Source organism: Esox lucius, chromosome 3, assembly GCF_011004845.1.
Source record: "Esox lucius isolate fEsoLuc1 chromosome 3, fEsoLuc1.pri, whole genome shotgun sequence".
Taxonomy (NCBI): domain Eukaryota; kingdom Metazoa; phylum Chordata; class Actinopteri; order Esociformes; family Esocidae; genus Esox; species Esox lucius.
The window spans coordinates 20,636,695-20,778,044 of record NC_047571.1 but is presented as its reverse complement, the minus strand read 5'-3'; the positions used below and the strand labels follow the sequence as shown (position 1 = coordinate 20,778,044).

Below are 141,350 nucleotides of genomic sequence, written 5' to 3'. Positions count from 1 at the left end.
TATTGCCACTGCACTCCTTCTTCCTCCCTTCTTTCTCCCTCCATTTCTTCTCTCTGTCGTTCTCTTCCGGTTTGTGTTGCAGGAGGAGGTCAAGGGGAAATGATTTGTTATTTTCCAGTAATGTGAGCAATGAGTCGTGCTTGACCAATGTACAGCAACTGAACATAATGACACAGACAGACACATATAGATACTGGCTATGATGCAACCACTTCATGAAGCAAAGCATTAGAACAATTATCATTGGTCCCGTCCATTTTTAGGCCATTGTGTGTGTGTGTGTGTGTGTGGGTGTGTGTGTGTGGGTTTGCGCATCTGTTTGTGTGTGTGTGTGTGTGTGTGTGTTTTTGCATATCTATCTTCTGTAAGCTGTCATGTCCCTTTGGCTGTGATACTGCAGCAAGTTTAGGTTGACATTGCACACACACACACACACACACACACACACACACACACACTATAAATAGAACAGTTATACTATGTGAGGAAGAGAAGAAATGAGAAATAAGTAGTGACAATGTATTTTGTCCTTGCTTTTTCCCTATCACTGTCACCTATCACCTCTGCGTCCTCTGCTTCAACCATCTCTCTCTCCTCAGGCTGACATTGCATATTGAAGTATTTTTCATTTCTCGCTCCAAACTCTGAACTATACGGTTCTGACATGTTTTGCATTGAAACTAGAGGGAGACCAAACCTCAGGCATCAGCTGGACCCTTAGAGACAGGGAGGGAGAGAAACGCTATGTCTGCGTAATATCAATCTCTGACGGAGACTGTGTGGGAGGAGATAAGACGGGCACGACTCTCCATTCTTCCTCTGACGGAGTGATGTATGCCCTCCTTTCTCCCTCATGTGAAATATTAGAGGAAGCTTGTGTGTGTGATCCGAACACACGTTCAGTAATGTCCCCGCTCTTATCGCCACTCACACGGGTTATTGTGGGAGAAGACCGATGGCCGCGGAACATACACACACAGCTACACACACACACACACAGTTACACACACACACAGTTACACCCACACACACATACACACAGCTACACACACACACACACGCACAGTTACACCAACACACACACACGCACAGTTACACACACACACACACACACTCAAATCTACACACAGAGATGGTAGACACAGGTTATTTTGGTAGAAGATGTATGGTGTCTTTGTGGCAATTATTGGAGGTTGGGGGAGCCAAGAGAGATCACCAGATGGAAGAGAGAAAGAGAGAGAGAGCTTAAAAGTTAGAGGAGAGGGATACCAAGGATGAAAAGAGAAGTGAGAGATTACAGAAGGGAATCTGACAGAGATAAAAACCCTGAGAAAATAGAGAGTAGACAGTTTCATTCAGAGATTCCAGACGGTTTTGATTTATGGCTCAAGTCTTCCATATTTTAAAGCGCCATATGAAGTTGTCATTTAGGTGGAACAGTATTTGCTTTACGACAGCCTGGGTTCTACCTTATTAATCACATCTCCAGCTGTAGTTCTGGGGTCACAACGTCTTCCAGTAACACCCATGAGGCCTTATTGCTATTATAAATTGGTAACCAACTCAATTATAGCAGTAAAAAACGAATGTGATGTCATTTTTTAGCCAATCCGGATTCAGGATTTGAACCACCTGTCTTATGTCAACTGTCCAAGTTAATTACTTCTTAGTCACTTCTTTTAACCTAGAGCATGTGAAAATCTGATTAAATATAGCACAGTTGATGTCCCTGAAGCAATTTGAAATTGCCAATCCACCTGTCAATCAAAATGCCTCATCATTCACACCTGTCCTCTAAAACCACCCATCACACAGCCCTCTTCACCTACACATGTGCACAAACTCTCCCCCCTTTCCCACAAGGTAGCTAAATCCAGTTTAACAACTGCCACTGGCACTAAAGCAATGGGACATCAGAGCAGTGGGACAGCTCCTCATCAGAATTGCTCCAGTTCAGTCTGCTGATACGCAGGAGCAGCTGGTGTTGTCCAGCTCCTATCCAGCTCTGAGACATTCCACCATCTGCACTCTCTCACTGGGAATGTGGAGCATTTCATTTAGGGAACACCGGCGGAGGAAAAGAACGGAACGGGCCATCCATCTAAGTGAGGAGAGGGGAATGAGGATAGGATGTTTCTGTGTCAACGGGCGCCTTCTCCCTCTTCCCAGCAGTGACTGGGGAATGACTGACGGAGTGAGTGAGAGAGGAATGGATGCATGAGTGTTCATTCTCTGGAGCCCTGAAGGTATCTCAGGGAGAGAATGTATTCACACCGACACACAAACACAGGCCGGCTCTGGCCCCGTCTAACCAATGACTTTGTTATGATTTAAATTCAAAGGTCACAGGTGTACAATATAAACAGATTCGGACTGAATCGTCTGGTTTTATGAGGAGCAATAGAGTTACAGTTAGGTTGTGGCGATTGGAAGTCTGTGTGTGTGTGTGTGCGTGTGTGTGTGTTTGTGTTTATCGGTAGAGCAAGAGTGAACCGAGAGGTGAAGAGAAACCGATGTATGAAAAATAGATAAAAACATGGACTGACGGAAAGGCAATGGAAAGAGTGATTTGAGGTTGAGACAGAGATGGAGTGAGAGAGAAAATTAAGAGATAAAAAAAGGATTCCAGAAGCAATGTGGAGATAGATGGAAAGGCATCGGAGAAGATAGAGGGAGAAAAGGGAGAGAAAGATGGGTGAATCCATGCATGATAGACAGAAGTCTGGCAGAGGGTTGTTTGGGAGGTCTTATAGAATCACTAATGAAGCGAGGACACACATTTACTATCTGACAGGAATGGATAGAGTCATTTTACACATCGTTGTGACAACCAGTCTGAAACCCCTATGAAAACGATATCAATTCTGTGAATCCACACACGTGTGGTATAATACGCCCCAAGGCATTAGTCACTTGCTGTAAAAAAAAAAATGTATATACAAGGGATCCGTAATGTAATTCAGATTAACAATAACAGCCCCTGGCTCATGTTACAAGGACAGAAACAGGACTGCTCATTTAATAGACCAACCAGGCCCCTAACTGATACCCCAATTTCAGTCTGCTGCCCGTCCAACACATACACACACACAGTTTCTGTTTGTGGTGTTGGTCTCAGACAGGGCCTGTGGCTAGCTCCTCTCAGGGCTCACAACCATTATCACACACACACGCACACAAACACATGATGATAAATATTACTGTTTAACATATCACACCAAGGTTCCACTAAGGTGAATTGCTCAGCATATGTCCTCCATCCAACACACACACACACACACACACACACAAAACAATGTCTATAAAACCACACTGTTAGTTTCCCAACCTGTTTGGTAGAAATGTTCCAATAAGGCGGCTAGCCTGGCCAATGTAAGGCCATTAGGACTTCTTCACATGTGATTGCTTTAGACTGTTGACTGTATGGGCCTGCTTGTGTGGGTGATTGCTATCATCCAATGGACAAAGAGAGAGAGAGAGAGAGAGAGCGAGAGAGATAGCGTGTGTAAGTGGGAGGGGGAAGGAGCGAGAGATCATCAGCAGTCTATAAATATGATAACTGGAGAGGCAATTACATTGGAGAGGACCTGGTAGTTTCCTGTTCCTTTTATGGCAAAATAAATGTGAATCTCACATTTAAATGAATGTACATAATAATAAATAAGGGAAATGGATTTCAGTTCAGGATATCAAAATCCATTGTCTAATGGACGTTTCACTAACACAGATTTTTGTTTGCCAAACTGATGCTGTCCACTTTCCTTTGATGCATGATGTCCTAATTCTGAATGCAGCTGTATGTATTATCCTCGATGGGCTGTTGATGTCAGCAACACACACACAGATACACTTTAGTAACAGCCATAGTGGAGTAATTATCCTTTCTCTAAAATCAGCTCCTCTGATTGCAATTTGCATAATTAGCTGCTGCTTTCCTGATGCAGTGAAGCATGAGGCTAGCCATACACCAGATACATAATCAAATGCATGCTTGGTGAGTGTATGGAACAAAGATTATGCACAGTGATTTTTCAACTCCATTGTTGTTGCATGCATTGTGACATCAGCAGTGAAACCTTTGCAAAAACTATCTGTGAGTTTGTGAAAATGTCCTATATTATCTATGCTCTATTGTATCTATACTTTCACTAGCCAGCACCCACAATGATATGAATGTCCCAATTGTCATATATTTCAGTATTCACCTCAATGTTAAAACAGTGACATCACTATTGAGCATTGCAATGTCACAATAACAGCTTTGACAGTAGGTGATGGAGATTATATACCTGTTCAGTTTGTGGTGCATCTGCCCTGTATATCAAAATGTATTCTGAGCCCTAGCATATACATCTTATGGCACACACACACACACACACACACACACACACACACCCCGAGAGTAGGCTCCAAGGGAAACCACTGAAGTATGAAATTATTCTGTTATCATGTCATCTGTCTAAAATATATTTTCCCATTAGCTTGCATCAACTTGTGACAGGTGGGTGGGTGTGTGTGTGCCTTTTGTTTGTTGATTCAAGCATTCAGTCTGTCCATCTGTCTCTCACACTTGCCTGCTAGACATTGTCATAGTTGGGGGGCAGCTGGGATGATGATATGTTACAACACCTATTAGACTCCAGTATTATACACAAAATGTATCCCATTAGGCTGGCCGCTCACACAGTGCATACCGTTGATGCAACTTTGGTTTCTCTCTAAACTACTGTTCCTTTCCTGTCATTTCCACACACAAAGACACAGAACAAACCAACACACACGGTTCCAGAACATAGCAGTGGGTGGTAGGATACCCAAGGGAGCATTTAGTATCAGCTGCCTCATTAAGGACCAAAGCATTGGGTAATTACCCAGAGTGTTTGAGCATGTGTCTGAATATGCGTGTGCGTGCGTGTGTGTGTGTGTCTCAGCTGATCTCTGAAAGGCAGTGGACACATATAAATCATCAAATGGGCCTCTGACTGGCTCCACTAGCCTGTCTTGAGTTGAACCTACTGTAGACTGACAGCGCTACACATGAGGGAAGACTTCTCGCTCAAATGAGTTTCTACATCTCAGTCAGAAATAAGGGTGAAGTGGACACCCGATTTCATCATGTGATTTGAATTGTCTGAGGCTGGTAAATTAACTGACCTGTCACTCAAATGCGTTTACCTTTTCCAATCTGAAAGTAGAATTTATCAGTGGGAGACTGCAATACAAAGACATTGCGAATAGGAAGAAAGACAAAATTATATAAAATTCTGCCTATGCACAAGAGGTTGCCAGCATTAATATTGTTTCATCTTTCTGTTGTCTGCCCTTTGATTCTACAGCTTGTTTGATTCAGATATATGGTTTATTTGGTAGCATGTGCTTTATTTTTTCTCAAAGGGTCAACCTGGTCGGTCGCTAGGATGACAGTGACTGACTTACAATAATTAAGTCAATTACAACTTCATTTTCACCACCTGCTGAGTACCTCATAGGTTTATTTCAATGCCACAAAGACATTGTGCTGTAAAAGTAAGGAGATGAAATTGCTTTGATTTTATTGGTGGCTCTATCCATCCCACAGCAATACATTGCTATGCAATCTAAACACTGGGTGTCAAGTAACACACTGCTGCAAGCAGAGAATTAACTGAACAGCTCATTTATTGTTTATGCTTTAGTAAAATGTACACAATCTACCACATTTTTATGACAGATTTTAATGTAAACCATAAATTAAATGACATATTTCTCAACCACTTACAGTGGGGAGAACAAGTATTTGATACACAGCTGATTTTGCAGGTTTTCCTACTTACAAAGCATGTAGAGGTCTGTAATTTTTATCATAGGTACACTTCAACTGTGAGAGACGGAATCTAAAACAGAAATCCAGAAAATCACATTGTATGATTTTTAAATAATTAACTTGCATTTTATTGCATGACATGAGTATTTCATCACCTACCAAGCAGTAAGAATTCCTGCTCTCACAGACCTGTTCGTTTTTCCTTAAGAAGCCCTCCTGTTCTCCACTCATTACCTGTATTAACTGCACCTGTTTGAACTCGTTACCTGTATAAAAGACACCTGTCCACACACTCAAACCTCTCCACAATGGCCAAGACCAGAGAGCTGTGTAAGGACAAATAAAAGTGTAGACCTGCACAAGGATGGGATGGGATGGGATGGGATGGGATGGGCTACAGGACAATAGGCAAGCAGCTTGGTGAGAAGGCAACAACTGTTGGAGCAATTATTAGAAAATGGAAGAAGTTCAAGATGACGGTCAATCTCCCTCGGCCTGGGGCTCCATTCAAGATCTCACCTCGTGGGGCATCAATGATCATGAGGAAGGTGAGGGATCAGCCCAGAACTACATGGCAGGACCTGGTCAATGACCTGAAGAGAGTTGGGACCACAGTCTCAAAGAAAACCATTAGTAACACAATACGCTGTCATGGATTAAAACCTGAAGGATCTGGAGCAGGTCTGTATGGAGGAGTGGGCCAAAATCCCTGCTGCAGTGTGTTCAAACCTGGTCAAGAATTACAGAAAACATATGATCTCTGTAATTGCAAACAAAGGTTTCTGTACCAAATAATAAGTTCTGCTTTTCTGATGTATCAAATACTTATGTCATGCAATAAAATGCAAATTAATTACTTAATCATACAATGTGATTTTCTGGATTATTATTTTAGATAGGTACTCAACTGTGAGTGACAATAATAAAAATTACAGACTTCTACAAGCTTTGTAAGTTGGAAAACCTGCAAAATCGGCAGTGTATCAAATACTTGTTCTCCCCACTGTATATATTTTTACCCATTGAAAACATATAGGCTTAATGGTTGTACTACTGTGCTCTATTGTATTGTGCTTACTGTCCATGCTTAAGAAATCTGCCAAAAGAAGTCTATTGGTCTAAACTTGGCCAAAGAATGGGCCAGTCAGGTCAGATGTCTGTGAATGTTGAAAGCAGGGCTTGTAGCCAACGGATCCCATGGCTTGACAGGGCCCGCTGATCGTAATAAGGTCAATGTTGTCTATTGAGGGGCCCAGGCATATATCTTTTCAGGGGGCCCAGGATTTCTGGCGACAGCCCTGGCTGAAAGCGCCTAAAAAGTATTCAATGACCTTGGACTCGGACAGCAGCCTACTCAATGGATAGACAATAGACCTACTGCTCTATTTCAGATTTTAATCTCAGTATATATGCACACTCTGTCATACAGACACACATGCTAGACTGATTCAAATCTAGTTTTGGCAGGTAATGAATTCAAGCTAGCTAGCAGTTAAAATTTCATGTCGAAGTATGTCCTCCAGAGACCGAACTGAGTTATGGCTTTGTGAGGTGGACGCGGTCCTGTACTTTGTTTTCGGTTTGTTTTGGTTAAGATACCATCAACAATAGCGGACACGAAACACAATGGAATAACATGACAGTAATACATTCAAGGGAGTTGACCCGTTGTCATGGTAATGCGACTTTGTTTGCGCTTTTCTCATGTTCATGCGTCCCTTACTAGACTAGAGAGTCTTACCTGCACGTAAGACATCCAGCTTGGTAAGGACACCTTCCTAAAAAGTAATCGACGATAATAAAGATTAAACGAAACGTTCTGAAACAAGTTGTTCGGATCGAGTGGGCTAGATGAGCGGGTGAGTGAGCATGCTATTTCAACAGTAACGTGACTACTGTACTGTAGCTACACTACTAGCTAGTTAGGCAGCTAGCTAGCTCTTTTGGTTACAATGATTAAGTGTTTTAAAAATTGTGCTTGAAAACAATGAAACACGTTACCTAAGTATCGATATAATTATGTAAAGCATTTGTTCAACTATGTCATTAGAAAGCTATATGTTGTTGAGATTTCCGGCGTGTCGCTATGTGTTGCTCTCGGTCTTAATACTCAAGTCGTCTACATGTTGTTTCCAGGCTAGAATGTTACGGAAAGTCCTCCAAGGTGCCACAGAAAAGGGTAAATGAATAAAACACGCTTTATATCTGACTTATTGGACACATTATTTAATTTCAGAAAACATATTTATTTGGTCCATGAATACATCAATGAAATTAATCTAAAACGCAATATTAATCTATTTGGAAATGTTTATCTTTTTATGTTGCCTATTATAATATTGCCACATAATATTGTCCCTGTCGTCTTTTGGTATAGGTCGTCCCTAAACTTTTTGAGACAAGCACTCATAATGGTAATAAATTAATGTACACCATGAATAAAGATTTGGTATATCCAGGATGAAACAAACAACTGCTGCCTTGATTTCCATTCTGACTTGTATTCTTACTGACATCCTGACATAATTGACATGATGATGGGATTGTGCATTTTTATTCTAGAAGCAGTGGTGTCAAATCCTACTACTGCTACACCTCGGTAAGGATTCACATCAAGAAAGGTTCTGAGTTCAGTATGAAAACAAACATTGTATAACATACAATCAAACTGAAACTGAGCTTGAGTGAACGACCAATTGGTTTGCATGTTCAAAATGCATTGCTGCCCTTTAAATACATCACTGATTGGGTAAGTTCATTTTCCATGGTCTGGTGCCCCAACAAAGGGCAGAGCCAATTGCTTGAAGCCACACCTCCAGTACACCTACCAAACAAAACTTAAACTTGTCTCTGTTCAATAACATTTTGGGCAAACATTATTCAATAATAAAACCAAGATTCAGGCTCATTGGTCTAAATACCAAGCATCACATCTGGAGGAAACCAGGCACTGCTCATCACCTATCCAGTACCATCTTTACAGTGAAGCATGGTGGTGGCAGCATAATGCTGTGACAAGGACTAGGAGACTGGTCAGGGTCAAGGGAAAGATGAACGGGGCCAAGTACAGACAGGCCCTAGATGAAAACCTACTCCAGAGCGTTCAGGACCTCAGACTGGGGTGAAGGTTCACATTCTAACAGGACAATGACCCTAAGAACACAGCCAAGACAAAACAGAAGTAGCTTTGGGACAAGTCTGTGAATGTCTTGAAGTGGCCCAGCAAGCACCTGAACAAGAACCTAATCAAATGTATCTGGAGAGACCTGAAAATGACTCTGTAGAGACATTCCCCAACCAACATTATCCTCTTGATCCTCCAAAATATGAGTACAAATATAACCTTTCATTTAAGTAAAACAATTGCTTGAAGAAAAAATGTATTATTATCATAAAACAAATATTTTCTCAAATGCATGTGTGCATTTCATCCATTGGCACCCCTTTATTTAATATTTGTGCCATCTCACTTTGTTAAGATAACAGCTGTGTTCTTAGGGTCATTTAACATCTCCTATAGCTAACATCTCATTTAACATCTCCAAGCTTGTGGACTCTCCTCTTCAGTTCATCCCTCAGGTATTCTTTGGGGTTTTGTTCATGGGACTGGGATGGCCATGGCAAAACCTTGATTTGGTGGTTAGTTAACCATTTTTGTGTTGATTTTTGTGGAATATTTTTCCTTCTGGAAGATCCAACCATGGCCCGATTTAAGCTTCCTGGCACAGGTAGTCAGGTTTTGAATTAATATCTGCCGGTAATTGATACCATGTATCAAAACATGGATAACAGCAGCAGCCCGACAACATCAAAGATCCACTAACATACTTCAGAGTGGGGATGAGGTACTTTTCTGCATGGCTATCTTTCTGTCTACTCCAAACCTTCCTCTGGTGTTTGTTTCCAATAGGCTCTATTCTGGTCTCATCTCACCATAGACCTCATCCCATTGAAAGTTTCAGTAATGTTTGGCTAACTGTAGGCACTTGAGTTTGTTGTTTGATGACACCAGATGCTTTATGTCAACCTTCCCAAACAACAAGCGGTTATGTTGGTGTCTTATCATAGTTTTGGAAAATGTCTGACCCCAAAGACCCAACTAGCATCTGCAGTTCTCCAGCAGTGATCCTGGGAGATTCTTTGGCTACTCAAACCATCCTCCTCACTGTCCATGGTGTCAATTAAGACACACACGCTCTTCCAGGCCAATGTTTAGCATCTCCAGTTGTTTTAAACTGCTTTATTATTGCCCTGATAGTAGAAATTGGCATTTTCAACCGTTGAGCTATTTTCTTAAAGCAATTTCATGATTTGTGCTGCTCAACAACCTTTTGTCGCACATCATTACTGTATTCTCGGGTCTTTCCCCTAGTGATGGATGACTATGGGAATTTGGCCTGTATGTCACCTCACCATTTAAGTGTTCCTAATCACTCTGTTGAACTTAGATACGTAAAATATAAATGGGAATATATTTCAGTTAGATTTTCCTTTTCATTTATTTCACATAATCAGTTTACCTCAAATAAAGATTTGATTTTTGTGATTATTTTGAATGAAAGAAGATGAACAAGAGGATGAACAGCAAAGAACAAATTCACAATCCGCTATGTTCATATTTACCAATATCAATATGTTGCCAATATCAGTGGAGAGGACTGTATAAGTAATTGATTACTAGTGGTTCATATTGGCTCAGTATTTTGTATGCACTGTTATTGCACTTTTTTGAGCAATGTAATAAAATAATTTGTTTGTTTTTAATGGAACTTACAAATGATTAAATAATCCATAAGTATAACCGTTTTATAAACCCTTTACACATTTTAAATTATATTAAAAGTCATTGATATTGTTTGATGTTTTTGGTTTTTAGAAGGAGCCTTCCCACACAAGCAGTAAAACATCCTGTGAAGGTGAGTGATCAGAAAGAAACCCTCAGAAAATCCCAAGCTATTGCATTTTTTGTAGACTGCATATCACAAATGTGTTATTTCTCACTTAGGACTCTCCAACTGTGAGATTGGAAGTGTTTTCTGCGGTAGGTGAGAAAAACATTAGTGTTGGGTTAGCAGGGTCGCCTGTGATCCTCAGTCATGACCGAAAGATGAAGTACACTAGGAAACCACAGCAGTCTGCTTCAGGCGGAACAGGTGGGTAGGTGATGGCAGGTGTAGAAGAGGTTTGCCTTGGCTATAGATAGATTAGTTGGAAGAGCTGAACAATTTTCGTTTTGCGTAACTGCTGAAAAAAGATAATAATCATGTTTTGTGATGCAGAAGGAAGAGTGGATGTGCACCCCCTGGACCGAACCCCCCTCGACACTACGTGTGACCCCCCTCTAGCAGAACCCCTCCTACCACGAGAGGCAGAACGGGAAGAAGAGCTCACTAAGAACAATGGGGATGATGCTCATGATGATGAGGGACAATGCAGGGCTCCACTGGAGCTGATGGCTGAGGTAAATTCATTCTGCAGTTCAGATTAGGTCCTATGTTACCCTGATTAATATGAAATGCTTATTTTAGCTTCATATGTCACTTTTCCTGATTACAGATTTCAGATTTCTTTTTAAAAATTCAAGTTTGGGTCTGCCTGGCTGAGTTATGACTTAAATCTGTGTTGTGACAGTTTCTAAAGTCTGTGATGGAGAAAGACTTTGTGTTGGCAAAGAAACTGTGTCAGATGAGTATGCCTTTTAATCAGATTCTCTCATACAATGTCTTCTTATACAGTATGACTTTTATTCACATCTCTAACATTGTATCAATCAACCAATCAGTTAATCAGTTGCATGTGCACCATCCTAATACATAATTTATTGAATAAAACACATTTCTATTATCCATTAACTGCTTTTACAATTTTCTTTCAAATTGCGTTTAACTGTTTTTCATGCCACAAGTTGCACCTTAATTAGTCAAGTTGGGGATGAATAATGTATATATGCTCTGTTCTTCTAGTTCTGATCTATGAACCAGAAAATCCAGAGGCCAGGCAGTTCATTGTTCTCATCCAGGAGAAGCTGCAGAGGGGTAAGTTGCTCAGTGAAAGACATAGACACAAAAAAGGTTATCAGTGTAGAAGAGTTATACACACTGTGGCTATGTGACATTAGTTGGGAGAATGGATTTAAGGGCACACACCAACTCTGATTCAGAAGAGAAACAATGTGTGCAGGCTTTTGTTCCTGCCTAGCACTGACACTTGATATGTCCAGTTCCCAAGATGAATCACTCTGCTATTTTCAATTATTACCATCCCTGTCCTTACACTTTTGTTCTCTCCCACATTCATTACAATCTACAAGACATAGTAGACCCTCTTTTTTTAGTCTATACAGAAAAATGTAAGAGGCCCTGCCCTGAGATAACCTACATAAAATACTCAGATTACTCAGATATTCTTGACATATCTAATTCTGAAAATCTGATACACTACAAGAATAAAACGTATTGGATCTGAATGCCACTAAGACCAAAGACATAATCATAGACTTAAGAAAGCAAGCATCAGCTCCAAAGGCCATCAACATAAGTGACGAGAGTATAGAATAAGTGGGAAAGTACCAGTCTCTCAGATTTTGCATATACGGTCAAAGCTGATAAACAAAATTTTTCTGTCCCCTCAAAATAACACATTTCTTCAGTGTTGTCACATGAAAAGATATACTCAAATATTTACAAATATGTGAGGGGCATCCTCACTTTTGTGAGATACTGTGTTTATATACACTCACCTAAGGAACACCATACTAATACTGTGTTTGACCCCCTTTTGCCTTCAGAACTGCCTTAATTCTATGTGGCATTGATTCAACAAGGTGCTGAAAGCATTCTTTAGAAATGTTGGCCCATATTGATAGGATAGCATCTTGCAGTTGATGGAGATTTGTGGGATGCACATCCAGGCCACGAAGCTCCTGTTCCACCACATCCCAAAGATGCTCTATTGGGTTGAGATCTGGTGACTGTGGGGGCCAAGAAAACATCCCCCACACCATTACACCACCACCACCAGCCTGCACAGTGGTAACAAGGCATGATGGATCCATGTTCTCATTCTGTTTACGTCAAATTCTGACTCTACAGAAATCGAGACTCATCAGACCAGGCAACATTCTTCCAGTCTTCAACTGTCCAATTTTGGTGTGCTCATGCAAATTGTAGCCTCTTTTTCCTATTTGTAGTGGAGATAAGTGGTACCCGGTGGGGTCTTCTGCTGTTGTAGCCCATCCGCCTCAAGGTTGTGCGTGTTGTGGCTTCACAAATGCTTTGCTGCATACCTCGGTTGTAACAAGTGGTTATTTCAGTCAAAGTTGGTCTTCTATCAGCTTGAATCAGTCGGCCCATTCTCCTCTGACCTCTAGCATCAACAAGGCATTTTCGCCCACAGGACTGCCGCATACTGGATGTTTTTCCATTTTCACACCATTCTTTGTAAACCCTAGAAATGGTTGTCTGTGAAAATCCCAGTAACTGAGCAGATTGTGAAATACTCAGACAGGCCCGTCTGGCACCAACAACCATGCCATGCAAAAAAATGCTTAAATCACCTTTCTTTCCCATTCTGACTTTCAGTTTGAAGTTCAGGAGATTGTCTTGACCAGGACCACACCCCTAAATGCATTGAAGCAACTGCCATGTGATTGGTTGATTAGATAATTGCATTAATGAGAAATTGAACAGGTGTTCCTAATAATCCTTTAGGTGAGTGTATATATATGTAAGGCCATTTCAAAATATAGTACACATACCAGTAAAGCTACAAAACTACTGATGTGTTTATTTAACACATCCACAAACAGCGTGGCTCCACAAAAAACTTTAACGACAGAGTGGCTTGCTTCTACCTGGTGTTGTAGTACACATGCTGGAGAGAGAGAGAGAGAGACCTTCTTGTGTAATTGCTCTCCTTCTCTCTCACACAAATGTAAAATTACCACTGTCACATTTACAAACCTAAATTAAGAATGCAACCAAGCTCAGAACCTATGTGCCTACAGGGCCATACGTGAACAGCAATGAGCTCAACACCACTGAAGGCCACAACGAAGCTGAAAGACAACTTTTCTGGGATACAGATCCATTCTATGACAACAACCTTAATAGATAAACATGGACACACTGCCACTTGTCACCATCTATATCAATTGATCCAGCACAGAAATATGACCAATGCCCAGAGCAGGACCACAAAGGCAGGATGATAAAATATGCTTTCACTCACCAAGGCTGAGGGCTCACTTGAAGAGAAAGGTGGCACGGCGGTTCTTCCTCTGGGCAAACTTTGGGAATGAAGTCATGTAGCTGCTGAATCAGCTGGCTTTCTATGGACAATATGGCCAATGCATTGAGTCGCGGCTGTCCCATGGTATTGCGAGTGAAGGTTTTGGCCCTCTTCAAGCTGGAAGAGTTTCTCTCTGACTCGGATGTCGTCATAGGTGTTGTTATGAGCATTTTCAGCACAGTGACGGTCTCAGCAAAAGCCTCCTCTAGGTTGTTCTCATGGATGGACAGAGACATGGCCGTCTTACCAGTGTGAAGATCAGTGTGGCGGTGCAGAGTGGTCAGCTCAGACTTCAACTTTTCCTCGTTTCCTAGAGGCCATAGTTTTACCACACAGTCAAGCTCAGATGTAGGGAATGAAAGGACAAATTGTGGGAAGAGCGAGCTGTCAACCGGCTTGGCAGCGATCAGGTGGTCACTTTGTGAAAACCTCTGCTCCACCTGGGAGATGACTGTGTCGCATGCCTCCATCACCGACGGTGTGTTGGTTACTTGTCGGCCTGGCTCGTCTGTTCCATCGTGAACGGTGGCAGCCCATTCATCAGTTTGCTTCAGAATATTCTGGACATTTTCCCTGAAACGGGTGAGCGCGCTGCTAATCCCAGTTGCACCGATGCTCCGTATTTGTCGTGTTGTATGAAACATCAACTTCTGGCATAAGGAAGAAAAAAAATCCAGCAGCTGCAGAAAGGCTCGGTCCCGGAGTTCTTTTGACAGGCCGTATGCCTCACTTATGGTGGCCTCATCCCATCCTGGTTGTGTGCGTATGTCCTCCATACACAGGAGCAGCGCAGCGCCGTTTTCCCAAAGTGCATTGACAGTTCTCTTTTTAAGTTCCATTGTACAGCAGGTGGCCTTGGAATGCATCTCTGTTTTGCCTCAGCAAGTGCTGCAACCCGTTTTGGAGCAACAGAGAAAAATGTGGCAAAATCTGTTAAATCTGCAAAAAAACACCTTCAGGATGCTCATCCTTGCTGAACAAAGTTGCTGCAAGGTCAGGTTCAGCTGGTGAGCATAGCAGTGAACAAACTGGGCATGTGGGTATGTTTCTCTCATTAGTGTCTGTACCCCTCTGACGTTTCCACTCATTACAGCCGCACCAACATAAGTCTGGGCGATCAGCTTTTCTCCCAGCTTCAGTGGTTCCAGCACACCTTTGATGCTAGTAGAGAGGCAGAGTCCAGTTTTATCTTTGACTTCCACAAACTCCAAAAATCTCTCTGTCACTGTACTGTCAGGCAACATGTATCGCAACACAACCACCATTTGTGATTTACAGGAGACATCAGTTGTCTCATCTGCCTGTATGGCAACAAATGATGTCTCGTCCACTTGCTTGGCTATCTCCTCCCTGTACACTTCATACATACAGTTCATACTAACAGTTTGTTTTGTACAGTGCTAGATGTCCCTTTGAAGATGGGCTGAGCGTCATAGTGCCTCTGAAGTCTCGAATCGCCCTCACACATAGTCTCAAAAATGCATCTGAATATTCCAGGATTCAGGGAGTCCACCGACTCGTCGTGCCCCCAGTGCGGTTTCACATTTTCCACCCAGTTTAATACATGTTATGATCCGACTGAGAACATACCTGTTTTCCTCCACCTGTTTGTTATGCTGCTCAATGGAGCGCCTGTATGCACTGTCAACTTGGGCTGTGACATTTACCCTTCCAAGTAAGCCCAATTTCACAGCATTGTCTAGATGACTCCTGCTGCTTTCATGTTTTGCAATCTTCTCAGAAAGATGTTTCACATCTTTGTAACCCGTCCTCGACCAAGTACCATCTCCACCAAATAGCGGACATGGAAAACAGAGGAGTGCCTTCTTTTGTATGCTAACCGTTAGCCACTTTTTCTTCAAAAACCACTCCACATTAAACCCGCGGTTACTTTTACCAGCAGTTTCAGTTATGACAATATCCCATGGCTGATGGGCACCAAGTCGCTTCACTTCAAGTTTCTCCGACATATTAAGGGTTTCAAATCAGGGCTCGATTATTCATTTTCTCAAGTTATCTGGTGTTTGTGAAGCTAACAAGCTAGCTAAGACAATCTACCCTCCTCGCTCTTCTTGCTGACTAATGTTAGCGCCAGACAGACAGACAGACAATCAGGTCTGAAATACGAAGTGATGCTGTAGTGGGGCTACCGGCTGTCAGCCCCACTTGGCATCAAATTAGTGTGATCTACATTGATCACACTAACATTCTGAGCATGCATATTAATATTTTCACACGTACAATGTACATTGCATTGTGAGAGAGGGGCTAGCCCCACATTCACGCTTAGCCTATGGCCTACTACTGTGAACTCGAATCGGCGGAACACAGTCTGAAACAGCAAGGCAGGGACCAATGAGTATGAAATAAAATCCTAATAAAAATGATATGCAATTTAGGAAGATGCTATATCCATAGATAATAAATTATAGGAAGTAATCTTCGAGAAATAAAAATAACATAATTTTGTTGCCGTTCTTTCTGTTTACAACTGGTGTGGTGTGCCCCACCTGCCCCTAATGACCAGTCGCCCCTGTATATTCTTGTATTTCATTCTGGACAAAAAAAGTAATTCAATAGCTAATCAAAATCATTTTAAGTAACTGATTAGTATCTTTAGGTTTGTACAGGAAGATATCTGACATAAACTTGACTACTTAATTCTTATATTATGTTTCATCAGAGCAAGACAAAAAAAGCAGCAAACATGAAGATGAGGATTCTGGTGACAGTGATGACAATGGTTCAAACTCCAGTGATGAAGATGGTTTGGAGGACTCAGGGAGTGATGAAGACTCTGCTCAGAGCTCAGAAAGCACTTCTTCCACCTCCTCAACATCCTCAAATGAAGAAGAGGAAAATAAGCTTACTCCATAGGATGCTGTCCAGTCTAGCCATCAAATCACCAAATTATAAATGTAGTTAGTCACATTATTTTATTGCATTAGTGAGGCAGTCACAGCATGCACATACAATGTACTACTACGTGTCTGTTCTTCATGTAAATATCACAATGAAGTTTAATATTCAGATATGTGAGGCATTCCTGTTTCTTCAACAAAAATAATTACTTTCCCATGACTTATACTACTGGTATGAACGCATTTTCAAAACAGAATTAAACAGGGAGGGACTTAACATTATTTTTCCAATATAAAATCTGTATAAGTTGCAAAGCGTTGGACTAAGGGTTACTTGCTCTTGATTTCTTTCGAGTAGGATCATTAAAACATGGAAGCTGCAGTTCTGGATTTTCAGGATCCCAAGGAAGGCAATTGCACAAACGGCAGATACCAACTGTCCTCAAGCAGCATGCAAAGACATCAAAATAGTATCCACAAATTAATCTGACTGTGGAAGTAGCGAAAGGGCCTCATTAACCAAAATCCTGAACACTTCCTGAAATGTATAAATTAAAAGGGCACCATTCATCACAAAAATCTACCACTCTAACGGGTAGCCAAACTACTAGATATGGCATAAGTTGAAAATCCTGCTCATGTACTAAAGTCTTTGTGTCTATACCAGACAAACATGTTTGTCCAGAAAATCAGGAACCCCCGAACACAATCCCATACATCTGTATTTACCCACATGCCAAGATCCTCTACAAAACTCCTCATTTTCTCAGAAGGTTCTACAAGGTTGAGCCAACACACTTAATAACCTACATCAAGATATATCCTGAGAGGGGAAACAAGTAGAAATGGGCTGGAATGAGAAGATCAGAAAATAACAGGAAACTGAAAAAACACATAGAGTGAAAGCAGAGTGGACTGGAGAAGATACTTCCAATTGGAGACCTGCAGCTTTGGACATTGATCTTTAAAGGTGAATTATCTGAACGTATTTCCCTCATGAAAAAGTACAACAGATTTTTTTTATAAATCACTGTTGGCATTATATTTCACTACTCTGCCACTACTAGACAATTGCATGTTTGATTTTGTTATGTTTTTAACTACAATATCATCAAACATTAAATAATAACTTCATACAAATTTCATTGCATTTCATGTTTTTAATTAATTACATGTTATATGTTAACTGCTAACCGCTCACAATAAGACATTACAGAAAATGTTGATAAACTGTTGTAATCATACCAACAATGGTTTCCAGTCTTGTGTCAAGGGCTTCTTTCGCAGTAGGTCAACATTAAAGTAGAATGGCTTTTTACTTAACAGACAGACAATTAGCATACAAGCACACATAACAATTATCTAGCAAAACAGGCTATATTTCAATGTACACAATACATCTCTAAAAGGTCATTTCAATGGCTAAACAACAACATGAACATGTTCATAAAACATAAACCGGGGATATATAGGTTTTTCCCACATGAACAAACATCTGAAACAGCCCTTGGTCTAGAGTGTATTTTGATGAGATGTATTAGCACAGTCAACACCGCCATCTGGTGGTACTGAGTCAACATATCCCTTCTAGAGTCGCAATCCAACAGAAGATCTCACGCAATGTAGCGCTCGTGTCAAACGTGTCGGCGGGTTTTCGCCCTCTAGCTTGCACCGAATAGTTAGCTACTCTCCTTACCTTGAACTGCATTTAGTTTCTGGAACGTTCAGAAATAAATACTGTATGTTAGTCACGTTTGCTCTATTCTATCTGCAACGTTGGTCAATGTTTTGTATCTGAATGTGGCCCTTCTTGTCCCTGTTTAGATCAACATTGAACACAAATGTAATAGAATTATTAAACCAAAAATATGGAACATTGATTATATGAGCTTGATACTAAAATGGAATATAACTAGCCTACCCCGAAACATTTATAAAATAACCCTTGTCCGTTTTTCTATAATAACGTTCAGTAATAGGCTAAGTCTCACAAAAATCTATCTGAGCATAAATGAATCTATCGCAAGTTCAAAGACGTAACCTGTTGTCCGTCTTATTTTGTCACATTTCTCAAGTCTTGTTGCCTAATATCAGCAGTCGTATAGGGTGACACTTCAAACTAAATCACTTAGTGATGGACGATCTTAATTGAGATATGTAGTGTTCATGACAATCACATCTGCTGAACAAAAGTCCGCTGTCAACGAAAAGGGGCCACGTCAGTTGTCGTGAAATAGGGCGTTTTTCCATATTTTTTTCTGTCACGAACAGGAGAAGCTTAATTTCGCGCCAGAGGGAGGTAATGCTATGACTCACGCATGTGTGCGAATGGGATAAATAGGCGATTCGCGCGCTCAGAAATAAATAATAAAATAGATAGAAACATTATTGAGTGGAAAACAAGATTACTCCCACAGTCCTGTATGGAATTTCCCCCCCTCTGTTCCCATTCCGCGGTGGTTGGACTTGGACTGTCTTGCGACTCAGAGCGTCGTGTGGATCGAGACCTGTAATTCGTTTGTTTGGTGATAGTTACCTGACCCGACAACCTGTGCACACGCAGACGGTAAGGAAAGTCTCCTAGCGCAGGCGTTCTCGCGTTTCCTATCGGCCTATTTTGTGACAATATGATATTGTTTTATTTTTCCATAACATAACAAAGAGTTAGTAACATTATGATTATGATTTTATTTATATGTGCATACAGTCCCCAACATCTGCTAAATTATTGCAGTGCTCATTGTTGGGGTTAAAAATATGGGGATTACAGAATTGTTTTGATTATCAAGTTTTGCAAACATTGCCTGTTATTAGCAATGTTAGGTTATTGGTTTTTTTAAGCATATGAGTGGCAAAATTACATAATTTCTTAACAACAATGACATTTGACTGATGCTGGATTAGTGGTGGTTAATAGCAAAGGCTATTCTAAGATTATTCTAATTTAAAATTCGATATGCTATAATACCAATCAATTATTTAATTTTCTCAAGAAACCAAGAACAGCTGACAAAATGAATGAAATATTTCCATTACAGATCATTTTGTCAGGCTATTTCGTTAAATAGGTCAGATGGTGATGATTTTGGGGGGAATATGTATATTCTTTCATATTGAAGAAACAAATGCCTTCTGCTTTTGTGCTCTTTGATCTTATTAAGTACAATAAACGGTCTGGTGCACTTAGTTCCAGCGACCAAGGATGATGGCTCAGAGGTGTGATTTTCCTCGAACTACCCTTAAAAAATTGTTAGAACTGTTAGTTTTTTCGTGCGTTTATTTAAGACAAGCGTGTAGTTGCTATACATTTCTGTCTGATTTGCTTTCATTATTTTGGTCCATAAATTCCTATGAACGCACGTACGCATTTCTGCATTTGAAATGGGGACCAGCGCGCGGGGGTAGGTCTGTCTGGTGTTTGTGTGTGTTTGTGTGGGGGTACGTGTGTGTGTGTGTGTGTGTGTGTGTGTGTGTGTGTGTGTGTGTGTGTGTGTGTGTGTGTGTGTGTGTGTGTGTGTGTGTGTGTGTGTGTGTGTGTGCTTGTGTGTGTGCAAGACATCTCAAACTGGTCACCCGTGATTTATCTCCCCTTCGCACATGCATGCAGCTCGCGAGCCGATTGACGTTCAAGAGTAAATGATTCCGATTGCAGAAGCAGATATTAACAGCAAATGATGCATCACCCTTTTCCTTTATGATCATTGCACGGCTACGAAAAGCTATATTCCAATAATTAGTTTCACCCAATATTACCTGTTTTATTCTGTAGCTGAGTCTCAATAAATAGAGTGGCGTTGAGACATTATTGCGGTATTCATTTGTTTATTATTGAGAGTCATCAATCTTAACCCTAGGCCTTTTGTTTTCAGCAACCGGTTGGTTATTTCCGTTGAGAATCTGATAAGAGTCCCTAAGCGCACGGGAATAACCGAGGACTGATGGCCACGTCTGAACCGACAGCCGCCGGCGGCGACCAGGACCCGAACTCCGCCAATTTACGACCTTCGTCCACAAGTAGGTCTCTTTCCCTTACTTCTTTCTCTCTCCCCTTTCTCTCTCTCACACTCTGTCTGATAAAAACGAGTCTCACCCGGACTATTTACCGTGTGGGCGCCGTCGTTAATCATTCCGGTTAAAAACAGAGCTATCACAGCTGCCAGCTGCTGTCTAACGGATCAGCGGCGCGCATTGAGAAACGGACCTCCTGCAATCGTCCCAGAGCGTCTTCGGAGCGTGGGGATCTGGAATTATTTGGTTTTGTAATAGAATATACAGCCACAACTATTTGATATAAGATAATAACATTTCCTGTTTTTATTAGTCCTGGTAATATCAAATAATGTTTTAAATATTCTCGATATGGAAATAACTAACAATGTGTGCTGGTTGGCTAATATTTGCATATACAGGCTATATTCAGAATATTTGCAATTTAGCAATTTTATTATTTTGTATTTTACAATATCCCTTCAAAATGCTTCAAATATCTAATTATGCATTACTACATGAGCTGCCTACAAACGCAATATCCCTGGAAAAATTATTTTGCAGGTAATTGCATGCCCTGGGTTCCTGGATATGATGGCTTGCATTTGTCTTGTATGACATTCATGTTGGGATGCGATGTCAATGTGTTAGGACCCGCTTGGATAATTTTGCGAAGATTGAAAAATGGCTGGTATTTTGAAATATAATAGCTTAATAGGTGTTTTCCTTTCCACTGAAAGTTAAATTTTCGCAAATTAAATAATTTCTATAGGAAGTCACATTTTCTAAAGGGAGAAGCCAATGTATAGGTCATCGTATTTTAATTAGCTTAAAATGTATTCACAATGTGGAAAATGCTCCATGCATACGCCAGAAATAAATGTTTTGGGGAATAATTGTAGAAGAGTAACATTTTCAGATTTCATTAAATGCATAATGGTTCGAAAACCTGTGGTGTTTGTTTGTGCTCTCTGCCTGTTTTCTGCTGTGGCTGGATGTTACCATTATCTCGCTGCCACGCTCTGTCTCACTTGCACTGACCTCAGGCGGCTCGTGGTGTATGTGTGCTAGTGTTTCTCCCGCAGCGCTTGCCAGGCGCTCTGACTCCTGAAGCCGTTTTATCTGGGTCTTGAATTCCAGACAGATAACAAAACAACGATGTCATATGCATATAAATGTGTTTTTTCCGTTTCATCGTTTGGTTCTGTGACATGCATTATTATTTTTGGCAATGATGGCATTCTCCATTAGTATGTTCATGCAATAGCAATGTAGCCTAGGCCTAGAGCGTGTGTGCGTGTGTGTGTGGATGTACATGCGTGTGCGTGTCTGTGTGCGTGTGCGTGTGCGTGTGTGTGTACAAAACCTGCGCATGCTGTCCAGCCAGACGTCGCCAGCTCGCACTAGTCAAATACTGTGTTTCACCCAATTAATTTCTGCTCCGCTTCACGAGCTCATTTCACGGGTGTTTATTTCAAACCGCCCCTTCGCCGGGTTCGTGCCAGTGTTTATTAACCGAGCCGGACTCTGATGGCCCATAGTCATTGAACAGTGTGGATTCGGAACCATTCCAACGTTCAGGAATAATAACCCAAGCAAGGGTTAAGTTGCCCCAGACGGTCTAAGGTGATGCGGTTTTGCTTTGTTTCCTGACAATGGGGTTTGGGAACGGGTGTGTTTAGCTGGTTTTACTCACTTACACACCCGACACATATCTAGGCCTATAGGTTGCTGCCACTTTTGTATGTGCGTCTGCTTCATGCTTCTTCACCCGCTTGTGCCATGCACCGTCACCATGCTGCGTCACCATACGCTTTATAAGAGCTCATCCGCTGTCACCCAAATCACACTATCTTATATTTTCAAACGTTGTCCTTAAACATTCTGTTTTAGACTATGACGCGTGGATGCAAGGATGTACGCGGAAACTGGGGATGAAGATTTGTGGTAAGTTTTAGATCCATTAAGCACCAACCAAAATGTATTCAGGTGGATACAATTCACTGCAATAGCATAAGGGAAACGTTATGATAACTGTTTGACGCCCTATGAGCTAAATAAAAAATCTGAAGCCCAAGTATAGCCTAATGGGTGCTATGTTATATGTTGGTGTTAGTGCGGCATTCGTCCCCGACTGTCACTCCACATTCTCATCTCCTAAAGGTCACTTGGCGATTAGCTTTAGGCCAGTGCGACACGCAGGGGTTCCCGCCCCGACCCAAAAAAGCACCCGATGTCCCTTCTTATCCAGTTCTCTGTAGTTGGCAAATAATATGACATATAGTCTGGTCTACACTTTACAATCCTCTGTAGACATTTAAAAAAATATTAAACATCGAATATTTGTCATGATAGTGCCCTATGTGCCTAGTATTTTTTTAGGCTGAATTAGATGTGTTAATGTGGTTTGTGCATAGCCTAAATGTTGCAGTTTGCATTTTACATTTTAGTCCTCTAGGATATGCTCCTATCCAGGGTGACAATTAATGTATTCATTTTGTCAATAGCTAATGCACTGGTAATGCATTAGAGAGGGTTCAGGGAGATGGGAGAAGCAGCAAGAAGGTGGAGTCAGAGATTTAACTACATGGTAAACCTCAGTAGCTACATGGTAAACCTGTTTTAGATTTCCTTTTTTAACCTCTCTTTTCCTGTTGGAGGTGGTTGGGTTTTGAGTCTCTTAACAGCGCGATGACGTTGGAGTGCGTGGGTTTGATGTAAATCTGGGAGGTTCCATGACGGCTCTGTTATCCAATGTGAAATGGTTGAATCCAGTATTTTTCCTGTAGACCTTTTTTTTCTGGGCCCTTGGATACATTTGATCGTTTTTTGATGACGTCTATGACTTATTTGACGTCATTACGTTACGGAAAGTTTCCTTTCTTTAAAAAGTCATTCCTACCTTCACTAGTCAAGTCAACATATTTTGGTGTCACATTTTTAATAATGTTAATCTCCAGTCTCCGATTCAAATTGGCACGAGCTTTAAAATATAAGCCCATAACACGCACCAAGGGCCTAACTGCCCGGTAAGGATGCAGCCTGATGGATACTTTTAATACAATTTAACCTTCCTCATGACTCAGCCAATGAACATAACAATGAAATAAATAACCCAATTGCCCGATCATTCCGATAAATTAATCGTGTAGTTTAATAGAGATGATTAAACAGGACCTTCGTGTAATTTTAATATGTCGGTGCGTTATGTACCAGGCCCAATGATTTCCATCTAAGCCTGTGTAGCATTATTCACTAGTGGTTATAGGGTAATGATATGCATAATGAATACATACGTTAATTTCGTTTCTATACATTTTTGACTTCTAATTAATCTTTTTTGTGCACGGCGAGGAAATATTTTTGTGAGGAGGAAAAAACTGAATGATGTGGCAACGGCCATTATAAAATGGTGTCGAGTAGACTTATTAGATGTTGGCCTAACCTATGTCAGCGTGGATTTACAGGTCATAATATTCGTCAGCTCTTATCGGTAGAGACGCCTCTTCCGGATGAAGCGGTAAGATTAACGACAACGAAGCCGCAGTTTGCTGTGGCTCTCTTGAGATAATCAGTGCCTAATGTGCCAACCAAGATTAGCTGAATTAATTTAAATGAAAGGATGTCTTTAGACTCAAAAGAGCCAGGATTTGAGAGTCAGTTCTCAGTTTTTTTATATTGCTTTTTTTTAATCTTACATTTTGATATAATTTTTGTGAAAATACATTTTAAATTCCACTATTATTATTATTATTTTAAATCAATGGGTTATTAATAGACACCGACTATAATAAAAAATTGACTAGCCTATACAGAGCCCGTAAATATTTCGCATCCATCATTAACCCTACTCCCATAATGCCACCCCTCCTTCACCACCACTCAAGCATGAGCAGTCCGGGCGATAGGGGGGCATTTTTCTCCCTGTCGCATTATGGGTTGATGTTACTGCAGGGTAGGGCAATGCACGCACGCAAGCTCACACAAACACACATACGCGCACATGTGCACACACAAACCAAAACGCACACAGGCTACCCTCGTCTATAAATTGATCCCTATCCCTCACACTGTATGAACATCACCACCCGGGTTTATAAGAGCTGTCTGGGAAAGGACACTACAAAGACGCGTATTGCGTATAGCACAAGTAGGGGATAACTGGTCTCGATTGAACTCTGGTCTAAATAAAAGTTATTACCACGTCATTATCTTGCGATGTTGGGTAGTGGTAACCGAGTGTGTTCCACATCTTGTTCCTCCCCGTGTTACACCCTAGGTTTCCTGCAGAAGAACAACAGTCTTGGGGAGGAAGGCCGACTTTCTGGTGCACTTTCAGAACGCCAGAAGAACCTTTTCACCTGTGAAAACAGTGACCGGGATGTGCGCTTTCGCCGCACAGAAACGGATTTCTCCAACATGTTCGCGAGAGGTGAAATAACGATTTTTTTATTCACCAGACGATCCCCAGATGTTTTAATTATTTTAATCGCTACATTTTCTAGTGATTTAACCCAGTGAACAGTAGACGGCTTATAATGTACGGTATGTCCTAGTTTGCTTAATAACGACTTCTGTAAAAGAGCGTCTAGGCCTACATTCGATTTGGGTTTGGTGTTAAAGCGTTTTTGTCATTATTCTAGACTTACTTCCGGCCAAAAATGGAGAGGAAGCTACTATTCAGTTCTTGTTGGAACTTGTGGACATCCTTACCAACTATATCAGGAAGACGTTTGACCGTTCCACCAAGGTCCTTGACTTCCACCATCCGCACCAGCTACTGGAGGGCATGGAGGGCTTCAACCTCGAGCTATCTGACCAGCCTGAGTCCCTTGAACAAATCCTCGTGGACTGCAGGGACACGCTCAAGTACGGCGTTCGGACAGGTAGGCCTACATAGACCCTGAAACTGTTTGGGTGTGCATTACTTCTTTATTCTTTGTATTTATTGTAAAAGCATCTGTCCTCAAGCCAGGCGCACTAACGGTGTATTGAAAAAAAAATTGTCCTTCGTAAATTGTCTTCTAATACAAAATAACTTGAATTGCTCTAGGCTGAAACGGTTTGGTTATTTGAATCTCGAGCAGTATATTTAATTAATATAGACAAATATTCATATATTGTAAAGTGTTTAATTAACCGTTCTGTTTTATTACATATTACTATTTGAGCCGGTATTCACAGACGTTTTCAGAGCTTATACAGGACTAATACAACCGTTATCGTAGTCAGTCATCTGCTCATGTTCACTACATACAAGCAAAATAGAAAACTACACAAAACCATTTAAGGTCTGCCCTCGATAGTTTACAACCAATCATAATGAAGGGTTACTGTATCCCTGGTGATTCTGTTGACAACCTCATCTTACAAAACTAATACTGCCGGCGGGGATAATGTAATCCTGGGTGTGTTTTACTAGCCGTTAGAGACCACAACTGTTAAACTGTCCCATGGGATTAGTTCCTAACGACCTTTATTCGTTGATCATTTACACACATGAAGTTAACATAAAAAAGAAAAGAATCGAGCATAATGTAGACCAGAGGCGTCGTTAGGATCACAATACATTCGGGGGTTAGCCCACCCACCCGCCCGCCCCACCCGGGACAGAAAGTACAGAGTTTTGAATGTACATGCGGACATTTTCGATGTACACGCTAGTGGCCTACACGTCTACATTGTCATAATGCGTGATCGGAATTATAGGTGAATAGATCAAGGGCATTTTGATTTTGGTCAATTTGAGATCCGGAGCTATTCATAAAAGATCTGGTGCTATTCATAAAAGAACCGGAGCTATAGCCCCGGGCGCCCAGGACTAGCAACGCAACTGATGTAGACTATGAGTTTTCATCAATGAACATTCTGCAATTCATTTTCATGTTTCCACTGACGCAAGACACGCGCTGTCATAATACTGAAGGGAATTGTTTTAGTTTTAGTTTTTCCGGGTTTCAGTGAATATGATACTAACTTAGTCAATCAATTGTCTATGGCAGTGGTTCCAACGCCTCTCTTTCAGGACACGCCGTTAATTTTCTGTCCAGAACATTTTAAAGTCCTGAACTAGGTTTTAAAAGGTTAACTCCACCCAATTTCAGCCATTGCCCCTCCCTTTATATTAGGAAAAGCTTTGAGGCATTAATTGTTTTTAGTGCTCCAGCTTTACACCCAAATTCTGTGGCTGAAATCTCAGTGAAAAAAACTGTTTAAAAGAATCAGTAAATGCCCCATGCATAGGCTAATTCAGTGTTGCGAAGTGACTTATTCACTAGATTTGGCAATTTTCCAGAGATTTGTATAGTTATTATTGAGCTATTTTTTTTAAAGTTTTAACATGCTTGCTTGCAACTATAGGTCTCTAACTCCCCCGGCCAAATATGGGTGCTGCATATAATAACCTTATAATAAACCTTAAGGCAGTATCACCCAGCACATTCAGAAGGGATTGAAAACTCGGATCTTGATTAGAATGGAGCACCATTGTAGGACGCCTCTATGTCACCGTGGCCAAGCTGAACATTATGGGCCAAAGAACACAGCTGAGAGATACAAAAACCTCACTGTAAAAATGAAGACGAGAACTTATGTTACAATACAAACAAGCCTGAAACATCAGGTTTCCCCTCAAAGGCAGATTTCTATGGAGAGTTCCCCCTGAGCACAATCATTTGAAAGACGTCTTCTCGACATCTATTCCACGTCTTTTCAGACAGGAAGATTGTCTTTTTAATAATCTTTCGCTCAGTGGGTTACAATTTAGAGTTAATAAAATAATACATGAACACATATTAATATATTCCGGTTTGGATTATATAACTTTATAAAACAATGCTTTCTCTATCATGTGGCTGAAACAGCATGTCTTCTTTCCTGTTATGAAAACAAACCACTTAGTGTTTTTTAAACCCCAACATTTACAATTTTTTGCATTCCTACTGGGATCCAAGCTGTACAAATGTAGAGAGATGGATGTTAGGGACACAGGACTTACCCATTGAAAAAGATTTCAGCCATTTAGATTATGACCTAGTCTTACTTCCTCTAGCCTTCATTCTCTAAGATCTTGACTTTTATTTTTGAAATAAATTCACCAACAACAATAATGAACACCAAGCCACTCAATGTAATGTAGCCTGCTAAAAAAGTGGTTCTCAAACCTCTCCTCAGGAACCCCAGCTGTTTCATGCATTTGATTTATTAATCAAGGAAGTCGCAATGAGATAGCTTCTCTTATCGTGATCTCTGTGTCCAAGGTCATCCACGCTTCTTCAACCAGCTATCTACTGGCCTGGACATCATTGGACTGGCTGGGGAATGGCTCACCTCAACAGCTAACACTAACATGTGAGTCGTGCTGTGTGTGTTTGTGTGTGTGTGTGTGTGTGTGTGTGGCTGGCTAATGTTTAGGATGGTTGTATGTAACTGAGAAAAATTATCAACATTTGGCCGGTAAACCCCAGTGGGTTGTTATTGACAGTATTTCCGTTTGTAGCAAAGAATTAAATGAAATAATTGCTTTTCATGGAGCGTGTCTCCCCTCAGCCCTAACAATACTAAAGGGGTTAAATTATGACTAATATATTTATATGATGTTATATAATGTTTTCTTTTGACCTGGCTGAGGTGAACAGTGTTCCAAACTTATTGAACACCAGGCCTAAGTACTGTATCTCCAATAGCACACTCAAACACACCCTATGGGCTGGTTAGATTGCGTATTGATCAAAGCTTGGTGTTACATGGTGGCCATCTGACAGAGGGCATGAAGTCCTGCCGAGCTAAACAGCACAGGATACGGGTCACAGGACGGGATTATGAGAATACTAGACACGGACTACAAGACAGGAACTACAAAACACAGAATAAAAGACAAGGACTACAAAACAGGCTCTATAAAACTAGAACTACAAGCCACAGACTACAGGACTGGGACTAAGAGGCACAGACACAAACTACAAGACAGGGACTATGAGACACAGACTACAAGACAGGGACTATGAGACAGACACAGATTACAAGACAGGGACTATGAGACAGACACAGATTACAAGACAGGGACTATGAGACAGACACAGATTACAAGACAGGGACTATGAGACAGACACAGACTACAAGACAGGGACTATGAGACAGACACAGACTACAAGACAGGGACTATGAGACAGACTACAAGACAGGGACTATAAAACAAAGACACAGACTACAAGATGTGGACTACAAGACACAGAAACAGAATACAAGACGGACTATGAGACAGACTACAAGACAGGGACTATAAAACAAAGACACAGACTACAAGATGTGGACTACAAGACACAGAAACAGAATACAAGACGGACTATGAGACAGACAAAGACTACAAGAAAGGGACTATAAAACAAAGACACAGATTACCAGACATGGAATATGAGACACCAACACAGACTGGAAGACAGGGACTATGAGACAGAAACTGACTACAAGACAGAGACTATAATACAAAGACAAAGACTACAAGACATGGACTACGAGACACAGACTACAAGACAGGGCCTATGAGACACAGAGACAGACTACAAGACAGGGCCTATGAGACACAGAGACAGACTACAAGACAGGGACTACAAGACAGGGACCACAAGACAGGGCCTATGAGACACAGACTACAAGACAGGGCCTATGAGACAGACACATATGAAGACCAGAACAAGATTAAACAGGAGCTATGCTTGATGTCTTTCTTAAACATTAGCTTAGGCAGTAACTCTGCTAAGAAAACTCCATCTCGCTGGTGAAGCCTTGGAACCTTGCCCTGAGAGTGAGAGAGACAGAGGGACACTAAAGTATGAAGAACAACTTGCACACACACAGTCACATACATACACACTACACAGGCACACCAGTTCAGCCTGCCCCAGATTCAGCAGATAGTGTTAACGCCCCATTGACTGCAGGCTCATTGTGAGCTGGTCTCAGCAGATAGCCCAGCTGGGCCCCACACCGACACACAATGGCCGCCCGGCGGCACTGAAAACCCTGTCACACTCAGTGACTGACTGCCCTGGCTCCCTGTGGAGGACTCATTCCGGCTTTATTGTCCCTGTGGATACAGACTGATTCTCTCTCGCACGCGCACACAAACCCACACACACACACACACACACACATACATGCACATAGCTGACACAATGCTGCTCATAGTCACTTAGGGGGTCTCGGTTGGAGAGAGTGCCCTTGATGATTATAATTAGGGCATTTAGGGACTGCCCCATGGGACCAGCAGGCAGGTGACTGAAGGGCAATTTTCACCCTGAAAAGACCAATGATTGGCTATGATTGCGATAATGATCGCCATTATAGCCATTATTCTCCAAGACAAGGAGAAAGGAGAATCATTTGGAAAAAAATATTTTCCTTTGTTCTCTGCCAAATTCAGTAGTTCTGCCAAATTCAGTAGTTCAGTAAAAAGATGCTGTTTTCCTTATATAAGCCTTCTTGTAGTGACAATACAAGAATATATATATATATAGTGTTATAATATATAATATAATATATAGTGTTTAAACAGTCACATTTTGTGGTATGGTTACAAAATAGAGTTTGTTTTTCTTGTCATTAAGCCCTAGTATGTAATAGCTACTGTAAAATAACTAAATATATTCTTCTAAATCAGTCTCACTCTTTCTATGTGTGTGTGGTGTAATTAGGCCCCATCAGTCACAATCTGAGCTGGCGTGTTGACTGGCACCTAATGCTCTAATCAAACTCTCCCCAGGGTGACTGCTTCAGCCAGAATAACTGCACATGAAGGATAGTATTGCTACCGAGAGTTACCTCTCATTTTTCCCTATAATATTTCTCCTTCTTTCCTTCCTTCCTTCCTTCCTTCCTTCTGTCTCTTTTCCCCTATTTTGCTCTTTGCCTCAACTCCTAATTTGTTTCTCATTTCTGTTCTTGTCTCGTCCTCCCTATCCCTGTGTGTATGTCTTTATCTATCAATGCTTCTTTCCCTGTTAGCAGATGAGAGGAGCTGGAGAGCTTTGAAGTATAGAAGGGGGGCTGTGTGTGTGTGTGTGTGTTTTGTAACTGGCCTTGTTAGACATTAGCAGGAAGGGGAGTGGTGAGAGAAGCGGGGAGGGAGATGAGGGATGTGTGGAGGTCAAGCATCAGAGGGACATAGCCTTAGGGTAAAAAAAAACCCCACACAAATACACAACCCAACCCAGAGTTGTTTCCAAACGCCACAGATTATTTCAGTCATCCAGAGATTTTTCCCTCTCTTTTTGAAATAAGGAAATCCCAAAATCTAATCATCCAATAGAGATGTAAACAAAAGCCTGTCCATCTCCTCTCTCTTACTTTGGCTTCATCTTTGTGTTGTCTTTCCTCCATTGCACGGGTTCCACATGTGCTCCCTCTCTCCTCGATCCTCTCTCATTCATTCTCTTCTCTCTCATTCTCTCTCTTCACTCTCTGAAGCAGGAAATAGATTTGGGTCTGAAGCCTTCTTATCTCTCACCAACACAAGTCCCCCCCTTCAGCCAGTCAAATCAAAAGGCTCTGTTCAGATGGACAGAATTGACAGATTGCTATCAGAGTTTTGTGTGCTTTAATTAAACACTGACGGATACTTTAAAGGGATTTGAATATGAATGTCTGCTCTCTATCTCATACCAGACAGATTTTAATTAGTTCAAGTCTCAGTCAGCAGAATTGTGTGTGCATGTATGCGTGTGTGTTAGGCTAATTTAATGGAACGTTGAGTCCATAGGGTTCCCAATCTAGAGTCCTTAGCCCAGCTTAGCCATGCAAAAAAATCATTGAATATATTAACATTTTGTTCTTGTGCAAAGGAGTCAAAGGTGTTTGTGACCTAAATATTTTTTTGAGCAAAATGTTGGAAATATCTAATAAATGTGTGTTGTTTGGAGTTAATCGGCAGAATTCATTGGCTAGGAGGTATCTATACACGCTGACCTTTGTAAAATATCAAATGTAACTGAATCGGTTTTCTTCCGTTGTTACATTTTCAAAGTCAACGAACAAATTAATAAAAAAGATCTGTATCCCTAAAGTGGTGCAGCGTCCTCAGGCTCTTGGAGCACCAAGCCGTCCATGATAGTTTTGGTTCAGATTTGACTATATCTTGGTACCCCCATGGATGATAGAAATGGGCCAGAGTTGTTCTGGGAGGGGGAGGCACTGTTGGCAGATATTTCCTGTTGTCAATTTGTCCAAGAATTTCTTCAGGAAGCTTGTGGGCCTGAGTAAGTAAAAAGTGTTAATATTACACATCTTGACTGAAATTAATTCATGGTGGAATGATTTGTGTGGAAAAAAGCACAATGGAGTAGCGCAGTTGACCAGGAGAGAGGCTTGTCACAATCCTCAACTCTCCTGTTTTGAGTTGCTGCAATTACTCAGGCCCCTACAATTAGACATGATACAATTTGAGAAAGGAAAGGGTGTAAAAAGGGGAATGAAAATGAAAATGATAGTGAAGATTGAATATTTTCATAACCAGAGTTAATGCTTAATAGAAGCACATTTTGCAGACACTGCAACTGTGAATCTACCTTTTAGGGAATCATACAGAGTTTAGTGAACTAGGTTATTAATCATTCATAGACATCAACTGAGACTAGGCCACTATGAAACATTCAACACTTTTTGGAAAGGCATTTCTGGATGTCGGCATTACATTTTGTTATTGTTTTGCTAAATAAACTAACTTTATCCCAGTATTACGTTTTTAGGGTTAGTGAGGCTGGTTTTGCTCTTTAAAATATTTTACCTCAACTTGGCTAACTTTCGTCAGTCCCTTCCAATGCCAAGCATATCTGTAAGTTGATGTTGCCGCAAGTACATTTATTTTGCCATGCTGTATTTCTTAGCAGCCTTGTTGAAAACACATGCTTTTTTCTTTGAAGTGTTTCCAGTAGTTTGGAGTAAATGCAGTGTTGTTGAAGCTTTTGCGTTTTACAGGATAGTGGTGGCAGCGTTATTTTACGGGTATGCTTGTCATCAGAACTGGAGAGGTTGCTAGGATTCAGATAAGTATGAAATGAGGAAGGAGTATAGTGGATTCACCCCTGCTGTTTAATCCATTTCAACTTCAACTACAAATCCAATATTGACATGTGCTTAAACACAGCTTTTTACTACGGTTCTTACTTTAGTGCAACTATAGCCTAGTAACCCACTGTAACTGTTCATTCCACATTCACTGAGACACATTGACTGTGAAAACCTTAAATACCCTTACTACCACTATCATTGCTAATGGCATCTCTACTACCACTTTTACGACAATAAATACTTGCAGACAAGCAAGTACACCACATTTTCTTAAGCAAATGTCCTTTTGTATTATTGGAAAATGTTCACTTTAAGTGTGGAGTATGTGGAGTATGTTGAAATTAGTAGAAAAAAAAGTAACACCAATACCTTTTAAGGCCGCAGTGCATTCTTTTGTGTGGTCATATATATGGTTTCCCCAGGGGCCCAGGGTCAATGCCTGTATCAGCCCTTCAGTTCCGTGTCTCCAGGTCGACTGTCTTCCTCTGATTCCCACAGTCAATTAAAGCCTTCCAAAAAAACAATGAAATTAAGTAGGGAGAGTGATGTCTAAAAACATGTTTGTAGACTTTCACTAGTGACTAAATATTGCATTTATGTATGTATGGATTAATTGATTAATTGACATATTTACTGGCAGGTTCACCTATGAGATCGCTCCAGTGTTTGTCCTGATGGAGCAACTGACCCTAAAAAAGATGAGAGAGATGATTGGCTGGCCCTCAGGAGAGGGCGATGGTATATTTTCACCAGGTATGTAAAAGACAGTGTGTTTATATTGTTTTTTTTAGTCGCGGTTCAACACAGATTATTGTTTTTCCTGTTGTATGTATGTAAGGAGCCGTTTGTCTACTGAGAAAAGAAGAATACAACAGGAGAATACCGCTATCGCTTGGATTTGGTTTTGGTTTCCCGTTTGCCTAATTTCTACACACACATTGCACTCGCACCGTCACAGCCTACTGGGGATCGTTGCCTGGTTGTCTGGATGGTGATTGTTGCCTGGTTGTCTGGATGGTGGAGGTCTGGCTGTCAATCTAGGCCGGAAAGAGCCAGTGACTGACTAAAAGGATCAAGTCAAGTAATGGGCACAACCAACCACAGATCATTTCATATCAGTCATGTCATGCTTTGACATGAATGTGTGTAGGTGTGTTACAGTATTCCCACGCGGTTTGATATCATGGCAGTGTACAATTGATGAGACGGGATCGTTTTTATTGTTCTCTCAGTGTGATAATGTATTATTGTAAAGTGCAAATAAGAGGTGGTTCTGTCTCTGTGTGGAAGTACGTGCTGTCCAGGGTCCTGTTCTCACATTCTCTGTCTGTCCAAAGGGGGAGCCATCTCAAACATGTACAGTGTGATGATCGCTCGCTACAAGTACTTCCCTGACGTCAAGACCAAGGGCATGTCTGCTGCTCCTCGCTTGGTGCTCTTCACATCCGAACACGTAGGTCACTCAAAACAATGCTGAATCATGTTGGTACTGTATATGTTGTTTTTGAACATGTTGTTTTCCTGTACACCTTCAGAGCCACTACTCAATCAAGAAGGCCGGGGCAGCTCTGGGCTTTGGTTCAGAGAATGTGGTCTTGCTGAGCACAGATGAAAGGTACACTAAAGCTTCACACAGGTCAAATTTCGAATTTCAGCCAAGCAATACATTTCAGATTAAGGTAGGGGAATTCTGGGTCTTTATTTTACAATATTAATTTACAATATCCATCACAATCTGTAATTCTAAAAAATAAAGCATACCTGTGAGGGTTTTTGCCTTTATCCTGGCTGATACCTGACTCAAAGTCCTTCTGATTCAAGAGTCTGGAAAGATTGTTTTGATGTTGTTGGCAAAACGCATTATAATGAAGGGGATGCGCATCGCTGGTTGGGTATCCCCGTTTCAAATTGAACAAATTAAATATCTATGTTTTGCTAACACACTGAACCACGAAACCAAACACATTTTTACTTCCAAAACCTTTAGTGGTTTGATGAGGAAGCTTGCGAGTACTCTGCATGAGAAATAGCTCGTAATTGAGACCCTATTAAAACGCTCACAAATTTTCTGAGCAAATATTGCTGTTACAACAGGCTCCTGTCCAGTTCAGTGAGTCTCTGCTTTCCCTGCGCTGTGAGGAACGTATGTTGTGTCAGCCAGGATAGTTTACCCTCAGAGTAGATGTTGGTTTTCACACAGTACCCAGACCAGTCAGTTAATTTGACCATAGAAAAATAAACCACTGCAATATACTGTATTCAAGCTGATCTTTCGTTCCTGCCCTTTCAGAGGGAGAGTTATTCCTTCTGATCTAGAAGCTAAGATCCTTGATGTCAAGCAGAAGGTGAGTCTCTCTCTCTGTCTGTTCCTAAGTTTCTTAACATAAAGATTTATGTCACTTTGTGACTCCCATGATACTGTGTTTTTCAGGGTTATCATCCACTGTTTGTCAACGCTACAGCTGGTTCCACAGTCTATGGAGCATTTGACCCCATCAATGAGATTGCTGATATCTGCGAGAAATACAACATGTGGCTGCACGTAGATGTGAGTGCAATGTGCCCGTGTGTGTGTATGTGTGTGTGTGTGGACAACACTGTTGAGTCCCATATGTTGAAAATGTTTGTGCATTCTTTATTTGTCTAGGGTGCCTGGGGAGGTGGTCTCCTGATGTCCAGGAAGCATCGCCATAAGTTCAGCGGTGTTGAAAGGTACTGACACACACACACATGCACTCACACGCACCGTTATTCACACAAGCGCACACTTACGGCTGTTATGCCCTCTCTCAGGGCCAACTCAGTTACCTGGAACCCTCACAAGATGATGGGAGTGCCTCTGCAGTGTTCTGCCATCCTGGTCAGGGAGAAGGTAAGGACATCCGGCCGTGTCACGGTCTCTTCCTAACTGTACTCCGTGGATGACCTTGACCTGGTTGTCTTCCTCCGCAGGGTATCCTGTCTGGCTGTAACTCAATGTGTGCCGGGTACCTGTTCCAGCCTGATAAACAGTATGATGTCAGCTTTGACACCGGAGACAAAGCCATCCAGTGTGGGCGTCATGTGGACATCTTTAAGTTCTGGCTCATGTGGAAGGCTAAGGTGAGCTGACGTTACTTAAGGCTAGTCGCCTGCCTCCCCAAGTCAGCACCTGTGTGTTTACAGCCCTAAAAACGTGCTTGTAATTTTGTCTGTCCTCCACAGGGCACCATAGGGTTTGAGCAGCACATTGACCGGTGTCTGGATCTGTCTCAGTACCTTTACGAGAAGATCAGAAACAGAGAGGGATATGAGATGGTGTTCCAGGGAGTGGTGAGCTTCTCCTTTTTCCTCCTAGTCAACACCAATGCCTTCCCTCTTTATTAGTGGGTTTTCTGTCTGTAGCCCCAACACACCAACGTGTTTCTCAGTGTGTTTTCTGTCTGTAGCCCCAACACACCAACGTGTTTCTCAGTGTGTTTTCTGTCTGTAGCCCCAACACACCAACGTGTTTCTCAGTGTGTTTTCTGTCTGTAGCCCCAACACACCAACGTGTTTCTCAGTGTGTTTTCTGTCTGTAGTCCCAACACACCAACATGTGTTTTTCAATGTGTTTTCTGTCTGTAGCCCCAACACACCAATGTGTGCTTCTGGTACATCCCGCCCAGCTTGAGAGGCATGGATCCCAACAGTCAGGAGTACCGAGAGAAACTTCACAAGGTAAGTGTTGTACAATCTGTAACTTTCCAAATGTTCAGAAAATGTTAGTCCAGCCTTCTAAACATCTTCTACTCCCCTCTCATTCTCCAGGTGGCTCCCAAGATCAAGGCCTTAATGATGGAGTCTGGTACGACCATGGTGGGCTACCAGCCTCAGGGTCAGAAGGTCAACTTCTTCCGCATGGTTATCTCCAATCCAGCGGCCCTCCAGTCTGACATCGACTTCCTCATCGATGAGATTGAAAGGTTGGGTCATGGCCTGTAGACAACGTCGCCACGCTGGCCAAATCTTCAGTGCTTAATCTGTGACCAAGTGAGCACACTATTATCAGCTCTGACATCATTATGGAGCTGTACAAGATTTATCCTAAGCAATTCTATCTGTAGGTAAGATGTGCACATCACAGCCTTCATGGTGTGATGGATACACAATCCAATATATTTTAAAACCTATTGAAAGTCTGTGTGTTTGGAGTAGAGCTGTGTTGTGTGTGTGTGTTCGTTTAGCAGTCATTTGTCTATCAGTGTTGTACAGTACAGAGTCAAAACTGGAACCATGGTAGGGTAACACTGGGAAAGCCTCTACATCAGGGTGTTTTTGTGCATGGGAGTGAGTGTGTGTGAGTGCGTGTGTGAACACAAAGACATGCTTGAGAGCACAAATAGTAAACAGTGTTGTGTATTATGCTGATTCATATTATGATAAACGTAATGCAATGCATCTCTTGTGCTCAGTGTATTTATAAGAGCCAGATGCGCCAACCCTTTTTCTCCTAGTGTTAAACCTAGAGCTCCAGAGTGTTTCTGGAGGTGTGTGTGTGTGTAACACAGTGTGTGTACTACGTGTTGTAACCTAACGCTGTATTGACCTTTGATCTAGTGTTGGCTGTTGGGATGAAATTGCCCCTAGATACTGATCCAGAGTCAGTATTATGTTTTTGTCCTTGACGGATGACATGATTAATTGTTTGCTTTTAGAGAAGCTGATCCTAGATCTGTCACTAAGGCGACTTCTACTAACAGAGTGTAAAATCCTGGCTCCTTGTCTGTGTGGAACAAAAATATGTTTAAGTACAAATATGATAATGATATATAGATGAATATATAAAGAAAAATATAATTTATTTATGGCATTACCAGTGTTTTTAAAAGTCTGGTATTTTCTTCCATTTGTAATTGTTTATTTGTATACTATAGCATCTATGTAATCTGTATGTTTTATGAATAATGTTTATTAATCAATAATATGAGTACATTATAGTGAATTTGTGAGCCAAAGAAAGCAAATCTGGAACAGACAACAATGTCGAGATTGCGCCAACTCACCTAATCTCATCTGTAAAATATTCTTAAGATGTAACTCTGTTATCCTCAGTGCAATCTTTATGGTGTGTATCTGTGTATGTGTGTCTCTCTGACTGAATGTTTTGCAGGGATCAGATGGACTCTGTGATAATAGGTACACAACAAGAATGAGATTATAAATCTAGACATAATATACTGCACATGCCCAGAGCCATAGTGATCATTCTATGATTCGGGCAACAATTTTCTCTATGAATCTCTGGTGTCTACCTGCCAGTCCATCCTTTAGCAAGAAGCACAAGGCTAAAGAGAGGAGAATGTAACCTTGGGAAGAGAGAGGACTGTTCTTTTCTGACAGAAGTAACTTTAAGGTATTGTAACACATTTAGATGTATTATGTAATATATTTCCTGTACCTTCAATGTTTTTGGAACTAATAGGAAGATCAAAAAGTGTCTTTGCACAGAAATGTCCTCCATTATTTCTTCCATTTTAAATGGACGTGTGTTGCAGTAATTTAAGAATTGTCATTATAAAATATATATATATATATATATATATATATGGTATGTAGGGACCAGCTATGTAAACTGCACAATCATCTAAACCATGTGACCTAACTTGATTTGTATGATGCCGTACAGGGAGAATTGTCCATAGGAAGGTACATTAGGCACTTTAACTCACAATCATGCAATGTGCAGCTCCAATAAAGTATGTTATTAAAGAAACAGGACAGGTGTCTCAGTTTATTCTATTGTTTTTATAGATTAGATTAGATTCAACTTTATTGTCATTGAACAAGAACAGGTGCAGTACAATGAAATGCAGTTATCATCTAACCAGAAATGCAAATAGAAGAGGGCAGAAATATACAAGTATTAAGTACAATGAATGTCACAGATATGCAAGTGCAAATAGAAGGGGGCAGAAACGTTTTACAAGTATTAAGTACAGTTAGGTCTGGAAATAATTGGACACTGATACAAGTTTTGTTATTTTGGCTGTTTCCCAAAATATATTCAAGTTACAGTTAAATAATGAATATGTGTTTAGAGTGCAGTCTCTCAACTTTTATCTGAGGAAGGTTATAGGAATTATAGCTCTTTAATATGTAGCCCCCTCTTTTTCAAGGGACCAAAAGTAATTGGACAATTGACTCAAAAGCTGTTTCATGGACGGCTGTGGGCTATTCCTTCGTTATTTCTTCATCAATTAAGCAGGGTAAAGGTCTGGAGTTGATTCCAGGTGTGGCATTCACATTTGGAAACTGTTGCTGTGAACCCAAAACATGCGGTCAAAGGAGCGCTCAATGCTAGGGAAACAGGTAAAAGCAAATACATAGGGTTCACCACAAAGTGCAAAACATTCATAAGCCTCAAAAATAGAAGGGCCAGCCCAGTTCTGGAACAGCATTCTTTGGACAGATGAAACTGAGATAAACCTGTACCAGAATGATGGGAAGAACAAAGTATGGAGAAGGCTTGGAATGGCTCATGATCTGAAGCATACCACATCACCTGTAAAACACAGTGAAGGCAGTGTGATGACATGGGCATGCATGGCTTCCAATGGCACTGGGTCACTAGTGTTTATTGATGATGTGACAGTAGGCAGAAGCAGCCGGATGAATTCTGAAGTGTATAAGGATATATTCTCTGCTCAGATTCAGACAAATTCAGTGAAGTTGATTGGACAGCGCTTCACTTTACAGATGGATGATGACCCAAAACATACTGCAAAAGCAACTCAGAAGTTTTTGAAGGCAAAGAAGTGGAATATTCTGCAATGGCCGAGTCAATCACCTGATCTCAACCCGATCGAGCATGCATTTCACTTGCTGAAGACAAAGTTTAAGGCAGAAAGACCCATGAACAAACAACAACAACTGAAGACAGCTTCAGTAAAGGCCTGAAAAAGCATCACAAAGGAAGAAACCCAGCGTTTGATGATGTCCATGCATTTCAGACTTCAAGCAGTCAAGCAAAGGATTCTAGACAAAGTATTAAAAATGAACATTTTATTTATGATTGTGTTAATTTGTCCAATTACATTTGAGCCCCTGAAATAAGGGGACTGTGTATGAAAATGGTTGCAATTCCTAAATGTTTCATACAATATTTTTGTTCAACCCCTTGAATTTAAGCTGAAAGTCTGCACTTAAATTACATCTCGGTTGTTTCATTTCACATCCACTGTGGTGGTGTACAGAGCCAAAATTATGAAAATTGTGTCATTGTCCAAATATTTACGGAACTAACTGAACATGTATATAACAAGTGGAATGTACAGATGTACAGTGAAGGCAAATAATATACAAATAGGACAACCCTTTGAGCACAAGCAGTTAAAAAGACAATGGAAATATTTCTTTATGATTGAAAATGTGATGAAAACACAACAATTGTAGACACTCTTGGTACACGGTAATACATAAAGACAAACTTAACATGGACCCACACATGACAACCTATCCAAGGAGATAAATGGCAGTACTTAGCAAAATTAACCTAATGTTGAAGAGATGGGACAATTATGTTATCCTCCATTAGTGTCAAAAACCTCTATGTTTTTCTCTCTCCTGATCACTGAAGAAAATAATTTCATTGGTCCCCAGGTCTATCCCAGCCTATTGAGCTGTAGACAGCTCCAGTGCTCCTCTCCAGCCCCTCACATACCTTCCCCTCCTCTCCTCAACCCACTTCCCATCATTCCTCATCTCTTTTCCCTACGTCACCCTTCTGACTTTAAGCCACCCATCTCAGTGGAGTGGGATGTCTTACTCCCCCTGGTGGTGATTCATGACAATGCTCCAATCAGAGGTAAGGAAACATGACCATGGCAATTTCATGATATAGGTTTCTCGTGAATTCAGACAAAAAAAACTAAAATGTTACTGTGAATGACATCCAGGATTGGGAACCTGTTAAATTACAGGTTCTATCATGTGTTTTGTATAAAAGTGATCAACCAATGCAGTTACTTTTACTTACTAAAATGAAATCTCAATCATTTTGGTATCAGAAATTACCTCTATTTTGAATTCGGACGTTTTCATGTAACTATGACACCACAATAATGTGACAGAAATGTTGCTTTTCTACAGGCTAATTAATCCTTTAGATCCCATAGCAGCTGTTGATTAAGCTGAATCCCAAATATCTTCTCTGCCTTTGTTGATCCACAGGACCGTGCAGGATGGGTAAATCAAATCTATTATAAGATTTTTTTTTATTGTAACAATTATCAAATACAGATGTAAAAACAAACTAAACACAAACAGTCGCCAGGGGTACACAGATAGAGCAAACACAGAGACAAAATAATAAAGTAAATAATTGGCTTGACAATACAAAGTTGACTATAAGGTGTAAAAAGCACTTAAACAAACACATCAAAAGTGGTATAAATCCTAACTGTTTTTACAGCTTTCTGGTTCTTAGATTCCGAGATTGTTTTCAGATATAACTCAATTTCTTTTTGTAAGACTACAAATTGCGGTTTGGGCGTTGAGAACTTAATCTTGTGAATATGGAATTTAGAAAATAATATAATCAGATTAATAGTAAAGTATTTTTCTTTCAAATCCTCATATTTTGTAAAGCCAAATAATATGTTTTCAATCAAATGTTCAAATCCAGCATGAACATTGTCCGATATAAAATGATAAACATCCTGACACATTTTATGAGTAAATTCACAATGCCAGAACAAATGGAGGATCGTCTCTGGATATATTTCACAAAATGTACAAATTACCTCAATATCATTTAAAAATCCTGGATAGAGTTTGAGGAAATACACCCTGAAATAGCATTCCCACCCCAGAGGAGATAGCATTAAAAACAAGTGCTACTGTCTTGGTGTTACTGGTACACTGTAATGTTGAAGAAATCCTTCATAGCTGAACAGCCTTCCGTCATCATTGAAGAGCCAACTTTGCCGATGTAGTTCCTAAACCAATCTTCAAAAAACAACGACATGTTCTTATAGTATGTCTTTGTTGTACCAAATGAAGTACCTGTGCGGTGAAAAGTTGTGTTTGTATATCAGACACAGGGATAGAAGCGCTTGTTTGTGGAATTTCGAAAGAGAGGCAGGGAGTCTAAAAAGCTCTGTTCAGTGATTAAATCAGAATAATCTAGAATATCAAGAACAAAGTGTATATTGTTCAATATATATAGGTACCTGTTTTCCATAAAGCCAGATTGTGAATAATAATATTTTTTAAACGCATAGCGATACAGTTGCCAAAACCTCATAGTCAGTATTTAATAGAGATTGGACGCTAGTTATCAATAAGCAGCAAGTGTTTGTTTTTTTGGTTTAGGGATGAGAGTGATTACGTTTTTGCGTTAAAGTAGGAGAGAGACACTCATTATCTAAACTCTCTGGAAAAAACGTTAATAGAAAAGGGGCTATTTGTTCTGCAAATTATTTATAGAATTCTGAAGTGAATCTATCAACCCCAGGGGATTTGTTATCTTTAAGGACGTTGATCGAGCCCAACATTTTCTTTATGATTATGAGGTCATCACAGAACTCTATCTCTGCTCTAATAAAATTGAGATACTCAATAGAGTCTAAAAAAGACATGGCACTATCATCACAATTCTTAGAGCTCTAGAGTTTTATAAAGGTTACCACAGAAAGAGGCAATTCGGCTGTGATCAAAACGTTACGTAGCTCAACAGCTACGGTTAGGCTGGATTCGCTTTCTTGTTCATTGATTTAAACATGGCATGTACAGTTAAGTATGTTATCATATATTTATACACAACACTCACCTAAAGGATTATTAGGAACACCTGTTCAATTTCTCATTAATGCAATTATCTAATCAACCAATCACATGGCAGTTGCTTATATGCATTTAGGGGTGTGGTCCTGGTCAAGACAATCTCCTGAACTCCAAACTGAATGTCAGAATGGGAAAGAAAGGTGATTTAAGCAATTTTGAGCGTGGCATGGTTGTTGGTGCCAGATGGGCCGGTCTGAGTATTTCACAATCTGCTCAGTTACTGGGATTTTCACGCACAACCATTTCTAGGGTTTACAAAGAATGGTGTGAAAAGGGAAAAACATCCAGTATGCGGCAGTCCTGTGGGCGAAAATGCCTTGTTGATGCTAGAGGTCAGAGGAGAATGGGCCGACTGATTCAAGCTGATAGAAGAGCAACTTTGACTGAAATAACCACTCGTTACAACCGAGGTATGCAGCAAAGCATTTGTGAAGCCACAACACGCACAACCTTTAGGCGGATGGGCTACAACAGCAGAAGACCCCACCGGGTACCACTCATCTCCACTACAAATAGGAAAAAGAGGCTACAATTTGCACAAGCTCACCAAAATTGGACAGTTGAAGACTGGAAGAATGTTGCCTGGTCTGATAAGTCTCGATTTCTGTTGAGACATTCAGATGGTAGAGTCAGAATTTGGCATATACAGAATGAGAACATGGATCCATCATGCCTTGTTATCACTGTGCAGGCTGGTGGTGGTGGTGTAATGGTGTGGGGGATGTTTTCTTGGCACAATTCAGGCCCCTTAGTGCCAATTGGGCATCGTTTAAATGCCATGGCCTACCTGAGCATTGTTTCTGACCATGTCCATCCCTTTATGACCACCATGTACCCATCCTCTGATGGCTACTTCCAGCAGGATAATGCACCATGTCACAAAGCTCGAATCATTTCAAATTGGTTTCTTGAACATGACAATGAGTTCACTGTACTGAAATGGCCCCCACAGTCACCAGATCTCAACCCAATAGAGCATCTTTGGGATGTGGTGGAACGGGAGCTTCGTGCCCTGGATGTGCATCCCACAAATCTCCATCAACTGCAAGATGCTATCTTATCAATATGGGCCAACATTTCTAAAGAATGCTTTCAGCACCTTGTTGAATCAATGCCACGTAGAATTAAGGCAGTTCTGAAGGCGAAAGGGGTTCAAACACATTATTAGTATGGTGTTCCTAATAATCCTTTAGGTGAGTGTATTGCTGATGCGTGAACAATGTTTTCCTGCTCTACAAGCGAACAAAACCAACATTTTGCGCGACAGCGCCGTGTAGTGCATAGAAATGTAATGGCTATCTACACAACAAGGCCGGACAGCTATAAATGCTGAGCACGTCTCCGTACATCTGCACATGACATTAACAACGCAGACCCGCAGAATTATAAACCATCATATCTCAAATGTTCCTCTATTTGAGCCATGCCTCCAGGCTCCATTGTTGCTTCTTCTTGGTTGATACAGGGAAATCAAATGTTGCCGGAATTCCCTACTCTGTGTATGAAAATAATAATAATCCGCCATCCAACCAATCATCATTTGTGTGGCTCTACGATTGACATACGCGGACCCTACGCAGACGTGTTTGCGAACTCAGGTAACTGCTCTCAAAACAGTTAACACAGCAAACTAAACACACTCTTATGTTGGTGAAACAGTAAAGTATTCCCTGCACAATGAAACACAGCACTTTATTCTAGTAATGCATTTATTAAAATTCAAAATTAACATCAAAACTAAAAGTGTGTTCTCTGTTGATTTGATAACAAATTCAGCTGAAGATACAGAAATAAATAAATGAAAATACATGTTTTTCATTAAGTTCTTTAATGAGGAGTTCAGGTGTATAACAATGAGTTGTCACCCCACAAAAAAAATATTATGCAAACAAGTTCATAGGTATACTGCATTCATTGAATCAATTAATTTATTGATCATGCCTCTCAATTACATCTGGCCAGAAAATTTCATCAACATCACAGCAAATATTTTCATGAGTCATGCATCGTGGGAAAAAATGCATTGAATATCCATCCTTGACATTCTTGTGACCCAGTATCTCCACAGGCCTCTTCCATCGCTTGAAGAAGACTTACTTGGTTGTCATGGTTGCAATCATATACTTTCCATCTCCAAGAGAAGACTCCCTCAATTGGATTCAGGAAAGGAGAATATGGTGGAAGGAACACCATCCTGAAATGTGGGTGATTCTCAAACCACTCTCGCACTAGTGCTGAATGGTGGAATTGGACATTGTCCCAAACAACGACAGAATTCCGCACCATTTGCTCTTGATCGCCCTGTGGAAAGAGGATTTCATTCATCCATCTCTTCTCCCTCTACTCCTCTATATTCTCCTCTTCCTACATCCTCAGCTCTTCTTTCTCCTTCTCCTACATCCTCAGCTCTTCTTTCTCCTTCTCCTACATCCTCAGCTCTTCTTTCTCCTTCTCCTACATCCTCAGCTCTTCTTTCTCCTTCTCCTACATCCTCAGCTCTTCTTTCTCCTTCTCCTACATCCTCAGCTCTTCTTTCTCCTTCTCCTACATCTTCAGTTCTTCTTTCTCTTTCTCCCTCTACCCCTCCTCATTCGTCTTCTTTGTTGTTTTTCTCTTCCCCTTTTGTAGTTGTTGTAATCAAGACAGCTGTGTGAACAATTAAGAAATTGGCTTTTTCTGTGATGAGTGGATTACTGACTCATCAGATATCAATTTGGGGTTAATTGAGGACATAAGGTGTGCAACTGACTATTTTACAATTCACAGAGGTTTTTTTGTTGTGTTTTGAAAATGGTACAAAAATGCTTGTGATCTTTGTGAAGAACAATGAAAAAGCTGCAAATGTTTTTCCTGATATATTAAAGATTTGGTTGGCTGTATTAACTGCTGTGATAACATTAGGGAATTTTGTGCATTGTTTTGAGTAAATTATGCTTTTGATTTGTAATTTGGATGAAATGAAGGAGAATTTACTATCTGTTTAGGACAATAACAAAGTGTACAGATCACTGTGTTAAATGTTTTGAGAGCAGTAACCTGAGTTTGGACAAATGTTCCAAATGGATTGAGAAAAACTGTACCTCTGAAGTCGGAACTGGGAATGACGTCACACCCGAGTTAACCCAAGTTGATCGCATTCCAGTCGGAATACACGATCGACACCCCAAGGAAAGCCTTTGTTGCGCTTTCCCTTTCTTTTGATAAAAACACATTTAAGTGGTATTTCACGCATATAACACAGTAGCAACATGTCCACAGACAGCAGTTGGACAGTACTAAAATTGTACAACAATGAGAAACAAATAAACAGAATTGCTCAAATAAACAGTAAAACTACTGCTGATACAACTGTTGATACAAGGTGCTGCCATCATGGATTACAAACTCTGGGCTAGTGAGGTTGCTCCGACTTTACGAGTTGGAACTCCGACTTGAGGGGGTGTTCCAGTTGAAACTTCCGACTTGGAACTAAGAAATTCCGACCTCCGAGTACAAATGGAACACGCTGTGCACTCATACAACGAACATAGGCGTTGCTCACACAGTGCGCCGCGCACCCTGACTACTGGCGCCGACCGCAAATCTGAGATACAGGCCTACTGTGACGACTGCACCCTCTGCTGCCTCTCCTCCCCCTGCAGCAGACAGGCTCCAGCGTTCGACGTCACCGGCCTTCTGACACCACCGCCCATCTCATTCATGCATTTCACCTGTGTCTTGTTTAGCGCACCTGGTTCTCATCCTCATCATTCCCCCCAGTATATATGTTCCCTCTGCTTTCCCTGTCGTTGTGTGTTATTGTCTCTCTTAGTAAAGAGTATTGTTATGCTTCACCGCTGTCTCTTAAAATAAAGAACACAGCAAATACGTATCCCTTCGTTCTCCTGCTCCTCCTTCACTCCAAGCCTGACAGAATAACACACCTCATCTAAAATGGAGCAATAAGGAGCCGTAGGTGAGGCCGGTGTGGCGGAACTAGTGAAGGAACATTCGACCATGCTGGCCAGCAGAGCCCCGCAACACCGGCCATGTTACCGCCTCCCCAGGTTGTGTCGCCCGGCGTGGGGGCGATGCACATCCCACTTCCCCGGGACTACGACGGGACGGCGGACCGCTGCCAGGGTTTCCTACTACAAGTCGACATCTCAATCCAGGCGATCCATCCTGCGCCGACAGACGCCCAGAAGATCTCTTCGCTCGTATTGAACACCGAGGGACCCACCCAGGGCAGCTACGCCGATTTCATCCGCCGATTTCATCCGCCTCTTCCGAGCCGTGTTCGACCATCCGCACGAAGGGAGAGAGGCGGGTGAACGGCTGTTCCATCTACGGCAGGGGACGAGATCGGCGCAGGACTTCGCACTGGAGTTCTGGACCCTGGCATCTGGGTGGAACGAGCGGGCTCTAATCGACCACTACCGGTGCAGCCTTCGCGAGGACATCCAGAGGGAGTTAGCATGTCGGGACGTGACCCTCTACTTTGACCAGCTGGTAGACCTATCCATCTGTCTCGACAACCTGTTGGCTGCCCGAGGACGTCCCGGAAGAGGCCGGCCCGTTCCGCCCTACCAACCAGACACCGCCGTCCCCATGGACCTGGGGGCAGCTGCGCTCCCAAGCAGAGGTCGGGGAGGACAGGTGTGGAGTGCCTCCAAAAGGAGATGAGGCCGTTCCACCGTACCACACCACACCTCCTTCCCCGAGTCGAGGGGGCGACAGGCATGGCACTTCCGCATCACCCCAGGTAGCACATGCCCATTCACCACTTGCCTCTCCTCTCTCTCTGTGCACTGTCCTAGCTGAATTCCTCGGTTTTCCGTTGATTTTCCAGTGTAAGGTGATGGTAGATTCAGGCGCAGCTGGGAATTTCATAGATAAGTCCTTCACTCTGCACTCGCACATTCCATGGCCTCTTCTCCATGGCCTCTTCTCCATGGCCTCTTCTCCATGGCCTCTTCTCCATGGCCTCACCGAACTCCTCCCAGGCCCGACTTTTTGCTACCTGTGACTAGCACAGAAGTCCAATAACTGAACACCGCTCGGGTTCAGATCAGGGGGGCCGTTCCTCCCAATCACGCCCCTCCAGGTGTCACTGTCGTTGCCCACGTGGGCGTTGAAGTCCCCCAGTAGAATGATAGAGTCCCCAGTCGGAGCACTTTCCAGCAACCCTCCCAGAGACCCCAAGAAGGTTGGGTACTCTGCACTGCCGTTCGGCCCGTAGGCACAAACAACAGTGAGAGAGCTAGTTTCCGTCTTCAGGGATCGGGTTGTCTAGGCCCCCGCCTTCAACTGCCGCCCGATCCTCTCCGCACCGGCCCCTTATGGTCCCTCCTGTGGGTGGTGAGCCCACGGGAAGGCGGCCCCATGTCGCTCCTTCGGGCTGAGCCCGGCCAGGCCCCATGGGGAAAGGCCCGGCCACCAGGCGCTCGCGTACGAGCACCAACCCCGGGCCTGGCTCCAGGGTGGGGCCCCGCCTGCACCTTACAGGGCGACGTCATGGAACTCATGATTTTTTTTCATCATTAAGGGGGTTTTGAACCACTCTTAGTCTGACCCGTCGCCTAGGACCTGTTTGCCTTGGGAGACCCTACCAGGGGCATATAGCCCCAGACAACATAGCTCCTTGGGTCACTCGGGTACTCAAACCCCTCCACCACGTTAAGGTGGCAGTTCATGGAGGGGTGAAATTAAACACACAAAATCATTTATTCAATTCAAAGGGCTTTAATGGCATGAAAGTTTCAAGAATAATGTTTTCAAAAGGATCAAATTATGATTTGTCAATATAAACACAATATACAGTAATATGAACATTAACAAAACACTAGTACAACTGGGTGAGGAACAGCCAAACTTGGCTAACAACATTGGATAAGACCATTAACTGTCAAAAGTTATACTGAGCACTACAAAAAAGGCAGACAGCCGTTTTCAGATGTGCTGTCCAAGATCTTTTAAAGAAGCACAAATAAACTGACAATGTTGAGGACCATAGTGATCATCCAAAGAAAAACTTGCTGCAGCAGATGAAAGACACATTATGCCACAAACAGCATCATCCCTTGTTTTCGGAAGATGTTTAGCAGTGCCATCAGGTCAGAGCTGCAGAAAATAGTTGAACCCTGGTACACCCATCTATTGTCTGGAGAAGTCTGGTCAGAAGTGGCTGTCATTGAAGATTTGGGGCAAAAAGATGTACCTCCGACATAGAAAATAGGCCAAGAGACCTGGATATGCAGGAAAATGACAGCTGGTGCTCTGGACTTTATGTATGTAAATGTATGTGTGTGTATATATATACATACATATATATATACAATTTATATATTATGGGTTAGGATTAGTTGTGTACATATTTATACTTACGAGTAGGCCTATACTAGTCTGTACAATGTGTACATCATATCATATGGATGTATTATTCATTTTATTTTTGTGTGTTTTCTGATACATGGTTTAGTCTATTATTAAGGAAGGATGAATAAGTACATTGGCCATACTGAAATCAATCCCATTAACAGTTATGGGTCGTATTTAGGAACATAGTTAATTCACTCAGTAATTATATCTCCGGTTTCATTTCATGAAGTTAATATTTACCGAACATTGCTGCAGATATAGTCGTTGCTGTAAATGTATTCTACGTTATGGGAGTCAATTTCCCCCCAAAATTAAACACAAAAACGTATTAATGCTGTTTCCGTCACTCTCCCCCCCAAAAAAGTATATTGTATGCATATAATGTTAGCGTAAACATAATAATCAATGTACATTATGCGTCAATATTTACCTATAATTGCTGCAAATATAGCTGCTGCTGTCTGTCCCGCTTAAACTCATTCAAACTGGTTGACAGCGCAGCTCTGTTTGGAACTATTGAGAGCTACATAAACCACGTGACTGCGTGGCGGCGAGATCATATTGTATCGCAACTCTCTTTTTCAGCGGCTCTGACCAAGGCGTGATCAAGGCGTTAAAAATCAGTCAACCGCAGAGCCGTACAAACGGTGATTGGTTGGTTGGCGGAGGGAGGGGTTTACACAGTGTATGGATTTCCGGCAAAACATTTTACTTCCTGTATCAACAAAGAAAAGGCAACAATGGAGTCTGGAGTCATGGGTGAAATCGAGGAACTTTTGTCCGAACAAGTTCGCCGTTACCAACATTTGTACGACCCTTCATCGAAGCTGTATAAGAACAGTGGGGTTACAAACAATTCCTGGAAAGAGATAGGAGAAATTCTGGGCGAAGAGCCAACAACTTGCCAGAAGAGGTGGAAGCTGATGAGGGACAAATATGTGAGAATAAAGAAGAAATTGAGTAGTAGAAGTGGCGATTCAGGAGGGAATAAAGTACCTCCATATTACAGAAAGCTTTCTTGGCTGTCCGGGTACATAAAACACCGTGAAACCGACTCCAACTTTGTCGAGGACACAAATGGGGTAAGTTCTGTTTGTAAAAATTGCCAAATTCTGTGTTGATTACTTCTACAACGTTGGTTTACTATCCAGTAGTTCAAGTTCAAACGTATATTTATTAAATGCACCGAATAACACAGCGTCGTCCTGCACAATGAAATTATTGTTACATGGCACACGACAACTTACTTTTATACAATGACACAGTGATATTGTGGCATAAGTTTAAGATGACATTAATACAGGCATATGCCTGTTTGTTTTCAGTAGTCATGTACTGCAGGCCTATGTTATGCCTTTCACGGCTGGTTTACTCGTTCGATGGTATTTTGGAGGGACACTGGGGTGCCGGACACAAGGAAAGAGATTCCAATTTCCACGCATCCATTGTACTAATGGATGTGTAGCCTAGTAACACGTGATTAGGCAGATTTCATAAACTAGTGCCAAGTAAAGACTGTTCACAACTTGATTGCCTACTATCCATTTATATATTGAAATAAATACATGTGAAGGGCCCCGGATAAGTGAACTGCCAACAAAGTTACCGTAAACTGTAACGGTGCATGTCCACTGTTCTGGCGCGTCCGCTGCCTCGGACAGATTCAATGCAATTTCTATAAACAGCGTCAATGCGTTGTTGACGGTTGCGCAAAGCATCTGAGGAAGGCAGCGCGGCCGTAGGAACTGTTCCGCGCGTCAAGTTGGGCCACGGTCAATATTATGCGAATTAATCCGACTAACGCGAGTCGTTTATCCAATGGAAGTAGAGTATTTCATAAACAAGAGATGGTCTTCCTTGTTGGTCCATCTTTATTTGTACTGCAACTGCACATGTGAAATACTTTTATTCTATGTGAAATGTTCTGCTACCAATTGGAGAAAAATCTAATTAAAGCAGGGGACGAGAACAATAATGCTTGGAGGATGGTGGAGATTGTTGGTGACTCGGATCAGTTTTATAATAAGCTCTGTGTTGCTAAATGTGCTGTGTTTATTAAGCATTGAGTTGTTTGTTTTATATGGTAGTGCCACAGAAATAGGTTGCCTGCTAGCATAGTGCTCATTACAACATGTGTTTTTATTTTGCCCATGAGTGAGAAATAGTTTTGGTTGGTTTCTAGTTAAATTAAAAAAAGTTCACGAAAGGGATGTCAATATAGCCCTCCTCCGCCGTGCAGAAAAACAAACACCCATAGCAGTTACGCCCATAGGCAGCCGTCTGGGTCAAGGCAGCACATTTGCAGGTGAATTTGTGCCCGAACAGTGGATGTGCACTTGAGGCTCAACAATGAAAAAGGTGTTGACAATGACAAAACAAATGTATGGCAATTAATCGCACATGTTAACTTTGACAGCCCTAGTAGCCTACATATATAGGCTAACATTATTAGGATGCAGCATGCACTCGGATGAAGGTCTAAGCATGAACTAGCTTTAAGTGCAGAGAGAAATTTCCAAACAATTTTATTTCCAATTCAAAAATGGTAACACTACAGTGATTTAATCCCTGACCACATCAAAAAGGAGCAGCTAGGCAAAAACAATAATCAATTTGATGGCCATGCACAAGTCGGCCAAGTGTTTGTTACGTTTGCTGCATTGAAAGTAATATTCAGTATTTGCTGAAAATGTAACATTCTTAATTTGTTGAGAAAAGAAGAAAAAAACATTCCCACCACGCCAGAAATACCCAGGAAAGCTAACTCTCACTCGAGCGTTCCGCATAGAGAAGAACACTAATTTCGAGCATCAGTTGGCAGAGGAGGTGAAGTACCTGAACCTCTATGATTATAAACATGATTTGTACAGAAACAGACATGTGACAGCCAATTCATGGAGGGAGATTGCTGAGATGTTGGGTACCAACCTAATGACTTGTAAAGAAATGTGGACGGTCCTTGTGACAAATATGTTAAGGCCAAAAAGAGAATAAAAGGCCATAGTAGGGATGCTGCTGGCCAGTCCATTCCAATGATTTTGATACAGCTTCCCTGGCTTGATCGCTACATGAAGAAAGGAAGCAGGAAAACCAACAGCAGGGTTCAACATTAACAATGGTCCACTGGCCTGGGGCCAGCAGACAAAGACAGTCACTGGTCTGTATGGGCCAGTGCTCAATTTCCCCGTTTAAATTCATAGTATCTTATTTAAATTTGTGCTTGTCATCATTGTCACCCTTCCCTCTTAAATTTTCTCTTGTTCTCGTATTAAAATGCGTGTGTGGTGCTTCTTCTCCCCCCTCTGTCTGGTACAGCACTCACCTCTCTGTCTGGTACAAAATTTGACTTCCCCTATCAACAAAGACGAGGCAACAATGGAGTCTGGAGGCATGGCTCAAATCGAGGAACTTTTGACCAAACAAGTTCGCCGTTACCGGCATTTGTACGACCCATCGTCGAAGTTGTATAAGAACAGTGAGGTTACAAACAATTCCTGGAAAGAGATAGGTGAAATTCTGGGCGAAGAGCCAACAACTTGCCAGAAGAGGTGGAAGCTGATGAGGGACAAATATGTGAGAATAAAGAAGAAATTGAACAGTAGAAGTGGCGATTCAGGAGGGAATAAAGTACCTCCATATTATAGAAAGCTTTCTTGGCTGTCCGGATACATAAAACACCGTGAAACTGACTCCAATTTTGTTGAGGACACAAATGAGGTAAGTTCAGTTTTTCAAATTGCCAAATTCAGTGTTGATTAATTCTACTGCAATGTTGGTTTACTGTCCAGTAGTTCAAGTTAAAATGTGTATTTATCAAATGCACCGAATAACACAGCATTGTCCTGCACAATGCCTGAACTAGTTTTAAGTACAGATCCTCCAATTAACAAATGGTAACACTACTGTGATTTCATCCCTGACTGCATCAAAAGGGAGCAGCTTGGCAAAAAGAATCATCAGTTTGATGGCCATGCACAACTCAGCCAAGTGTTTGTTACCTTTGCTGCATTGAAAGTAACATTCAGTATTGGCTGAAAATTTAACATTCTGAATTTGTTGAAAAAAGTAACATTTCGTATTCATTGAAAAAAGAACAAAAAACCTACCCACCACACCAGAAATACCCAGGAAAGCAAACCTTAACTCAAGCGTTCAACAGGGAGAAGAACACCAGGGTTTTTCCTGGCTGAAAATGTGTCAAAGGTGGTACCCTAACCCTTGCTGCCCTGTGCTCAACCGGACGTCCCACTGTGATATATGTAATATCATATCTGGCCACTGGGGAGGGAAAAACTATAATAGTATTAAATCTGACCTTTGGTCCATGTCCACTTGAGCAACTATGCACACTACAATGTTGTCCCTAATACAATAGCAAGAAATAAATCTTATTTACATATGTTACATATGTGATTAAAAAATTATATACATATGTAGGATTTTACCCTCATGTATATTTTTTTTGTTGTTCTCCTCTGCCTCTCCAGGACATAGACATTTTATTGGATTATTATAAGTGCACCCAGCCAATAGTTTCTGCGTTGCTAATTTCCTAAGCCCCTAAACACATTGGCTCCACAATACTTCTAGCATACTGAGCATATCGAGCATATCATTCCCTCTTCATTATGTCTGAGCCACTCAAAAACATTTTGCCATTTAGCATCAAAACTGTGAATTAGAAGATCAGAATCACATTAAACATGAAATCCTGCATCAACCTTTATTATTAATCACAGTCAATATTGTTTTCTATTTTTGTTGTTATACTATGTTCTTGTTAATTTCACTTTCATTGAAAACGTATCAGAGCTGTAGGCCTATTTATTACAGCCTTGTTTCATTGTTTTTTCCTCCATCCTTGTCTTGACGTCACATCATTTATCCCCCCCCCTTCGACTTACTTCAGCTGTAAGCTACTTGGCTGTGCTGCTTGTGCTCATCCAGCGTCTTCAAGTACATATATTGTTAGTGACTTAAATATGGTAATTGTATATTTTTTACAGTGTATATTGCATCTAAAATGTTGTTGGGGACAGTAGCCTACATACCCTAATCTAATCATAATTTCACCGGTCATCTTTGTCTGCCTTGCAAACTCTATTGAACAAAATCAGTGATTCTACAATATGTCATCTGAAACGTTAACAAATGTTATGCGGATTGGATGTAGTTTAGGTGTTAAGTTTTATTTAAATATTTTCACATGCTTGGGTGTGAAAGAACTAGGTTCCACTTGTTTTCCCGACTTACTCACCTCTGCCACGTCAGTACAGATCATTGACAGTAAACCGTAAGATCTGAGCAAAAACTATATCTATACAACCCCATCTGTATATCGACCTGCCCAAGCGCATTCAAAATAGCCCAATTTTTGGGGGAACCCTACCCATCTGGCAACTCTGCCATATGAAAAAAAGTTCCTCCTACCTTCACATTCGCTGCAGTATATCTCTGGTGTGCTATTTAGCATACAAGTGCAAAATTATGTTTTACCATGCCAACACAGAGGAGGTGTGAGATTTTGAGATGGCGGCCCGCCTTTGAGTATTGTTTGCAGGAAAATCCCTGATCACTAATTTCGAGCTTCAGTTGGCCAAGGGGGTGAAGTGCCTGAACCTCTACGATTATAGACGGGATTTGTATAGAGACAGGCATGTGACGGCCAATTCATGGAGGGAGATTGCGAAAACGTTGGGTACCAACCTAATGACTTGTAAAGAAATGTGGACGGCTCTTGTGACAAATATGTTAAGGCCAAAATTTGAATAAAAGGTCATAGTTAGGATACTGCTGGCCAGTCCATTCCAATGATTTTGATACAGCTTCACTGGCTTGATCGCTACATGAAGAAAGGAAGCAGGGAAAACCAACAGCAGGGTTCAACATTAACAATGGTCCACTGGCCTGGGGCCAGTAAGACCTAACGTTGGGCCAGTAGACTAAAGACAGTCACTGGTCCGCATGGGCCAGTGCTCAATTTCCCCATTTAAATTCATAGTATCGTATCAAAATGTTTGCTTATCAGCTTTGTCACTCTTCCCGCTTGAATTTTTGCTTGTTATCATATAAAAAAAAAAAAATTCTCTCCCCTCTGTCCGATACAGCACTCCCCACCCTGTCTGGAAGCAAATTTGACTTCCTCAATCAACAAAGACGAGGCTACAATTGAGTCTGGAGGCATGGCTCAAATCGAGGAACTTTTGTCCAAACAAGTTCGCCGTTACCGGCATTTGTACGACCCTTCGTCGGATTTGTATAAGAACAGTGTGGTTACTCACGTTTCCTGGAAAGAGATAGGAGAAATTCTGGGCGAAGAGCCAGCAACTTGCCAGAAGAGGTGGAAGCTGATGAGGGACAAATATGTGAGAATAAAGAAGAAATTGAGCAGTAGACGCGCCGATTCAGGAGGGAATAAAGTACCTCCGTATTATAGAAAGCTTTCTTGGCTGTCCGGATACATAAAACACCGTGAAACCGACTCCAATTTGGACACAAATGAGGTAAGTTCAGTTTTTCAAATTGCCAAATTCAGTGTTGATTACTTCTACTGCAACGTTGGTTTACTGTCCAGTAGTTCAAGTTCAAAAGTGTATACCGAATAACATAGCGTCGTCCTGCACAATGAAATTCTTGTGACATGGCACACGAAAAAGATTACATTTATACAAGGACACAGTGCCCAGTGCTCCATTTCCCCATTTAAATCCGTATTAAAATGTTTGCTTATCATCTTTGTCACTCCTCCCGCTTACATTTTCGCTTGTTCTCAAATTAAAATGTCTGTGGCGCGTCTTTTCTCCCCTCTACCTGGTACAGTACTCCCCCCTCTGTCTGGTACAGTTATGATATTTAATGGCTCGTCTGCGTAGTGCATCATAGAGCAGGACCCAAACATGGCATCCTACGAAGCAAACTGAATGCCATAATTTCTTTCTTTGAAAGAACAGTTTCCGTGGGTCGAAAACCATAATGGCAAGGGACAATCACTGCCATACATGTCGTGTGTTCCCGACGAAAGCCGATACGGCTTCTAAGTCAATGCAGCATGACCTATGTATAGCGGCCAAACTGGCTGCTGACAACCCTTCGGCTGCAACAATGAACATCTGCCTGCTCCAAATGAATGAGTTGGCGCGTAGGCAAATTGAAAAACTAATTACGACCGCCTACGATGTTGTGAAGAGGGAGAAACCATTCACGGGCTACATCCGTAACATAGTCCGTGAAAACGGATAGACAAACCATACAGACAAGACTTGTCTTGCCTAAGCGCTTGCTTGCAGTGACACAAGAAGCCCCATATTTATGTAACAAATTATATTAACTACATTATTTTATAATCAAGCTTTTATGTCACGTCAAATAAGCAAGTATATTCATCGTAATATTTTGATAACCTCATGTCTCACATCACATGCGAAACTTCAATATACTGATTATTTGTAATCAATATTCAATATAAAAATGAATATTCTGATTATTTGATATTTACATACAATATGTCTGTACAATACAACTGTATTTTTTATTTTATAATTCAGTTCAGGCCAGTAAAATTACAGTATGGGCCAGTAGATTTCAGATCATCAGTGAGAATAAAAGTTAGCTTTGGATCCTGGTTGGGGTTTATTTGTCAAATGCACCGAACAACACAGCATCATCCTGCACCATGAAATTCTTGGCCCCCGACAACTACGTAGTGAGAGTTAAGAATATATAAGCGAAAATATAGCCAGACAGATGATAAAATAAAGCAACAATATACATAACACTGTACACTAGCAGCAGGTTAAGAAAAGAGTACTGTAAACTAGCAGCAATCTGGGTAGTATCATTGAACATTTAGATATGGCAAGTATGGCAGTAATCTACATAGCAGTGTAAACTAGCAGCAATTGGTAGAATTATTGAATATTATAAAAACATAAGTTTAATAAACTTATGAATGATAGCATAGTACATTACAACTACATACTGAGAATTTAAGAAGAATGTATACACAGCAAAAATATAGCAAGAAGTGAAAGCAATAATATTACACTGTACATAGCAGCCGTTTAAAAGGAGTACATTAAACTATCAGGAATATTGGTGTAGTTTTGAATATTCTAGATATGGTAAGTATGGTGGTAATACTCAAATGTAAGCTAGCATAATCATTATTTTAAAAGTAGGATGGGGAGTATGCACAGTATGGTAGATGTATTGAATATTATAGATACATACAGTGGGGAGAACAAGTATTTGATACACTGCCGATTTTGCAGGTTTTCCTACAAAGCATGTAGAGGTCTGTAATTCTTATCATAGGTACACTTCAACTGTGAGAGACGGAATCTAAAACAAAAATCCAGAAAATCACATTGTATGATTTTTAAATAATTAATTTGCGTTTTATTGCATGACATAAGTATTGTCATGCTGGAAGACCCAGCCTCATACTGTATGGGCGACAGTGCAGCATGAACAAAACTAAAAACGATGTAGTAAATGCGGAGCCATTGTCAGTGCAACCTTTCGCTGTGATGCACCGGACGTACTACAGAGGGGGTTGGCGGGGAGATGATCAGTGTGCAGCATTTCCATTGGACAACAGACATTTGTTGACATTGACATTTGTCATTATAGGATGTGCTTCTGTATACACCTAAAAAACTTGTTGTTAACCACTATAATTTCCACTGTTACTTCAGATCTATGGACTATTTTAATACTATTGTAATATTTCCAGATGTAGAAATGCAGACATTCTTCATATTGCCCCTATAATGATGTTCCATGTTGTTCAATTCAAGTTTTCAATAGGTTGTGTTTTCATTTTGTTTTAAGGCACAAACATTGGTCAATGAGGACAGCACCAAGGACTTTTGCAGACAAAAGATGGATGATATTGGTTCAGGCAGGCAGAAAATTCACCTGGAAGAATTGCAACCACCGCAAATTCTTCTTGATTTACCTCAAACTTTGTATGGATTCAACATGGCAAAGAACAAACAAAGTTTGGTATATCACTTGATAGAGGAGGTACAGAAACACCCGAACCTCTACGATTCAAGACATGGATTGTATAAAAGCCAGCCTGTGATGGACAATACATGGAGGGAGATTGCGGAGAAGCTGGAGACAGACCCGGCAACTTGTAAAAAAACATGGAGGACTCTTCGTGACAACTATGTAAAGTCCAAGAAAATAATGAAAGGCTGTAGCAGAGATCCTGGTGACAAACACACTCCAGTCATTTTGAAATTGCTTTCCTGGCTTGATCAGCATGTGAAGCATAGAAGCAAAGAAATCTTGGTATCTGCAGAGAATGAGGTAGGTTCTTGTATATTGATTGAAGTTGACAAAGAGTGGGTATGTAGTTCAAAAACATACTTGTTGGGCAGATGTAGAGATGCTAGTGGCCGGTCTATTCCAAAAGGATTGAAGCAGATTCCTTGGCTCTGTCGGCACATAAAGCATGGAAGCATTGAAATCAACCTGTAGTCTACATCAGAGGATGAGATTGGTTGTATTTTATTTTGTTGCTATGAAAAGAGTATGCATGTTTGCTTAGAAAAGCAACATTGTTGTGGAGCTAAAGTAAGATAAACTAAAAATGGATGCAGGTTTTGGGGGACTGGCTACAAGCTCAGAACTGATGATGTGAAAAGGGCATTTTTCATACTATAGACACCTTATATTTGAAGAATAGTTGCTTGTCTGATGCTTTAAAAGTGCACCGAGTGATAAAATCACATGGCACAAGCCTTAGCATTATTAGTAGTAAGAGAGAAAATCAAGATAACACCTTAGAGATTCTGCCTCTACACTCGAAGTTTCCATACGCTGTGGGACACAATCAAAGAAAATATGATCATGTAAAAATGGGTGAACCTCCCCTCTAACCGTTTGTTAATGAACTTAGCTGCTAGCTAGCTATTGTTAACATGCAGGGCCAATCCACTCTGTCCACAATTTTAACATTTGAAAATGTTCCTGTTCAAGGTGGAAACTTCAGTCAATGAGAAAAGCAACAAGGCATTTTACCACCAAAAGATGGATGAGACATGCCGCCAGAAGATGCACCTGAAAGAGTCCCAACAGCAACAACAACAACAACAACAGCAGCTGCTAAGAACACAACCAACTTCCAGTCTCACAGAGGTTTCAATGAAAGACGGAGATAAAACTGAGGGAGTGGGCAGTAATGAAGTGTTGATCAAAGGATCTTGTAGTGCAGATGTGTCTGGTCTCTTGGTTTCCCCATCTGTACCGCAAACCTCTCAGGAGACCGTAGAACACACACATACACCATGTTATGGTCTCCCTACCAGTGCCACAGTCCAATATAGAGAGAGGGTAAGCTGCAAAACAGCCTTAGTGCAGCCAGTAGAAGGCTTTCATAAGCCATGTTACAGTGACAATGGTTTAGGTAAGAGTCCTATTGCATCTTCTTATCCAGAGAAAGCAGGTCCACGTCTGCCATTGTCCTCTCTCCACCTTCTAGTTCCACCGCTTCGCCTGATGTCTGCCTTTGTGTGGCATGTGGCTCAGCAATGTGATGTAATGCATTATGGGAAGCTGGAAGAGTTTGTCAACACAGTGTCAGAGATGGTTCCAGGACTGCTAACTTCCAGGCAGAGGTCTCAACTTATTCTGGGACTGAGGGCCAGAGTGGTTTTAGAGATGTTTCGCTGTGAAAACCCACCAGACCCTCAGACCATCCAGAATCACCTGGATGGAATAAGAATGTATAAAGAAATGGTGCACTCCAGGTCCAATAGTCAACAATGTGGGAATGAGTTGGAGACTGCAGAGTCTTACTTTGTGGAACTGGTTCAAACACTTCTGGAAAACGCTTCTGAGAGGGAACACTTCTTCAAAGTAAGTAACAGTCTGTAAACACCTTTTTAACACACAGGTTTAATCTGGCATAACCATTGCATCCATACCAAGTGCTGTATTCATGTATGCATTTATACATTTTAGATGTACTACTGTAGGATTTTGTATACTACCCCATAGCTCTACAAAAAGCCATGACTAGGTTTATGTTTTTTCATAATATAATGTGTATACACATATGCCGTGTGTGTAATCATTTGCACCTGTTTTAGGGCACCTGATTCTAAAGAAAATAAAAGTGATATCTAAGTTGATGTTAGGCTGTTTTACACTGGAGATGGAAAAAAGAAAAGTTCTAAATGCAATACACTAGGGTTGGGATTAGTACTTGAGAATTATGGTTAGAACAACTACAGTCTTTTTTTACTTTATTTGTGGTATGTATGATATACTTATTCTGTGCTAAATTGTGTCCTCAGGAGGTGTACCCAGTCCACTACGGCACTCAGTATGACACAGCACTGCAGACACTGATGTGGACATTTCTCTCTAGACTGGAGGAGACGCTCCCTGTACCAAATTTCCATCAGGCAGCCTCCTATCTCCACAGTGCCCCTTCCGATCGGGATGACTTCTGGATGTCCCATCCTGACGCTGAGCAGCTGAAAACCCTGCTACAGCTTCAAACACAACTGGGGCGTTTAAGCAAAGATACAGTGGTTGTCTCCAACAACTGCTTAGAAGACATTATCTTTTCCACATTGTCATTACCTCAAACCCACCTTCTGAAGTCCAGTCAAGATGAATGTGGAGAACTGGAAGTGAGCCCAGAGGGGAGTACAGGCAGTGGTGTTAAGGAGAACCATGAGCAGGTGCTGTTGAGTAGTGAGGTGGAAAACCAAGACAAAAGTGGCAGGGATGATTGTGTAAATAACTTGGAAGATGACCCAGACAGCAGTGGAGGAGTTGAGACAGGAGGATGTCTCTCACCTCAACACGTGAGGAAAAAGACTCATATATGTCAACAGTGTGGCAAAATTTACTGTAATTCACAAGTCTTAAAAATTCACCTCAGAGTCCACAGTGGGGAGAGACCTTACAGCTGCTCGGTCTGTGAGAAGACGTTTGCTCAGAAAAGTATTTTGGCTCGCCACCTTAAGATGCACAAAGGGGATAAGTCTTACCTGTGTAGTGTATGTGGGAAGGCTTTCCTAATATCCGGGGAACTGCAAATGCACATGCTTTATCACACGGGGCGAAGACCACACATATGTATATACTGTGGAAAGACATTTAGAACGTCGGGGTCGGTCAAGTCCCATGAACGGTGGCACACAGGTGAGCGCCCGTATGCCTGCTCTCTGTGCCCAATGCGGTTCACTTCCGGAACTGGCCTTCAAAGACACAAATTTGTTCATAACGAAAAGAAACCGTTCAGTTGTTTCAGATGCGGTAAGGGGTTTACTCAAAAGTCAAATATGAGGACGCATTTGAAAACTCATCAGAAATAATCCATTTAATTGACCTAGAATAATCTTCCATACATTGCTTCCATAAATGTTTTGGCTGACTAAAGTGTGTGCGCGTGCGTGCGTTTCTTATAAAGATTAAATGAATGCATAATTCATAGTACTCTCCAAATATCAAGCTATATGTTCTGTTATTTTTGCACAATCTTCTGATCAACACTGGTTCTGTTATGTTTTTGCTGATGAGACTTTGTAGGTAAAATGTATGAAACATGCATGCTTATTATATGCCCAAAGACTTTAGCAATGCATGACCCATAGTTTACACATCAAATCCTGTACACCTTCACTGAGGTTGTTGTTACAAAAGTAGCCACATTTTCCTAACTTCTTTTGACCTGTCACATCTAATTTTTCCCAGATCACATTGCTTAAAAACACAAGAGAATAAACACAGTATGAACCTTTGAATTATTTTGTATTTATAATTCAAATGTATACGCATTTGCAGTCACATCAACTCATGTTAATACCAGATCTCATTCGGCCTTGCTGACAGCAGATCGACAGTTCCAAACACTACCAGGTAACAGTATTGCACATGGGATGACCGGACTGGAAACACAAGATTATAACAGTTGCAGCCACATGCTTGGTGGTGACTAGAAATGATAAGACAGGTGGACAGGGATGGGAAAGGGACACATTGTATAAAATGGACAGTCATTTATTTATGTTTTAAAGAACTCTGGAGAACAACTCTGCAGAATTGTTTTTGTTTCGCTGACCATCTTCATTGCAGGGGACAACACTGCTGCTAGACAAAAGGCCACTTCAAGCTTCTGCTTGAGGAAATGAAGAAGCCTAAATGCTCACACCCATTGAAAGCACCCAAGAGAGGGACAAACCACACCCCTCCTATCCAGGCATTATATTAACATAGCAAACACTAAAAAAAATAAACTGCTACATAACTTCCTAGATTAGATGTCTTTTTAAAAGCAAAAACAAAGTACTTGTAACTAGCAAGAGGGCCAACAAAGCATCAAAAATGAAAATTCACTCAAGTCCTGAGTACAGTAGATTAGCCAAGATCCAATGCAGCACACAGTTTGAAAGCAGGTGCTTCTAATAACAAGGCATACAATTGCACAGATTATAGCTTCAAATCAACACATGGAGTGTCTCCAATCCTACAGATAGATAATTCTACATTCACATTGATGTACTTATAACCTACACCAAACCTGATGAATCTTGATGACATCTTGCCAAATGAGAGGGTGTGAAGCTTTAACTCTTCAAAGAACGAGTGTGCTGTGAATATATGGAAGTCAAAGTGACACATTTGCTGTGAAACTAAAGAAAATGTGGAAAGTTCTTCATATTTCATGAGTAACAATTACAGATCATCTGAGAGCTGCATCATAGAATTCTAGGCATATGGACAAAAACAAAGTTCTGCAGAGTTAGTGGAGCTGGAAAGACAAATTTGAAGGGGAGAACACTCTTAATCAAACTCAGGAGAAACAAAGAAAGAAATACTATGAGATATGATTACAATCCCTAAATTTTTTACTGTATATCAATTAGAAACATTTTGAATATGGCAACAAGGCACACAAGCTTGTTGTGTGACTGACGTCATCTCAATATCCAAAGCAACCTTATGATCCAAAGGTCAAATCTGTGACTGGGTAACTATGTCCCAAGACATTATTAGACTTATTTTGTCAGTTTTCTGTATCCCTATATCCCTGTGTACAGCAGAGTTGTAACAGTAAACACCAACCGTGGCACGGGACTGCTTGGTTTAGTTTGCACTGTGAATCCGTATAAATATAAATAATAACGAAAATATTAAAATCGCCAGATGTTCAGCTGTGTATATCGGGTCTGAAGACATTTCAGAAACTTCTGCACAAATTTCAGAAAACGGTTCGTACTCTTTATTTAACTATTATTTAAACAGGGAAATCAAGCTGAGAATAAGGTTTATTTTAAGGTTAAGCCCTGTAATACAGAAAGTGGATATAGAAAACAATGAAAACATGGATAGGTATCACACACATTAAGAAAACCAATCACAGTTCTCAGTGAGAAGGTCTTGTATCAGACATTTGCCTTTCAGGCACTAATGTTGTAACTTAAAGGCATTCCATAAATACAGGGAAAGGTAATCAGTTTGACCTAACTCAGAGTGATGTCTCAGTATCTACCGGACTATAGCAAATTTTTTGAGCTCGTCTGATAACTGCTGTCTTTCCAAAACATTTTTGTATTAAGATAGTTACGATTTTTCTGTTAGTTTAAATTAATGTGCCTTAAAATGTATTCGTTTAAAAACAAATTCTGATCAGTCTGACCGTTTAAGTAGGCTACTTATATGTTTAAGTAGGCTACTTATATGTTTGGTAAAATATATGTTCTATTGAATAAATGCAGGTAGGGACGTCCCAATTTTTTTCTCTATGCTTCTATTTGGCGTAACAAGACGTTTTGTTTGTCGGAATACGCACCCACTCCTGCGGCTGAAGAAAACTCCCATCAACCCTGTTTCCTGGTGGACTGCCACGTAACAATTCAGGCGACGTGTACCGGTTAGCAATTATCCCGGAGCAGAAAATATATTACTATAAATCCTAATAGAATATAAAAGCGGTGTTGTCATGGGGGGATCTCAGAGTGTTGAGATACCGGGAGGAGGATCCGAAGGCTACCATGTTCTTCGGGTATGTGTTTGGTTTTTATTTTCTGGTGTCTTCTAAGAACATTCGATACCTGTTTAGCTCATTAGCATCTGGTGTTGTTGCGGGGAGTGGTCTCAGTAAAACACAATTATTATGGCATCACCGTCAACTTGAGGCCGGGGATGTTATTCAGGCCTATATGTAACTAATACTACTAATAAGCTGCTGTTTTAACACTATTTCCCCCAACGTTTGGGGAGTTGTACAACCTAAAGGTTTCCAAGTGTCACTTCACATGTTAGAAACGTATTTGTGTTGTATTTGTTGAATGTGTTGTTTGTAAACAAGGTTATTGTACATGTCAAAACAACCAGGTAGCTAACCTGCTATAATAAATGTGGTTTGAATGATTTAGTTCTAACAAGCTCAACGGTAAACGATACCGTTCTTAACTGTCAAAAGAATAGCCTGTGCATCCCGCAGTCATAATCCTCAGCATCAGTGAAACATGTCATAGCACTGGTCTACACATTGAATATCTTATCGCGATTTGTGTATCGGTTTGATCTAGAGACAGTCACAGACATTCTTGTACTACCGGTGTTTCGCATACCACCCTTCTAATTCTAAGGCTACTGATAGATGAGTTGGTAGAGGACTGAACATCGGTAAATTATTATACAGTAGGCCTCCTAAGACCTACATGTATTCAAGTAAGAGTAAAAAAAAAAAGTGTAGTCAGGCGAATTACTGAAGTAATAGTTATGAAAGAAATGTTTAGACCATATGATGAACTAAGGCAACAAACCACAAATGAACATAATGCCATTTATTTCAGCATTTATGTTAAAATTTTATTCGGCTAGATTATTCTGTGGCTTTTACTCAAATACATTCAGTTTACTGTTGACAATATATTGTTTATATGTTATTAATACTGGGTAATTAAATAGCTGGAATAATAAAATAATTATGGGTAATAATAACGTGTTCTTGTTGACAAGCACACACGTATGTTACATATGTAAGCCCATTTCCAAGAATAAGAATTGTTCCACTAATCACATCAAATATATTACAAATATATAATTTTATTATAATTAATTGATTTGGTAAAATATAAGAGTAAAAAGGCACTGTATTGAATCCTACCGCTAATGTTTACATAACTGAATTTATTAAATAACACAACTTGTCTCCTTGTCCCTCACCGACTGAGTACGGGATAGTATTAGCTAGTCCATGGAGTTTTAGGTTGGGAACAGTAGTATCTCGAGTGTCTAAAGTATGAGGAGATTACAGGTCATTGCAAACTGATAGACGGCAAAAATGTTAAAGTAGGAAGTATCTCAGACACTTGGGACAAGTTTGTAGAAGTTAATATTTGAAACATTCACATAAACCATTAATTGCGGATGTCTGCTAATTTAGCTTTCATTTATCTTAGTAGTTTAGTAAGTACATATGTCCCCTTTAAATGAGTTAAGTAAAGGCTGTAATGCAAACATGTTCTTAAGTAGAAGTAACACCGTACTATACGCTCAATGGCTCCTACCTAATATTTTGAAGTACCTGTAGCACCGTACAACCCACCCTAGTTACTGCTAAGTATTGGCACAAACTGTAGTTTTATTACTGTTTAACTCTGTTCATGCCTTTCTGCGGCAGCTCTTTCAATGTGAAAACCGCGATTACAGCTCATGGTGTCTGTTTCTTCTTAGGTTCAGGAAAACTCTCCAGGACACCGGGCAGGACTGGAGCCGTTCTTTGACTTCATCGTCTCCATCAACAATGAAAGACTGGTGACTGTACACATGCTGTTGAATTAGCATGTTGAGAACAGACTACATTAACTTTGGAACTTTGCTCAGTTGACTGGTTGTTTTGTTTGGTTGATAGGCTGTCAGTTAAGCAATCAGAATGTTGTCTTTTCATCTGAACATATTCGACAAAAATAGACTTTCGGTTTACTCTAGATTTTTGTTGTTGTTGTTGATATAACCCAAACGCACACATCAAAAACCATACTGAGAATGAGAATGTTGTTTGAATGTAACAGTAATGAATGTTCATTCTACTCATAATTCTATAACTGGCCCTGTTCTGTGTTTCAGAACAAGGACAATGACACTCTGAAAGACCTGCTGAAGGCCAGCGTGGAAAAGCCTGTCAGGATGCTGGTCTATTCCTCTAAGACACTGGAACTTAGGGAGTCCACTGTCACCCCTAGCAACCTATGGGGGGGTCAAGGCCTGCTGGGCGTCTCCATACGCTTCTGCAGCTTTGAGGGAGCCAATGAGAATGTCTGGCATGTGCTGGTGAGTAGCCAATTGGTATGCCCAGTTTAGATTGTGACACTGTAACAGACAGGGAAAACTCTTAGTATCAGTGACCTAATTTATAAACTGTTCATACATACAAAATGTACCTGTCAATGTGCATATGCCTGTTGGTTTTCATATGCATATATGAAAATGTAAATGTACCTTATTGTGTTCCGCTCTCCAAAACTGTCGAACCGTCTGCTAGTGGTTACAATATTCAGAGTTGGGGAGTAACGGTTTACAAAACAGTAACTGTAACAGTTTAGTGACGGAGGAAGCGCTAGTTTAAATCTCTCCAGTCTCGGTTGGTTGGATGGCTGGTAAAAACAGAGTATATGTTCCATAATATTACCCAAGTCATATAAAATGACGCATATTCTCAGAACTATGATAGACAATAGGCCTACCTGGTGTTATCTTTTTCAAGTTTCAAGGTTTATTTGTCAAATGCAGGTTTATAATCACAGTTTATTTCTTTAATTGGCGTTTTCAAAATCCATCAATGGTGGCCTTAATAATCGCAGGTTACGTTCGCGCGGGTAAATCTTATTTCTATTAGGGTGTTCACGGTTGTAAATGGGCATTCGCGTGCCGGGGGTTACTGACAATGTTTTGACCATGTTGGTTGTGGAGAAAATCATCAGACTACTGCAGATTTAGTTTATGCGCGAAAAGCTACAGATATAACATTTTTTATACACAACAATGTTAATACCCTTTCGAGTTATTGGCATTTATTTTTCAACAATGTTTTGAAGCAATTAAAAACATGAATAAAACAAATAACAGAACAGGCTTAAGCATCATTAGATTTTGGGTTATGTTCAGAGAAAAAGTCAGATTCTGGAAGATCCGGGTTTATTGGATTAATTGGAATGACTGAATATCTGACAGACCTTTAGCATGTAATGTAGAGATGTAGCCCAATCATATTGAAGTAAAAAGCAATGGTTTAGAAACCCATTTCCAAAGGCACTGTATCCTACACAACCCATAAGGTAAAATACGATTTCTGTTTTTGGCAAGCTATGTAAACTAACATTGATTGATCCCCCAAAAGGTGTTCAGTTGGTTATAGGCTATTCCTGTTTGTTCTCCAATGCCTCTTAATATGAAAGTAATCTAAAAGTAATTACAAGCCTGATTACGTTACTGAGTTTGAGTAATCAAATGTGGACAGGTAACTTGTAACTGTAACGGATTACATTTAAAAAGTAACTTACCCAACCCTGACAATATTGTACTACAAGCTGGCAAGTAAGTATGTGGTGCAAATGGGGGATATGATATGAAGCTAATAAAAAAAAAAAAGACATGGAAGATGGATGATGAAGAATGCAGCCATTTGCTGTGAAAGAGAACATTTAACACTTCAAGACACGTTATTATCCGGAGCAGTTCCTAACCTTCTGACCATGATTGATTCATATTCCTGAATTAGGCACAAGGGGCGGCGCTAGTGGGTGACCAACGGTTGCTCGAGCAACCCCAAGAATTGGCAAAGCAACCCCATAGCAATCCCGGAAAAATACAACCATTATTTTCCTTTTTATTTGCATTGTTCCTCTTTTCCTTTTTCGCAGATAAATTGCAGTAACATAAGGGCGAAGCAACTGCTTAGAAAAAGCGAGCAACTCAGCAGCTAAACTACATCAGGAGAGGGAGACTAAAGCACTAGATAGACTTATCTTAGTTTGCATAATCTTTTCCATAGCTTTTAAATACATACCGGCATGTTTGAGACATACCATGTGGGAAAATCTAGCAATGTTGGTGTGCGCCCGCACAGAAACCTGATTAAGTTGGGAGAAAATGTTCTTCACACTTCACCTCAGAAGGTAGTATCTCGACCTATCAATATTTTGCAAGTTTGCACAACAAAATAACCTAACGTATTTTTCGATACGTCTAATATAGGCTAGCAGGCAACATCATAGCCTATTTGATCTTCCAGCCGTACCATGGCTGAACATAAAAACATATCTATTGATCATGTGAATATTAGACTTTTGCACAGACCTACAGAGTTAATGTTTTTGGAAATATGCAGTTTTACAAGAGATCTAACAGATTTCTAACAGGTAACATGTGTATGACGTTTTGCCAACAAATGGCACAGGCAGACATGGCGTGAATGAACACCTGCAGCCTATTAGGCAGCATGTGATTAACCAAGGGACCCCCTCTCTCTCTCTCTCAGGAGGTGGAGCCTAACTCTCCTGCAGCCTTGGCTGGCTTGCGTCCCCACACTGATTACATCATAGGAGCGGACACGGTTATGAATGAGGTGTGTACGCCAACACTACAATGTGATTACTTTTCTATGAGTTGAGACTGTAAGCTTCAGCATCTAGCCTGTAAGCATTTAAAAAACAAAGTCATCCAAGTTGATCCTCTCCTCTCAGTCAGAGGACCTGTTTTCTCTGATCGAGACTCATGAGGGGAAGGGGCTGAAGCTTTACGTCTATAACACAGACACGGACAACTGCAGAGAGGTGGTCATTACCCCCAACAGCGCCTGGGGTGGCGAGGGCAGGTAACCAACATGCAACACGCGCGCCTATGCACCCCGCAGTCTGACGCCCGACTTCATGTTAATGTTATATCCCGTACCCGTTTTCCAGTCTGGGTTGTGGGATAGGTTATGGATACCTGCACAGAATTCCCACGCGACCCTTTGAAGAGGGGAAGAAGATCAGTTTTCCAGGTCATATTCCCAGTGGTGAGCCCAACAGTCCGCTCAAGGACGGATTCACTGAGGTTAGTACCGACCAATCAGACCGCAGAACAGCTGCCTGGGCAGTCAGTTTATGCTATTTTGTAATTGTTTTATAATGGCTTTATATATTGGGTCTATAGAGCTGAAGTTATCAGACAGATTCTACAGCAATCACATCCTCAGGCTCGGATTGTATTTATCTATTGAAGGATTCTCTACTTGTGTGTTTATACAACTCAGGGAAGGTTATGAGAGGCTTATGAAGTGTGCGTGACTGTCCCTCTCAATGCAGAAAGCCAAAACCAAGTAGAAAGATGTTCATTCAAATAATGAAAGATTTGTTAAAATGCACTTTACCTTGCTTGTTCATACACTGCCTCTTTATCACCTCTCTATTGTCTCATTTGTCCTACACACTCAGGTCCAGCTTTCTGCTGTAACCCCACCCCCTGTCGTGCCTTCTATCTCCCCGGGGCTTGAGGATACGCTCTCCAGCTTGTCACTCAGCTCAGCTCCACCCTCCATCCACAGCGAGCTTCAGACGGGTAACTTATGTCTTTCTCATGCTCTAACAACATAATATCGTATCAAAGTGTTGTGAAATGTCTGGAATGGAAGTTTGACCACAGGGTTAAATTACAATTTCTAACTAATTTAATGCAATTCTACACATTCTGTTGGTGGGCAGGTATTTTTTGTTGCATTGACAACCCAATTAATTTCTAATTATAAAGTAAATAAAAGATGGAGAATTTATTGTTGTTGTTGTTGAATGCATGTTTAAGAAAATCTGGGGGGAATATAAAAAGTATTATGTGCTGTGGCATTTGTGTCAATAATATTTCATTGTATTTTATTACACCCCTAACGCATTTTAAATGTACCCCTATGCATATATATATATGCATTTTTTTTTTTTTTTTTTTTTTGTAAATACCTTTTTTAAATATATAATTCAATAAAATAAATTTAATGTATTAAAATACAAACCCCTAGACCAAAGTCTGAGAACCACTGGTCTAAAAATCTCTTCTGTCCATTTTCCAGGTCTACCAACCGTTCCCCTGCTGCCCACCTCTGACAGTTCCATGAATCCAGACTCCACAACTTTCAACCCTGCCACCACACTACCAGGTCAGCACTCTCCAAAATGATATTTTATGATCATTCTTGAAACTATCAAAGCTTACAAAAATATAGACAGTCTATTTACTTACATTTGTGTGCTATTGTAGGCCTTATGTCTCTACCAGGTGGCCTGCCCTCATTTCCAAACCTCCCCAACCTCAACCTCACTGCACTACCAGACCTCAGCGCTGTTTCGCTAGCAGGTAAGAGCAGGCTACCGCCGCCCAGGACCGTGGGGGAGTATAGGAGTCAGATGTTTAGTGCGGAAAGATGAATGAACTTAATTGTGTGACTGGATGGGACAGGTTCAGCAGTTATGAGGAGCAGGTAGTAGCCTACTAAGAAAAAGAAGAACTCATGGTCTTCCGTCTTGTTTCATCACCTAAAAAAAATAAAAATTATCAGCTGGGCAATAAAAAGTAACTAGAGCTGTTAATGGTTTAGGACAGTGGTTCCCAACTACGGTCCTCAAGTACCCCCAACAGTAGACATTTTCATTGTAGCTCCAGCCAAGCACAGCTGATTCAACTTGTCAACTAATTTTCAGGCTCTCATTGAGTTGAATTGGGTGTGCTTGTCCAGGGTTACAACAAAAATGTGTGCTGTTGGGGGTACTCGAGGACCGGAGTTGGGAACCAATGGTTTAGGATATAGGAGGGGAACCAAATCACAAGTAATTACCTTTCACTCTTGTGTATACCTCAAGTGCAAGATGTATATTCTCAATGCTCATAAGCTCTGATGATAGGAAATATTAGCAGTCTTACTGTGCAATGTAGATTTTCCCGGTAACAGCGAAAACATTGTATGTTAAAGTAGTACTAATCGGTTCTAAGTTTGTTTTGATATTTTTTTTATTTTAACCTTCAAAAATTGCACTAGCCATGAGCTTTTCAGTCTATATGATCTATCACAGAGCATAGACATACTTCAAGAACATAAGGGGAAACATTTTCTAGTATGGACATTACCATTGATGGCCTCTGCTATGCAATGCTGTATTGGATAAGTTGTTTTTGTACCTTTTTTAAAATTATTTTACATCTTTATATCTGTTTTTAAAAGTATTTAATCTTAGGGATTAATGGCTCACACAAAATGTGTAGATGTGTAGATTAGTGCTATATTGTTAGTTCCAGGAACCATACCTGCAGGAAGATGGTCATGGCCCATCTGAGCCCCATACATGTAGCATGTGTTCTTTATGTGGCAGCTAGGTGAATTGCAGCAACATTCAAATTAACATTCCCCCACTCGTGCGTATGTCTTTCTTCAACTGTTGGTTACCTAATTTCAATACATGCTGTTCTGGCTTCTGTTTTCCAATTGAATGTCTTCATCGTACAAATGCGCTTTCATATGCCCGCAATTATTTCTGGGAGTAATTTCTTTACACTATTACTGGATATTTGTTAAGGACTTTCTCATGTTACAATGTAAAAATTCTACATGTCGCTCCTTTAACATATTATGTATCAGGATTTTTATGTTCAACAAAAGATCTCTCTCAACTTCTCATTCCTGATCTCCTCCCTCTATTTCAGGTTTCCCTCCGCTTGCCCCTCTACCTCCTTTGAACCTCCCCAGTCTGGCCCCCCTGCCTCCACTGCCCCCCATGCTATCTCAGCTCCCCTCCCTGCCCCCCGGAATAACATCCCTCCCCCCCGTTGACCTCTCCTCCTTCACCCCCCTCACCCTTCCCACAGTCCCCCCCGCCCCAGAGCACACCCTCCCTAAAGCAACAGCTCCTTCTACAGTTAAAGGTAACAGCAGCAACATCACTGTCACAGAACCAGCCATCCCCTCGGAAACCGTCCCCAGGGAGACCACGGAATCACAGGCTGCCACGGAAACGTCGTAACACAGGAGTCTCAAATCCAAACCTACTGGTTTCTCTCTCTGTCTCATACTCTCTGTCTCGTTCTCTCTCATATTTATTTAGCTAGGACGAACGGAAGCAGCGGTGAGGTTGGCACACTCAGAAGGTAGTCATTTGGAAATGAGGAGCAAGAATGATGGACAGATGGGATGGAGTGGCTAGCTCTTCCTGTCCCATGCTCCCCCAGTTTCATAGAAAATTCCAATGGTATTCTGTACATCAAGTGGGATATTTTTATATAACCTCCCAAAACACTTAAGTAAACCCAGACATCTTTTAGTTCGACATTGCTTCTTATATACATATTTGTTAAACCGCTTGATGATTGTTTCTGTTAAGGAATGAAAACTGCATTATTTTGCACCACATTTGTGTTTTCAAATTATTAGGCATGTTTGTCCTTGTATGTCTCTATGCACCATCATTTTAAACCGGATTCTAAAAGTTTGAATACTGTTTGCTAGTGATAGGCACAAGATGGCCAAGTACGAGTGGACCAAAAGGAAAATACCATCAGAACTATGAACATTGATTATTTGTGGATCGGGAAGATTGAAGTAATTGATGAGGCATTTGGCTGAAGTGTGTTAAACGCTGTGGTACAGTCCTTTCTTGCATGGCCAGAAAAAGTTTTAAGGTGAAGGCGCAGTGCTGCTGTTCATCCATACAAGGGCGCTGTGTTACACCTGTGTGAAAAGAGACTATACTCGAGCAATAAAGCCAATGGAATTTTACACAACTATTTATGTGCGTCTTTTAATTTGTAAATATATGCAACTCAGCCTCCTGTAAAATGTTTGTAATGTTAGCATTTTCTAGAGTAACCTAGCTTAGTTGTTTTAAAAATAGCTTATTTCATTACACTGCTTGAATGTAAATAAATACAATTATTAAAGTAATGACGATTATAAACTTAAAACCTCACGAGGAAAGCACGACACAGCTATTGCATATCATTGGCGCATGAACGGAGCTAACAAAATCCTCTGCGTTCCACTGGGTACAACGCACAAAAAGAGCTGTTGCGTGGTCTACGGGTCGGAGCAAACAGTAATAATCTTAAGACATGGCATACAGTAGAACAGTAAGTAAATACACACGTTTGGGGAAAAAGTGGGTGATCGCGTGGGCAAATACCGAACCAAGTCGTCGGATTCGGACCCTGACTCATGTGTCTCCCAGATATGAAAACACTGGAACATAGCCGTGGCGAGACTCACCTTGGTTACTTCTTTTGAGGTTACGACAGTGTTGGAATTTTAGAATTGTAAAGTGGCGTACTCACATTCTCAGTGAAATACCTGGCAAGGCCAATTGTGTATGCCGTTTATGTATAAACTGTGCCGTGCTACAGCAGGCTTGCTTTGTTGAAATAACTGCCTCAGAACTACTGAATCACGTAATAAAGAGAGACAAATATTTTCTCCTACTTTAGTATTTGTGCCCTATTCCTCAATGGATTTTCAGGAGTATAAGGAGCTCGCCTCAAAGGCTGTCATGTTCGTTATCAGTGGTGCGAGAAGAGGTGCTGTACACTTGTGCTCTAGAGTCGCTGAGTTATTGCGCGAAAATCAACAGTAGGATACAAAAAAAGAATTGCTTTTTCTATCGCACAAATATCCACTGATATTATACCACTCATGTTTCTCTGTTACTTTGATATGCTCTGTCTGTATAAAATTTAACCATTCACTGTTTCGGTTGAGTTTCCCTGACCTTTGATTAACTCTGCTGGTGTGTGGTATCATTTAAAGTCTGCGCAGTATCGTAGAGGTCCAGCGGGCTCTTATAGAGGACCTGAGACCTCCGTGCTCATTGTCAACGGATGCAGGTGCTCATGTGGGTCCCACAGATTCCAGCAGATCCGCCACCAGCTCTAGCTCGGTAGACAAGAACAACTTTCAATGTCTCCCCTCCATTTGTCTGGCCTCCTCCCCCCAACTTCTCTCTCACCCAGCCAGCGTTTCCCCCAGTGTGTCCTCCTATAGCTCTGGGACGGGGCAGTCTGTCTAGTGCCTGCCTCCTTCCTCTGGTCACCCTTCAGAGCCGGCAGGTAGGTACGACATACATCAACATATAAACACAAATTATACACACTTGTTTTACTATGCAACCTTGTTTCCAAAAACGTTGGGACATTAAAATGGAAATAAAAACAGAATTCAAAGATGTGCAAATCGTTATATTCAATAGAAAATAGTACAAAGACAACATATTAAATGTTGAAACCGGTTTTTGTTTTATTGTTACTTGAAAATTATATGCCCACTTTGAATCTGATCTCAGCAACATGTTACAAAAAAGGTGGGACAGTGGCAACAAAAGACTGGACAAGTTGTATAATATAAAACAGAACTCACAGCTAGTTAAGGTTGATTGGCAACAGGTCGGTAACATGATTGGGTATGAAAAGAGCATCCCTGGGGGGGTGAGTCTTTCAAAAGTAAAGATGGGGAAGGGTTCACCACTCTGGGAAAGACTGTGGGGGCAAATAGTGCAACAATTTAAGAATAACGTTTCTCAACCTAAAATTTTAGGGATATCATAATCTACGGTATATAATATCATTAAAAGATTCAGAGAATCCAGATTAATCTCTGTATGCAAGAGACAAAGACAAAAACCAACATTGGATGGTCGTGATCTTCAGGCCCTCAGCTGGCAAATGCATTTAAAACAGACACGATTCTGTGGTGGACTTCACTGCATGGGCTCAGGAGCACATTTCCGAAAACCATTGTCTGGGAACACAGTTTGTCACTGCATCCACAAATGGAAAAGAAGATACCATATATAAACAAGATCCAGAAACGCCACCGCATTCTCTGGGCCTAAGCTCATTTAAGATGGACTGAGGCAAAGTGGAAAACTGTGGTCTGACAAATCAAAATGAAATACTTTTTGGGAAGTATGGACGCTGTGTCCCCCAGGCTAAAGAGGAGAGGGACCATCCGGCTTGTTATCAGCGCACAGTTCAAAGGCCAACATCCGTGATGGTGTGGGGGTGCATTATTGCACATGGCAGTGCAGTAAAATATTCTGGGTGCTAAACTGGCCTACCTGCAGTCCAGACCTGTCACCTCTTGAAAATATTTGGCGCATTATGAAACGAAAAATACAACAAAGGAGACCCCGAGCTGTTGAGCAGCTGAAATCCTGTATCTAGCAAGAATGGTTAAACATTTCACTTTCAAAACTACAGCAATTGGTCTCCTCAGTTCCCAAATGCTCTCAGAGTGTTATTAAAAGAAGAGGTGATGGAACACAGTAATAAATATGCCCCTGTCACAACTTTTTTGAAACATATTGCTGGCATCAAATTCAAAATGGCAATAGATTTTTCCAAAAACAATAACATTTCTCAGTTTAAACATTTGATATGTTGTCTTTATAGAGTTTTCAATTAAATATAGGGATTAAATTATTTGCACATCCTTGCATTCTATTTTTATTTGCAGTATACGCAACGTCCCAACTTTTTGGAAACTTTTTGTTTTCTGGGACCAAAGTGTATTACAATAGAAAATCTAGATTTTCCTCAACACACAAGTTAAAATTATTGGCAAACAAAAAACAGCTTTATCTCTGTCAGACACCAGCTGGCAAGACACCTGTGTCTGCGCAGCCAGAGAGAGAGGTGGGGTGACAATTTCACATGTAATAAATCTATTCATCCAATGGAAATCATGACCAAAATATGAACCCCCCCCCACAATGTTACCATTGTATTGTATTTAGTTTTAAATTCAGGCAATTATGTGTTAGAGCTAGGATCAGTTTACAAGGACAGAAAAACCTTTGTGTGTTTTAGTCAGGGGGAGAGAGAAGAGGAACCTGACGCCTGAGCAGAGGCGACAGACAGCTGGCCAAAAAGGCACAATGAAGGTTGAACTTTATTGCCTATGAAGATATGACTGACTTTAAAAAGCTGCTTTTCATGTTCATGTTAAATCTTGCAAGTTGGTCATTAATGTTGTCGATGAGTAGAAAAGAGAGAATGTTCACAAGAGAAGGATGAAAGGAAAAGAGACAAAAGAGAAGTGAATGAGGAGAGATTTCTTGCCTCAGACTGTCCAACCTCCTCATCCACAGTCCCAGCCTCAAAAGCACTGTCAACAGAAGGGCTTTACATCAGGACATCATCCAGGTATTTCAGGATACTATTTCACTGTAGTAACTGGAAATATAACATTGTGTGTCCATGCATGTACAGTTGTGCTCAAAAGTTTGCATACCCTTGGAGAATTGGTAATATATGTACCATTTGTAAAGAAAACACGAATGAGCAGGCAAAAAATATGTATTTTATTTCTTATGGGATTCACATTCAACTGTAGGTTATAACAGAATGGCACAATCATAAAACAAAACATGGCAACACTTTTTTTTGTTCTGATAACGTGCTGCATTTATCTTCCATACGTTTTTACAAGATTTCTCTGTGCTTTCAGAGCTCACCCCCCCCCCCCAAATAATTAGTGACCCACCACCATGCTTCACAGTGGTGATGGTATTCTGTTCACTATCGGCTTGTTGTCCCCTGTCCAAACATATCGCTTATGGTTGTGACTATAAAGCTCAATTTTGGTCTTGTCACTCCAAATTACAGTGTGCCAGAAGCTGACGTGTCAAGGTGTTGTTGGGGATATTGTTACCAGGCTTTTTTCTGGCAACTTGACCATGCAGCTCATTTTTGTTCATGTCTCATTGTATTGTGCTCCTTGAAACATCCACACTATCTTTTTCCAGAGCAGCCTGTATTTCTCCTGAGGTTACCTGTGGTGGATTTCTTTGTATCCTGAACAATTTACCTGGCAGTTTTGGCTGAAATCTTTCTTGGTCTACCTGACCTTGGCTTGGTATCAAGAGATCCCTGAAGTTTCCACCTCTTAATAAGTGATTGAACAGTACTGACTGGCATTTGCAAGTATAAACTGTCCCCTGTTCTGTTTAGTCTAATACTGTCTTTATAGGTTTTATGTTTTGTGTTCATGAGCCCTGTTTATGTTTTTCAAACAGTCTTTGTACACTGTATGTTACAGGTCTTTTTACACTCATTTGGGTTATGTAAGGCTTGTCACCTAGGACAACATTTTATAAAGTAAAAAAAAAAAGGCTTTGGATAACTTTTTAAATACTTTTTCATTCTTATAAAGTTCCATTACCTTGTTACACAGTTGTTTTCTGCTCCCCGTGGCTCAGTATCAAACCTGGTCAGTGCATAACAAACTAATTGATCATTTATACACAGACACTAATTGCAATTTAAAAAGCCACAGGTGCGGGAAATTCACCTTTAATTGCAATTGTCACCTGTGTGTGTCACCTTCTGTGTCTGTAACAAGGCCAAACATTCAAGGGTATGTAAAGTTTTTATCAGGGCCCATTTGGGTGATTTATGTTATCATTATGATTTTAAAAGGAGCCAAACAACTATGTGATAATAAATGGCTTCATATGATCACTATCCTTAAATACTATCCTTAAAAACATTTCATAATTTCTGCCAGGGTATGCAAACTTCTAAGCACAGCTGTAGGTTTACTAGGGGTGTGAGCATTTGCATGTTAACATTTTTAAACGACAACCTTAACATTAAGGAAAATACCTAACTGAAAACCAACAGCTCTGTAGTCACAGCCTAATAAGTATCGCCATAAACAAGTTATGTAAGTTCATGAGCCCTGTTTATGTATTTCAAATAGTCTTTGTATACTGTATGTTACACGTCTTGTTACACTCATTTGGGTTATGTAAGGCTTGTGGGTGTTTGTATTTATTTATATGACACCTAGGACAACATTTAATGAATAAAAAAAGAAATAAAAGTGTTGTCTAATTGAGAATACAAACGTTTTAGCTAAATAACTGGCCTGCGTGTTTTTGTTTGTCCTTCTCATTTTAAAATGTTATTTTATGTAAATTGTCCCATTTGTCACGCCCCTCAACTGTTTGCACATCAGGAGGAAGCAACGTCTGTGTGTAAATGACCGTGTGGTCATGGAGAGAAGGAGAGGAGGAACTGGAAGATTCATCGGACCACTGGACGACATAGACACTGCAGACATCTATATCGGAGGGGAACTGGACACAGCCAGTGAGTTTGTGTGTGCCTGTGCATGCACAAGTGTCTTTCATTCTTATCACCATGGTAACCAGGACAGCAACACCCGTTCCTATTTATTTGCAGGTGGAGAAAATGATGGAGGCCTCCACTGTATCAGGTACTTCACATGTGAGCCCAACCACAGAACATTCACCACCATCACAGGGATAAGAAAGCTAGTGTTCACTATACCCACAACACAGCGGACTTGTATGTAGTAGGCGGTGCTTTATAGTTGATGTCTAATATAATCAGTCATCACCACAGATCTCTCGGTCACCCCACTCCTCCAAAGCCCCAGACAACAACGGTAATGACTCTGGGTTGACTGCAGGGAGGGACGGCCTGGGTGTTGGGAGAGAAGGTGGCAAGAGACTCGGACGTACCTGGAACCAGATGGACATCAGAGCTCTCATTCATTCAGACCTAGGAGCACCAGTGGTCAACCCAGGACCAGACTGACAGAACTGATTAAGCACTTATCTAGGGCTGACAACTCTGACCTTAGGTCCTAGTTACACAAGTGTGGGAGACATTATGCGCACAAACAAAATGTAGCAGCTTTGGTTGGACTTGTAAGGCAATCTTTATTGCATATGAATGGCAAGACCTGACATTGCCTACGATCCATTTCTCTGATCTGACATGTATCTGTGCTGTATGTATCAGACATTAGTGAAACCAGTTTACAGTGTTGAGATCTGCTGTGGCTCATCTGTTACGGTCTGCCGTGACATTCGAACTAAGCCCATTCTGAAAGATATACGTTTTGTCATCCAAGTAACACTTTACTTAAAGTAACTGTCCAGTGCTTACTGATATGACATTTTTCCTACTCAATACATATTGTCTATGTTCAGCATTATTCTGATTGAAATGTGTTCCTGTGCTAATTGTGAATGCATTCATGGTAGACATTGCTTGTCAGTTTAATGGGAAATACATTAATTTTGACACACAAACTGTAACGCTTCAGCGATACAGATTGACTAGAACCCTTAGTATGTTATTAGGTGGCTTTTCTGTGTGGCTTTGGTTTCGGCGTATACCAATAACAGAATGTTATAAAAATAAGAATGAATAGAGCACTGATTGGCCTAGACATTTATCTCAGGGAAATTCAAATGACAACAAGCATGTTTGAAACAGAGATGTATTGTTTTCTCTATTTTTTGCTTTGATAATGTTTATAGAATGAGTCAACATTATTTAGGTATAAGTTAACAGAATTCACACAAGTGAGGTTTTTACTGGACAGTTACCTTAACACACAATCAATGACAATGCCATACACAAGTTGTAAGATCTCCCTATGACAGCTGTTACTATAGTATTATGCAGGCCTTATGACTGTAAAGTGTTACTGAACAGAGCCTCAAACTGGGCTTTTCCTTCATATGAACAGTTTTATATAACTTTATATATAACACATGGTTTCCAGACAACTAATGAACATTGCTGTGGTAAAACAGTTTGAAGTTATTGGGTCTCCTGGCATACAGAAGCACTATTATTTTCACCACAGAGAGTGAACACTTCATAGGGCCCCTAAAGAGTAAATTATACACTTCAGGATCCTAAATAATGTTCCTCTTCCCACAGGTCTGCAATATCTGTACCTGAGGCAGATCATACAGATTTCCACTAACTAAAAGCGACATCTATATAGCAGCAAAATAAAAATGCCTTTCAGAGCACAAATGAACAACGCGATAATGAGGAACCAAGGATTGGACTCACTAAACCATTGCATGTGCTCAAGGTTTGCACCGGTTATTTCCCTACACAGGACACTAAGGGCAAACGCAAGTTAAACCAATTAGAACAGTAACTACTCAAAGCAACATGAAAAGTGGGGTGAGGTCACGTAACAAAATAGAGTTTCGAAGCATTTTCTTTCATTTAAATCGAGAAAACAACAGGTGCAAACAGAGCACTGGTGAGATTTCAGTAAATCCTGAGTGTGCTGACCCTCTGTACAGACTCTGAGATAGCAGATATGTCACACCTACACATTAAATGTACATTGAATTTCTCCAAACGATTCCTGTATTGAAACCTTAAGTTTTATGATACAGTTGATCCTCATAAGATTACATTGTATTCTGACAAAGAGACTTCATTGCCTGAATAAGTCTTGCACTCAGCACCTTGTACAGGGTAGATGCGATAGAGGTTGATGGAACCCAAACAGTGGGGGAAAGGCACAGTCAAATATTCTGATGTAACCATGCGGATATCCATGGAATCCGTCATGATTTATCGTAACAGACTCAAGTCCAATTTGGATACATTTGGTTGCATAACATTTAGAAGCATTCCCTTTTCAGGTTTAGAAATGACTGCTAAATGCAAAGTCCCCAACCCATACTGGGCTGACATCCATACAAGCATCATAACGATTTTACACAATGTAAAATACACATACAAACTATTTCTTTCCCCCACGTGTTTCCCTAGCATTTCTATCGTTTTGATGGAGTTCCATTGACCTCTTCACCACATCTATGGATCCATGGTGGATCTGAACAGCCTAAGACCAACTTCTTTTACACACCCAGATTGTATTAATCCAGGTGGTATAATTATTGATTCAATATCTAAAAATGTGATTTCATGAACATCGATGACAATTGTCTGACATTAAAGCATAGCTTTAGTTAGCGTATGTCACAACTATTTTAAGAGGATGTGTCCATGAAACCAAATCATTTTGATTCTAAGTGCAATTTAGGATAGGGCTGACGTGGGTCACTGGTCTATTTCTCTGCTCTGGAGATTCAAGGCCCTTCCCAGATTGACCTCTAGCACCAACATACTTGTATAACTGAATGGACTGCACAGGTGTAAGGAACACAGAACATTCCACCTAGCCATTCCATCAGAAGACCTGGTGGACATATTTGGTAAAACATATGTAATCCCTTCAGAGCTACATGAGGTGCTTTCTATAGTACAGTCTAGTGGTCTATTTGGGAATGGGCTTCTGTCCCTTGCAGAGAGGCTGTTTAAATGATGCTGGAAGGGATTCTGATAAACAACAAAACAACACTTGTTGCTTTTTTTGTTTAGGGTTTCCTTCTTCACCAGTAAGAGCCCAGTCCAGCACAAGCAAGGCGTGTGGACTAGCCGTCCTCCATCAAGTCCCCATGGCAACCGACACAGCCTGTCCAATGGCATGCACAATGGGTCGATTCCTCTCTCTTTCTCCATCTCTCCACATCGGTCACTCTCAAAACCACACTTCTGTTCAAGATCACAACACAGTGCAACGTTTCTGCAAAGCTACTTGGCCATGTGCAGTGTCTATACCTCACGCCGTCTGCCCGTCTCTTTCCCTCTGTCATCCAGTCCATTTCAACATATTCAGCCAAACAAATTCACATCCCCGATCCTTTCACAAGCAGCCAGGGGATTCCAAATACCCAATGCCACCTCATTTCCCATATTAGGATAAATTCTGCTCCAGCATTAGCCGTTGGACCTGTCATTCATGTCCGTCAGCCAGTCAGTAAGAGGAGATTGAAGTGGAGGCGGGCTGAAGGGAGCCGGAGGAGTTGGAGCGTCTCATGTGAGGGAGAAGGTATGTGTCAGTGCCCAGCTGGTGAACATCGAAACGATCCTCCTTATGGTAGGCCAAACAGCGCCGGATAAACGCCTGCCAGACAGAGAGGAGAAGGGTATGTTAGTTCATCTACAGAATGTAAGGTGCTAGGTTTATAACAATATGCCCATTCAAAACAAAATGAAATCAGAAAAATAGCAGACAAAGCTTGTAGACTTCAAATAGAAGATGTATGCACCATAGTAGAAAATGTTTTGCATAATAAAAGGTACCAGATGATTCCTATATACAAGTACATGGTTTTAATACTAGCCATCAGCTATTCTTAGCCTTGTGTTACCAGACTCAAATCAAATCGCTGCCTTCACCTACTACTAAGTCAGAAGTAAGCCATTTTTGATGCTATGATGACTACATGTCCACAAGCAACATGTCTAAGCCAACTGGTTCTGGTCCAATTCATCTGGTGATGTCCTTGTGTCAATGACTTCTTTACATGCAATGATTGTCTGGATATGCAACCAGTTACTATACATATAATAAGACTGACTACTTTGTTATACTATGTTCATTTGTCGAAATACTTCTGACATTGAAATGGAGGGACAATATACAAAAAATGTGTTGTAAAAAATGTATTATGGATTAAATACCCTCAAATTAATGCTGACTACCTGCACTTTAAAACCATAGTCCTTCAACAATTTAAATATGAACTACTGGAACACAGGAGGAAAATAAAAACATTAAAGCTATCTTACTGGTATTATCACATTTGGCTATAGGAGTCTATAGGAATGTCTCTTTATTCAGATTACCCAGAAACCCAGGAGTCAGGCAGAAATGGATTACATTTGTAGCAAGCCATGAAAAACATACAAAACATATTACCAGGTGTGGTGGAGCGACTATTTCTCCCGACAGTTTTACAAATTGTCCACCAGGTAGCCACTGGATTAGTCTGATTGAACCTAGCTGACCTGGAACGTCTCTCTAACTTCCTCAGCAACTGGATCCACCAGTCAGCAGAGGCTGATTAGGACAAACTAGTCACGTACATGCTAGTTCATTCCATTTTAATTTTGACTAACTAGTAACATGCATTGAAGTCGGTATGTGCAAACTAGCTAAAGTTAAGTGCTGACACCAGGTACACAAGCAAGTAACATTAGCTTACATTTGGTACAATGTAGTTACCTACATAATCACACTATTGGCTGGACAAAAACATCTTCTAGCTCTGATATGGACAAATAACTACAAAACAAAAGTTTTTTCCTCGTTTTGTACTGCATGTGGAATCACTGCTGTACACCACAGTGAGATGTTTTTTGACAGTTGCCACAAGCAAATTGTTTTTATGACATTGAAGTTTTATGCATATTGAGGATGAAGTGCATCAGCCTGTACTGTAACATCAGCTGAACTGTCTGAAGAGGCAATAAAACTAAAAAAAAGATTCTGCATTTTCCTACAGTTATTCGACGTTATTGGGATTCCTATCTTCACGGGTGATTAAGACTAGACAGCTGATGGAAACTGAGACCTATTTCAAAGCATAAGCCTTTCTAAAACGAGCCATACAAAGCTGGTTTAACAAGGCGTGAACCATGTCTAATTATCTCATTTAAATACACATTTTGTACAACTGAGAATTTAAGAGCAAGATTTCATTGTGTAATATTTTATCTTTTCAGCCCACCAAACTCTACTTGCTAAATAAGTATACACATTGTATTTTCTGGCTTACCACTCCAAATATGAAATCTTTTTCAGCTCATAAGAATTTAAAGAAAGACTTCTGGAGTATACCATGGATAGGTAAGTAAAGAGTTATGACTTAAGAGTTAATAGCATGATTTTTCCATTAATGAGCATTTCCTCAACTTCTTTTTTTTTTTACTGAAATGTGTTTTGAAATGTGTTTTGACTGGATATGAATACTAAATATATTTTTCACCATCAAACTAACTGATTGGATAAATACAGGGTAATGTAAGTTTGCTTACCCTGGCAGAAATTGTCAAATTTTAATTAAGGATAGTGATCATATGAAGCCATCTATTATCACATAGTTGTTTTTTAATCATAATAACAGAAATCACCCAAATGGCCCGGATCAGAAGTTTACACACCCTTGAATGTTTGGCTTGAATGTTTACTGTGCCAATGCCACAAAAAAAGCCTGGTTACAATATGCCCGACAACACCTGGACACACCTCACAGCTTCTGGCACACTGTAATTTAAAGTGACAAGACCAACATAGAGTTTCATGGTCACAACCATAAGCGCTATGTTTAGAGAGGGGTCAACAGGGCCTATAGTGAACAGAATACCATCCCCACTGTGAAGCATGGTGGTGGCTCACTGATGTTTTGGGGGTGTGTGAGCTCTAAAGGCACAGGGAATCTTGTGAAAATTGATTGCAAGATGAATGCAGCATGTTATCAGAAAATACTGACAGACAATTTTCATTCTTCTGCACGAAAGCTGTGCATGGGACGCTCTTGGACTTTCCAGCACGACAATGATCCTAAGCACCAAGCCAAGTTGACCCTCCAGTGGTTACAGCAGAAAAAGGTGAAGGTTCTGGAGTGGCCATCACAGTCTCCTGACCTTAAAATCATAGAGCCACTTTGGGGATATCACAAACGTGCGGTTCATGCAAGACGACCAAAGACTTTGCATGACCTGGAGACATTTTGCCAAGATAAATGGGTATCTATACCACCTGCATGAATTTGGGGCCTCATAGACAACTATTACAATAGACTGCATGGTTTAAATGATTGGCACATCATTGCATTCTGTTTTTATTTACATATTACACAGCGTCCCAACTTTTTGGGAAACAGGGTTGTATTAAAGATCAAATGATTAGCTATGAGATGTAAAAAGACACAGGTCAAGGAACATTTTCTGGAATTCTGTAACATCCTCTTGAATTTATCCGTTTCTCCTCAACACAGAAAACAAGTCACATTCTCAAGATCTGTCACATTCAGACCCTGTCAGAGTCAGAGAAACACTAATGAGTCACTTTAGCCTCTGTGTGTGTGTGTGTGTGTGTGTGTGTCACCTTGGCTTCGGTGCTGGCCTGGGGCTTGGCAGGGAATTGGACCTCGGTGGCTTTGAGGATGGTGTTTTCCTGAAGGATGTCCTGCTGAGACTGGTTGTGGCCAAATGGCTGCATAAACACATACAACATACTCAGTCAAAAGGTTTCAACTTCAGATATTTCAAAAGGGCCCTAATAAGCGCTTGATCCAAGTGTTCTTACCTTCCGTCCATAGAGGCATTGGAAAAAAATTACCCCAACCGACCAGACGTCCACCTTGTTAGAGATCTTAGGAGGCTCCTTGCCCACCACAAAACACTCTGGGGGAAGGTACCTGGACAAGGTGGACAGAAAACATGAACACAAGCAATATACACCAAGCAGAATCTGTGCGCGCATGTGTCTGTTTGCATCACCAGTATGTGCCAGCTCCTTGTGAGGTAAGGTCCATGCCGTCCACTCCATAGTTGTCATCATCCATGATCTTGGACAATCCAAAGTCTGTGATCTTTATCTCTCCACATGCAGTCCCATCCACCAGCAAGATGTTACCTTCACAAACACAGGCAGTGTGACACTTCAGTCTATGTGTAACCTTACAAATTCTATGAACGTCTGTGTGCGCGCGCAGCGTCTATGTATCTACCTGGTTTGAGGTCGTAGTGTATGATAGGGGGCTTGATCTCGTTGAGGTATCGCAGGGCATTGACTATCTGCATGACGATAGACCGCGCCTCCTTCTCAGACATCAGTTTATTCTGTTTCAGATAGAAGTCCAGGTCGTTCCCCTCACAGAACTCCAGAACGGTACAGAACCTAGGGGGGGAGAGAAAGCCAGAGGACAAGGGGTTCCATTAACTGGAGCCTACAAGGCATTTCATCTCAGCTCCTTTCCCTCCATATCTTGTCCCCTTGAAGGAAGTGAATTAGTTTTGTACTAAAAAGCCAATTACGTGTCGGTATCCAGGGAAAAGTAGTCATAAAGTTTGACTATTCTGGGATGGTCCAGCTGTTTGTGTATCCGGTACTCTCTACAGGCATGCCTGGAACAGGAAATAAGTGTGTAAGAACTGGATCTGATCAAATCAGGTCTCCAAATGGTAGAATGTTTTTCTCTTGACGTTGGCCCATGGGGGCAGACAGGACCTACTTGTGGTAGTTCTCCTTCTTCTCCTCCCTCCAGTTCTTGTTCAGTTGGTGGATTTTAACAGCTGCATAGCGCTGCTCAAACAGGTCAAAAGCCTTGAAAACACAGAAAACATCAGACAAACATACACAACCATAGTTGTAGAAGAGATAAAGAATCTCTCAACAATCATTCACAAGCATTTACTAGTAGTAAATGTGTACCTTATATACTTCACTGAAGCCTCCTCTGCCCAACAGATGCAACAGCAAGTACCTCTCATTGAGAGTGGGGTGGTCTTTAAACCTGGAAGACAGAAAAAAGACTGGGTCAGCTGCTTCCTATAACAAATATGAATTGTTTACTGAATTTACAGCGACAAGAACATCTCTAAATTCTAGAAAACCGTTGATGAACTGGCCATTCAGGCATGTTGTTGCTACAACTACTGGCCTCAGGGATGGGTTTTGCTGCAAGCCACAGTCAGGGGTTTCTATGTAAATGTATCCTGTCCTATACTTACGATGAGCTATCCTCGTTGTTGATCCGCTTCAGCTCTCTGATGTGGAGGTTCCTCACCCTCTCTAATCGCTCCAACTCTGCCTGGATCTCTGCCTCCTCCTGAGAAACCGTCACAAACAAATTATTTAGTCAGACAGTCACAAGCTCATCAGTCAGTCAAATTTTATTGTAATCATTAACAAAAAAAAGAAAGAAAACTTTCTGATTTGTTGTGACTGACTTTCTTAAGGTGTCCCAGACGAAGCTTGAAGATCTCCTCCTGCTCATGATACTCAGCCAGGGTCAACCTAACAACACGTTGATAAGTCACAACAGCAACATCACAACAGTCGGAGTGTGTGTGTGTGTGTGTGTGTACTCACATCTGGGGCAGAGAGGGTTTGAGGAAGGGGTCGGGGTCATTGCCATTGACAACCTTGGTCTTGCGTTGTTTGGGTTCAGAGGTGGTTGCCAGGGAGAGGGAAGGGGAGGAGGGGGGCTTCCTCTTGGCCAGCAGTTTCCTCTGTCGCTCGATCTCCTCTCTCTGCTGGTTGACGCCTTCCTGCTGCCTACACACATTCATTAAGAAGCATTTCATTCTGCTCTGGAAAACAGACCCATACAAGTATAAGTTGGATGATAAAGTGCATGATCCCACTTGACGAGGTTCTGGAATGCGTATCCGTCGGTCCACTGCTCAGTGTAGGAGGCTCCGTGTCGTACAGTGGTGAAGTGACCCAGTCTCAGACGGTCCTGCATGCTCTTCTCTCGGCACGACTGTTTCTCCTGGGTGCTCTACAAAAACACATGCAGACGGGTTACACACAATGTCACGATGGACACACGTCAGGAAGACCAGAAATCCCAAACACACCGCACCTTCTCTATGAGGAGTTTCTTGCTCATGGTGATGCATTTGTTCAGCCTTTCCTTGTATTTCTCCAGTAGTTTCTGCTGTTCATCTATCTGCCGCCTCAAGTCACAGTTCGCCTAGGGGGAGAAAATTATCCTAAATAAAATTTACCAATGCACAGTACACACGATACATACCACAATAAGGGTTGAAGATAACCAAGTGGTTAGTGTTAGGGCCAGTAATGGAAAGACAACCAAGTGGTTGGTGTTAGGGCCAGTAATGGAAAGACAACCAAGTGGTTAGTGTTAGGGCCAGTAATGGAAAGACAACCAAGGGGTTAGTGTTAGGGCCAGTAATGGAAAGACAACCAAGTGGTTGGTGTTAGGGCCTGTAATGGAAAGACAACCAAGTGGTTGGTGTTAGGGCCAGTAATGGAAAGACAACCAAGTGGTTGGTGTTAGGGCCAGTAATGGAAAGACAACCAAGTGGTTGGTGTTAGGGCCAGTAATGGAAAGACAACCAAGTGGTTAGTGTTAGGGCCAGTAATGGAAAGACAACCAAGTGGTTAGTGTTAGGGCCAGTAATGGAAAGACAACCAAGTGGTTGGTGTTAGGGCCAGTAATGGAAAGACAACCAAGTGGTTGGTGTTAGGGCCAGTAATGGAAAGACAACCAAGTGGTTGGTGTTAGGGCCAGTAATGGAAAGACAACCAAGTGGGTGGTGTTAGGGCCAGTAATGGAAAGACAACCAAGTGGTTAGTGTTAGGGCCAGTAATGGAAAGACAACCAAGTGGTTGGTGTTAGGGCCAGTAATGGAAAGACAACCAAGTGGTTAGTGTTAGGGCCAGTAATGGAATGACAACCAAGTGGTTAGTGTTAGGGCCAGTAATGGAAAGACAACCAAGTGGTTGGTGTTAGGGCCAGTAATGGAAAGACAACCAAGTGGTTGGTGTTAGGGCCAGTAATGGAAAGACAACCAAGTGGTTGGTGTTAGGGCCTGTAATGGAAAGACAACCAAGTGGGTGGTGTTAGGGCCAGTAATGGAAAGACAACCAAGTGGTTAGTGTTAGGGCCTGTAATGGAAAGCAGGTGGAAAAACCGGTCGTTGTGCCCATGGGGCCTTAGCTTGAAGTGAATTTGACAAGGCTATTATTAAGCAGTACACATTCCCAGAACTATTAAATTATATTGTACGATCTTTAATCACAAACAATATTAAAAGAAACAGTATTATTAAATATATTGTTTATATTGGGCTGACATTCTCCTTTTATCATTAGCCTTTCCAGTGCCACTGATTTCCCCTTGATAACACAAATGCACCATGGTGTCAAACTGCAGTACAAGCTACAGCAGGCACTGTGCCACCAGCTCCTGCCAACTTCAACCAGGACCTTTTAATACCTAACCACTCTTGCTATACCTAATTTAATAATGCAAAACAGTATATAGAAATGAACTGATATTTCATGTATTGTTTTGCAAAGCCATTTGAATACTTTGGCTTTCTAGCTTGTAGGTAATAAACAACATTCAGAACATTCAGAGAACGCTACCTCAGCACACCCTGAAATGTGTTAACTGATACACTGGGTTAGCTAATTGATTAGTAGGAAGATACTTGCACTCAATACTATAAGTGGCTCTGAATAACAAACTGCTAAATTCCTTAATTGTTCAATGTAAATAACCAAGCTGCGCTGCATCAGTCGTCCTTTTGGATTCTGTTGAATCTAAAGACTGTTTACACATGATTGCAGCTGAATCTATGTAAATGTTGTTGATCTGTAGAATACCAGTCCCACATGGAAGTTAAATAGATAGTATGCGCTATTGCCACAGAGAACCCACTGAAACAAACTGAATAATTACCCAGTGCATGCTCACACATTTTCCTAGTTTACCCATTTCATCAAGATCCTCAATTCAAATTTAGGGACAACCATTATGTTGTTACTAATACTAGGTTCAATTGATGTTTTGGTTCAGTACGATCCCTGTTGAAGTTGTACATAAAGGCCGCTGTCTTTCCAAATATAGGCAGTAAAACTAGAAAGAAAAACACGTTGAGTATGTTCAGCTACCTTCCCCAAACCAGCAAGAAAACCTACCCTGAGCAGGTCGTCGATGCGCCCCTCTTTCTTCTCCAGGTCCAGACTCTTGTTGCTCTCCAGAGCAGCAAGTTTCAGAGCTGTCAACTCCGTCTGGACCGAGGAAGGAGAGGGAAAAGTAGCAATTAATGGCAAACAAGTCAGATAATAGCATGAGGTGTCTGTCATATGTGGAGTGAATGTGTTTGTCATGAGTGAGGAGTGAATAAAAGGATGGCTTTGACTTTTGATGAGTGAGAGAGAAGGTGGTGTTTGTCATATATTGGAAGGAAGAAAGGCAACTGAAGAGTGTGACTCTTACCTGCACACACTTGCTGGAGGAGGCTTTGTGGTTCATCAGGTGTTCTCCAAAACACAGACTCGTAGGGGAGGAACTGTTCTGTCTGACCTATTGACATACATATCCAACAATGTTCTAAGCAACGGGATAAAACGGCAAAGCTCAAAAAGCTCTTCCAGCATGTTTTTATACATACGATGGATCCTGGTGTAGAGAGAGCACCATGGTGAGAATTCTGTGGTGAGCGGAGGACCTGTGGTAGAGCCCTCACTGGACTGGAGCCATTTCCCCCCTGGAACTACACACAGGAAATAGCAAGATGAACAGGATGTGACATCATATACATATAGCCCTGAAAAATCTAAGTGAACCAGGCCAGGGCAAGTCTCCCTTTCCATTCTCTTCTAAATCATCCAGTGCCTCAGGATGGGAAATTAGACTGAAAGTCAAAAACAACTGTACTTATTCGATCATTACACCCAGACCCAATCAACACATGGTCTCATCAGATTTCCTCCTGGGCTAGACCAACCAGGTAGCCGTGTGGATAGATATAAAGGTCCATCTAAACAAGAGGGCCAACCTTGTACATAATACAACACTCACGTCGAAGTAGTCACTGATCTTGGGCCCCCGTGTGGAAGTCTTCCCTGTAGAGGAGAACACAAAGCAGATACCAGGTTAGCAATGCATAACACTGCATAGCGTAAACATCACAGCAGATAGAGAGGAAAGCATAGCTCAAGGACCTCACAAAAGAATTCAATAAGGGCACTGTATTAGTTTTTGACAGTGATTCCAGGGTGCATTCAGAAAAAGCATTTTTCCAGAATAATACCCCAACTAAGGATAGAGAGCTTTCAAAGTGACTATGAAATGGACATATCTAGCACCAACAATGTTTAGAATTAGAGGATTTATGTTGTGTAGGCGTCATACCTTGGCTGCTCTCCGATTGGGTGTCAGCTTTCCTCTTCCTTCCTCGGGACGACTCAGAGTGTTTCTTTTCAGGGGTCTGAGAAGAAACAAATAAGAAATCACTTCTCTGACACTGGCTTGTGTGTAAATGTGTGAGTGGGTAGGGACAAAAAAACAGAAAGGAAGACTACATACAGAGTATGCAGGAGAACTCCCTCTCTTCATATCAGAGTTCTAGGGAGAGAAAGATAACAGTAGCGAGAGTAGAAGAGTGCAGGAAAGGAAAGACAGTGAAAACAAGGCGAGAAAGGGTGGAAAGAGAGAGATTAAGGTGGGTCATGCAAGGGCAAACAAAGATAGTATCAGTCTCCTGCTCAGCTGTCCATTGTTCCAGAAATTAAAATGGCTACACAGACAAAATGCCTGCTGCTCTGTCTCCACACAAACAAAATGGCGCCTTTTCTTTAAGAAGAGAGTAAGCCACCTGTGATATGGTGTGACATCTAATCACTGGAACTAGGACAGCTCCCTCCCTCACTGACAGTGCCTCTGCATAGTGTCTCTCTCGCTCTCTCACCTCTGACTCCTTGTCGCTGGAGGAGCCCAGACTGCCATAGCTGTGATTGGAGCACTCATTGGCCAGACCCTGGATATAGAAAAATCAGACCGTTTTTTTTACAGTGTAATGTTATGAGTGTGTACATTTCAAAAAACATTTTGGGTGTATCTGGTATGATTTAAAATGGACGTGTAACAGTGCATCGATACATATCAATGCACTGGTAGTTTGCATCGATGTGAAATGACACAACAGTTTTGTATTGTGAATTGGTTGTTTTAAGTAGAAAGTCACGACAATGGGACTCAGGGGATTGGCTGAAACGATAAAATGCATGCACAGTATTGTTAAGAGCATAGCTTGAGAACCGAGAAGAAAATCAACAGACACCACCCGCCGAAAGCAGGTAAATTGAGCTAGTCGCCAAATTTAGCTAGTGGCTACATTTGCTACACACTGCCAAATCAACTAAAACAGACCAACACGACAACGTCAACAAACAACTCATTTTTTAACACTCGTCCTGTCATCATCCCATCCCCAAACCAGGCTCGATTTGCAAGCACAAGATTCAACAGAACAGAGCCGCCTGCTGAGTAACAGTTGGATTCGCCAGGCAGAACCATGAGCACAGGACCGTGGTGTAGGCTTCGTGGTCGGGCCAATTCTAAATGCCACCGCGAGGAAAGAAACGGCTTCACTCAACCGCGTCTGTAGTTATCTACCTACTGGCACGGAATCACGAAAACCTTCATGTCATTCAGTAATAGGGGAGTTGTTTGCACAGCTGGATTAACTTATCGGCAGGAGCGTAAAAGAAAAAGAACAGGCGGACAAAAAGGCGCTCCTGTACTTTGTGTCTGTACATGTTCTACGTAATTTGATAAATCATTTCCAAGGCTGTTTTGTGTTAACAAGATGCTTTTTTTTTGTACGATAGCAAACGAGATTTAGCCCACTACCGAGCAAGTTAACAAGACCAATAAGTCAAGTACAGTGTAAGCTGTTAACACGGAAGGATGGTCCTAGGTGAACAGCCATCTCTGAAAGATTCTTCAATTTGAAATTTAAAAAAATCTTGTCATTCAAAAATTCTGTTCGGTGTCTTAACGTTTGGGAGAACATTCAGATGTGTATACGGGAGAGGGAGATGTCAAACTGTATTCTGGGAGAATTGTGTGTTATAATGAGTACGAGGGACAGATTTTTGTGTCATGTACTGGACGGTGCCTGAATCGTATTTCAGCAACATTAGGGGAAAGGCCAATACATTGACCCACTGCCCAGTGTATCGATAAAGTATTGTATCGCTGTCACACTTTAGATAAACCTTGCATGTTAAGGGCTCTACACTGAAATGTTCTAAAAGGTGTATTGGCTCCTAAGTTGAAAATAAAGGTAGAACCATTACAATTAAGAACACAATTAAGTTTCTGAGGCATGAATAAACAGAGAACTATGTAAATACATAAGTGTATTGCATTACAGACATAGCCTACATTGTCCACATAGTGAATCCTAGCCACATTTGAAGGACATGTTCTGAAGAAGCTCCAACTTTTCCCTTCAGATATTTCCCTAGGTAGCACAGCAAAATAATTGGTATAATAAGCTTCCATACAGTAGTACCGTTGAGCCCAGATGTGTTATATTATTTTACAGTGCCTTTGGAAAGTATTCAGACCCCTTCCCTTTCTCCACATATTGTTGTGTTATGGACTTCATTCAAAATTGATTAAATATTATTTTTATGCCATATTTCTTGCCATCTGCCGTTCGGGCCAAAGCGGAAAACAGATTTAGAAATGTGTGCCAATTTATTGATATTAAAAACTGAACTCTCATCTACATAATTTAGAAAGGCACACACCTATCTACCTAAGGCCCCAAACTGCACAGTGCATGTCATAGCAAAAACAAGCCATGAAGTCCACGAAACTCTCCGTAGACCACAGAGATGTGATTTGTGTTGAGGCATTGATCTCGGGAAGGTTGAAATAATAATAATAAATATTTCCCAGGAGGAAAGTGGGCTCCATCATTGTGAAACGGAAGATTGTCATACCACACTCATTTTTCATACAGCCGGCTACTTGGCCAAACCAGGCAACCTACGTAACGAGGCAAGCGCGGCCTCAGTCAGGGAGTTTACCAAGAACGCATTGGCCACTCTGCCACAAGGACAACCACCTCTGCAACATTCCATCAACCAGGCTTTAATTTTGTAGAGTGGCTAGCAGAAAATCACTACTTAGTAAAAGGCATACAACATGCCACCTGAAAGACAGGAGAACATGTGGAAAAAGATTTCCTCAGTTCTGATGAGACCATAATAAATCCATTACACCTGAATGCCAAGCACTACGTCTGAAGAAGACAAGGTACCGCTCATCACCAACCATCCCTAGGTTGAAGCATGGGTGGAGTATCATGCTATGGCGATGGGGGGGAGTCTCATGCTATGGCGATGGGGGGAGTCTCATGCTATGGCGATGGGGGGAGTCTCATGCTATGGCGATGGGGGGAGTCTCATGCTATGGCGATGTGGGGGGGGGGGGGGGGGGGGGGGAGTCTCATGCTATGGCGATGGGGGGGGGGGGGGGGGGGGGGGGGGGGAGTCTCATGCTATGGCGATGGGGGGGGTCTCATGCTATGGCGATGGGGGGGGAGTCTCATGCTATGGCGATGGGGGGAGTCTCATGCTATGGCGATGGGGGGAGTCTCATGCTATGGCGATGGGGGGGGGAGTCTCATGCTATGGCGATGGGGGGGAGTCTCATGCTATGGCGATGGGGGGGGAGTCTCATGCTATGGCGATGGGGGGGAGTCTCATGCTATGGCGATGGGGGGGAGTCTCATGCTATGGCGATGGGGGGAGTCTCATGCTATGGCGATGGGGGGAGTCTCATGCTATAGCGATGGGGGGAGTCTCATGCTATGGCGATGGGGGGAGTCTCATGCTATGGCGATGGGGCGAGTATCATGCTATGGCGATGGGGCGAGTATCATGCTATGGCGATGGGGCGAGTATCATGCTATGGCGATGGGGCGAGTATCATGCTATGGCGATGGGGCGAGTATCATGCTATGGCGATGGGGCGAGTATCATGCTATGGCGATGGGGCGAGTATCATGCTATGGCGATGGGGCGAGTATCATGCTATGGCGATGGGGCGAGTATCATGCTATGGCGATGGGGCGAGTATCATGCTATGGCGATGGGGCGAGTATCATGCTATGGCGATGGGGCGAGTATCATGCTATGGCGATGGGGCGAGTATCATGCTATGGCGATGGGGCGAGTATCATGCTATGGCGATGGGGCGAGTATCATGCTATGGCGATGGGGCGAGTATCATGTTATGGCGATGGGGCGAGTATCATGCTATGGCGATGGGGCGAGTATCATGCTATGGCGATGTGTCTCAGCAGCAGAGACAGGGAGACTGGTCAGGATTGAGGAAAGGATGCAACAGAGCAAAACACAGAGAAGCCCTTGAAGAAAACCTTATCCAGACCGCACAGGACCTCAGACTGGGCCCATGATTCATCTTTCATCACAAAAATGACCTGAGACTTTATGACCACAGTTCACTGATGCCATCCAATCTGACAGAGCTTAAAGGATCTTCAAGGGAGAATGGGAGACTGCTCAAATCCAGGTGTGTCCAGATGTCATACTCAGGAAGCTTGTTCGCTGCCAAAGGCACTTCTACAAAGTACTAAATAAATGTACTGAATTCTTACATAAATGCAATATCATTTTAATACAAATTTTCATTATGAGGCAGTGTGATTTTTTTTTCTTTAACCAATTATAAATTAAGTCTATAAAACAACAGAATGTTGAGTAAGTGAAGGGGTCCGAATCGTTTTTAAAGGCACTGTATGTGTTGGGTAGTAATAGCATTATAAAGTGTGTCTTTCACCTTGGCACCCCCGCTGGCACTGCCGGTGCTTCCTACGGTGTTGCCGCTGACCGCGCCCATGAATCTGGCCTCCAGAAGCTCCTGCCTGCGAGGGTCCAGGCTGTGGAGCTCCTCCATGGGGCCTACACAAAAACATAAGACAAGGCTACATAATGCGTTTGGCTATATAAAGACACAGCAAACTGCAACAGATGTCAAATAACCACCTAAGTTTGACAACTGCAAATTATTTGAGTGCTGTGAACTTACAAATTCCATATACCATATGTTTCTATCAAAGAGACAAAGTCATCCATACATATATTTTCTATGTATAAGTGGTCCTGAGAGTTAAACCCACTAGCTTGGCTTTGCTCTAGCAACAGAGAATATCCTGGCCCCCAAAACCTTGTGGTGGGGTATTTAATAACACTAGTGTTAATTAATTCCAACAGTATAACACTTCAGTTGCAAAGTGTTTCGTGATAATTTTTTTTTACAGAACAGACAGGGGCCTACTAGAATTTTGTACAATAGAAAATATGTAAGATGACACTGTCTCTCCTCTTGCTGTTTGTTTGGAAACTGCTAAAAGAAACGTGGCAAAATGTACATTTTATTTGGTGAAATACATTGACATCCTTTACAGTGAGCAATTAATGACCATTAAAACAAACTGGGGGCCACAAGTATGTTAAACTAATTGTTCTTCTGGCTTTATCTAGTTTCTTAGTGACTTTTACCTTGCAGGCTTCCTGACTAGATATTTGCAACCTTGCTCAAGCTGCATTTTCCATGCCATGTAAACAATAAGGTTTCTGATGTGGAAATGTGCAATTAGTTTCCTAATGCGACCTGGAAATGGACAGCACTAAGCTACAACGAGTCAGCTATATGTTTGGCTGTGTGGACAAAGCATAGCAGTGAGTATTGGATACAGGAATGGACAAGCAGGACAGGACTTTGCCACTGTCAATCACAAAAACACACAACATGGAATGCCAAACACTCAGACATACAATCCTGGCCTTCACTCACATCCCTGGCCTTGCGACATGTTCAAGTAAAGTGAAACCATACAGGAGTAATAAAGAATAGACAAGCACTAAAATATTCCCACAGGAATACCACATCCAAGCTTCCTGTTGACCCCAGTCCAACAGGAAAGCATAGATACATTGTTATTTCCATTTGGAATAGTTAGCAACAGTAACCAATTTGTTACACTTACGTAGCCTTTGACAGACTTCCGTTCTGCCGTTTGGCACCTGACAGAGTCACTCGGATTCTGTTGCCAACAATGACAACAAGAGAGCTTCAAATTTCAACAATATTAACTTATTTGATTGACTAAGGTCTATGTTGTTCCTTAGCTGTTATAACAAGGCATTTGAATTTATCCCAACTCAATGGATGTTGGACTTACATGCGAGCTGTTTGACAGAAGGCCAAAGGTACTGAACTCATCCACAGCTGTGTAACTAGCTCCTGCTGCAACATTGTTAATAAGGTTAAAAAGCTAGGTAACTCGAGCTTCATAAACAACAACGCCTTGGTTGGCTGTCATGCTCATTTCCAATTAAATCGGTCTGTTACCAAATATAACTGTTAATTAGCTAATGCTCTCGGTACTCCAACTGAGTGGTGACATAATGCATTAGACTACTGACTGCACTAACTACTGAGTACTGTCAAGGTACTGACGTTAACTAACACTGGCTAGCTACCTACCTACTGAAGCTACTAACGTTACTGACAGTGTAAGTGGCAAGGCTCGGCCATCAATTCTCGGCATCCATTCGCATAATTTTTTCCGTCGAATTGGGGCGATCAAACTGGAAACAGACCCTATTTCCGATCGAACAGACTTAGACGATTGACAGGGTTTCCGAATTACCTTCCTTGGTCTTGGCGGTCGACGTTATGTGTTGTTGAGAAATCGTTGGGGACGAGGATAGCTGTGACCAAGATGGCGTCGCCTCCAAACTTCCACCACCACTTCCACTGTTACTTTGGACACTCATGAAGCCACTTTACTAGTGAAAGAGCAAACTGACACACGGGCGTCCGTGCAAATCCGAATATCCAAATTTGCATCCACAAAGAGCACCTGTTACATTGCCACGACAGTCAACCTAATTTTGCACATTTTTGTAAACATATTTTGTCAAGCTTTCTATGCAGCGCGTTTTCGTCTTGAAGTAGCATGCTAGGATAAAATGTAACCTTTGCATCGATCGCGCGGCTGTCAGCATCAGTTCGCGAACAGGGCTCCAGTCCTGGAAACGGCTATCGCGAGGTTAGTGCCATAGAAATAGAACGAATAGAACCAATATGTTCAACTACAATAATGCAATGCACCATTACAGTTATAATTTTCGAAGAATGTATGTTTATTACCTGTAATCAACATACATCTAACCTTCTACTCAATATGTTTTAACTATGTGTGTTTTAATTAAACAAACGTAATGTCCATATTGTATTCTTTACCTATATATGCAACTCTAAAGTAATCAGCTACCAAAAACGTGTACATAGCAAACATGTGTTGACAGATCCTCTATTAAACCTAAATCTATGATTGGCGCGCACCTAGCTGGTGCTGTGGATGAGATGATGCGAAAACAATGAAGCGACACCCCAAAAATGGCCGAATGTCACATAACTTCACCTCTCCTCGTTCAGAGAAAAAATGTATAACGAAAAAGCCTAGAAAGTAAATTTAAATAAACTACAAGTTCTTATTATTTTATACATAGAAATACCAACAACACATTAAACAGAACATTAAATACACTTTATTTTTATATGTTATTATTTTTTTAGGCTACACAGCCAGAAATGCAATGAAATGTAAACGTGTGTGTGTGTGTGTGTGTGTGTGTGAGCGAGAGAGAGAGAGAGAGATTTCATGCAAACCAATGCATAGGCTACTCTGAGTTGAAATCTTAAGATATTGTTGAGCATTGTCATATTTGCTGATGTATAAAAGCCATCCTGTAAAATAAAACACATGAACATCCATGAAGCAGGAAGACACTGATATGATCTAAAGATGGAGAAAATGCTTTGTTACAAATCTCATGCAATGCATCAGGATGCAGCTAGGCTGTATAGTTAAACATTCTGTTTTTGTGGTGAAGCTTTTGTGATCACTGTTGAACTCACATACCTATACACACGTTATCCCTGAACATGCTCCTGCTGGGTGAATTGCTTAACACTTTATACCCCAATGGAGTTGAGCAGGCAGGTCAATGATCCTCACTGAAAAGCAAGATGGATTCTGCTGACAAGCTCTGTCTCTGTAAAAGACTGGCCTATCTGATTCTGACCATGCATAGTTATCATAGATATTATCTATAATCAACTACATATAAATTAACACACGTGGCTTTGTAATGACTCACTATTCTAGTGGTAAGTTAGTGTGTGAGAATACAGTAGGTTTGAGGGTTGAAAATAAGCATATCATGTAGGCAAATAAGCCATCTGGAAACAGGTTTTATTTACTCCAAGTGAGACAAACACACGTATGTATTGCATTACATAATTACGGACCACACCAGTTGCATTGCAGACCACATCACTGCTCAAATTCAGGACCTGTTAGACCCTTTTGACCAAGGCTACTGATGCTTGCCTCAGGCTGTGTTCAACAATGCCCCTGCCATCAGATATTTGTCACATAATTTCACATTACCTACACGTATGCTGTGGTCACAAGAACCAGGCCTCCTTATTAGTTTAAAATGTTCTAAACAAACCCCTGGAAGTGTAATGGAATTAAGAAATTACCATAACCTTACTCGAAAGCTATCTTGAAATGATCCCAATGGGGATATAGAATTGGTACCTTGTGTATTGCTCAAACTGTTGGACAGATATGGAGGGCAGTCACATGTGATGCGGAGCAGAGGCCCGAGTTCAAGCCCAGTGTGGGGCCAGGCGAACTGTCACTGGAGGACACTAAATTAACAGCAACTGTAGTGACATTGGTTTCTCTGGTGCCGTGACCCGGATCATACGTTGAGCTCAGGTAAATGGCTGGGGTAGCTCACTGTGTAGCGAGTTTAGACGTGGTGAGTGTAACGGAGTTAAGAGCATACCGTAAGCTCACTACACAGCTAGCTTGAAATCTTGCTGGGTGGGATTATACATTTGGTACTCCTTGTATAGCTCAACTGTTTAGAACGTTGTCAAAGAAGGCGGTCCGGTGTTAAGCGAAACAGACCACCAGATATTTGCATGCAGTTTGGGGCCAGGCAAGCTGTCAATAGAGGTAACTAAACTATTAACAGCCACTTATTCAGGTTGGTTTCAAAGGCAGGCCTTATAGAGCTCAATTTATATACACCGATCACCCATAACATTATGACCACCTGCCTAATATTGAGTTGTTCCCCCTTTTTCCGCCAAAACAGCCCTGACCCGTCGAGGAATAGACTCCACTAGACCTCGGAAGGTGTGCTGTGGTATGTGGCACCAAGACATTAGCAGCAGATCCTTTGAGTCCTGTAAGCTGCAAGGTGGGGCCTCCATGGATTGGACCTGTTTGTCCAGCACATCCCACAGATGCTCGATTGGATTGAGATCTGGGAAATTTGGAGGCCAAATCAACATCTTGAACTCGTTGTTGTGTTCCTCAAACCATTCCTGAACCATTTTCATTTTGTGGCAGGGCGCATTATCCTGCTGAAAGAGGCCAATGCCATCAGGGAATACCATTGCCATGAAAGGGTGTACATGGTCTGCAACAATGCTCAGGTAAGTGTTACGTGTGAAAGTAACATCCACATGAATGGCAGGACCCAAGGTTTCCCAGCAGAACATTGCCCAAAGCATCACACTGCCTCCGCTGGCTTGCGTTCTTCCCATAGTGCATCCTAGTGCCATGTGTTCTCCAGGTAAGCGACGCCATGCACTTGATGTAAAAGAAAATATGATTCATCAGACCAGGCCACCTTTTCCATTGCTCTGTGGTCCAGTTCTGATGCTCACTTGCCCATTGTAGGCGCTTTCGGGCAATGGACAGGGGTCAGCATGGGTACCCTGACTGGTCTGCGGCTACACAACCCCATACACAACAAACTTCAATGCACTGTGTGTTCTGACACCGTTCTATCAGTACTTAACTTTTTCAGCAATTTGAGCTACAGTAGCTCATCTGTTGGATCGGACCACATGGGCCAGCCTTCGATCCCTGCGTGCATATATGAGCCTTGGCAGGCCAAGACCCTGTCGCCGGTTCACAGCTTTTCCTTCCTTGGACCACTTTTGATAGGTACTGACCACTGCAGCCTGGGAACACCCCACAAGGGCTGCAGTTTTGGAGATGCTCTGATCCAGTCATCTAGCCATCACAATTCGGCCCTTGTCAAAGTCACTCAGATCCTTAAGCTTGCCCATTTTTCCTGCTTCTAACAACCAACTTTGAGGACAGAATCTCTACTTGCTGCATAATATATCCCACCCACTGACTGCTGCCATGATAAAGAGATCATCAGTGTTATTCACTTCACCTGTCAGTGGTCATAATATTATGGTTGATCAGTGTATAATAATCTGTCAATCCATTTGAAAGACATAGACTAAAATCTACATTTTTCCTGAAGACTAATTCCTTTAGTATGTCCTTTTGAGTATAAGCTGGTCCAGGAGTGTGAAGGTAAACAACAAGGCTCTGGATTGATGAACCACCCATGCTGTCTCTGCCCTCTCTCCACTGGGATTTTCTGCCACTCCTTGTGAGTCCACCCAATTCACTTCAGGAGGATCCCTTGGACCATGTCTCAGGACCTAGTGGTCCCTTTTTATTTGACCCATAAACACTTGTTAATGAAAATCTAACTTGCATTATTCCAAAGGAGCAGACCTCCTTCATTCTCTTACAAGCTCCCCACTCGGAGCCTGTCTCCTCTAAGTTTCTTTCTACTGTATTTCCTGCCTTTCTAGAGAGGTTTTTTTTAGCTACTGTACTTCAACATCTTCATTCCTAGCTTTTTGGGTTTTAGGCTGGGTATAAGTATAAGTACTTTGTGACAAGTGCTGATGTCTTTTCAAAATACATTTGATTGATTTGTTGACAAAAAAATATATTTATTTTGATGTGCTCTAAGCCTACACTGTAATTGAGTTCATAGCTACTGATGTTGTACACCTTGACAATAAACTACACCCAACCTCACTCACGGTAATGATTTTTTAAGTCATGACATGAGATGAGTTTCCATGGTAACAGGGGAAGATTGAATAAGTAGAATGAACAGAAGCACGCACACACACACACACACACACACACACACACACACACACACACACACACACACAAAATATTCCCATTTATACACAGAGCCCAAAAGAACTACATTACATATACAGTACTGTATGCATAAACCTGAATAAACCATAACCATTACAGCACTCCAAGGGCATCAAATGTCCTGGTCTATAAGAAAGGAAAAGATAGAAGTGGCAGCCATTTTGAAAAGTAGCTGCAGGGAGCTTGGGGTCATCAGTTTTTCTAACCATGTCTGAGAGGAAGATCAAAGTACAATGCTTTCAAACAGCATTTCAACCATTACCTCTCACCCCAGCTTACTACCCACCTATCACTTCTAGAAGATGTAACATTGCACAAAGCAATTAACCGAACAACATTTGAAGTCCTATGTAAATCCATGAATCTATAATTATTTCAACCACATGGTTTCAACTATATAAGCATAACGATTATTACAGACACATAAAGTGCCCTCCATAACTATTGGGACAGTAAAGTCAAAATTATTGTTTGTGCGGTACACTCAAGGATTATGCTGATTAACGATTAAAAGTTGAGTATGTGGAAAGATTAAAGACTAAACCTTTATTTCTGGCTGTTTCAACGTGTTATATCAACTAAGAATAACAGCACTTTCTGAGTCTCCATTTAATTGGCATAAGTATTGGAACAATTCAATTGAAAGCAAACATAAGAAGTATAAAAGCTAGTACTTAGTTGCAAATCCCTTGCATGCAATAACATGAGTAAGACTGCGACCCATCAACATCAACAAACTCTTGGTACCTTAGAGATGCTTTGCCCAGCCTTTACTGCAGCCAATTTTGAGCTCTCGTGTAATTTTGAGAATTTCTGACTTCAGTCTCTGCTTTAGCAAGTGAAATGCATGTTCTTTTTAAGATTTAAGTTGAGTGAGCCTGTTCCAGAGGCAGGCATGCATGCCCATGCCATGACACTACTTCCACAACGCTTCACAGATTTTCTGTCATCAACGGCTGTCATTTTCTTTGGACGATGTGGTCATTGCCGATTGCTGAACACACCAGTGGTTTCTTTCATTTAAAGGACATTCCAAGCTGTTGATTTGGCTATGCCTGAGTTTTGAACATCATGTTCTTTCAATGTTTTCATGATAGGAAAATTACAGGGAATTACTCTTAAACTTTGATGAGAGCAATCCAGCCATTTCCTATATTCGATTAACCATTGGCGCCATCTAGCAGTATGTGTTTGTATGTATTTATGCAATTCAAATGCACTAACACATTTTGTCCTTCATCAGATTCCATCCATGTCTCCAAATCTTATGCCTGCGAACTGCCCGTGGTCACAGATCTAGAATCAGATTATCGATTCCTAATTCGGAGGAGGGATTAACACTAAACTGACCTTAGATCAGCTTCAGCGTAAAGTATTCCTTCGTATATGACTTCATCCACTCGTCATTGTTTTGGGAGCTGTCGGACAGTTCCATCATTCCAGTACTGTGCCGTTAGCAACTGTAACGAATCTCCAAAAACAGTGGACGCACATTAAATCAGGTAAGTTTAATTTTAGTAGCATGCTCTCTACTTTAATATTTTAGTACTGTAAAGGCATAATATGCGATTTGCTCGTGTGTCTCTTGGTGAAACAGGATATATTGCATTGTTGGCACTTCAGTTGCTTGCTGTGTGTCACTGTACTGGTTTATCAGCGGTTAGCTCGCTAGCTAGCCAGCTAACGCCCTGACTTGCAAGAATGGTTAGGAGATTATTGTCAAATCTACCTTGTGGATAATCAGATTACCATTGTTCGATGAAGCGGCGTTTAGATGCAGTGTTTCTCTGTCCATCGTCATTGTGTTGGTTAGATTGGCGTCGAGGAGAGTTAGATGACGTTGACAGTGAGTGAGCTTAATCGGAACGGAAAGTGACGATGAGTCGTTCGATTCTACCCTTCTAATAAACCATAATGAATCTGGTGTTCATAAAACTGACAAACCTTTGAACTGAAGGGGCAGTCAGTATTTTGCTGAAAAGCTGAAGGATGGGGCTGAAGATATGTCACTCTGTAATTCACACAGCGTCAGGTATAAATACTGACAATTCAATTATATCAAAGTTATAGTTATTTTTGAAAGACATTTTTGTGCTGCCAGATTTCTGTGAATGATGACCTCATTCATTTTATGCTAAGGCAAAAAATATGCGTTAGACTAAGTCAATAACAATAAGATCTGACACATTTTTGTTCAGTGTACAGTAACCCAGCGAAACATCTCATGGTCCAAGTCATAAACAGACAAGTGACACATTGTCATTACAGTTTTCCTCTTGTGTTCACATGGTTCCAGTGTGATAGTGCCAGCAGCAATGTTCTCTCTTGCTCTCGCTCACACGCGCACACTCGTTCTCTCTCAGTCTCTCAATTCAATTTGAATTTCCAAAGCTTTATTGGCATGACAAGAACATTTTCATGTGTTGCCTCTCTCTCTCTCTCTCACACACACACACACACACACACACACACACACACACACACACACTCTCCTGGTCTCTCTCTCTCTCTCACACACACACACACAAACACACACACAATAGCAGTTTTTCAGTTTTCAAACTCACATTGACAAATCTTTCTCTCCCCCTCTTGTAGCATGGCAGATAAACAGGACAAGAGTGAGCTGAAAGCAGAACTCGAAAGGAAGAAACAACGTCTGGCCCAAATCAGAGAGGAAAAGAAGAGAAAGGAGGAGGAGAAGAACAAGAAAAAGGATGTGAGAACAGAAGAAACATGTTGAAGATGTTTATAGCTGGGGTGATGTGGAAAAGTTGTGGGAGCTATCATTATAATTATTGTCACTGGAGTACCAAAGTAACATAACCATGCAGTATTTATTACTCTATCTGCCTCTGCTATTTAACATGTCTTCCCTATGTTACCATTCCATGTCTCCTCTTTCCCTGGTAGGGGTCTGACTCTAAACGGGGAGGGGAGGGGGGTGGACCTGGTGCGCCAGAAGACTCTTCTGACTTGGAGAAAAAGAGGAGAGAGGCTGAGGCTCTGTTGCAGAGCATGGGGATCGCCCCTGATGTATCTAATGGTAAACTGATATGCACACCATATTGTCATTGAATGTTTACTCCTTACTGTGATTAACATTAAAACGTGTCGCCCTGCCTTGGTTTTCGTTAAATCATTTCACAATATATCTTCACCACCTTTCTGACTGATGTTTTCTCCTCTGTTTTTAACAAGTCTGTCAGACTGTTTTCTCTTCTGTTTATAACAATTCTGTCAGACTGTTTTCTCTTCTGTTTTTAACGAGTCTTTCTGCATGAAGCTTCAGCGTATCATTTAACCCCTTACTGTCTGTTTTCTCTCCCCCCCCCCCCCCCTTTTCTTTTTACTAACCAACCAACTCACTCACTCAACCCCTCCGTACAGCCCAGCCTCTGAGGGTTTTAACAGAGGATACGTGTCTGTTTCACTATCTAGTCCCCACCCCCATGTCTCCCTCAGCCAAATCAGTGGGCAGTGAGACTGGTAGCCAGGATTCTGGAGATGGTAACACAAGGTATGTGTGTGTGATTAACTGTCTACACGGTCAGTCTGTGTTATTGAATCAATTCTGACCCTGCTGGCTTTTTCTCTTTCTCTGGTTTGCTAACTCTCTTTTCCTGCTTGTCTCTCTCGCTCCCGGTTCTTTTCTCTTTTTCCCCTCTCTACTCTTCTCCTCGGGGTGTCTCTTCTCTCTTCTTTAACATGCTACGGTTCTGCCTATCTCTCTCACACTGTGTCGTTCTGCCTTTCTCTCCCACCCTCCACTTTGATTCCCCTCTTTCTCTGAGAGTAACTGCTGCCCTCTTCTGGTGTGTTGTGGCTGTATCAGGACGTTACACTGGGATCCTGACCCCTCAACTCTGCAGCTGCACTCTGACACTCAACTACTGGGGTACTGCTCACCTCTTTCCTACGACATGCCCTAGTTGGGCTGGGGTTCTCCCATCACCATACGGTTCTTCTCTCTCCTGTTCCTGCATGGCTCTGGCTTGTGTGTGTGTGTGTGTGTGTGTGTGTGTGTGTGTGTGTGTGTGTGTGTGTGTGTGTGCGCGTGCGTTATCCTGGTTATACTATGATGGGGCTGTGTTTTAAGTTTGAATGTATGACTATGAATGAGTAAGTGATTGACTTAGTGGTTAACATTGTATGTTGGGACGCCGCATAAGATGCAAATAAAAACAGAATGCAATGATAAATCATGTGTAAGTCATTTATCCCTATATTTAATTGCAAATAGTACAAATACAAATGTTGAAACTGAGAAATCATGGCCATTTTGAATTTGATACCAGCAGCACATTTCAAAAACGTTGGGACAGGGGCATGTTTACCACTGTGTTGCATCACTTCTTTTAACAAATCTCTGTGTTTGGGAAGTGAGGAGACCAATTGCTGTAATTTGGAAAGTTTTCCCATTCTTGCTTGATATAGGATTTCAGCTGCTCCATAGTTTGGAGTCTCCTCTGTCATATTTTTCTTTTCATAATGTGCCAAATGTTTCCGATGGGTGACAGGTCTGGACTGCAGGCAGGCTAGTTTAGCACCCAAACTCTTATACTATGGAGCCATGCTATTGTAATATGTGCAGAATGTGGTTTGGCAATGTCTTGCTGGCATTTTTTATTTGTACTATTTTCTATTGAATATAGGGTTTAATTGATTTGCACATCATTACATTCTGTTTTTATTTACATTTTTTGCAGCGTCCCAACTTTTTTGGAAACAGGGTTGTACAATGATGTTTAAGGATGTGGCTGATTTTTGTATTTGTGTGTCCATGACTAGGAGAGGTTTGAGGCTTGGTATGGCAAAGGTGACCCAAGTAGATTTCCCTCCCAAAGAGATGGTGTCCTACTCCAAGGAGACGCAGACCCCTACAGATACACAAACACACACCCAGGCCAGACCAGGTACACAACCTTGGCTTTTATGGGTTAATGGAAATGTTGCAGGTGTGTGCGCATGTGTGTGTCCTTGTTTTATAATTATTTTGAGGATCAAAAATCCATACAGGCATAGTAAAACAAGAATGAATGATACTTTTTGGGCACCAGTCTGCAAAATAAAAAATACCCACAACTCTAACATGGCTTGGTGTAAGGCTAGGTTCAGGGTATAAGTTCTAATTGACGTTAGGAGCTGTAGTCAAGGTTAGTTGTTTTTTGAGGTTTGGTTTAAGGGATCAGGGGGAACTGGATATATTTTTTAGTCCCCACAAGGATAATAAAACCTGAAATGTGAGAATCTGTGTGTAGCAGAGGAGGAGGAAGATGAGGAGGAGTTGGCTGAAGCCAAGCCAGCAGAGGACTCCCAGGAGAAGAAGGCTGATCAGGAGGAGAAGCAGGAGGAAGGTGAGATTGACCTCTACATATCACGAGACCTGTAAATTGAAGCCACTGCTGAAGTATATAACAATGTTTACATTGCCTTGCAAACCCCTGAATATTTCTGTTTTGTTATTGAATTTCTAATGATACGTTGACATTTTGTTCTGTTTGATATGAACTTTTAAAACACTGACACATTGTTTGTGACATTGGTTTCATTTGGGGAACTTTTTTTTTTTTTTAAGAAAGCGAATTGGTCAGGAGTCTGAATAATCTGGTGTGTGTGTGTGTGTGTGTGTTTACGTGTGTGTGTGTAGCTCCTCCCAAGGAACTGACTGAGGAGGAGAAGATGCACCTTCTCCACTCGGACGAGTTCTTGACATTCTTCGATCGAGGGAGCAGGATTGTAGAGCGGGCTCTCTCTGAAAGAGTGGACGTCTGTTTTGACTACAGTGGCCGTGACCTGGAGGATAAGGAGGGGTGAGACATACCAACGCACACTGTAGAACACACACTGTAGACCTTTGGTCATTGTAACACCTACTGAATTTGTCTCTGCTTGGATAATCCCTGAAGGTCCTCCTCGTGTTCATTTTACCAACATGCCTATCTGATGAGTCTTCCCTGGCACTCCTTGTAGACAGGACAAGCATCTCCAGCAGATATGGGCATGATTAGTTGAATATTCAAATTACCGAAATTAAGTTAGTATTTGAGGCCTGCATGGGTGTATTCATTTTTGCCCCTCAACAATTATTTTACATTTACACTACTGTTCAGATCACCATTAAAATAACATAAAATTGATCAGAAATTCAGTGTAGACATTGTTAATGTTGTAAATGACTACTGTAGCTGGAAACGGCAGATTTTTAATGGAACATCTACATACGCGGATGCTCATTATCAGTAACCATCACTCCTGTATTCCAATGGCACGTTGTGTTTCTCATCCAAGTCTCATCACTCCTGTATTCCAAAAGGCTAATTGATCATTACAAAACCCTTTGGTGATTATGTTAGCACTGCTGAAAACTGTGGCTCCGATTTAAAGAAGCAATTAAACTGGCCTTCTTTAGACTAGTTCAGTATCTGCACCAACAGCAATTGTGGGTTCAATTACAGGCTCAAAATGGCCTGAAACAAAGAACTTTCTTATGAAACTCCTCAGTTTATTCTTGTTCTGAAAAATGAAGTGTATTCCATGGGAGAATTTGCCAAGCAACTGAAGACCTACATACAACGATGTGTACTAATCCTTTCACAGAACAGCGCAAACTGGCTCTAACCAGAATAGAACGAGGTTTGTCAGGTCCCATGCACAAATGGGCAAGAGGGCAAATACATTAGTGTCTAGAAGACTCACAGGTCCTCAACTGGCAGCTTCATTTAATAGCACCCGGAAAATACCAGTCTCAACTACAACAGTGAAGAGGAGACTCGGATGCTGGCTTTTTATGCAGAGTTCTTCCTCTGTCCAGTGTCTGTGTAGTTTTGCCCATCTTAATCTTTTCTTTTTATTGGCCGGTCTGAGATATGGCTTTATATTTGCAACTCTGAATGTAAATTGTTGATATCAAGAACTCTAAACCACAGACTAGCACACACTAGAACAAATGTATGTTCTTATCGTGACACCCGTTCCAGTGAGATGCAGGCAGGGGCAAAGATGTCTCTGAATCGGACCTTCTCTGATGAGCGCTGGTCTAAGAACAGAGTGGTCACCTGTCTGGACTGGTCTCCTCAGGTAGGTGCGTGTGTGTGGGTGCGTGGGTGTGGGTGTGGGGGCGTGGGTGATGATTCTTTTGATAAATTTGACTCCCGTTTGACTGCTGTGTGATTCAGTACCCTGAGCTGCTGGTGGCCTCCTACAACAACAATGAGGATGTTCCTCACGAGCCGGACGGAGTGGCTCTGGTCTGGAACATGAAGTATAAGAAGACCACACCAGAATACACCTTCCACTGCCAGGTATAAGCACATACACACAGCTTGAGCTTTCCCAGTCTGTTAATGTTATATTTTGTGTGGACCACAGCCCTGGACGAATAGCTTCTGTATATTAAGTAGCTAACAGGCTTCCTTATGCAAAATAATAAACACTTTACAGCGCTCTGTAAATATAATTCCCTTCTCTGTCTCTTTCCAGTCTGCTGTGATGTCAGCAGCTTTTGCCAGATTCCACCCTAACCTGGTGGTGGGCGGGACTTACTCAGGACAGATTGTCTTATGGGATAACAGGAGCAACAAGAGGACACCTGTACAGAGAACTCCCCTTTCTGCATCTGCTCACACGGTAACACATGTTTGATGAAGTGTCAGGCATGCAAAAAACAAACTTAGAATTTTAAACCTCCCATTTTGGCTGGATGTAAATGTGGTGTTTTTAAGTGCATAATCTGTGAGTTCAATCACTATCATACCTGTTAGGCATGAAATTCCAAGCTTATCATGAATTTTCAGGAACCTGTTTTGACTCGACAGGTTCACTTTTACAACCAGTGGCCTAGAATTCAACATAAAAAATGCCTCTAACTAAATAGCTTTCAAATTGTCATATTGTTTATTTACTGTATTATTAGCTAAAGAGTATGGAGGACCAAAGGGGTCAAAATAAAATAATAAAATAATTAAATACATATATTATTCTAAGTGGCACATTAAAAGGAAATATTTAAAATAGTGGTATGATATTTCATAATAACACATTGCATTTCCTAAGCATTTTATTTTCATCATTGCATGTGTTCTTTGAAATCATGGCCTTTTTCATAAAACCATGACTTATTTCATTATTTCATGGCATATTTAATGCCCTATTTCCACATTTAATGACCTTTTTCAACATTTATTGCTGTATTTCAAAGCGTATTTCATGATCACAAGTGAAATGTCAATCAATGTGTATGGGTGGTCTATAGCTGCTGATAGGCTCTTCCAGCGACACTAGCTTCACCAACAGTTGCTCGTTTGTGGGCGTTCAAACAGGTTTTTGCAGCATTAGGGGTTGTACTGAGTTATAGCAATTTACCAAGTTTGTATGAAGACATTTGTGGCAAAATCACTATTATTATGTACATATTTGACAATAGAAACGTAAACGAAAATGCTGGTCGTGACTGCTAGGGCGGTCTTTAGGCCTGGGCTTTCGGGGCTAATGAGCCCAGGGTCTTTTTGGAATAGCCCCGGATCTTTTGACCCAATTCCGAAAATAAAATGACAATGTCTGCTTGTTTTTGAGCTGACATTAAGGCAGATGGAAGGGTCTCATAAATGTTCTCTAAGAGAGCAGACGTTTTCAAAGGGCACGCTTTGTTTCAATATCGCGGGGTTGTTACTGTTACTTGCGTGCTCACCCATTTAAATAAACCTAACTTTTTCGACATAGTTTTGAACAGGTGTTGCCAGGTAGACAAAACTGTTTATACATTTGCTCCCTATCATATGAATCAAGCGCAACTAAAGCAGAAAAATTCCCACAAACAAGCAACTGCTGGTGAAGCTTGTGTCGCTGGATGAGCCTATCAGCAGCTATAGACTGCCCACTTGAATTGATTGACACATCACTTGGGATCATGAAAAACGCAATGAAATAGATCATTAAATGTTGAAATAGATCATTAAATGTTGAAATAGATCATTAAATGTTGAAATATGCCATTAAATGTTGAAATATGCCATTAAATGTTGAAATATGCCATTAAATGTTGAAATATGCCATTAAATGTTGAAATATGCCATTAAATGTTGAAATACGCCATTCAATTCTGAAATAGGTCACAATAATATGAAAAAGGCCATGATATTATGAAATACTCAATAATGAAAAAAAGATTGGGAAATACAATGTATTATAATGACATACTGTATACCACTATTTTTAAAAGGGGCTTTATAAAAAAGATGTCATATGTGCCACTTAAAATTATATATTTATTTAATGAATTATAATAATTTCATTTTGACCCCTTCGGTCCTCCATAAAAGAGAGCCTGAACGAGGACATTAGCTAAATGGAGATCACCTGGTGTGGTTCTGTGTCCTGTGGTCTTCAGCACCCAGTGTACTGTGTGAACGTGGTGGGGACCCAGAATGCTCACAACCTCATCAGCATCTCCACTGACGGAAAGATGTGTTCCTGGAGCCTGGACATGCTGTCCCAACCACAGGTACGACTGTGTTTAAATGGTTTTCAAACCGCCTGATGTTTGACAATTTGCAATAGGCCTCACCTCATCTACGTAACATAAACAAGGGCTTGATAATCAGTTGATGATAAGCCGAATTTGCTGTGCTAGCTCTGGAACAGATCCAGCGCATGTAATGACCTAACAAGGGTTTTGCGAAACTCCTGATTTGCAGGAAATAGAGCTGCGGTTGAATGCTCTGTCTGTGTGCGTGTTCTAGGATTGTCTGGAGCTGGTGTTTAAGCAGTCTAAGGCAGTCGCAGTGACCTCAATGGCATTTCCTCTGGGGGATGTCAATAACTTTGTGGTTGGGAGTGAAGATGGATCGGTCTACACTGCCTGCCGCCACGGAAGGTAGTGTGCATGTTTCACTATACTTGTGAGGACCCACAAGAATAATGAAACAAGGAAGAGTATAATCAAGGAAAAGGGATATTTTTGTACGGGTTAGATTTAAGGTAACTTTAAAATTGGGTTTAGAACTAGGGTTAGAGCTACTTTGTACTTCCTCCAATTTCACCTATTCTATGAGTTTTAAATCTGCATTAATAGGTTGACAACAGCAGTCTGTTGTTTCATAAAGCTGTTGGGTTTGAATATGGGGATATTCTGGAAAAGACCAAGCGATTTCCCAAGAAACAGACTGGAACTCTTCCCAGCTAGGAAGTTGGGAGGTTCCCCAAAATGCTTTTTTACGTATGTCCATCAATGGGAGAAAGTTAGCTTAATGAAGTGAGGAGTTTGCTTTGTAACTTCGATGCCCAGATTGAAGTGAAATTGTCTGTGGAATTGTTCAACGACATAGATCTCATCAAGAAGGGCTCCTATACAGGAATTAGTCAATACTTATTCCAATTGATTTAGTGACCAGAGATCGAATGCACCAGACAGCTAGTATAGCTGGGATTCTGAATTAAGGGGTTACTTGCATTCGTGTACAGACATTTTATCCCGTGCCTTTTTTTATTACAACCATGTGTTTCTGCATGTCATGTGATGGAAATTTAAACGGGAATACATCCTTGGTCTCTATGAACGTCTACTCTAAAATACTGTGCCGCTCACGCGAGAGAATAACTTTGTGGCCTTCACTGACTCGTTGCATCGTTGGACCTTCCAGTAAGGCAGGCATCAGTGACGTGTTTGAGGGTCATCATGGTCCAGTCACCGGGCTGAGCTGTCACAGTGCCGGGGGGCCCGTCGACTTCTCCCATCTCTTCATCTCCGCCTCTTTTGACTGGACCGTCAAGCTCTGGACCACCAAGGTAACACAGTTGTCCTGAGACGCCAGTCCCCTAGGACACCACAGGCGGGCCGGTACTACCGCAGCTGGATAGTAAAAGGCGCTAAAACACACCAACCTTTCCTCTTCTCTCTAGAGTACCCGTCCTCTGTATTCCTTTGAGGACAGCTGTGACTATGTGTATGATGTCATGTGGTCTCCCACTCACCCCGCCCTCTTTGCGTGCGTGGACGGATCAGGACGGCTGGACCTGTGGAACCTCAACAATGACACAGAGGTGCGTGCACGCACGCACGCACACACACAGGGAGGCAGACGCAGGCCCGGCCATGATCAAAGCTAAATAGCATTGTGGACTCTGTCATGTCCCAGGTGCCCAGCGCCAGCGTGGTTGTTGATGGGTCTACAGCTCTGAACCGCGTGCGCTGGTCCCACTCGGGGAGAGAGATCGCTACAGGGGACTCGGACGGGCAGGTTCTGGTCTACGATGTAGGGGAGGTGAGAGGCTTGTCCGTTACGGAAACTTGATGGACTGAACCCATACGTCTGTCCTGTTCCACGACCTGTTCTTGTTTTCCACAGCCTATCTGTGTGCCCAAGCCAGACGAGTGGAGCCGTCTCGTTCACACGCTCATGGAGATCAACGAGAACCGGGACGAAGGAGATGAGCTGGCCGCACAACGCCTAGTTGCCTGATCACCATCGGGGGTGACTTTCAGGACCTCTTCCCGCCTCCTTCTGCTTCTACGTCTTCCCTCCCTGTAGTTGGGTGGGTGAGCGGTTATGATGTTCATCCCTCAGGGTGCTAAACGGTCCTGAACGTCCAGGTTTAATGTTCATCCCTCAGGGTGCTACAGCGGTCCTGAACGTCCAGGTTTAATGTTCATCCCTCAGGGTGCTACAGCGGTCCTGAACGTCCAGGTTTAATGTTCATCCCTCAGGGTGCTACAGCGGTCCTGAACGTCCAGGTTTAATGTTCATCCCTCAGGGTGCTAAACGGTCCTGAACAACCATTGTTCCTTCCATAGCTCCTCCAACTCATTCCCTCTCTAAATATGCAAAACTTTGTACTTTTGCACCTTTTTACTACTTCGTATTTTGTATTCATATATTTTCCAAAACATGTTTAAATGATGATGGGAACGACCCCTTGCTATGCCTAATTCAACCCTTATAGGTTAGGACAGCAGTATCCTCATTAGATTTTAACTACAATTTTATTTATTCATGCTTTTATTTATCATATTCAGTTGCACATATTTCAAACATACACTGCAGTTCAAAAGATTGGGGTCACTTAGAAATGTCCTTATTTTCGAAAGAAAAGCACATTTCTAGTCCATTAAAATAACATGAAATAGATCAGAAATACAGTGTAGACCTTTTTAATGTTGTAAATGACTATTGTAGCTTGAAACATCTGGTTTTCAATGGAATATCTACATAGGTGTGGACAGTGGCGTTGGACCTGGGGAAAAAAGGGGTACTAAGTATATAGGGCCCTAACGTGTAGAGGGGCCCTCGGCAGTGTTTGAATCTTGAATAAAGAGGGGAGTTTAAAATGATAAACTTTAAAATGATAAACTTGGATTAGCAAACACAACGTGCCATTGGAACACAAGTGACAGTTGATAATGGGCCTCTGTACGCCTTTGTAGATATTCCACTGAAAATCAGATTTCCAACATTTACAATGTCTGCAGTGTATTTCTGATCAATTTGATGTTATTTTAATAGAAGAAATGTGCTTATCTTTCGAAAACAAGGAAATTCTAAGTGAGCCCAAACTTTGGAACGGTAGGGTATATATTTAAAGAAGCTCTGTGGATAGCTTTACAAGTAAATAACATTAGCACTATATTTAAGCTCATACCACTACAAGACAAAAAGTGCTTTTTAAACTAACTTTATTTGCCTTGAAGTTATGACACTAACTGACTGAATATTTTAGTTATTTAAAAGAACCGTTAGTATTCGTCTTAATAGAAACCCTGTTTCTTCTCTCCTGAAAGGATGTACAGTAAGTACATTGCTGCATTTACATGGTGCAGAATACTGATCTCTTTATTCAATAGTTGGTTAAAAGATCTGAATTGGGCTACATGTGTAAAAACAGCATTTGAAGATATGGACCTAAAGCAGCCATAGGTAAATGCAGAGTTTGGCCATCTATCCGCTTTAATGTTAGCACCAAATGCACTAAAATCCAACTAGACTTTTCTTAGAACATTTTCCATGACATTTCTGTTGGAAGGAGTTTGCCAAACTCTGTATAGCTATGCTGTATATCTGACTGAAAATATTTATTAAATGTTGTCTGTATGACATGAAGGGACCATGGGCTATAGTGGAATAGAATAAGTCTTGTATTTCAACAAAACTATTGGTAAGCTTCTGCTTGTCCCTTTTTAGCCTTCATTCCATTTGAAATAAACATTTATAAAATTAAAACTGTATGTATGATTTATTTCAATAAAATACACAGAATAAACTGAAATGCATTTAAGTTATCTACTCATTTGCTCATGATTCATCTCAATAAACACTTTGTTTTAAAGGTCTGTACATCAGTAAGTGAAGGCCCAAAATCATTTTAACATATCAGTAAACTCACTCAATCATTACCATCATGTTGCTTTCTAATGTTACAGCAAATGTAACCACAAGGTTTCTCTCAGGGTTCCATTTCAATTAAACATTTAACCGAATGTTCTCTTTAAATACCAGTGAAGAGACTTAGAATTTTTGTGTAGTTCCTGTTCTGAAATGGAAATTACCCTGACCCTGGTTTCTCCATAACGGTGTTGTTCTAACATTGTTCTCCAATGTTAGTTATATTGCTCTCTAATGCCACAATAATCATTTTCCTTACCAGCTGTCACTTCTCTGTACAGCAGATCTACAATATGTACAGCAACTTCCTGTACAAGGCCCAATCGAAGTAAAGCCATACACGCTGTCCAATCATAGTAGCAGACTGGGTTCAAATAAAATGTGAATTTTAGGTATTTTCCATGTTGTATTTTCAAATGCACAGCTCAAAACAAGTATCTGTGTATTTCTATGAAAATAAATAAATTGAGAATATTCAAATATTTTTTTCCCAAATTATATTTTAAAAAACTTGATTTAAATGCACAGGAGTGTTGAGTCAGTATGAATATTTTCAAATACTTTCCATAGATTAACATGCAGTATTCAACTACTTGTCCTTTCAAATAAAAGGTATCTTCATATGTGAAAGTAGCGATATAATAATATTTGAACCCAGGTCTGCATAATAGCCCCACAGACACATTGTGCTTCAGAAAAAAATAAAACGTATACACAAGATGAGTCACCAGAGAGATGGAGAGGAATGGGAGGAGGAACGGGGAGGAGGAACGGGGGAAAAAGAGGAACGGCAAAGACAAATTGCAGAGTGAGAATGAAGTGAAGGAGGTAAGGCTCCTTTTCGACCAGTTTCCAGGTGAAAATAAGGAGGGAGGCTGCCACTGGAGATACAACACGTAACGGACTGCGTATCGGAATGCAGAGCCCCTAGTGAAGTGATGGCAGGTAGCTGGAGGGCCAGTCGTTAGGGAGCAGCAGCCTTGGCAGCCGTGGGAAGGGCCGCTGTGTCAGGGTGGATGGAGACCACTCCAGAGGATTTGAACTTGGGCAGGTGAAGGCCAAACTTGTTCTCCACACCAGCGAAGGTAGCTGCAGCCAGACGGTAGCCTCCAACGTGGTCAGAGTTGACCGGAGGAAGCTCTGAGATTCGAGACTTCGGAGTGGGCTCGGACCCTGATGGACGACTGTGGAGATGGAGAGAGATGTGAGACATTCTCCAAAAAGTAACCACACTGTGTGTGTGTGTGTGTACGTGTACTTACTGTCCTCCGAAGTCCACATATAACCACCTCTGTAGAAGCTCATAGGTCACCAGAGTCACACCAAACTGAGGAGAAGATCGACACATACGAGCTGGGGAAGGGAAAATTAAGTCAATCTCCATTTCTCAATCCAACATGACGGGTTCATCATTTGAATTCACAAATTATTTTTGCATTCAAACAGGATTCGAAACATGGCTGCCCAGGACCAGTGACACTGAGCAGTGCCTCACCAGCCTCTCTGCTGCGGTTTTAACAGACCTGCAACCTGGAGTAAGCCTGTCTATGTGACGTGGGCCCAGACCCTGCACCCAGGGCCCAGACCCTGCACCCTGGGCCCAGACCCTGCACCCTGGGCCCAGACCCTGCACCCTGGGCCCAGACCCTGCACCCTGGGCCCAGACCCTGCACCCTGGGCCCAGACCCTGCACCCTGGGCCCTGACCCTGCACCCTGGGCCCTGACCCTGCACCCTGGGCCCTGACCCTGCACCCTGGGCCCTGACCCTGCACCCTGGGCCCTGACCCTGCACCCTGGGCGGGGCTCCTGAACCCCAGTACCTTCCGTGTTGCGGTCATATGAGCATCCACTTTCAGAATGCTCTCCTCAGGCCTCCTCCAACAACAACTATCTCTGGTGTATAAAACCAACGGCCTCTAACACCTGAATGTGTATGAACTGTGTGTTGGTGTGACCTTGGGGCAACAGATTTCATGATGGTACCAGAGTACTCAGGGTAGGCACTGTTGTTTAGAATTGCCAATTGCTGGTGATACACCCCAAGTATGCCAATTTCTCCTCCTCACCTCTCCTCCTCTGCCCTCTCTCACTGCTACTAAATTATGGCTGAATAATGTCTCCAATAAACCAAGGTCACAGTCACATGTGCTGGGTAATCCTTGTGGGTAGGGAACTTTCTAAGGATGTGTGCAGCAAATTTAAAGTAGGGTTCTGAAGGGTTCTGAAATTACCCTATTCTTAAATAAAGCCAGTAGCCACGCCACTATCCCTGGAGAACTTTTTCTCCTGGACTAGTTTCCAAATGCTTTCCGGTCAGTTTGGAACAACTGGGACTGGCTTCATTGTGAAAAGCACTTTTAACATTGTTAAAAATGTTAAATCCATCCAACACTGTCCAAAACAGCATCAGGCTTCCGATACGGCATTAACAATGTCTCCAAAAAACGCTGTACACAGAACTACAGCGTGCATGAACGTGATTGTGTGCGCACGCACGCACCTCCAGCTCCTTTCCACAGTGCTCGGAATCCCTCCTCCCGCATGATTTTCCTAAAGCAGTCAGTGACTCCAGAATAGGTGGTCTGTCCGGCCCTCGCTGCTACCTGCAGGCGCGTCTTGATGACATCAGCAGGCGTCACCAGGGAGGCAGCAGGGATACCTGGAAGATGGAGTTAAAGGATGTCACTGGGGGCCATGACTCTGGCTAGATCTGTGTGTGTGTGTGTGTGTGTGTGTGTGTACCTCCAATAGCTCCGGCAGCTAACAGCTGGAATGGACCCAGTCTTCCCTGCTCATCGGCAAACTGAACCTTGGTGTGGGCATATACTGGGAAGAAGATTGCTGAGAATGGGATGTCTCTCAGGAAACACGCTTTAGCACCCTACACAAGCACACACACACAAACGGAGTGTGTCAAATACATTATTCCCAAATAAAAGGCTGTTGTTTTCCAAAATACAAGCACAATGCCACACCCACCTTGTAGAGGCCGAACATGCCCAGGTCTCGGATAACACTGAGGGCGCTGATCCTGGGTCCAGTGGTGATCTCCCCAGCCACCTGTAGCCTGATCTTCACTATCTCCAGTGGGTTAGTGAACACCACCTGGGACCCCCCTGCCTGCGTAGGAAGACACGTTGGGGGGATAGGTGAGAATAGGAGGAACCAGGAAGAGTCGCCCACCCAGCATCTGGTAGAACAGAATGGGTTAGGAAGCTTGCCAGGAACCAGTTCAACTCTGTCATACTTACACAGGCTCCTGCCAACACCTCAGCAGCGAAGGGAATGGAGTCGTCTTTACCAGTGAACTTATCCCTCACAAAGTCATTCACCTACAGGGAGGGTGAGGGAAAGGGGGGGGGGGGGGCAGAGAAAACAATCAGGACGAGCACAGACGGAATCTTTTTGGACAAGATCAAGTGTTAATGGAAGGCGCAATGACCATTGAGATTGGCTGATTAAACTGGAGGGGAAGGAGTTTGACTAACCGTGAGTTTAATGGCCTTCTCTGGAGCCACACCAATGAGCTGGGGAAGAAGACCTGCCATGCAGCATGGGATAAGGGCCACATGTTTACATGTTTGCAGATGCTCTCATCCAGAAGTCACATGCAAGTAGGTATAAAGACCTTTCTCAAAAGGCACAGCAGATTGTATTCACCTTGTCCGATCGAGTGTTAAAGGCCTGTTTTGTCTAAAAATCATTTTTATCTAAAAATGTACTTACCAAAAGTTAGTCCACAATGGATTTTTCCCAACCGTCCATTATTTAGCTCTGTCCCCGGCTGTAATTAGCGTTCTAAGCATGGTCCAAATTCATGGATGGAAACTGTTGGTCCAACTACAGCAAAGCTGCTTTGCAAGGTGAAATCTACTCCAAAACACTTCAAACTTCATTCAGTAATGCGGTAGCACTGACCAAACAACTGGCGGAATTTGGTCAATCCAAACCAGCACTAGCAAACTATTTCCTACAGCCACTCACACAGCTTTGCGCTTCAGCGATGATGTCATTGGGGTGGGAGTGAACTTTAACCTCCAGAAGCTACGTGAGGTGAGAGTTTCTCTAGCTGGCCCATTATCGGGAATATCGTTAGTGGACTTCAGTTTCAGTTCTATCGTTGTGAAAAATGCTGCGATCATGTTTTGTTTGCACAGAAAGGATACAAGGATATATTCTTGATATTATTCTTTAGATTTTCGAGTCCATACCCAAGACAGAGCTGAACAATGGATGGACAGAAATAATTACTATGTCCATTCTAGACTAACGTTTGGTAAGTGAATTTTTAGATAAATATGATTTTGAATATGAACTATCCCTTTAAAACCGAGATAACGTTTGCATGCATTAACCACTAACTTATATTATATGAACCAGATCTCATGATAACGACAACATATTTGGGAAGAATGAGAGCGAGGTGTTCAAGGATGAGTACATGGAGAAAGACTGAAGACGGGAATGAAATAACAAATGAAGTGGCAAATGGACAGGTATATGTTGAGTGTCTCAGTGCGAGTGAGTCAACATCAGAGAGCAGCGTTGAAAGCTTTTTTTCCATCAATGGAAGAAAATAGATGGAAAGGAATAACAGGACTTGCAGAGCAAAAAGGAATGGAATAACTGGAGAAGGAAAATCGGAGGGGGAGGGAGAAGCAGAGCAGACAAAAAAAAGAGGACCAGGAGAAACACAGGAAAAGGGAGGGAAGTAAAGAGAAAGAGAGTGAAGAAAGGATGGCCAGCGTGGAGGAGCAAAGCAGACAGGTGAGCACCGTGTCCAACCATACCTCTGTAGAAGCCAAAGAAGCCTTCATAGCGCAGCACCTTCTTGGCACAGTCAAAGCTGTTCTTGTACATGAGCTCTCCTACAAACGAGCCTGTACTCCTCTGGTTCTGCATCCGGGTCTTCACCAGGTCTATAGGATACACCGCGGTGGCTCCCGTAGCTAGGAAACACATACCGTTTGAATTGATTAACACCCCTCCTTTGTATGTCATCAGACTCTACTCATGACATACATCAGTAGAGTCTGACCCGGTCATCCTGTCCCGCCCTACCCCACTGGCCCCTGACCCCCCTGCCCCCCCCACTAGACCCTTACCTCCAGCAATGGAGCCCAAGCTGAACCGGTAAGCGGACTCTGCAACCTGGAGCAACACGGACCGGGAGCTGTCCCCATGGCTCTGCTACACAGAAAGACACACACCTTCACAGGCTGACTTCAACACGCAGTGAAGTCCATGTTAGACGTCACACTCCATAGACAAGACCTCTTTGACCACTGTTCATATTAAATGCTAGCAACATGCCACTAACTGGAAAGAGAAACAACAGAGACGGACGCTCACAGACACACAGGCGGAAGCTCACAGACACACAGGCGGACGCTCACAGACACACAGGCGGATGCCTCAAATGCGGACAGGCACGCGCTCACAGACACACAGGCACGCGCTCACAGACACACAGGCACGCGCTCACAGACACACAGGCACGCGCTCACAGACACACAGGCACGCGCTCACAGACGCGCTCACAGACACACAGGCACGCGCTCACAGACACGCGCTCACAGACACGCGCTCACAGACACGCGCTCACAGACACGCGCTCACAGACACGCGCTCACAGACGTGTGTTCAGTCCCCTACCTGTTTCTGGATCTCTGCCAGGTGGTAGGGGAGCGCTCCCTCCTCCAGTGGGGCAATCCTCTCAATGTCAGCAAAGTTCAGACGCCTGAGACGACATCATGACAACAACATCATTCCCACAACACTCACAAACAGCTGTTAATAATAGGCACATATTATAGAAACAGTAGACAGCTGGAGCAGCTTGTCAGTTTACCCAGACTGGGAATGAAGGCCTGATAGCTGATACAGGATGTCAACTTCCATGGGAGAGATCTGGCCAAACTTGTTAGCAGCATGGATAAACTCCTCTAGAGACAGACAGACAGAGTTAATAGTCTACCTAACAAACACACTGCACATGCACATACACCTACTACGTACAGCTAAAAGCATGAACCATTTCCCTGTTCAACATGACCGTTCTCTGGCTGCTCTGACAAGCGTGTGTCAGTACAGAGTCTTGGTGTGTGGAAGGAACTATAGGTGTATGTTACCTTTAGTGACCAGGGTGTCCTTGCGGGTCCCAGCCAGCGTGCTGTAGATCTTCCGGATCAGCTCCATGTTGTTGAGTAGAGAGTTGAAGGCGTTGAAGTACGAAAAGCTGACCATGTGAGAGGTGCTGCCACCTGCAGCCTGGGAGGAAAAATCACACCAAGGGGGCTTTGAAGGGTACCCAGACCAACACGGAGACCTCTACCTTGCTCGCTCGCTCTCTTTACACACAACAGAGTCTTACCGAAACCAGGTTCTCCTCCACGAACGGTGTGAGCACGTGGTGTCGAATTGTGGCCATGATGTCACTGAAGTCCATGGCGGAGATGGTGCCGCTCTTATCCTTGTCCTTCTGGGCGAAGGCCTGGCGTGCATGCTCCAATTGCAGCTCCTGTAAGGATGACAGAGTATGTTGGTCACTGGGTGAAATTGAACGACATATAGCTTGTGTGTGTTTTAAGGTTGTGACTGGCTGGGCAGGGGGAGTGACTGTACCTGTAGAAACTGGGTGAACTCAAGGTAGCTGAGGCGTTTCTTGCGATCATGTCCAAAGTGCAGGCGGATGAACTCGCAGTCCCAGTTAAAGGGGATGTGGTGGTGCACAGTGGTTTGGCTGAAGATGTCCCGCACATTCTCTGTTAAAGGGGAAGACAGAGAAAGAGAAAACCATGGAATTTGAACGAGCAGAAGGGACATTCTCATTTAATGCATTGTTATGTGATGGGAGAAACGGCGGCCATATTGATTGTACCATTTAAAATGTCTTCAAATCATCTCTCAGAATTCTGTTTCTTTCTGTGCATCTGTGAACACAGGGACAATATCTGTTCTACTAATTCTAACTCTATGACAGACCAGCAATAATCCATCTTCATTAAACGCCTGAACATTAGCCTGAAGGGTGAGTGAATAACCAACAAACCAAAACAAGGTCCCATTCATTACGTGGGCGGGGAGGGAGAGAGAGAGAGAGAGAGGTGAGAGAGAGAGGTGAGAGAGAGAGGTGAGAGAGAGAGAGGTGAGAGAGAGAGGTGAGAGAGAGAGGTGAGAGAGAGAGGGGTGAGAGAGAGGGGTGAGAGAGAGGGGTGAGAGAGAGGGGTGAGAGAGAGGGGTGAGAGAGAGAGAGAGTGAGAGAGAGAGAGAGGTGAGAGAGAGAGAGAGGTGAGAGAGAGAGAGAGGTGAGAGAGAGGTGAGAGAGAGGTGAGAGAGAGGTGAGAGAGAGGGGTGAGAGAGAGGGGTGAGAGAGAGTGAGAGAGAGAGAGTTGAGAGAGAGAGTGAGAGAGAGGTGAGAGAGAGGTGAGAGACAGGTGAGAGAGGTGAGAGACAGGTGAGAGAGAGGTGAGAGAGAGGTGAGAGAGAGGTGAGAGGGTGAGGTGAGAGGGTGAGGTGAGAGGGTGAGAGAGAGAGGTGAGAGGGTGAGAGAGAGAGGTGAGAGAGAGAGGTGAGAGGGTGAGAGAGTGAGAGAGAGAGACTAAGCATATTCTAATGAACAATTAAATGATGGCATTCTTTTTAAGGGACAACATGGGAACCGTTACATACCAAAAGAGATATCTCCAGTGCCAGTCTTGTCAAAAAGTTGGAAGGCGACGACAAAGAGGGCATCTGGAACACACAGCACTGATTCAAATGCCAAGAACTCCTGGAAGGAGATCAGCCTGTGTGAAGAGAAGTAGCATTACAACACGGCACATTACAGGAACGTGCTTCTTTACTTTTTAACAGGACTCGGTAGATATCCAGATTTATGTTCTCTGATAAGATACAGAAAACGTGTGGTATTTTGAAACAATTCACTGACTGGTTTAATTGCTTGTTTGAAAGGTCTTTCTAACCAAAAGCTCACATATTTGTCAACCGTATACTGGTCTAGCTTCCTTTTCTTGATCTTCCACCTCCCCTTATTGTGACACCAAAAGTTCTTAAGATTCCTGCCTTCTGTCTCCCAGTACTCATCTTCTCAAGCATGTTTGAGACATTTTACAGATGTCCATGTTTCATGACTAGGACTAGGACTCCACAATATCATGAAACATGGACATCTGTAAAATGTCTCAAACCTTCTGGCATGTAATTTGGTTAATGGGACATTTTCAGAACACTCAGTTTGCAAAAAGTTATTTCATAGCATTTCATAGGATAATTTCATTGGATAATTTCATAGGATCATTCCATAGGATAGCTACATAGGATAATTCCATAGGTTAGCTACATGATATCAATTGCTGGATTTGTGAGCCATGTAACCCTCAGGTCCATGAAAACATTTTTTAATTGTAAGTAAATATGAACCCAGAGACTCAGACTTGAATTTATGTATTTATTCTACTGAGAAAAAATAAATAAACATTCCAGAATTAAATGCAATTATTTTATTTAAAATACATTAAAGTTTTCAGTGTTTTTCTTATCCTTTTACAAGGCCTTCATTAAAAACGACTGTAGGCAGTAGTTAGAAAACAAATAAAAACATACAAAAACAAGTGTTATCATAATATAATTTCCAAGCCTGCTGGAAAAGCATTCCAGGGTACTACCTCATGAAGCTAGCTGAGAAACCTTTGACTGAGACTATAAAAGTGAATGCAAACTGTAATTCATTTAAATACCTCAATGCTTTTACTGTGGAGACATCGAGAACTCACCCAATTAGACATTAAAGGGTTAATCAATCAGTAAGGTCATGAATGCTTAGCTAGCTGGAGCTGCTTAACTACACAGACTTAACATGCTGAAGTGGATCACCGGTAAGGCGGGAAAGTCTTGATGTTAACGCTAACTGTTTCTCAATGAAAAGCTGTACTCCATGAATACAAACAAAAATGTATATTATATTATTGTACTGTGTTGTGCCCTCTTCATCTTCTGTCATCAATGCTACAACGTGTTTTCCCTTTAAATGCTAATGCTTTACAGTCATGCTGCTGTGCCATGAGAGTTGTTGAATTCATCAACGAAAAGTTTAATGTAATATACACACACACACACACACACACACACACACACACACGTGTATGTATGTATGTATGTATGTATGTATGTATGTATATATATTTTGCGATATCGAATTGATATATATATACACACATACATACATACATACATACATACATACAGGTGCAGTTAATACAGGTAATGAGTGGAGAACAGGAGGGCTTCTTAAAGAAAAACTAACAGGTCTGTGAGAGACGGAATTCTTACTGGTTGGTAGGTGATCAAATACTTATGTCATGCAATAAAATGCTAATTATTTTAAAAATCATACAATGTGATTTGTTTTAGATTCCGTCTCTCACAGTTGAAGTGTACCTATGATAAAACATGCTTTGTAAGTAGGAAAACCTGCAAAATCGGCAGTGTATCAAATACTTGTTCTCCCCACTGTGTGCATGTATGTATGTATGTATGTATGTATGTATGTATGTATGTATGTATGTATGTGTAATATATATATATATAATTTTTTCACTGCATCTCATATAGACCCAACTAATCAATAGTGCCATTCGTTGCCAACATTTTATTATCAATGTTATCGATTAGATGTTGCAGCCCTAAATTGAGACATCAGCAACAGAGACTGGCAGCGATGACTCGGACTCTAACTCGAGCATACAGTAGAGGTCATGGGACTTGACCTCAAGGTTTCACGATATGACTGTATCACCAGATAACAGGCCACCAACAGGTTCCTGGTGCTCTACGATTCAAGTGTTGGGCAGGGGTGGCCATTTCGTGCCCAGTCTCAACTCACCTTTTTTAGAGATCGGTAGGGCTGTTTGTACTGATAACCAGATGGTTCTCCGCCTAGGGGAGGTTCTCTGTTCCAGCTAAGTATAGCTTTAGGCAGAGGGGTGTGGTAGTCTTCCTTAACTTTGTCAGGGGCAGTCAAACAAGTATTTTGGAAGCCAAAGAAGAATTGCATTCAGGGACAGGGGTCTATGGATGGGGTAGGCTTGCAGGAGGGGAAGATGGACCCAAGATTTCAGGTGAAGTACACCTATTCAAAACTACTGGGAAACCTGAGTCAGTACATGGGGCCTTCAGGGGATGTTGTGTAAAGGAAAGATCCCATTTACAATGTCTTGTGAGTGTCTGCGTCACCACCACTGTCCCCGTCCTTCAATTCTCATTTCTGAGACATATGACCTTAAAAGGAGTAAATGTCTCCAGTCACTTTAATGATTAACACAGCATGATTAAGTGGTGCATTATATGGGTGAATTGAGTGTGTTGACATTGCAGGGACAGAGTGAGTCTAAGCTTATCTATGGGTGGCTACTACTTTTACAGACCCAATATCACCCCAATTGACTGTGATAAGCCGCACACTTATCTACATGTAGATCTATATACTGTATATAGAGCCTTCTGCTCAATGACAACAGTGTCACAGTGATGTAAACGCAGAAGGACAGGAGACAGTAAGACTACTAGAAGGGATAGAGACGTAAGGAAAGAATCTGAAGAATTGTTGGTGTCAGGATAAGGGGAAATTAGAGAAAAGGAAGCTAAGTGAGAGATGGAAGACAATTAATTGATAAGAAAATATGCATTTGTGGCTTAGGGTGTTCCAGCAGACCAAGCCATTGCTGCCAGTGCACGTGTTTGGCTGAAGCAGGGATCTGAACCAAGACCACTGCTCTTTGAGCAAAAGAGAAAGACGGGGGTGGGGACAGGGGGGGGACGTTTGGCAGCTCCTTACCCGTCCTTGGTGGTGTCTGCCACACCAGCGATGAGCTGGACAGTTTTGGGGTTGTGGTGGATCTGTGTATGCAGGCCCAGGAACTTCTGCACAAAGTCCCCCGGGGTCATCAACTTCTCGCCTTCCGCATCCACTACACTGGCATGCTGGAGGAGGCGAGAGGGAAAGGGTTACCACAGAAACAGATGCAGGTTGACTTTGCGGACAAGTTGGGGTTTTGCTGAACACACTGACATAGAGGTGGATTGGAACAGAATGCTTAAAGGGTCACGTTCAGTTCCTGTCATTATTATCCATCACCTCGGCACACCCATTTGTCCCTCAGGGTGATGCTGGGACACGGATCGTGACGGCTGTACACACTGTGCAAAGTGTCTGTGAATAACGGTTATCTCTATGAACCATTAAAAGAAAGGTCTGGCTAACTCTCTAAATAGGATTACTCTGGCATAACTTACTGCTGCTAGCTCATGGTGGATTATTATTCACAAGGATTCCATCTGCGTGTTATTTCCTAAATGACATAACTTCTCCACTGCTTTAAAAACAATCTTAAAAAAGAGGGGGCTTTGTGCTGGAGCCCACAGCTCCACTACAACTATTGACAACTGTGTCCTGTTTTCAATAGATAAAATAAAGGTTAACTATTAGGGTGCAGTGTAACACTTCCTTTTGAAGAGCAACCTAGAAGTATTGGTTTGCCTTAAAATGCATTTCTTGTCATCACAAGACACAGAAATCAAGCAGAAATTACAACATCTCATCTCCATTTAGTCCACCCTAGAACTCAATCTTCCCTAAATTAAATCAACTATACTGTATATCAGACATAAACGTGAAGGACATACGGAGATGTACTTACCTTTTGAAAGATAGCCTTCAGTTCGCTCGGGTCCGCCCGTTTAGTGGATTGCACCTAACACAATACAATTAATCATTATGTTAACGAATAACACAAATTAATCGCGCAGCGAAACCGAATAGCTAGCTCCACATTTACATTCTACTACAGGTAAATGCAAAATGATGTGTTGTTTTGTGACAACTTTATCAGCTGAGTACCATCTGTTAACTATCTCGTAGCACTATTATAAACAGCTGGAATGTGAAGTCGTTCTCCTTGTAATTAAAAAGGAAAAACACATATTCCAAACGCATGCAGGGGAGTTATATTATACAAGACCGATAGTTGTTTATTAAAACGAATGTTAATGTAAGGTTTCTTACAAACTATAATAGTGCAGCACGCGAGATGACCAGGAAACAATGTTTCTACTAACTAGCTATAAATTGGCTAACTACTGGCTAGTTGGCAGACTAGCCATAGCTAGCTACTCAAATCGTTTAAGACACAAACCCTTCCAATGACTCGTTAGGTTTAAACAGGAAAGAGCAGAGCGGACAAGTGGCTGTTAGAGCAGATACGTTGGTAGTCGAGATGCGGCTGTCATTATTGCACAATCTTTATAGTTAGTACAGCAGTATCGCAATGTTATTCAGACATGCAACTGCTAGCCTTATCGCTAAATCCGGCTTGTGGATGTTAGTTCAAGGCCAGAGACCCGTACGTTAACGCAGTGATGCCAAGAGTAATGAATGCCCTTCAGCCGCAAAAACACACTGAAATGATGCCCTAAACTCAGCAGCAATATCCACAATACAACAAAACTGAAAACATGCAGAGTACATCAAAAATGATTTATAAAACATAAAGCAAACGATGCCGAAGTCACCTTGACCGCCATGCTGGTTTTTGACGTCACGTACAGTCGGCTGGCGCAAGCGCTTTCACTTCTGAATTACAATTGAATCAAATTCATCTAGATCCTTTCAACTTTCTGCAGATTGCATCAACGTTTCTAGTCGAGTCTGTGTTTTTGTCTTAAAAGTGGGTGTGTCGGATGTGTCCTGAGCCGGAGCCTATGGTGTTCCACGGTCTGAGCATCCTATGGGTGATGTAAGGACACGTTTTTAATATAAGAGTTAAAAAGGATCAAAACACACATACTGCTTTACAGATCAATTAACCTGGCCAATGAACAAATGTTCTGCATTTATATACCTAAATTGAGGGTACAACAAAACAGACAATTGTTTGACTGAAACTCACTCAACCTGGTAGACTGGAAAACCCGAAGCAGCCTTTAATTATTTTGTAACCATATACCTTTGAGAACACCATTTAAACAAAAACATATGTTTCCTATCAGCCTCATGTCTCATGTCCCATGCCTCATGTCCCATTCCATTGCAGCTAAGCAGACACCCAAGTGCCACGCCCAGGCCAGAATGCAGTATTCAAGGTAGGCTAACTGCAAAAATCCAGGAGGACTTGAATCTGGGTGTGGGAAGTGGCGTCAGACTGGGGAAAAGGGGTACTAGGTATATAAGGCCATAACGTGTAGAGGGACCCTCAAAAATGTTTTGACTCTTAAATAAAGAGGAGAACGGCCCTGAGAGACCGCCTATGTACAGGGCCCAGAATTCTGTGCTACACCCCTGGGTGTAGATACAACCTCATATGTGAGGGAATGGGGGCGAGGTACTTCATAGTGATGTAATTAAGGGAGGTACTTCATAGTGATTGTTAATTAAGGGATGACGTGGCCCTAAATAGTTGTGTATTTTCCAGGCAATCGTTTTGTTTTGACTGTTACAATTTGATTAATTCTGATTGGAAGTTCTAGTCACCAGGCTGCAGTGTGTTACTAGAGAGGTTTGTGGCCTCAGCTCCAAGACAGTTGGATGAAGGGACTATGATCTTTACTCAACTGTTATTGTTAGGTATTCCGTGCGTAGTAATGATTTGAGAGGGGTATTCTAGATTCCTAATTCTAATAGCTTTTAAAAGTGTTTATTGTTAGCCTGGTGTGTACTGTATGCATTGTTTGTATGGGGTCCATGAAGAAGACAATCTGACAGAACTCTGTAAGACAACCACCCTACTGAATTCCGTTATGGTAGTGAGGTATGGGGTCCATTTACTGAGCAACATTTCCTTAATAGGAGAAACAGTTTCCAAGGTGTTACGCTGCTATATTATTGTGCTGGGGGACATGAGGGATGTACTACTAACTTTTCTCAGTTTCCACCAATTTTAAATTTTAGAAGGAGATGAGGTCCTGGTCCACACCTGCGGATTACCTGGTTTGGGGGGACCGTTGCTGTTCCTGTCCTTGTCCACCTGGTCATACTTCTGACCTAGTCTAAAATCAAATATACTCTGGATTTAGCCAAGAGAAATGTATTTATTATTCCAATTGGACTCTTAATATCTCACCCGGCACAGCCAGAAGAGGACTGGTCACCCCTCTGAGCCTGGGTCCTCTCTAGGTTTCTTCCTAAAATTCGACCTTCTTAGGGAGTTTTTCCTAGCCACTGAAATTCAACACTACTGTTGTTTGCTCCTTGGGGTTTAAGGCCGGGTGTCTCTGTAAAGCACTTTGTGACAACTGCTGTTGTAAAAAGCGCTTTATAAATACATTTTGATTGATTGATTGAAACAGCACATGGACTGGACTACCCCCTGCTGTTCTCTCTTTCAGACAGTCTGTCTAAAACAAATTAATTTGTTTAAATACATTTTGTGACCAGCCTGGTGTTCCACCTTCACATTTTTTTCAAGTCGAAGCTTGCATCCAGTACCAGAACGGTTCCTACCCCTCCTATACCTTCAGGCAATGTTCATTGCAAGCCCTAAAACACTAGCTCTTCGTTCTGACACATTTCTCTGCAGAACTTGAAACCCCGAACGTGCAACTTCTACTCCGGTCAGTGATTTTATGTGGCTGTTTTTGTATTTAGCCGGATTTCGTTTACTACATGGCATTCATTATATAGAAATATTATGAAAATAAGAAGCCATTATTTGATGAACTTGTTCTTTTCGTAGTTTTCCAAGTTTTTATTTTAACACCGCCATATGTTGCCTGAGATTCCCGTTTTTAATCCCTAGGTGTATCGAGTTGTACGCGCGTTCAAATTGCTACTCGGAGCATTTTTTCTTTTCCAGTTTCCTACTTGGAAGAACATTTAAAACCAAATTGTACAGCCCCCCCCCCCCCCTTCCCGAGTTACCAAGCTGCTTTGAAAACAATAACGTGTAGCCTATGTCAAATATTCTCAAGTTCATTGTTTCCAGTTCAGTATTTTCGAACGTGCTATCATTTATCCAAATCAAATGAATTACGTAATTGTCACGTGATCATCCACTGCAAGCAATATGGCTGCGCCCTGGGTCGCACAGCTACTATTTAGTGCAGGTAAGAATTCGCTAATACATAACTCGAATTATATCACCAACAACTGTTTATCCAAAATGCATAAAGAGTGAAATGAAAACCATGTTTCATTAACTTGAAATAAAAAGGTAGCATACTCATCAAGCCCAAAAATGACTGAGCAGCGTGCCTGTGTTTTTAAACGTGAGCTTCACAGGTGTAACAATAACATACTGAAATTAGTATTGTTTCGTGAGCTGCACTATTTTATATTTCTGACAGGTATGTGTTATTATTGGAAAGTCAAGCAAATGTAAACAATCGCGAGGGCACAATGAGTGCGTTCAGTTTTTTAAAAGTTTTCTAGACTACATAGTTATTCCACAGTAATCCGCTAACATATTATGTTCACATATTAGCCCAAGCTTTGCTGACATCCAGTGCCGGCCCTAGCCTTTTGAGGGCCCCCTCTCCCGTAGCAGTCCAGGGCTCACAAGCAGTCGGGGCCCTAAGCAACCGCCTATGTCGCTTATGCCTACGGCTGGCCTTGTTGACATCTGAAAGATTTTGAAAACCTTGATGTGTTTTACATATCAACTACCTACGTTACAGAGATCTATCTGTTGATGGCACTGTTAATGACATGGTACGTAACTCTTCATTAAGAGCGTAGGAGCAGGAGGGCCGTTAACCCCCCAAAATATTAGAAGCAGATAAATTGGTCCCCCCAAAATAATAACACTTTGCAAATATTTTAAATGTGTCCTCCCTGATATGAAACCCACTCCTATGCCCTTGATTTTGTATGATGCATGAAATGCCTGAGCAGGTAATTCCTTAATGACATTGATCTTTCATGCATCTACAATGTTCCTTGAGTTTTCTTCCTCTAGTAACTTCCTTGAGCAGGTTGGGTGCGTGGAAGCAGAGCTACAGTTGTTAGTGAAGGGAGACTGACCACACACTAAACTCCCGGTTGGACAAACAGTATGATAAATAGTAGAATGTCTTGGTGCAGAATTTATCCCCAACTCTCCCTGTTGCTGCGATGAGATAAAGTCGTAACCATAGATGGATACAACAAAACTGTGAAGAGAAAGGGTTAAAATAACAAATAAAAGGCTGAGCAGGAGAACTGCTCTGGTATATTTTCTCCTGTTTGGTGTATGTGACTGGTGTGGCTTTAACAAGTAATTTTTTTTATTTAAAGGATTTTGGCCATGCTGGCAGTGTTCTTCAACACACATTTCAGTCCCTACCTGTTTTTAGCTTGTGTCAGTGGATGTGGTGTCTGTCAGTGGATGTGGTGTCTGTCAGTGGATGTGGTGTCTGTCAGTGGATGTGGTGTCTGTCAGTGGATGTGGTGTCTGTTAGTGGATGTGGTGTCTGTCAGTGGATGTGGTGTCTGTCAGTGGATGTGGTGTCTGTCAGTGGATGTGGTGTCTGTCAGTGGATGTGGTGTCTGTCAGTGGATGTGGTGTCCGTGGCCTAAGATCTAGGATGTTCTCTTCCAATGTGTATTATTACCATTCTGTGTTCGTAACCAGTTGGATGCATTCACATGCTTTGAACTCATGGAAAAATGCAGAATGGCCAGTGGGCAACGAGCTGTGTCAATCACAAACTAAAAATACCTACCCAATATATGTCATATTGATTCAAATCAGTCAGTGTCAATTTCACCTGATTTGCTCACGTGACTATCCCATTTAGTTAAACTGCCTGCAGTTTGTGAGTGGGTGAGCTGATGCAGTTGTGACATGACTTTCTGAATACCTCTTGGAATCTTGGTTGTATTCCAGAGCCATCTAGAGATCTTTGTGTTATAGTTGTATTATGACTAACTACATTATGCCTTATTGGCTGATTAGATTATTGTTGCTCTCTTTGGTTGGAATGGACCACAGGAGTAGTGTATCACAGGAAGAGCCCATCACAGGAACAGTCTGCCACCACAGGATCCAACAATCATTGCCTTTAAGATAATCATTGCCTTTAAGAACTACTCCACATACTTGAGTTCATTGGAGTTGACTATCATGTGCTTTTCATGAAAATACACTGTTGGTAATTCAATTTATTATTGTGAAATAATCAATTAATAAAATATGGTCAAATGATTGTGAAAAATGTATTTATGGAAAATATTTCGTAAAGTGATGCCATTCGTACATCTTTTCAAAATCAAATATTACATTTAGTTATTTCCTTATTCAATATTAACTTGTTTGACCTCCATCCTTTAGGGGTTTCCTTTACCATCTGACTGTCATGTCTGTGTCTGTCCTACCGGTGTTGGGAGGTTTCCTCCAGAGAGGCTGTGGGATGTGGGCATGTGTCCAACCCTGGGGTCTCCCGTTTCATCAGCGCCGGCGCTTCTTCTGGAGGAAGTGGAACAGCTCTCACACTGTAGTCAGACCAGCAGTTGTCAGACCAGCCTACAAAGTTCCCAAGGTACTGTATGTACTCAGTATCCCACAATGCATTACTTGCCTTGCTCTGCCAAACTACACTCCCACTGATTGGCCCAGATACCATTTATCCATCTCACAAGTGTCCTCTCTCTCTCTGTTTTTGTCTGTCTGTTTCCCTCTCTTTTTCTCTCTCCGCTTTCTCTCTTTGCTGTCTGTCTCGCGGTGTCTCTTTGCGTTTCTTTTTCTCATTTTGTCTCTCTCGCTCTCTCTCTGTCTTTCTCTCTCTGTGTCTGCAGCACATCCTGAGGCCAGACTATGTGAACAGTAGCCATGTTCCTGATTGGCCAGACTACATAGAGATCAAGGACCAGGAGCAGATCCAGGGTCTGACCAGAGCCTGCCAGTTGGCCAGACATGTACTGTTGCTGGCCGGACAAAATCTTAAGGTGTGTGACTGTGTATGTGTGCATTTTTCTGAGGAACAGAAGTCCTCAAAAGAATAGTAAAACATCTTCACTTCTTAGGACTTTTTGCCTGTCCCCATGAAGAAAAATAAATTTCCGGCTTAGGAATTAGGTTTAGGGTAAAACTTAGAATTTTAGTTAAAATTGGGGTTACTTTTATGTTAAGGCATTATGAGTTATGTTTAGTGTTAGGCCTTAGGGCTAGGTTAAGTTTAGGCATACATTGAAGGTTATTGAGGTTAAGGTTAGGTCCAGGGAACATGGATTTTTTGTTTCTGGTTCCCACAAGTATAGAAATACAAGACTGAGTGCACCTGTGTAAGAGTATCTATTTAGGTTGTAGTTAATTGCGTCAATGTTTTCAACTTTGACCCCCAGGTTGGCATGACGACAGATGAGATAGATTTCATCGTCCACCAAGAGACAATTCATCACAATGCATACCCCTCCCCCCTTAGATACGGGGGTTTCCCCAAATCAGTATGTACCTCAGTCAACAACGTGGTCTGCCATGGCATACCTGATACCCGGCCACTACAAGATGGAGACATAATCAACATTGATGTGACTGTGAGTTTTGTCCCCCTTCTCTCACAAACACACACACAAACTCAGGGTGTGTTCATTCTGCCAGCCAAAACGTTTGGGTTGCAAAACATTTTGTCAAACATCCAAGCCAGTTGAACAAATTCAGGCAGGTCAGCATTTCATTGAGAATGACAAAAATGTTTGATTAAATGAATACAACCAATACACCAAACATTGTTCCAGTTTCATGACCAACCTTCCCTATTCATCAGGTCTATCTGGAGGGTTACCATGGTGACACGTCTGAGACGTTTATGATTGGCTGTGTGGACGAGGTTGGGCGAAAACTAGTAGAGACAGCCAGGAAGTGTAGAGACGAGGCCATCGCTGCCTGTAAACCTGGGGCTCCAATGTGTGTTATAGGAAACACTATCAGGTACACCCACTCACAGATCACACTTTTGTTGATGTTCCACACATGCTCACACACACACACACACACACACGCGTACATAAACACACACACTTGCTGTCTGGTGAATATTATCTAACTTTATCACCCTACAGTGACATAGCCCATTCAAATGGATTCCTTGTTTGTCCTTACTTTATTGGACATGGCATCGGCTCCTACTTCCACGGCCACCCAGAGATCTGGCACCACGGTAACAAACTCACAGCAACAGTTTCCTACAGTGCCCATGTTGTGTGTAGAACACATCCTAAACATGTCTTTCTCACTTGTCTGCCAGCAAATGACAATGATATGACCATGGACGAAGGAATGTCTTTCACAATAGGTCAGTCACGTTTGGAAATGTTTCTGTGTGTGTGTGTGTGTTTGTGTGTGTGTGTTAATGTCCACCTATGTGTGTGTGACTAGATGTATGTGTGTTAATATCCAAGTGTGTATATGTATGAATATGTTCACGTGTACATTAATATCCACCTTAGTGTGTGTATCGAGCTGAGTGTGTGTTAAAATAAATCCATGAATGCAGAGCCCATATTGATGGAGGGTTCATCAGAGTTCAGAATCCTGAAAGACAAGTGGACAGCGGTCTCTACAGATGACAAGAGGTAAGCACCTCTCACCCTACATGATGTAAAAAGGTTCTTCCTAAAAAAAAGTGTATCTGATACCCTGGCAAAACGTGTGCGTATGTGTGCAGGTCAGCCCAGTTTGAACACACAATAGTCATCACCTCTGACGGAGTGGATATTCTCACCAAACTAGCAGAGGAGGATGGGCCAACATCAGTCTCAGTGTAATTGCTGTTCTCAGACTTGCTATCCACACCCCTGTCCCATCCACATCCATAAAGAAACATGAAGTTTACTGAAGAGGACGGAGCCATGACATGGACTAGCACAGAGACAATATGAAGCTGGCCTTATGTATTAGTGAATGACTGATGCTGTATTTTATAGTTTTCCAGTGTACAAAAAGTATTATTTAAATAAAGTTTTAGTTGACTTTCAATTAACAAGTTGTTTGTCTTTTAAATTATTTTTTTTTAATTAAAGCATATTGTTTTTCTACAAAAGTTCTACAAAATGTGTATTTAGTTTTAACTTTTTTCTGACAAAATGTTTTTAAACAATATGTTATCAATACAATGTTCCTGCTGGAGAATACATTTGAGCTTGGATGTTTTGATTCTGGAAATTAAATGAATTTCAGTCCGAGGACTACACTTTCTATGACTCCTGGCATGATAAGATTACCTTATGTTAACATCGTTAGGACTGCAAGGTTTGCTGATTATCATTCATGTGCTCAGCTGAGCTGGACATGATTTTACTGATGTCTTGCTGTTTGGCTCATCACAAATTCTGCTCTACTAATAATCTCTAATGACATCAACTTCCAGCTCTACATTGTTAGCAACTTATTCTGCGCTTCCTTTAGTCCAATTAGATTGTATGTTCTAGCTATTTTGCGGGGGAGACTAATTGCATTAAAGAGATGCCTTTAAAGCCTCATAGGCTACATTCTTGTCATGTCCACAATATGGCAGATTCATTACATAATATTCAATATAGACAATGTAATAATCAAACATACAGGACAGCATTGAAATACACTGTTTATTTGCTTAATAACCCCCCCCCCCCCTGAATTGCATATATTCCTGCCAGGTGACTGCAGGGTCCACAGAAATAGCTCTTCCCTATTGTAGGTTTTCAGTATCTTTGGTCCTTTTATATCAGTAAATTGACCCCACAACTGTGGGATTAGACTGATTAAGTACTGGACTCAATTGGGAGAGTCTCACACAGTCATTTGTTGAGTACCAAGAGTAATAACTGCTAAAGGATGTGGAGCTTGGAGGGATGCAGTCCTGCTCATTGCTTGAACATGTCTCTGTAATTCCATGGTTCTGGGGGCCCCAGTGTACTGTTGTAGCTTGAGGAGAGCTGCTGGACCGAGGGGAGGCACAGGGGGTCTCCTGCTGTTCTGGTGGCATCTGCCCATTTCGCCACAATTTCTTCAGCTTGGAGCGACGGTTCTGGAACCAAATCTTCACCTGGAAGAAGAGTAGACAAGCAGAACTTTAGCTGGTGTTTAACATTCCCATCGTACAAACATTATTATCTGTGCCATACAATATACCTCACTACAGAAGGTATATTGTAGGTAACATATTTTTCTGTCCCTGTAGAAGAACACTTTGGCTTAGGTGAACCTATGTATTACTTAGTGTAAGTTTCATGTACTACCAGAGAAAATCAATTAAATCTACTAGCAACTGAAAATGTTCTCCTTGTACTCAAAAAAGTGGTTAACCCAAAGGGACAGCCACGTAGTAAGATTGTTCAGCTTTCCTTGGGGGTAATGCCTTCTAATAACTTTTTTATTTTTGCATCCTTGTAAAAGTAATTTTGTTTAATTCCTATACAGAACCATTATACCACAGCGTGTACAGTGCATTTACAAAATAAGGTAATGCAATAAACGATGTCATATTTAAAAATCACATTATAATTGTACATTTATTTTCAATAAGCTGAGAACACCTGTGTTTGGGTCAGTCCCAGTGAAGCGGCCAGTTCCGCACGCTCAGGTAGCGCCAGATACTGCCTCATTCGAAACCTGCTTTGTAGCGCACATAGCTGCAGGCTGGAGTAGATGGTTCTGGGCTTACGGACTTTTTTCGGTTTACCCTTTACCATTCTGACTTCTGGCTCCTTCTCCTCTTTCTCTGAGAAAGAACACATATTAATTTTTGCCTTCTGGGCGAGTTGACTAGAAAATAACGCTTCATATACATTTATCGCATTAGCGAGTTTGGATGTAATTATTGTAATTAATTAAATTCCAAAAAACAATTAGAATTCAGTGAACAACGCACATCTCACTGCAACAAACCTTATAGAATATAACGGATCATGTTACCTACCTGTGTCCGTTGTTAGAGGTGAAGATCCCCCGTATGATCCATAACAGCCATAAGAGTCTGGGAACCCTAACTCATATGTCCCGGAACAGTAGTGACCGTTATTCCTGTTATATCCATCCCCAGGGAGAAACGAATGTGCGTCGAGCTCGAGCTGGTGCGATTGATTAGGCAGGAATTTGTCTCCTGTATCGGTTGAAATCGGCAAGATTTGAGATTCCTGTGATTCGTGCATAATGTAGTGGTTTGAGGTAGTCTGAGTTGATTGCATAGCTGTGGCAACTGTCTGTACAACTCCAGCTATACATAAAACTCATAAAACGCTTTCTAGGACAATGAGTTATTCAGGGGTAATTCTATTATATTCCAAACGTAGTTCTTCGATGTTCAAGTGTCCGTTCATTTCCTCTCCCTCGAAAATTGAACTCCCTCTTTTTATTTTTATAAATATATAAATATATATTTTTTCTCCAAAATCTATATGTGGTTGAGTGGTATCATCTCGTATCCAGGGCTTCAGGTGTCTGCTCGCCTTGATGAAACTGTCTGTGGTATGTTTAGCTGAACTTAGGGGCCCGTCTGGAGTGACGTGAACCAGGACACTTGGTGGGCAACAAGCCAAGAAAGAGTCCCGTTGACAGTGTGATCCCTATCCTAGCCTTGTGCATCAAACATTCTTATTATATAGTCATTTTACACATTTTAATAGTAAATATTTTTTTTATAATAAGGAAAAGACAACATTAACCTTCACAAAAGAATGTCGGAGGCTTTGGAATGTTTGGATATTGCGCTCTTCCTCTCAGTGCACTCAAATCGCTGCCCTGCCCTCGCCTTCAGATTAGCTCTCATTGCGATCAGCCAGAGGTGATAACGCCATCTGGTGGTCTTCTTGTGATATGGTTACAACCCGGTAGACAGACACACTCCGCCCAACACACTTCATAATTACCGACGGCGCCAGTGCTCACCCACACAGGTGAGCAAAACAATCATTATAGATGGCTGAGATGATAGAAGCTATATTTACAGTGTCTGTATGTGCCCACCACGCATTATGGCTTACCACCGACTCGACAGTAAATATAAATCATGACCATCAAGACAGCAGAACCAGCAAGCGGGGAACAGGCTAGGCTACAGCTCAATGTTCTGAACTAAAATATCAAAGCTTAGGTGAAAGCAAAATGGTGAATGAACACCAGGAATTTATCGTCGCCTGTCCAGATCCAGAATATCAAATATTAAATCCTCCTTTCAGTTTAATCACTGTTGAGTACGACAGTATATGGAATGGCATGCATGGCCGGTAGATGGCACTGCTATTCACGTGTGAGTAAGTGATGTGTACGTAAGAATTTTGCTCCGTCCATTGTATGACCGCCCCACAACTGGGCTCGAACCAGTCGTCGTCAGAACCTGTTGACAACAGTAAGGGAAACAGCTACTTCAAGGTCTCAGAGTGAGTTACCGCATCAATTGAACTGCTACCTGTGGATACTCTAGGAGGATACCTCGCCAGCATGGGTTCAGACTGCGATTTCAGAATGGATACACGTGTGCCACGGCCTCTACCAACATGTCAGGACCTGGTCTCACTGTTGTGCACTTTACCTGTTTACACTGAGTTTACAACCCATCTCTGCCTGAGTCGCTACTCTGAGTTGTTTAGAAAGAGAAAGAAAGACATGAAGTTTACTGCTACAATATTGTGAAAACAATGTGAGCCAAGCTGATGTTTCAAATCAAGCTTTACAGATACTGATAAACACAGAATTCATTGCAGGGCAAATTCCTGGAATAGTTATGAGGCAGTTGGTGCGTCCTTTATGCTTCTGCTCTTTATTGGGTCCCAGGTGGCTTCGATAAAGCAAGTGTCTTCACAGAATATCCAACCAGAGCTTAAATATATTACTACTATTATATATTTTATTATTACTTTTATTATACATTGTTATTTTATTATTACTATAAGAGATCAGGGCACATCTTACTACACACATACACACTAACAAACGAATAGATTACGATGACAATGAAATATATAATTTGGCTGTTAAAGGTGTGGAAAGCAGGAAGTGTCAGCACTGTGAGTGTAGGACAAACAGACCAAGACAAAGATTATGTTATTGATCATTCATTTATTATAATATTCAATATTTGCTCAAAGAGTTATCTGATCTAGTTGTGGTATGAATGTTTTGCTATGTCCTGATTCTTACACTATGTTTCTAGGCTTTTTAAAGTTGAGTATGGTGTTTTGTACATTCACATCCTATAGTAGAGTATGTTGTTCTGAACATTCACATCCTATAGAGTATGTTGTTTTATACATTCACATACTTTAGATGAGCATGCTGTTGTACATTCACATCCTATAGTAGAGTATGTTGTATTCATTCATATCATATATTAGACCAGAGTACATTTGCTACATTTGAATGCATTTGTAACCAGGAGGTAAAGATTTGTCAAAGGAAATCCTTGTCTTGTGTATTTGTGCACGCATGTGTCTACGAGTGTGTGTGTGTGTGTGTGTATGTGTGATTGTATTCTGCTATTTTGCGAGCTACAGTATGTGGGTGTGTACTTCCTGTGGGAATGAGAGAACCAAATGAAGCAAATAGAGTGCATGTGAGCCGCTTTTTTTCTGTGATTATTTGACATGAGTTATAGATTGAGTTATCACATTATCATTCTAAGCTGTAGAGAAACAGAATTCACAAAATAATTATATGATTGAGTAAATAATATGAATATATAGATATCAGATGTTATCAGCCTAGTCTGACTCAACAGTACATATACCATACAGTATGCACAACAACAAACGTTCCTTCACCAACCAGCCAGCCTCATTGTGGCATTAGGACGAAAACCAGAACTTTTTAATTTGTGTTATTTTCCCAGGTCATTTGGTTTCCTCAGTGATGTGTGTATTATCTCGTTTGGATAATATAACAGGGTGTGGTTTATAGTAAGTTGCATTTCGAAGAGGGTAACGGCATATTCCTGCACGGTTACCCTCTGGGAATGTTGGGAAAATAGACGTTACTCTGTGCTCCATCTGGCAACGTTGTGGATTGTGGTTTAGATATTAACACAGAGAGATGTTATGCACTGAGAATCCTTCGTCCTCAGGGGAATAAACCTGTCAGCATGATGGGTCTCTGGTGAGGACAGGAGCCAAAGCTCTGCTATATTTGCAGCGTGTGTGGTTGTTTGTGTGTGTGTGTGGTTGTTTGTGTGTGTGTGTGGTTGTTTGTTTGTGTGTGGTTGTTTGTTTGTGTGTGTGTGTGTGTGTGGTTGTTTGTGTGTGTGTGTGTGGTTGTGTGTGTGCATGTGTGGTTGTGTGTGTGTGGTTGTGTGTGTGTGTGTGTGGTTGTGTGTGTGTGTGGTTATGTGTGTGTGTGTGTGGTTGTGTGTCAGAGTTGAGTGAGGATCATTTTGAGTTTGTGTGGAGCTGAGACAGTGGAACGTGGAGGTGGGAGAGACAAGGTGAGAGGGGAGGGTGGAGAAGGGAGGGATGATTTGGCTTCAGTTGGACATTTTGAGGGAGGTAGAATGAGAAACATTGATTTTGGAGTGAAATGGAAGGAGTAGGGGGTGTGAGCAGTATTCAGTGTTTTTTTAGATTGTGTGACCGTGTGTGTGTGTGTGTGACCGTGTGTGTGTGTGTGTGACCGTGTGTGTGTGTATATGTGTGTGTTCGGGGGGGGGGGGTTACTGTGAAGTAGTGTGAGGTTTTGGATTGCACAGTGGAATTCTCGATCTCTATATGTTGGAACATATCCTCTCCGCTCAGTTATCTTCGAGGCCTCAGGGCGATGTGGCCCAACCAGATATGACACACCTACTCTAGCGTTCAGATGTTTCAATCAACTTTACAATCAGATGACCTCAACGGGTGTGAGGGCACTTTAATATCTCCAGGTTACATGGTTAGATGAACAATATCCGGTCTGTGAAACTGAAGTCTTGTGTGCTATCCTTTCCAACATTCTAGTTAACACTCATTGTGGTGTTCAGAGTTTAAATGGAGGGTTATAGTTACAGGTTAGATATTCCCTTTGACTTGTTAAAATGGGGTTACGATTTGAGGTAGGCTTAGAGCAAACCAACATTATATTGTAGTTTGCGTTGCACTTGGCTTGAACATTATGACCTTTGGAGTCAGAGGCTTAACCACCAATCCAGCGTCCCCGCCTACAGAGCCGAAACAGTCCTCACATCCCCTAGTGGCTGGCGTTGACATTATTTTAGGGTGTGTCAAGCAGTTGTTGCTCAAGTGTGCAGAAGTATTAGCCAAGGTTTAATGGTTGTAAGCTACTCACTGCCTTAACTGGCCCACTCATTAGTGTTAGTAAGCACATGTTCTTCTCACCCCCCAGGTATCTGTGTACAGCGGTGTTACTGCCTGCCCAAGCTCCGTGTCTCCCTTCTGACCAGGCCATCGTGTGTGTTGAAGCTCCATGTTACAGGGGAGGATTAACCGAGGATGTTCTCTGTCTCAGTCATAACTGTCCTAGGCAGCAGGAGACTCAACATGTTCCACAACATGTAGGAAAACAGCCAAATGTTCCCGTGGCTGC

The 141,350-nt window shown here is 41.7% G+C and overlaps 9 protein-coding genes and 2 long non-coding RNA genes across 29 annotated transcripts; 8 read left to right on the top strand and 3 right to left on the bottom strand.

Annotated features, from left to right (window-relative positions):
• Positions 1–7,473: 7,473 nt before the first annotated feature.
• erich2 (glutamate-rich 2) lies at positions 7,474–17,124 on the top strand. 3 transcript variants are annotated; one of them, XM_034289465.1, is made up of 10 exons: positions 7,474–7,662; positions 7,940–7,982; positions 8,181–8,217; positions 8,366–8,402; positions 10,683–10,719; positions 10,809–10,956; positions 11,083–11,264; positions 11,435–11,492; positions 11,767–11,838; positions 16,776–17,124. In XM_034289465.1, exons 1-10 carry the CDS (start codon positions 7,655–7,657, stop codon positions 16,967–16,969), a joined length of 816 nt encoding a protein of 271 aa, XP_034145356.1. In that variant the 5' UTR covers positions 7,474–7,654; the 3' UTR covers positions 16,970–17,124. The 3 variants fall into 3 exon arrangements, with proteins under 3 accessions (XP_034145356.1, XP_010885606.1, XP_010885598.1); XM_010887304.3 differs by having other exon boundaries at positions 10,680–10,719; positions 10,809–10,848; XM_010887296.3 differs by having other exon boundaries at positions 10,680–10,719.
• Positions 17,125–19,247: 2,123 nt separating this feature from the next.
• Positions 19,248–38,742, top strand: LOC105020320 (glutamate decarboxylase 1). Of its 3 annotated transcripts, none has more exons than XM_010887268.5 (17): positions 19,248–19,519; positions 20,823–20,967; positions 22,834–22,887; positions 25,220–25,372; positions 25,584–25,826; positions 28,200–28,290; positions 33,644–33,756; positions 34,341–34,456; positions 34,539–34,618; positions 35,294–35,348; positions 35,435–35,551; positions 35,651–35,715; positions 35,797–35,875; positions 35,956–36,105; positions 36,208–36,315; positions 36,610–36,702; positions 36,793–38,742. In XM_010887268.5, the coding sequence occupies exons 2-17, from the start codon at positions 20,892–20,894 to the stop codon at positions 36,964–36,966; spliced, it is 1,767 nt and encodes a 588-aa protein (XP_010885570.1). In that variant the 5' UTR covers positions 19,248–19,519; positions 20,823–20,891; the 3' UTR covers positions 36,967–38,742. The 3 variants fall into 3 exon arrangements, with proteins under 3 accessions (XP_010885570.1, XP_034147352.1, XP_019901134.1); XM_020045575.3 differs by lacking the exon at positions 19,248–19,519 and adding an exon at positions 20,536–20,585; XM_034291461.1 differs by lacking the exon at positions 22,834–22,887.
• Positions 38,743–40,219: 1,477 nt separating this feature from the next.
• On the top strand, positions 40,220–45,201 carry LOC109615142. Its single transcript, XR_002196127.2, has 3 exons — positions 40,220–40,828; positions 44,273–44,405; positions 44,876–45,201. It is a non-coding gene; the product is annotated as an uncharacterized LOC109615142 (long non-coding RNA).
• A 4,668-nt stretch (positions 45,202–49,869) lies between these two features.
• LOC105013099 lies at positions 49,870–61,937 on the top strand. Of its 2 annotated transcripts, XM_013140044.4 has the most exons (6): positions 49,870–50,249; positions 52,483–52,884; positions 55,275–55,670; positions 58,000–58,485; positions 59,158–60,036; positions 60,477–61,937. In XM_013140044.4, exons 1-6 carry the CDS (start codon positions 49,908–49,910, stop codon positions 61,506–61,508), a joined length of 3,537 nt encoding a protein of 1,178 aa, XP_012995498.3. In that variant the 5' UTR covers positions 49,870–49,907; the 3' UTR covers positions 61,509–61,937. The 2 variants fall into 2 exon arrangements, with proteins under 2 accessions (XP_012995498.3, XP_028974992.2); XM_029119159.2 differs by lacking the exon at positions 52,483–52,884.
• Positions 61,938–63,334: 1,397 nt separating this feature from the next.
• LOC105020313 (Golgi reassembly-stacking protein 2) lies at positions 63,335–72,945 on the top strand. Of its 3 annotated transcripts, none has more exons than XM_020044128.3 (10): positions 63,335–63,404; positions 65,878–65,964; positions 66,271–66,474; positions 68,681–68,767; positions 68,886–69,016; positions 69,105–69,240; positions 69,621–69,744; positions 70,247–70,333; positions 70,435–70,530; positions 71,872–72,945. In XM_020044128.3, the coding sequence occupies exons 3-10, from the start codon at positions 66,331–66,333 to the stop codon at positions 72,186–72,188; spliced, it is 1,122 nt and encodes a 373-aa protein (XP_019899687.2). In that variant the 5' UTR covers positions 63,335–63,404; positions 65,878–65,964; positions 66,271–66,330; the 3' UTR covers positions 72,189–72,945. The 3 variants fall into 3 exon arrangements, with proteins under 3 accessions (XP_019899687.2, XP_012994926.2, XP_012994927.2); XM_013139472.4 differs by lacking the exon at positions 63,335–63,404 and adding an exon at positions 63,981–64,198; XM_013139473.4 differs by lacking the exon at positions 63,335–63,404 and adding an exon at positions 63,983–64,198 and having other exon boundaries at positions 65,878–65,958.
• A 1,021-nt stretch (positions 72,946–73,966) lies between these two features.
• On the top strand, positions 73,967–78,817 carry LOC105020296. 2 transcript variants are annotated; one of them, XR_002196219.2, is made up of 6 exons: positions 73,967–74,259; positions 76,018–76,091; positions 76,299–76,353; positions 78,170–78,303; positions 78,397–78,430; positions 78,580–78,817. It is a non-coding gene; the product is annotated as an uncharacterized LOC105020296 (long non-coding RNA). The 2 variants fall into 2 exon arrangements; XR_828709.3 differs by lacking the exons at positions 73,967–74,259; positions 76,018–76,091; positions 76,299–76,353 and adding an exon at positions 77,544–77,566.
• Positions 78,818–79,401: 584 nt separating this feature from the next.
• On the bottom strand, positions 79,402–97,468 carry LOC105020301 (serine/threonine-protein kinase tousled-like 1-B). 2 transcript variants are annotated; one of them, XM_010887219.3, is made up of 22 exons: positions 97,093–97,468; positions 95,217–95,338; positions 91,306–91,374; positions 90,924–90,962; positions 90,750–90,825; positions 90,417–90,460; positions 90,007–90,108; positions 89,832–89,918; positions 89,531–89,623; positions 87,444–87,554; positions 87,223–87,359; positions 86,948–87,133; positions 86,806–86,872; positions 86,587–86,684; positions 86,288–86,369; positions 86,088–86,179; positions 85,891–85,980; positions 85,584–85,753; positions 85,354–85,489; positions 85,160–85,271; positions 84,959–85,066; positions 79,402–81,970 (listed from the first exon to the last, which is right to left on the bottom strand). In XM_010887219.3, the coding sequence occupies exons 1-22, from the start codon at positions 97,217–97,219 to the stop codon at positions 81,821–81,823; spliced, it is 2,298 nt and encodes a 765-aa protein (XP_010885521.1). In that variant the 5' UTR covers positions 97,220–97,468; the 3' UTR covers positions 79,402–81,820. The 2 variants fall into 2 exon arrangements, with proteins under 2 accessions (XP_010885521.1, XP_010885526.1); XM_010887224.4 differs by lacking the exon at positions 90,924–90,962 and having other exon boundaries at positions 97,093–97,467.
• A 4,073-nt stretch (positions 97,469–101,541) lies between these two features.
• LOC105020242 (cytoplasmic dynein 1 intermediate chain 2) lies at positions 101,542–114,600 on the top strand. Of its 8 annotated transcripts, none has more exons than XM_034290141.1 (17): positions 101,542–103,022; positions 104,119–104,239; positions 104,434–104,566; positions 104,911–105,040; positions 105,356–105,418; positions 106,312–106,436; positions 106,782–106,877; positions 107,171–107,333; positions 108,501–108,600; positions 108,699–108,824; positions 109,003–109,149; positions 110,909–111,022; positions 111,261–111,394; positions 112,161–112,305; positions 112,420–112,560; positions 112,656–112,781; positions 112,866–114,600. In XM_034290141.1, the coding sequence occupies exons 2-17, from the start codon at positions 104,120–104,122 to the stop codon at positions 112,977–112,979; spliced, it is 1,977 nt and encodes a 658-aa protein (XP_034146032.1). In that variant the 5' UTR covers positions 101,542–103,022; position 104,119; the 3' UTR covers positions 112,980–114,600. The 8 variants fall into 8 exon arrangements, with proteins under 8 accessions (XP_034146032.1, XP_034146044.1, XP_034146034.1 ...); XM_034290153.1 differs by having other exon boundaries at positions 102,764–103,022; positions 104,986–105,040; XM_034290143.1 differs by having other exon boundaries at positions 102,764–103,022; positions 104,962–105,040.
• Positions 114,601–114,728: 128 nt separating this feature from the next.
• Positions 114,729–127,600, bottom strand: slc25a12 (solute carrier family 25 member 12). Of its 2 annotated transcripts, none has more exons than XM_010887094.4 (18): positions 127,465–127,600; positions 126,594–126,647; positions 125,732–125,877; positions 122,569–122,684; positions 121,522–121,661; positions 121,271–121,417; positions 121,029–121,167; positions 120,749–120,842; positions 120,553–120,637; positions 120,003–120,084; positions 119,688–119,846; positions 118,386–118,438; positions 118,149–118,229; positions 117,877–118,017; positions 117,640–117,778; positions 117,398–117,556; positions 116,159–116,249; positions 114,729–116,080 (listed from the first exon to the last, which is right to left on the bottom strand). In XM_010887094.4, exons 1-18 carry the CDS (start codon positions 127,474–127,476, stop codon positions 115,861–115,863), a joined length of 2,058 nt encoding a protein of 685 aa, XP_010885396.1. In that variant the 5' UTR covers positions 127,477–127,600; the 3' UTR covers positions 114,729–115,860. The 2 variants fall into 2 exon arrangements, with proteins under 2 accessions (XP_010885396.1, XP_010885386.1); XM_010887084.4 differs by having other exon boundaries at positions 120,003–120,087; positions 127,465–127,599.
• A 1,847-nt stretch (positions 127,601–129,447) lies between these two features.
• On the top strand, positions 129,448–134,836 carry metap1d (methionyl aminopeptidase type 1D (mitochondrial)). 2 transcript variants are annotated; one of them, XM_034289398.1, is made up of 9 exons: positions 129,448–129,501; positions 132,198–132,405; positions 132,662–132,811; positions 133,208–133,399; positions 133,630–133,793; positions 133,925–134,022; positions 134,110–134,157; positions 134,359–134,437; positions 134,530–134,836. In XM_034289398.1, exons 2-9 carry the CDS (start codon positions 132,223–132,225, stop codon positions 134,627–134,629), a joined length of 1,014 nt encoding a protein of 337 aa, XP_034145289.1. In that variant the 5' UTR covers positions 129,448–129,501; positions 132,198–132,222; the 3' UTR covers positions 134,630–134,836. The 2 variants fall into 2 exon arrangements, with proteins under 2 accessions (XP_034145289.1, XP_010885374.1); XM_010887072.4 differs by lacking the exon at positions 129,448–129,501 and adding an exon at positions 129,860–129,993 and having other exon boundaries at positions 134,530–134,832.
• Positions 134,837–135,535: 699 nt separating this feature from the next.
• On the bottom strand, positions 135,536–137,074 carry LOC105020219 (homeobox protein Dlx2b). The gene is made up of 3 exons (XM_010887059.2): positions 136,762–137,074; positions 136,379–136,563; positions 135,536–135,888 (listed from the first exon to the last, which is right to left on the bottom strand). Exons 1-3 carry the CDS (start codon positions 137,027–137,029, stop codon positions 135,568–135,570), a joined length of 774 nt encoding a protein of 257 aa, XP_010885361.1. The 5' UTR covers positions 137,030–137,074; the 3' UTR covers positions 135,536–135,567.
• Between the last annotated feature and the right edge of the window lie 4,276 nt (positions 137,075–141,350).

Coding starts and splice junctions, on each gene's coding strand:
- erich2 (XM_010887296.3), top strand. Junction 7,983..8,180: donor CCAAGGTGCCACAGAAAAGG/GTAAATGAATAA, acceptor CTTTTGGTATAG/GTCGTCCCTAAACTTTTTGA. Junction 10,720..10,808: donor CAGTAAAACATCCTGTGAAG/GTGAGTGATCAG, acceptor TTTCTCACTTAG/GACTCTCCAACTGTGAGATT.
- LOC105020320 (XM_010887268.5), top strand. CDS start 20,892: ATGGCCACGTCTGAACCGACAGCCGCCGGCGGCGACCAGGACCCGAAC. Junction 25,827..28,199: donor CAAGTACGGCGTTCGGACAG/GTAGGCCTACAT, acceptor TCTGTGTCCAAG/GTCATCCACGCTTCTTCAAC. Junction 35,876..35,955: donor CCATCCTGGTCAGGGAGAAG/GTAAGGACATCC, acceptor CTTCCTCCGCAG/GGTATCCTGTCTGGCTGTAA.
- LOC105013099 (XM_013140044.4), top strand. CDS start 49,908: ATGGAGTCTGGAGTCATGGGTGAAATCGAGGAACTTTTGTCCGAACAA. Junction 55,671..57,999: donor CCAATTTGGACACAAATGAG/GTAAGTTCAGTT, acceptor TTTTGTTTTAAG/GCACAAACATTGGTCAATGA. Junction 60,037..60,476: donor AGAGGGAACACTTCTTCAAA/GTAAGTAACAGT, acceptor TTGTGTCCTCAG/GAGGTGTACCCAGTCCACTA.
- LOC105020313 (XM_013139472.4), top strand. CDS start 64,136: ATGGGGGGATCTCAGAGTGTTGAGATACCGGGAGGAGGATCCGAAGGC. Junction 69,017..69,104: donor GCCTGGGGTGGCGAGGGCAG/GTAACCAACATG, acceptor CCCGTTTTCCAG/TCTGGGTTGTGGGATAGGTT. Junction 70,334..70,434: donor CCCTGCCACCACACTACCAG/GTCAGCACTCTC, acceptor GTGCTATTGTAG/GCCTTATGTCTCTACCAGGT.
- LOC105020301 (XM_010887219.3), bottom strand. CDS start 97,219: ATGAGTGTCCAAAGTAACAGTGGAAGTGGTGGTGGAAGTTTGGAGGCG. Junction 90,963..91,305: donor CCAGCGACAAGGAGTCAGAG/GTGAGAGAGCGA, acceptor TTCTCTCCCTAG/AACTCTGATATGAAGAGAGG. Junction 85,272..85,353: donor CAAGGAGCTGGCACATACTG/GTGATGCAAACA, acceptor CACCTTGTCCAG/GTACCTTCCCCCAGAGTGTT.
- LOC105020242 (XM_034290141.1), top strand. CDS start 104,120: ATGGCAGATAAACAGGACAAGAGTGAGCTGAAAGCAGAACTCGAAAGG. Junction 106,437..106,781: donor ACACACCCAGGCCAGACCAG/GTACACAACCTT, acceptor ATCTGTGTGTAG/CAGAGGAGGAGGAAGATGAG. Junction 112,782..112,865: donor TGGTCTACGATGTAGGGGAG/GTGAGAGGCTTG, acceptor TGTTTTCCACAG/CCTATCTGTGTGCCCAAGCC.
- slc25a12 (XM_010887084.4), bottom strand. Junction 121,168..121,270: donor TGGAGGAGAACCTGGTTTCG/GTAAGACTCTGT, acceptor TTTTCCTCCCAG/GCTGCAGGTGGCAGCACCTC. Junction 118,439..119,687: donor CTTCTTTGGCTTCTACAGAG/GTATGGTTGGAC, acceptor GCTGCATGGCAG/GTCTTCTTCCCCAGCTCATT.
- metap1d (XM_034289398.1), top strand. CDS start 132,223: ATGTCTGTGTCTGTCCTACCGGTGTTGGGAGGTTTCCTCCAGAGAGGC. Junction 132,812..133,207: donor TGGCCGGACAAAATCTTAAG/GTGTGTGACTGT, acceptor TTTGACCCCCAG/GTTGGCATGACGACAGATGA. Junction 133,794..133,924: donor GTTATAGGAAACACTATCAG/GTACACCCACTC, acceptor ATCACCCTACAG/TGACATAGCCCATTCAAATG.
- LOC105020219 (XM_010887059.2), bottom strand. CDS start 137,029: ATGCAATCAACTCAGACTACCTCAAACCACTACATTATGCACGAATCA. Junction 136,564..136,761: donor ACCTCTAACAACGGACACAG/GTAGGTAACATG, acceptor GTTCTTTCTCAG/AGAAAGAGGAGAAGGAGCCA. Junction 135,889..136,378: donor TGGGACTGACCCAAACACAG/GTGTTCTCAGCT, acceptor CTCTTCTTCCAG/GTGAAGATTTGGTTCCAGAA.